Source organism: Perognathus longimembris, chromosome 8, assembly GCF_023159225.1.
Source record: "Perognathus longimembris pacificus isolate PPM17 chromosome 8, ASM2315922v1, whole genome shotgun sequence".
NCBI classification, from domain to species: domain Eukaryota; kingdom Metazoa; phylum Chordata; class Mammalia; order Rodentia; family Heteromyidae; genus Perognathus; species Perognathus longimembris.
The window spans coordinates 71,514,234-71,658,412 of NC_063168.1; the positions used below are offsets into that span (position 1 = coordinate 71,514,234).

The following is a 144,179-nucleotide window of genomic DNA, read 5'->3' on the forward strand; positions in this document are numbered from 1 at the left end:
ACCTTTCACCCCATTTTTTTGGTCCCCCAAATAGCCTAGGAGACTGCGTTCAACATATACTTGTCTTTAATGAGTCAGGTGTAAAGTATGCGGCATATTGGGCCCCCGTACAAGACTCCCTGCTCTATCACACATTATATAGCTTTAGTTTATTCTTGTATCTGTCCTTAGGATAAATCATATTCAGGAAGGTGCCATTGCTAAGCCTAGCGCTAGCCAAAGAGCCAGAATCATACTGGACTCTGTTTAACTTCAAGACTGTACTTTCCAAAACACCAATCTCTTCGTACTCTTCTTATCCAAAGTCTAAGGCATAGGAAAGAGTTGAAGATGTTTCATCATTCTTAGTTTAAAATAAATTTTATAAATCCTATCATCTAAGCTTCATCAAATCCTTCTAGAAAATTCACTTGGCCGTGGTGAAACCATATCAAAATTTACAGTAGAATATTTTTTACTTAATTATGGTAATTGCTATTTTTAAGCATGCTTAGTGTTTTGAGTTATTTTGTGTAATTACGTCAAACAACATGTTTGTCATGTCAAGTATAATAATTAGAAATAATTCTTGAAAGGATATCATTACAAATTTGAAGTATTTACAAGGTGTAATTATGTCAGTTGTGACAAAACTACAGAATGGTACTGAGGCTTATTTGAAAACATGGCTGCACATATTTTGAATGTTAAATGTTGTGGTCATTTAAAATATATTTTGTTACTCAATGAAAGTCATATCTGATATGGTTTAGTGGTTCATTTACGTATTAGAAGAGTGAAAATGGGTTCTTGTATTATGTCTGAACGAATATTTAATACATTGAATGCCTTTTCCTTATTCTTGGCATGAGTAATAATAGCTGCCTATATTAAATAGTTATACTTTGAAATGTCTCTGGAGAAAGGACAGTCCAGAAGCCAACAAATTTCTTCCAATTATGGAAAACACAGGATCATGTAAGAGGGCAATTAAGTTCAAATGGTTCCATGTTTTCTTGGCAGTGTGGCTTGTCAATCACTGTTGTGTTTTATCGCACCTGCAGTTTGTGGGAAGGAGATGGACAATGCTAAACTGCTTTGCACTTGTAGCTGCTCGACAAGTACAGGCACGACGGTCATTGTCTGTGCTCCGGCCTCAATCTAGAGGAGTGGGAGGAAAATCAAAGAGAACAAATAGGTGAAGTCACTTCACAGATGGCAGCAAACTGCTCCCCACCTGCGTGGTCTGAGCAAGCCATTTTGTCCTTCTTAAGCTTTCATTCCCCAACTCCAAAGTAAGAAAAACAATAAAAATTTTCAAAGAAAAGTTGATGAAATACCCTTTACTTGAAGAGTGTTTGGGCCTACATTAAAGCAGAGCTCAGAATTTCGTTCCCCTTCATTCCTTACTCTCTGTTTTCTTGGAAATCTAGGTGTGTGTGGTTTTTAAGAACTCAATCTTGAGGCTTAGTTACTTTTCACTTAAAGTCCCAACTTGAACCACTTGTTCAGACTACTTTTCCTGGTAGAGGCCTTTTATTTCTTTGATTAAGTTTATGCCTGGGCATGTATATGTATGCATGTATACATCTATTTACTGAGAATCGAACTGTTTTCCTAACTTCTCTTCTAGCAACTTCTTTGAGAGTACTTAAGGAAGCAACTGATTTTTGTTTGTTGATTCTATATCCCGACACATTGCTGAAAGCGCTTCTCAGATCTGCAAGTTTTCTCATAGAGTCTTTCAAGGACTTCTACAATGAAAGTTATCAAGCTCTAATGATAGGTATTATAGAAGACACTAGAAATTTTCTGAAGTTCCTGGGTAAGTACAGTTTATATTGTTACAATGGTCATGTTACCAAAAGCCATCCTCAGGTGCTGTGCAAATACTACAGTCTTCATAGAAATAGAAAAACAATCTTAGCATTCATATGAAAACACAAATGATCCTGAAGAGCCACGGCATTCCCAAGTGAAAAGAGCAGTGACAGAGATATTACAATACCTGAACTCAAATAGACTACAGATCCCTACTAACAACAACAGCACAAAAGTAGAGAAATAGACCGATGAAATAGAATAGATGATCTGGAAATAACCCCACACAGGTACAGTTATCTGATTCTTAACCGAAGTGCCCAAAACACACATGGGGTTGAAAGACAATCTCCATAATAAGCGCTAAGAACACATCATATTCACAAATACATAGAAAATGAAACTACATCCTTATCACACTGCACCAAATCCACACTGACATGGATCAAAGGCCTGAAAGTAAGGCCCCAAACTTGGAAACTACTAGAGGAAATCATAAGGGAAATAATTCAAGATCTAGACACAGGAAATGACTTCGTGAATAGAAATCTAATATATCTCAGGAAATAAGGACAATAAATGACAAATGGGGTTGTATTAAATTAAGATGTTCTTTCAAAGCCAAACATCAGTGACGTGATCTGATAGGAGAACTAATACCCAGATTATACCGAAAGATCAAATAATCCAGTCAACAACAAATGGGAAAATGAAATGAAACGACACGTTTTTGTTGTTTGTTTGCATTTCTGTCAATTTTATTTATTTTTAAAATATTCTTATTATCTTTAAGTAGTTGTACAGAGGAGTTGCCATTCAAAAAGCACTTTACGGATACAGTCCCTCTTGATCAACGCCACCCCTTTAATTTCTCACCCATCCTAACCCTCCCCTCTGTCACTTTAGGTAATAGATTGAATTTGTTGCTATTTAACACAGCAGTTTAAGTATGCAGTGCATCTTGACCTGTGTCATCCATTCAACAACGTCATCCCCCTTCCTTCTACCCGTTCTCTTATATTTCTCGATTATGTGTTACTATATATACAATGTATTCTTCTCTGCATTCTACTCACTTTGCTCCTTCATTTTTCCACCCCTCCCTCTTCCCCTAGTATCAACCCCTTACAAGTACTCATTTGCTGGTACTTAATTTGCTGGGTTTTGACTCCATTTTTCTAAATAATTATACCATTTGAGATATCCATAGAGTTTATTATTCTCCAGCAAATTTATTTATAAACACTTGCATGCCAGCCAGTGTGTTTACGTATAGATTTATTGATGTATTCTAGCTACCACAAATGAGGGAAACCATGTAACCCGTGTTTCTCTGTGTCTGGCTTCCCTCACTTAATATCATTTTTCTAAGACTTTCCATTTCCGTATGAATGGTACAGTATCATTCTTTCTGATGGATCAGTAAAATTCCATTTTGTGTGTGTATGTGTGTGTGTCTACATACATATTTTCTTAATCCATTCTTCCATTGAATAGCATCTGGTCTGATTCCATATCTTGACTATGGTAAATAATACTGCAATAAATATGCTTGTGCTGGTGGCTTTATTGCATCTTGTTTGTGCTATATTGAGTGAATGCTGAAGAGTGGAATTATGAGGTCAAAGGGTAGTTCTATGTTTTGTTTTTTGAGGAATCTCCATACTACTTTCCAGAGTGGTTAAACAAGTTTACAGTCCCACCAACAGTGTAATAGAGTTCCCTTTTGACAGAATCCTAGCCATCATTTGTTATTATTATTTTTCTTGATAATGTCCATTCTCACTGGGAGTGAACAGATACTTTTAAAATGAAGAGGTACAAAAGACCACTAAATGCATGAAAAACTGGTCCACATCTTTAGATACCAGGCAAATGCAAGTCAAAACTGTACTGAGATTTCTTTTTTTTTTTTTTTTTTGCCAGTCCTGGGGCTTGGACTCAGGGCCTGAGCACTGTCCCTGGCTTCTTCTTGCTCAAGGCTAGCACTCTGCCACTTGAGCCACAGCGCCACTTCTGGCCGTTTTCTGTATATGTGGTGCTGGGGAATCGAACCCAGGGCCTCATGTATACAAGGCAAGCACACTTGCCACTAGGCCATATCCCTAGCCCCATGTACTAAGATTTCATCTCACCCCATTCAAATGGCTACCATCCAGAAAACAGGAAACAATGAACGTTGGTGAAAGCTGAGGGATGCTTATACATTGGCAGTGGCAATGTACACAGGTTTAGACACTCTAGAAATGAGTATGGAGGCGCCTCAAAAAATCAAAACTCATATTCTCAGATGATCCCACTAGACCATATCTGGGTTTTTACCCACCCCACCCCCCATCAAAGTCCCTTTAAAAAGAGATACCTGCATGGCAGGTTTGGTATGACACTCATCACAATATCTGGCTTGTGGAATCAATCTATCAACAGATAGGCTCCAAAAACATACATGAAGTAGAAGATAGCACGAGGCTATCTTCTATCACACAAATAAGTGGTAAACACTTAAACATCCAAGGTACGGGGCTGTGATCGTAGCTCTGTGATAGAAGGCTTGCCTCTCTTGTCCAAGGCCTTGGATTCAGTCCCAGACACACACACACACACACACACACACACACACACACACACACAGTCATTCGTTGTCAGATTTACCTCTTCCGTGGAGTCTTTGTCTAACTTCTTTCCTCAAGGTAGAGCTGTAGACCTTATCACATCTACTTTGTATCCCTAATGCACTTCCACATCCATCTATAAGAACATCTATTTTGTGTATGCATTCAGATCTCTATTGTACTTACTTCCTAGATTTCTTCAGCAAGAGCTGTTTGTACAATACCAAATGCATCTTAAAGGTTAGATGCACCCCTCTGTATTCCTCAGTATAGCACTAGGCAGGCATATGGTAAAAGCTAGGCAATTGTCTTTCTAATGAATTAACAGCAGAATAAGCTTTGACACGATGATTGAAATAAAAGAGAACAATACAACATGTTCAGATTTTGATTCAAACAAAAGGGCTGTTTTTTTAATTAATTAATAAATTAATAAATTAATAAATAATAATAATAATAAATAATAATAAATAATAAATAATAATAAATTAATAAATTAATTAATAAATTATTGAGCATCAGCTAAGTGCCAGAGATATGGCCAGGGCCTAGGAACGTATCAGTGAACGAATCAATCACAGATGCATGCTCCTGATATTCTATTGCAGTATTTTTCCATCAGAGTCCAAGGAAGATGGTTGTTAACAAATATTTATATTAGGAAAAATTGATGGAATTTAATCTCGGTTTGTTCAAGTGGGTTCTATGGATAAGGCCTGAGCATGCTCACTTCTGATTGATGGCTGGAGTCTTATATCCTCTACAGCTTTGGGATGATAGAATTCTACAGTGATGGTGGTATATGCTAAATTTGTGAACTTGTAGCCATTTCTTGGATCCTCAGGTTCATCATCTGTGAAATGGAAGCCACACTACTCTGGTAGGTCTTAGGAATCACAAACCATTGACCCCTGGCATATCTTTTGGGTGCACTGGATTGTTGGGTATTTCCCAGGAAATGGTCCTGTAGGCACCTATACCCTGGAGCTGCCAGAGATACACTTTTTTTTTTTTTCAGAATCGAGTCTACGATGACAAATATCTCCATGAAAGTAAACTACCCCTTCCCAGGGTGTGAGATCTTTACCTGCCATGTTGTCAATCCATACCAACTGCTGATCAATAACCCTGAATAAGTGGAGTTCTTAACTTCCTGCCACCCGTGGTCCTGGTGGGACCCAGAGGTGTGTATTTTAGACATAGTCCAACCACAGGAACAAACTATTTGTAGATCCACTGAGATGAAAGGCTGAGGAGGAAGCCAGGGCAGGGCTTGCTCTTTCCACACTGGCAAGAGGAGTCATGGCTCCCCACTTCCACTGCAGGGAAAGAGATGGACAGGGTGTGGCCAGAGCCAGGGAGCTTGTACAGCCTTCAGACTTCCTGGAAGAACCTGGAGACAGAGCAGCCAGCGTAAGTGATTGCCAGGGCATCTCTCGAGGCAGAAAGGCTCTGGCTGTATTCCTCTCACTTTCCATCACTTGCCCTTCCTTCACATTGGTTCAGCTCTTGGCCAAGTCAGTTGAAGAACAACAGGGACAAGCTAGCCTGAACAGTTCAGCCCTGTTGACCAGCAGCAGCACTGACAGGTACGAGAGATTCAGTGCATGCAGGGAGACCTGGTTCCGTGCTCAGGCGAGGTGGGGGTGCTGAGAGGACAGCCATGCCCTGTGGAAGCCAGGCTGCCTGCCAGGCGAGGCCTTGCAGAGGGACAGAAATGTGATGAGATCACCGTGGTTTGGCATCTCCTCCATGGAGCCCACACTGAAAGCTTGCCTTGTGCCAAGGCGCCCTTCAGTGACTCAGATTCTCAGCCCTGCCCATGAGTCCGGTGGGTGATGAACATAGAGAACCCAGACCCCATTCAGTCGGTTTGCAATGAAAAATGCGCCCACTAGGGCATTCATATACGATGTCTGTCTAGGCACACCTTTAAAACACAGCGGTTTAGGAAGCTTAATTATTATTGGAGCTGTTCCATGAGGCTGGAACCAGGTAGGTGGAGAGATTTAGAAGGTCTTAACAGTTAATGTCAATAAGATACATCTTCTCAAGGGGTGACATTGGTCAAGATACATTGTATTTACAAATTTGCATGTGAAAATGGCATTTTAAACCCCTTTGGACAACTACTGAAAGACAATGCTGATAATAATAATAATAATAATAATAATAATAATAATAATAATAATAATAATAATGAGACATCTTTGTAGAACTATGGCTTTTCACCTTACCCAGGACACAAATAGGTACAGGAAAGCATCATTTTGCACATCATGAAGAAGCAGAAGAAGGAAGGAAAAGAAGAAAAGCAAGAGAAGAAGAAGAAGCAAAAAGATGAGGAGGAGGAAAAGAAGAGAGGTGAGAACACTGTCACTGCTTGATGACCTGAGCCTTCCTTTTCCTTGCAAATTTATATTGGGAACATTGTGAATGTATTGAATAAACCCCACCCTTGTGTGTTGGGCAAAGCAGTGAGAGCAATCTGAACAGTTAGGTCCACGTTCACAAACACACAGTGAGTGAGCATCACAATGTGACTACTAAATTGCAGACAGACGTAATTTCAAGACTTACTTGAGATCCACTTGGGTTTTAGAAATATTGAAATGAACATGTAAACATTAGACCTGATAGAATATGGTAACTCCCAGAGCTGGGAATAGTCCCAAACGAGGATATTTTGTTACACTAACCTGAACTTGCTCTTGGGTTCTGCTTGAGCTTGGCCATTAACCACATAACCCCAGCATTCTGACCACATGGCACACATCAATTGTTAAAAAGCTAGATAGCACTATCTCTAGGCAAAATTCCATTTGATTGTAATTGCCTGGGGTGCCCCCAAATCCCTTTAGCTTTGTATTTGTGGACCCATCCATCCTTAGGTGTAAACAGGTGACTAATGTCGCCTACTACATTTTAAAATCTCCTTACTTACAATGAAGAACTTCTGGGGTATCTTATTATGAACAATATAAAGATGGAGGTGCTGAGCATTTTTCATTTCCAAGTGTCTTGCAGTTTAAAGAGCTTTATTTTTTTAATCCTCCTTGCTTTTTTACATGTGTTCTTATAATAATAGAGCTGTAAAGAGACCAGGGCCCCCAATATTGCATTGTTATTATTATCTTCTTTTGACAGACAAGGAAGCAGAGGATCTGCATGAGGTTAAGTAATTTTCCAGAGTTTATGCTGACAGTAAAATGCACAGCTGGAAGTCATAACTCCAAGCCCTATTTACTTGTGCTACACCGCAGTCTGCTACCATAATGGGTTCTGGAAAGAAAGAATGGGAAGAGACATTTTAATTTGAGTATTTGGAGGTTTGTGTGTTGCCTCCTCCTGGAAAATGTATTACTTGATCTAGGTAGTATTTCAAGAAAAATTTTTATTCGTGTTTAAAACTGAGAGAAGACAGGGAAATTTGAGGTTTTGTTTCATACAAATCTATATTTTAGATTAGAAATGGGTTCCGTATAGAGACACACCTGAGGAGCAAGGATGGCTGAAAACTTTGTTACAAGATCCTATTACATGCCGGTAAATGGTAAATAGTTATGAGATCCTGGAGCAAGTATCACTTTTTTTCTTGCCTTATAGCACAGGTTGGTCTTGAACTATGTGGCCTTCTTCAACCTCCTGAATGTTGACACTACAGACTGGTGCCAACATGCCCATCTGAAGCAAATATAACTATCGCAGGTATGAATTGTAGCATAATAAAGCAGCCGAACATTTAGTACCTCAAGACCAAACAATGGTCTGTTTGCTCTTATGTGTAATTTTCTGTTGGGGTTGGCTCACAGAGCTTCACACAATGTCAGCCAGGTCACTTATGGGATTCTAATCAGACATGTCTGGGATGCCCAGCAATGTCAAGGTCATTTCTTTTCCACACCTGGGATGACCTGGGAACTCGTTCTGAAGTGAACTGGTCTTGTGCTCCAAAGGGTCTGCTTGCTTTGTCCATGTGACTTTTCCTGCAGTGTCTTTCTATGGTGATTTAGAATTCCCAGAGAGAAGACGTCATCCGATTTCTTTAGACCTAGAAGACTGTCACCTCTACCTCATTTATTGCTCCAAGGGAATTGGGATAGGTCAGATTCTGTAGAAGGAAGAATATTGCCCATTTTGCAGCTTGGTATAGGAGGAATGAGATACAGGGAACTTACTGTATCAATGTCTAAATGAATTTCTTGGGGATAATGTCACAGAGAATAATCATATTTGGGAGCTACCTAGGAGACTAGGACTGGTAGATGTTGGAATGGACTTGGGTGGATATGAAGACCACATTTTCACTAGGCACCATGCTAGCATTTAAGGCCAGGACTCTGGGAAGTAGCAAAGCTGAGGGAGTTGTTTTATTCCTGTAATATTTTGTCTCTGAAAAACCTTTCAGACTTCAGAGGGACCACATGCCTTCTTCTGCAGCTCTGTTTTTTTCTTAGTAACCCCTTCCAGGTTTCACCTTGACGTTGGCTCTCAGCAGAGACTGTCGCCTGTGTGATGTGGTCTCATAAAACCTGCAGTTCGAATCCTGGTTCTGTGATTTATTAGCTGTCTGACAGACTACATACTTCTTTAAAAACCGAAGTTCAAAAATCATCTTAACTAGAATAATATTGTCCTGATGTACACAACTCATGCTGCTTTCTCTTGTGGTCCACTAAATAATGTAACAGCACTAGATTGGAGAAAAATAAAAGCTGTCTGGGTGAAACTTACTAAAGGATACATTGGTTTCGTGCTGGCACTTCTTCAGTCATTTTCAAGGACCATTTGGCTGTACTGAATTTACCACCTATATTACCTTCCTAGCCCTCCCTACACATGAAATATGTCTTTATTATATACTGGAGAGATACAGAGTAGGCCTCCCACAGTGGATTTATTAAACTGGACTCCACTTAGTGAGTGTTTAATGTGTGCCAGGCACCACGCCAAACACTTTGCATGGGTTATCCCAATTTTTATGACAACTTTGGCAGTTGATCTCATTTTTCTCATTTAACAAAGAAACACAGAAAAGGCAGCCATCCTTCCATGCACTGTTAGTTGAGCACAGACCTGGAATTCCAGCCTGGTTGGTCACCATTTGCCTCGTGGCTCAGTTTGAGCTTCTTTTCTTAGAGCCTCCTAAGATCCTCAGGGATTTTGAACTGCTTCATTCTGATATCTACAAATTGGTGCTTGGCAGGGAGGATAGACTGCTTGCTGGAGACTACAGGAGGGACCACTAGAACTACGCAACACCTCAGAGACCGTGCTATTTTTCAAATAGACGTTTGTGGGTCTTCTACTGAATCTCAACATGGTAGAATGAAAGTTGTCTGCGCCACAGTCCTACTGCACTTTGACTTTTACCTAGCAGGGCTGGCAAAGTGATATGGACATATAATTAATGCATTACCACCTTTTGCTGAACTTCTTGTTGAACTGACCAAGTTTAAGTCATCCTTCTTGATCCGTCCCCGTATCCAAAGATCAAGCTTTGAGCCAGAACTTGCTCTGGCTTCAAGTCAGAGATTTGTTTGTGCATCCTGTTGATGCAAGAGGTGGCTCACTGCCTGTGTTCTTACACAGTACAATGGGCTTGGGAGGCCAATTGGTGCAGATCCATATGTTGAAAAGGACCAGAGACTCTTTACTGCTGAGTGGCAGCATGGTTTCAGAGTTGAAGTGAAGAATGAGTACTAACTGAGTTCTTCACCGCTTTCCTGGAGAAGATTAGCGACCCTGAGCCACAGCCATGTGCAAAGCCCCAGACCTAGATCACTCAGGGAATGGAACCTGCACTCCAGGGCTGCTTAGACAGTGCTCTGTGGCACACGGCCACTCCAGAGCCACACTGGATTTCCTATGGTGAGTCCTAGACACTTGGCCCACTGCCATTTCCTTTTGGTGGGTGACATCTCTGTTTTTGTGGCCACCCCATTCTTGTTGGACTGATGGCCTCCTGCTCTTCCTCAAGACCGGCTCACAGCTTCTCTGACTCCTGGGAAGGTCAAACCTTGCTTGTCCTTCTCTCAAAAATCTTCTTGTAATGTCCACTTGAGGTTCACGAGTCCTGTTTCTCAGGGAGTTTTGTTTTTTTTTTAAGAGCAGGTTGCTGGGCCAAGGTGCTAGCTACACTTGCTCAGCCCTCTGTGCTGCCTGCCACAGTTTCTGAAACAGAGTATTTCGTAAATAGTTGCTGAAGCAGCAAACATTCAAATTGCATTTTTCATGCTTCTATTGTTCAGCTGCCACTGAAAGCATGTTTGAAGGAAGAGGGGAATGCAAGAATGAGAGAAGAGAGGAAAAACAAACAAGCAAGCAAAACCCCTGAAGGACAGAGAGAAATCAGAAGTTTGGAAATAGTGCAAGACAGCGGAACAGGACGCAAGTGCTCTGGCTCCATCCTCGGGCCAGGGAAAGATCTATCTATGGCTTTGCTCTGTCACGTAGGGAGAAATGTGCAGGGAGAAAAACCCACGTATCAAAGTTTTGTGTCATTTCTGCCCAGAGGGTTGGGACCCCAGGAGTGTCAGCCTTTCAGGACTGAGGCTCCCATCCCACTCCACCATCGGACTTGGACTCCATTCCCAAGGGACCACAGAGCCACGTGGTCAAGGAAGGGCGGGCCTGCCTGCTGACACCCCTCCAACCCATGCCTAGCCTCTCCTCAGATCCCTGGCCCTCTTCTTCATTCTGTAGGGCCCTGTCCATCCAGCCTCAGGCGAGTTCCATCTGTGCTTTCCTAGCAGCCAGCGGTACCCTCCGGGTTCTAAGCAATGCACACACCAATGCACGCACCGTTCTACCCACTGGAAGCTAGACAGGAGGCAGGGTTCAGTACCAAGGCACTTTTTGGTCCACTGAGTTCTGTTCAGTGAAGCTGCCCGTCTGTTTTTCCCCCCAGGCTGACGAGCTGTCTCGCAACCAGAACAGCAGGCTGAGCTGTTGTTTCCTATTCATATCCTGTGGCTTATTTGGGACGGTTTGATCAATATTTCATCAGAACATTGTTTTCTTAGCCCGTTGGAAATGTGATCTTTCAGAGACTATTTTCAAGCAGATGCAGTCTTCAGAACTATATTCTCTTTTTGTTTACAATAATTAAAGGCATTTAAAATAGTTTGATAGATGATTGTGTGTATGAAGTCATTCAACAATACATTGAAACACTGGGCATGTCCATCCTACCCCCCCCCCCCAATTTTCTAGAGTCTCTTGGTAATACTTCCTTCTCCAATTCTTTGTTTCCCAAGCAACAGTATGCCCCTGCTCATTACACGCTAGTTGACATTTCCTGAGATCTTATCTTAGTGCAAATGTATAGTAGGTGCTTTGATTTAGTTGGCCTTCATTCTCATAGCTTAATCATTTTCAGATTTTTTTCTAAAACACTGCCATATTTTTAGTTTCTTATTTTTGTTATATGTTCATATACCTTTTGTTTGTTCCTTCACCTCTGATTTGTTGGTACAGGGATGATATCTAGGTTTGTTCTGTTATAAATAAAACTACTGTGAGCATTATCAGATAGGTATTTGATTAAATGCTTCCTCTTATTTTGAATCAGGAAGCAGAAATCGCATAGACTGCACGGTAGATGCATGCTTAATGTTTTTAAGAAACTGCCAAGCTATCTTCTAACGTAGCCTTAGAACTCCACAGCACCATGTATGAGAGTTCTACGTCTCACTAATCTTTGATATGGTCATTCTTTTGTTTTTATATGCATCTATTCCATGTGTCTATATCTTTTCTGGTGGAGTGCCTGTTCACATTTTTTTTAAACTTTTGTTTTGAGTTGGGTTGTTTGTTTTCTCTGCTAGTTGTGAAGGTTGATTATGTATTCTCAACCAGTCTGTTGTTAAAAGCACACTTTAAAAATATTTGGTTCTATTTTCAGATTTCTCATTTCTTTTGCTTGACAGTGTGCTTTAAAGAGCAAGATTTTTTTTTTAACATTAATGCAGTTGAATTTATCCATTTGTTCTTGTACTGCTCCTGATCTAGTCTCATGTCTTTGCATAACCCAAGGCTCACCGAAGGTCTCTCCTGGAAAGTTTTATCACTTTAGGTTTGATATTTAAGTCAACAGTCTACTTTGAGTGATTTTTGCATTGGGTAAAAAATGTAGGCATAGGTTTGTCTATTTCTGTCTAAGAATATCAGATGATTCTTGCAACATCAATTGACAGGATTCTCCTTTCCCACTAAATTGCTTTCCATCTTTGTTGTAAAGCCATTATAGCAACCTGGGTGGTTCAGTTTCTGGACACTATGCTGTTCTACTGATCGGGTCTCTAAACATTGACACCAATTCCATGCTGTCACCAGCTATTTTCATAAATCTTCACATGAGGGAGTGGCAGTCTTCCAAAGATGCTCTTTTAAAATTATTTTTATCTATTATTAGTCCTGTGTGAGTTCACATGAATTTTAGAATTGATGTGCATTGATTACTACTACATACCTTTGAGAGTGTTGACTGGATTATGCCGAATCTATAGATTAATTTGGGAATGATTTACGTGCTAACAGTAGTAAGCACTTCCTGACCTCCGAAAAAATGTTAGGTGTCCCCATAATTTCTTTTTTTTGTGTAGCGTGGCCTCAACAGTTATCTGCCCCGCTTGGAGTAGATGAGATTACAGGTGTGACTTCCCACACGTGGCCTGCCCCCCTGAATGCTCTGGTTCCACTTTATTCATGGTGCCAAAATCTTAATGTCTTCATTTCCTCACTGAACTAAATGAATGCCACTATTTTTGATTAATAGCCAATTATCCTGTCAAGAGAATCAAACAATATCAACATATATTTCTCTATCAGTAGCTATTTCAGAAGTCTTTTTTTTTTCTATTCCTCTGTTTGATTCATTTACATCTGGTAATTTTTTTTTTCTATTTGAAAGACTTCCCTTAACTTTATTTTAGCACATGGACCTGCTGGAAATAATTCTTTAAGCTTTTGTATTTCTGAAAACGTTTTTTCTTTTATTTTGTCCTTGGAAATATATTTTGATGGGTATAGAATTGGAGGTTGATAATTTACTTGTTAACCAATACATAAAAGTGGTTCTGGATTATACTGTTTCTGATTAGAAACCCAGGGTGATTTCTTTTGTTTTCTCCCTTGGGCAAAAACTTTATATCTTTTTTCCTCAATATTTATGTAGTTTTTTTTCTCTGATTGCTAATTTGGGGTAGTTTGGGGATAATATACATTTGTGTGGTCTTCTTAGCCCCAGATGGTTGTCCCTGCATCAGATTTGGAAGGCTAGTCATCTTCTTCCCCATCCCCCAAGTACTTATCCTATCTGTGCTGCAGTTTCCATTACTCCAAGGACTTCATATAATATGATGGGCTGTTTGAAATATACTTCACACTTTGGAACTTTCAGTTCTCCTTACATCTAATTTTTGCCTTAAGCTACTCTTCCCTCTTTTGTTCATTTAGTTTTCCTTAATTGCTATGCTTTTAAGATATCTTCAGTTTCTATTCCAAATATCTAACCTGGCAATAATATCCGGTACAGTTTTTAATCATGTAATTTTTACCTCTGGAAGTCAAATTTAGCTCTTTGTAAAAACTGTTCCTATCTCTACTGAAATTTATGGACATAATGGGCATATGGGATGCATTTATAATAAGTGCTGTAACGTCTTTGTTTTCCAATTTTAACATATGTGTTGTTGCTTGGGTCTGAATCTTTGATTGGAATACCAGACATTGTAAATTTTTACTGTGTTGGATGCTGGACTGCTTTTGCCTTTTACAAATATTCCTGAGATTTAGTCTAGAATATAATTCAGTTACTTGGAAAAGTTCGTGCCATTAGAGTCTTGTCTTTATTATTTACTGGGAAGATCCAGAGCAATTTAGGACTAATTGCTCATCATTATTAAAATAAGACTTTCTTGAGTAATGTACTCAGTGCCCAGGGGAAAATGAGATCTTTCCAGTCTGGCTAGTTGCTAATTCTAAGCCTGTGTGAGGGCTTAGCACTGTTTCCTTCAATGCTTAGGGAGGGTACTTGTTTGTTCGTTATTTAATCTCAAGTTTAGAGTCTTCATGTGTCTGGCAAAATCAATATTTTGTTGAAACTTGAAACCGCCTTTTGCATTTCTCCAGGATCCTCTCTCTATGTGTAGTTTTCTTTTCTTCGGTGCGCTGTCCTTTGAACTCCTGAATCTCAGCACTGTTTCGCAAGCCAGAGACTCCCAGGTTCAGCCGAGACGCATCCCCGCGTGTTATCATCTCAAAGTGTTTCAAGGTAGTAGGCAAACTGTACAGCTACCTGCACTTATCACTACTTTCTTTTTCCTCGTGTTCAGTGCCTTGAAAAACCTTCATGTACGTTTTGTTATTGTTATTCAAAAGTTGTAGTTTTATTCCAGTGAGAGGGTAGAGTCTCATCTATTATCCCATCTTGACTAGATGTTGAAGATAAGTTATATCACTTTTTTTTTTTTTTTGGTGCCTGTTTGGAGGCACCAAACTTAGGGCCTGAGAGCTGTTCTTGAACTTTCTTGCTCCAGGCTAGCTCTCTACCACTTGAGCCACAGCTACACTTCCAGCTTTTGGGTGGTTATTTTGAGATAAGAGTGTCATCTTAGATTGTCCTTCCCAAGCCCACTTCAAATCTGGATCCTCAGATCTCAGCCCCCTGAGTAGCTAGGGTTAGCAGTGTGAGCAACGGGCACCCAGTAGTACATCATCTCCGATTCGCAAGATTACTGATGCACTTCCACAAGTGATGGAGTTATATTCTGATCATCTCATCACAAGTTGAAAATATTCTCAATCAAAGATGTATTTAACCCCCCACCCCGACCACCTTAAGATCACGCTTAGCAACACAGTGCACCTTCGGGTATTTATGGCTCCTCCCAGTGAGTCTATGGCTGACGGAGGTCCCCGGCATCTTGCCGTCACAAGAGTGTCCATCTGCATATGGTCGTTTCTAGAGAAGGTGCAAATCCAAAGTCTAGAGCACAGGGTCTACCGAATGTGTATTGGTTTCGTACTATTATTGAAAAATCAGTCCTAACTTCAACCACCCTAATTCAGGAACCACTTGGATGTCGGATGTCAGCAATATTGTGATAAAATCCAGAGGAGAAACCCAATTCAAATTCTGCTGGTTCTTGGCACGACTTTCCAAAATTACATGCCCACAGGTACACTGGGGATGGCAGTTAGACAACAGGAAAGTCTGGTTCTAGTTTCCTTTTCGATCTTATCTGGATGGAGGCTGAAATACGGTTACAGTTGTTACAAAGACAAAAAAAAAACTACTTTCATATCATCTTCATTAAAAAAAATCATTAAATAGGTGACATTATGTAACTCCGTTCACTGGGAAAATGGAACACTTTGGAGATTTGCAACCAGAGAAATCATTGTATGTGGTTGAGTCTGATCTCACAGGCCCCGGCTGGGGCTATAATCCCAGGGAGATCATCAGATATTGTTGAATAAACAAATAAATGAAGGAGGTTCTCTATATGCTTTTGAGGTTCTTTGAGGGTATACATTCAAGTAGATGGAGTAGAAATGAAGTTCAGTGGAAACAGAACAGACTATGAAAACTTTTGAAACAAATTCCAATCTGTAGTACATTCATATTTTCAGCAGAGATAAGGTTATGTCTCTTGTAATATTATTACGAAGATAAAATCATGTACGTACAAGATACACCCAGCCTGGAGTGTAGCATCCACTAGCCCATATAAGTTCTCTTTTGTGCATTACCCCTTGTAGAAAGCAAAAGGTTAGCACTGTTTTTGCTCATCAAATGGACAGATTGACTTGGAGGATGGACAAACAAACTGCCATTTCCTACTGATGTCAAATCTTTGGACTTTGAGAATGCATTTTGATTTCACAATAATCCTCACATGATTCAAAGTCCAGGCAAGTGAACCAATGGAATGACTTATGAGTGAAGATTAAAAAGCCTTTAAATAGAAGAGATAGTGAGAAAAGATCAAACAAATCCAAGTGTGTCATGAGAAAGTCTGTCTCTATTTCTGAACTGGAATCCAAAAGTGTTCTAAGGATTGATTGTTATACCATGGGAATAAGTATGAAGGTGTTTTCAACACTACCTGATGACACCTTTCAGAATCAAACCCATGTGCATCTCATTGGTATCCTGAGTAAACAGAAATTGACATGTTTGTAAGTGACTTTTCCAGTGTTACACTCTAGCTTTTCACAGCAATGGATTTTGCGTCTGAATTGGGATTTTCTCATCTAGCCTCCCAACCTTTGCTTGTTTCCTACTTTAAAACCACCTTGTTTTCAGGACGACGCTAATGTTAGTCAATCAACTGATAACATGAATGAAACCATTTAGGAAGTGAGTAATACTATAACCTATTACCATTATTAACTTTTATTCCCCATGTTTCAAGCTGAAGCTAAATTTAATCTTCGAGAATTCTTGAGGAATGACCTCAGTTTTGTGAACGCTGGATCTTGGCAGTTGAGAAAACACAGCCTGTGACTTAGAGACATTCTGAACCATTACCCAGGGGCCTCCCATGGTCCTTGGACTCAAACCTGATCACCGAGAACTTCTTTTCCCACACATCTTTCTCCAGCAACTCCCAGCTCAGAGTTCTGCAAGGAATCCAGCTGTCTCCAATTAGCACCCCTCCCCCCCCCAATCAGGAGGGAAGGGGGGGGGGCATTGCAATACTGTCAAGGCACAAGAGTGGACAGCCTCCCAGGTTCCCAGAGTGGTGCAGTCTCCTCAGCAGAGCACTCAGTGTAGAAAGCCCAGCGTTTAACAACAGGAGCGTTGTTCCCTGGGGCAGACAGCTTTACTGCACCTCCAAAGAACCCACACTGTGATTGGGGAAGGAGGCAAGGCAGCAGCTTCCTGCCGCTTTCCTGACCGATTCACAGAAGCCTGGGTTTCCAAACACATACACCATCAAGGACCAAAGTCAGGGTCGCCTCCGATGGAATGCCCTCTTATTGAAAAAAAAAAAAATGTCCAGGGCTAGATTTAGATGAAATAGGAAGGTCCAAAAACAACAGTGTCATGAATGAAGCTGCAGGATCAAGTGAGAAAAACCTCACATCAGGTGATGGAGAGCGAGAAGGAAATTCCTGGACGCTCGCCGTTCTTATTTGATTCGTTTAAACGTATCCCTCAGCTGCTTTGTGAACTCAACTCCTTAGTACAACTACTTGAAAGATAACAATGCTCTAATAACAATAAAGGAAACAAACCTTAACCTACAATGCATTATCAAGTGCCCTTTTCTACCTTGTCTAAGGCTGTTTGCCTCTCTGCTGGAAACTGATGGGTTTATTGCTCACCATACTCTACCCATCTCATTCAAGGGCAAGAATGCATGAGACGGGAGTCAACATGGTGTGGAGAGTCATCTCTTTCCTGTTGGGCTCATTGTTAGTACCGGAGTCTTGCCACATTAGTATTAGCTACTACTGGATTTGAAAACAGCCTCATGAATCAGCTCCAAGAGCCTCCCGTCCAAACCAACATAAAGGTAAGGCAAATTTCTTAGCTGGCATCCAAATACTTGGGAAGTTTCTTCCTTACCTAAACAGAATCATTGAGACCAAACTAGCAAGTTGAACGTACTGTGGACAATCTTGACATTTGATATAAAAATAGGGTGAGGTGTTACCTCTATTACGTGGAAGGGAAAATCACAGGTCAAATGGTGGAGAGGATACTTTAAGATTCACTCAGTCTAGAGCATAGGTACAAAGCTAGTAAATTTCAAAGCTCGTACTTCCATTTGGGATTGCTGTCACTTAATGCAATATCCTTTCCATCTTTTGACAGCCTACTAAGTATCCCTTAATAGATTCAAGGTAATTCTTGGCTGCCTTCTCTGTCCTGAAGTGACCCAGGCTGAAGAAGTGGCCGTGTCTTGACTTAAGAAAGAAGAAAGAGACAGCAGAGGAACACCTGCTTCAGTGCCGGATAGTTGAACTTGACAGCCCCATCACTTCTGCCTTGTAGATAGTACTATTACCTTAGTCAGGGAACACCGTAAACCCCTTCTGAGGTCTTTGTAAAGCTTGGAAAGGGAAATGCACATCAGACGATGTCAGCGTGCTGTCAGATCTGAACTTTAGGTCTGCCCTGGCTTCCAGAGGGAGTTGAGTACCAGCAGAAATCTTCCTCCTTTGGGGCTGTGCTGAGAGCTTCCGCTTGTGGTGCAAGGAGCTCTCACTGCCCATCAATAACACTCATCCAGTGCAGCCATGTGCAGGGAAATTGAATTGCAAATGTTCCTGTCCTTCCTTGTAATTGACCGCTCTTCTACCTGAGGGAGAGGCTGGCAAGATCCTTGGCTGCTGACCTGGGCGTGTCCCTAACTGGCCTCTTTGCTCCTCTCCAGCGCCGTAGAAGCCCAACAGGGCAGATTTTCTTGCGGAGAGAGCCATCTTGACGGTCCAACTTCAGCTGTGTTTGGTGATAGTGAGACTAGGATGTGAGACTGTACTGTCGGCTAGCTCAGACTGGTATGTCACACTCTGTTTCTATCTTGTTCTGGTCCCTGGTGTTTCTGTTACTGATATTGGCTCCTTCCTCTTTCCAAGTCAAGCTTGATAGTGTTTCCAGATCCCTTATTTCCCCCCACACCCCCTTTCCCTTCTTCTCCCCTACGCCTCCTCACTCCTCACCCCCCCGACCCCCCGACCCCCGCCCAGGGTCTTCAGGATTAGGACAGGCCTTTGTCAGCGACCTGCTCTGCCAAGTCCCACATCAGAGCTAACTCCCATGAGAGTAGGTCCTGGGGAGCAGGATGCTGGGAGCATGTCCCAAGGTCATCATTTAACAGGGAATGAGGTAGGAGTTGGGTAGACATGCTTAAGTTTCAATGCTTGCAGTGACTGAGTGGCTGTTCTTAATCTGCCCCGATTTATTTCTTGGCCTTAGAGCTTGAACTGTGACCACGTAGCAATGCCTGGCACCAAGGACTGCATGCTGAGCTCATGGCCTACTGTACAACTGACTGCTGTCAGCTCCGCCTGGTCTTTTATGGCCTACCCAATTCAGCAGAGAAGAATGGGATATGTCACCACCACCACCATTAAACCAGCCTCCAGATATTTTTCACCACCACCATTAAACCAGTCTCCGGTCCTCTCTTCTCTACTTCTCAATGAAAGTATTGCTCAGTTGCCAAGATACCCAGGGACTTGCCCTGATCTCCCTCCTTATCCGAGCACTAAGCCTCAGTCATTTATTTTCTGCTCATCATGCTCACTATTATTACCCCAGTTCTCTCCTTGTCCCTCTAGCCCTTCCCCAAACTCATACCAAATGGTTTCCAGGAAAGCCTTGCAAAGTAATTTCAGGGCCTCATCTCAAGCCCACTACAATCAGAAGGGAAAGGGAGGGAGGTGGAGTGTGAGCTCTCATATGATCTTTACCATCTGTTTGGATCACTCTAATGGATAGCCAGGCTTGGAAGCCGTAGCTCAACAAGGCTACTCTGACTCTGTTGTGTAGTAACACCTTCCTAACGTGGCCCTCAACCTGGTCACCTTTAGCGTTTTCTTGTGCCGTATGGAACCCATGGTCCTCAGGGACCCTCTCCTCTGTGGGGGCTCTTTCCTCACCTTCCGACATCCAAGCAAAACTCACAAAACCTCCTGATGTCCAATACCAGCATTTATTTCATTCTGTAACTGAGCTGTTCTCCACTCAGATTTTGTGATAACTAGACATTGTTTGTGATTTCTTTAAGCTTACCTCTGAAACAAGTTGTTGCATAGTTGTCAACTGAACAGACAGACAAAAGGCTTCAAACAAAGGAAGAGAAAATACTGTAGAGAGTGAGAGAGACAGAGAGACAAAGAATAACAGAAAGCAATAGGTATATAAATAAATGTTTCTATCATCCAAGGGATACCAATACAAAAGGGACAAAAAAAAATAACAGAGAATACATAGGTCCCTGACAGCCTTATGTCCTACATGTTGAAGCTATCAACATTATCCTCATTTTTGAAAACAAGGAAGCCAGCTAGGTAAAAGTTTTCTACTTATTGAGTACATGCTCAGATTTTTCAGATCATTTCTTTACTTAACTTGCCGCGATGAGGTTATTAGCCTGGGCCCTGGTGTAGGTTATTAGCATGGGCCCTGCTCCAGTGTGACTGGTATCTTTATTGTCTGGGGAAATGTGGACACAGACATGAACACACACACAGAGAGAGAGAGAGAGAGAGAGAGAGAGAGACTGAGGAGGAAGGCAGAGTTAGGGTCATACATCTACAAGCCAGTGACCAGCAAAGACGGTCAGCAAACCACCAGGAGTGAGAAAAAAGGCATGTAACAGCATAGTAGTGACTAACCCCAATGGCACTTTGATCTTGAGCTTCTCGTTTCTAGAGCTGAGATGGGATACGTTTCTATGGTTGAAGCCATATCTTACTTTGATACTGTGATACTTTAGTACTACGATACTTTAGTACTTTTGGTACTATTGTACTTTGTTAGGCCCTACTCCCTAATACATATACCTTACTATTATATTATATATAATATTAACATATAGTATAGATATACTTTAATACATTAGATAGTATTTCCCTCCAGAGGCTTTCAGAGGGCACAGGAGGATAACTGATACATCAGCAATAACCAAACCCTTACTACACTCCCAGGACTCTGACCACATGTTCCTGGCTGGTGTGCTCTTCTGTTTACAGATGAGGAGATTAAAGTGAAGGAAATTTAGCTGAAGAGCCCACCCTAAACAAGGAAAAAGAAGAAGGCAGTAGGAGAAGGCAAATTGGAAGGGGACTTGTGGAAGTTTGCATATAAGCCAAGTATTCCTGGCCTTCCAGAGCTTCTGCTCCCTGCTGCCTTAGACCCAGCTCATCCCCAGCTATTACATTGCCTCCCTCATAGAAGAAGGGGCAGGCATTTGTAAGGGCCAGAGTGGTAGCATTAGGGGAGGGGCAGCACTTCCCTGGAGTAGAGGCATCCTCTCCACTGGAGGGGGGAGCATTGGTGTGCGTGGAATGTCAAACATCCGCCAGCCCTAGCGAGGTACACAGCAGACATGTACTTCCTTCCAGTCCCGTACATTGAAGTCCCTGCTGCAGGTGTGGCCTGGGCTGTTCCAGGCCTCTCCCCGCTGTCTTGTGGCTGTGTCTTCCCACAACCCTTCTGCAATGCGCACACACCCCGATTTTTTATGGCGTGTCCAGATCTCCTTTTCTTTGTGTCTACATTTTTTCTCAAAATAAACAAAAACAAACAAACTTAGGCCCTGGAATTAAGGCTGGTCGCGATTGATCTCACGGAACTCTAATTTCCTCTTTAAAGGTCCTACATGCTCACATCATGCAGTGTGACAGATTAGGACTTCGTGAAATGGATCTGCGCATGGCTCAGTTCAGCTCATGCTTGAGGGACCAGCACAGTTGGAGGGAAGACCGGAGAAGCATTTGAACTGGTCCAAAAGGATCAAGGAAGCACTGAAACTGTTCATACCATCAGAGGCCAGGCATCGCCTAACCTGACGACCCTACCATACTGGGGTTATACCCTACTATACTGGTATTAGAACTAGGAAAGGGAAAGGGAATATCAAAATTGAGAATAAAAAGACAAACGACTCCAAAAGCAATACTTGCAAAACTGTTTGGTGTAAACCAACTGAACAACTCATGGGGGGAAGAGGGAAAGGGGGAGGCGGGAGGGGGGAATGAGGGAGGAGGTAACAAACAGTACAAGAAATGTACCCAAGATCTAACATGTGAAACTGTAACCTCTCTGTACATCACTTTGACAATAAATAAGAAAAAAAAAGACTGTATCCACCACTATCTAACATAGACAGCTTGTCTTTACTTGGTTGCTTGGTTTTTGTTTATTTGTTTCAGAGATTTCTCTGAAATGAAAAAGAGTGCATCAGTAAATATATCTAAGGACCTGAGGCCATTCTGTTGAGTTGTTCTGTAGCATACCTGGGGGGTGAGGTAGTTCTACTACTTTAAAAGCTTGTTCTTGCTCAACACTGGTGGCTCACGCCTGTAATCCTAGTTACTCAGGAGGCTGAGATGTGAGAGGATCGCGCAGTTTGAAGACAGCCAGGGCAGGAAAGTCCGTGACAATCTCATCTCCAATAGACTCCTCAGAAAAAGCCTGAGGTAGCGCTGTGGCTCAAGTGGTAGAGTGCTAGTCTTGAGCACAAAGAGGCCCATGTACAGCACCCCAGGCCCCAACTTAGGACCAGCAAAAAAAAAAAAAAAGGTTTTCTGTCTATTGCATTATAGGGTCCTCAAGACCAAGTTTCCATTTCAGAACTGCTGGTTTTGCTCTGTCAAATGGGAACATTGGTTGCAACAATAACACATTTCATTGATGCTGAGATGTTCGGTCTTACCTAATGAGGCTGACACAGGCAGCAGAATGGCAGCTGTGCTGAGTGGAAGCCGCTGAGGTTTCCCCACCAGCTCAGGCAGGCAAAACCATTAAGCAGCAGCAGGATATAGTAACACTTACAAAAATAGAGCGGCGCAGAGAATGACCGAAGAACCAGGAAAGGAAGACCTACCCCGTGCCAGCACACAGAGGGACTGTACTTGGATTCTATACAAGTTTTGTTTAATTTTTTTTTCCATAAGAAAGAGGGGGCAGGAAATCAAAGAAAAACAAGACCGAATCACCTTCCCTCCACTCTCGGGCAGCCAGGAAACAAGGAAGGCCTGTTTACCATGGCTAAGCAGATGGCTCGCTCACCCTTTGGCCGCTGGCTGGAGACGGCCCTGGTGCCCGAGCACCGCCCGGGCATCACGTTTATTTCTCTGGAAATAGCATGTAAATGTCTGGAGAACAGGCACTTTGGCGTTTGGCTTCAAGTCCAACTCCAGCGATTTCTGGCTACCTAATCTTAGCCAATGAGAGCGAGGTGTGAGCCTGAGTTCCTGTTCTATGCAAAGACAGCCATAGCAAGAGCATCTGTCTCATGTGGATGTGGGAAATGGAAATGTGAGAGCAATTTGACATTGCGAAAGTCCTGAATGTGGACTCGATTCCTCCCCTTGCCCCTTTGCCTTTGGCTCACTGCCAACCAATCACATTGCAGATAAGAAAATGGGATGCTTTGGGTCTTGATAAATACACTGGTGGATTGCAGGTGTGCCACAAACTAACAAAAACAGTGTGAACGTTTCCAGTTTCCTACGTGGCTTCAAAAAGTCCTATTTTATGGGGAGGGGTCTTCATTCGTCATTTATTGTGGACTTTCCTATAAAGAAACACCGTGTGTGTGTGTGCCCACAGAGAACAAAAACATCCATCGGCCTGCTACACAAACCCAGTCATCAGTGCAAATGCCATGGAAAAGGAGTCTGTCAATCCAGCCTTTGTGAGAGCCAGTCTGGGCAGGAAATGCCCATGCATGGGGTAGGCCTTGCTGCTCTCTCCCCAGAGGCTGTCCTCTGCAGACGGCAAACACGGGGAGCGAGTCATAAAAATGCGCTTTGAATGGACACCTCGCCCGTGCCAGGCACCGCTCACATCCTTGCTCGGTGAACATCGGTCCTCACAACATCGGTCCTCACAACATCCATCTTTCTTCTCTCTTGCACTCAGGAGAACCCCGAGGCTCTGAGCGGCTGAGGGGTTCCGCACACCATCCACACAGTGCAAGAGGGAATCCTGGGACTCTGCCTGTTTCACACCAGCATCCTCACCACCGTGAGCGGCTAGCTGAGCAGGCGTCTTCTGAGAACGAGGAGGTGATGACTTACCACTCTGTCCTTTCAGGGCAGGCTTGGGCCCCCAACGCTGCATGGTAAAGATCTTCCATGTGTTAGCATTTCCATCACAGCTAGAAAATGTTTGAGGAAAGTCAACTTATCAAGACAGAGACGTGGATTTGAGAGGATCATTTCAGAGGCCGCAGCCCACGGTCACGTGGCCTTGTGGCAGTTGGAACTGTGGCAAGGAAGCAGAAACAGATAGTTAAGGAAATGTGATGACCTCAAAGCAACCGACAGGCAAAAAGAGGGTGAGGAAGAGGAAGGGGGTCCGGATATTCATTTAAGGACACACCCCCAATGCCAGAACTCCTTCCTACTAGACCCATTTCTTTTTGTGCCAGTCCTGGGGCTTCAACTCAAGGCCTAAGTGCTCCCTCTGACCTTTGTTGGCTCCATGCTAGTATTCTACCACTTGAGCCACTGATCCCCTTTCAGCTTTGTGATGGTTAGGTGGAGATAGTGATCTCACGGTCTTTCCCACCTAGGCTGGCTTTGAACCATGATTCACTGATCTCAGCCTCCTGGGTAGGGAAGGCTACAGGTGTGAGCCTTTGGTGGCCATATCTTAAAGGTTTCACCTCTCCACAATGCCACTGGCTATTCACCAAGTCTTTAGAAAAAGAGCCTAGGGAGTATGTTTAAGATCTAAGCTGTAGCTAAATGTTGTAGCAGCTGTCTATAATCCCAGCAGTTGGGAGACTGATTGAGGAAAACTGGGAATTCTAGGCTATCTTGAACTATATAGCAAGACCTTGTTGCAGAAACTTGAAGACAAAAAAAAATACCATACATGCCTCATTAGAAAGATATGTCAAGGGGCTGGGGATATAGCCTAGTGGCAAGAGTGCCTGCCTCGGATACACGAGGCCCTAGGTTCGATTCCCCAGCACCACATATACAGAAAACGGCCAGAAGCGGCGCTGTGGCTCAAGTGGCAGAGTGCTAGCCTTGAGCGGGAAGAAGCCAGGGACAGTGCTCAGGCCCTGAGTCCAAGGCCCAGGACTGGCCAAAAAAAAAGAAAGATATGTCAAAATCTCAAAATTGAGATTTGAAAGAGTCTGGGAAAGATTCAGAGAAACCAGAAAGAAGCAAGCAGATAAATCAGAGAAGTTATGTCATAATAAGAAGTTAAGTCAGGTCATAGTTAAAAAGTAGGCATTTAGAATGAGTAAAGAATATTGAAAGCTGGGAGAAGCATAAAGTCAACTTGGTAAAAATGCACCAGAATAACAAGCATATTTCTCAATCACAATTTTAGAAGCCAGGAAGTTATGGAAGTATGTGTTTTGAACCCTGAAGGAAAATAAGCTCCAGCCCATATTGCTGTACATAGTGATGCTTCCTTCATAGTTGAAAAGGAAATAATAACCTCCCATGATAAGCAAAAACTAAATTGATGACCACAAAACCAATGCTACAGAGAATACTTAGAGGAATCTTACACACACAAAAGAAAGCTCCATACAACCATGAAAATATGCAGAAGGTGAACAGATAAGCAAATGATGAGTTAGGAAGGATCATAAACTACAGAATAAATACAATGGGAGAATTGCTACATAGTGTTCAATAATTACTCTGAATGCTAACGGTCTCATTTTTCCAAACAAGAAGATGGAACTTAATCAGATTGGATTAACAAATAAAAGCCAACCACATACTGCCCACAAGAAATGTACCTCACTCAAAGAAAATGAAGGAGCAGGATGAACAGACTCTCAGAGGCTCTGCATTAATGAACACGGATGGGTAGAGACAGGCTCTTGTTCTTAATTAGGAGATTCCATGAAGTGTGTTCTCCTCCCCGTGCAGCTTAAGCAAGGAGAGAGCTGTAAATAGTTGCCCATCTCTTTCCCTCTCCGTTCTCAACCAGCTGAGTGCCAGGCCTGGAATCTAGGGTACAGGAAGATCAGGTTTATATCCTAATCCCTAGGAAATTTTGTCTCAGCTCCCTGGGTTCATTCCAACCAAAAGGCAAAAGGAAACGAATAGTTAGCTGTTGCCAAAAAAAGAAAGAAAAGGCAATCAAACCAACACAAACCAGAACCAAGTTATGTCACTGTGAGCTTTCTGCACCACTGCCCCTATTAACACCTGGAAGGTCTTTGATTCTCACATTAGCAAAACATGCCATAAAGCATGAGCTTCCCTTCTTCCCACAGAAACCCTCTGCCCTGTGGCGAGGGGGAGGGGCAGCTCACAAAGAGGCTATTGAGCCCCGAAAGCCTGTCATGATTGGCCTCTGAGGGAAGGGAGAGCAACCAAGTCTCCTGATAGGAATGTGTAGGCAGTTACAACATCAGTCCATCCTGGAAGCTGCTGCATGAGAGACTCAGAATGCCCCAGCCCAGAAGAACAAAGGAGAATTGGTGGTTAAGTGACCTTATTTTATAGAGAAAGAAAGTGCTGCCTCAAAGAAAGAATTCAATTTGCAACAGGAATTTCTCCAATGCATATCACATGCTAGGCAAGATGTTGAGTAAGTGATAATCCCTAATTGTAGCTCACTCGAAAGAAGCAACTGTGCCTCGAGTTGATAATGCAGGAAATGTTTACTGTCTATGACTGAATACAAAAGAGCTGTGGATACAGTAAAGGGCCTCACATGCCTGATGAAAATGGCCAAGGTTTTGTGTACACACACACACACACACACACAATCTATACAAGTAGCTAAGGTACAAAATCATAAAATATTTCAGTTCCAAATTAGCTGTGTATGTAAGATGACATCATATTATAAAATACGTAATTGTCTCCTCTCATCTTGTGGTGCACGTTGTTCAAACTCCTCACCTCTCCTGATAGACTTGTCCTGTTCATCTGCACAGCTGTTCTTACGGCCCTTTTCTCTCATCTGGGCAGCTCCCCTCCAATCCTGCTAAGATTCTCTCAACAGAAATTTGTCTCCAAGCTGCAGGTTTCCATGCAGTCTTTCTCGTCTTTCCAACATAAGCCTCTTACTCTATTGCCATCTTAAAACCAGCTGAAAAGCCTTGTTTCTGACAACATGCAAGGAGTGCACCTGAGAGTCATAAACAACTCCTCCTCGCCAGGGAATTAACAACTCCTTAAACTTCTTTGCCCTGTATGTTCATAATTCCCTGAGGTGACTTCCACGAGGGTCCAGTGTCAATATTCACTGACATTGCCACCTGCTGATTCCTCTCATTCGAATGTTTTTCCTATTATGAGATATAAAATATGGGGAAGTTTCTTATAACAAATTTTACACCATGGTAGGTACCCTACAACTCCCTGCTTTCAAAAGGCTGTGCTTCCCAGAGGAAATTTTGTTGTTCATCTGACATCAGTGCTAAATAAGTACACATCAAAAAGAGGCTCATAAGGAGCATGTCTGACTTTTCTAGGGAAGAAGAAGAGTCTAGGAAGAGACATGCCAAAGAGGAAATGCATCTGGGGTCATGATAATGAGGAAGTGAAACAAAAGAACTTATTCTACACAACACTGCGGGGGAATGCCTGGGACCGGGAAGGGTCTCACACTTTGTCCTCCTGCAAGTTCACTCAGCTGCCACTGTCCCAGAGAGGCAGGTAGAGAAGCAATGAGATGCCCGGGTCTTTCACCGCTCACAATGTTGCCGGCATCGGAAGCATCACAGCTGTACTGCTTCTGACAACTCCTGCATCTCACAGAACCAACAGAGAAGAGAGCCCCGGTGGATACGCACACACCCTGCTTGCCTCAGAGAGGAGGACTGTGAAGCCTAAGGAAACTCAGTCTTACAGCGGACTGTAAGAAAACATGCGAAGCTCTTCCCTGGAGGGAGACGGTGTTTCTGTTTCGCCTAAGAGAAAAGCCATTTTTGGTCTGCTCTGGAGCAAAGCAGTGTCCTCTCTAGCTTCCAAGGTGCTTGTTATACAAATACTGAAAGCCTTGACGGTTCTTCCTGTAACACAGTCACATTCCCAGAGACAGTTAAGCTCCCGTTATGCAAAGCTGATATCCTTGATATGACTTAACCAGCATCAGGAAACCTCAATGAAGATCATAGCGTGGGACGGTATAACCCAGTCTCCTCCAACTTGTATCATTTTTGTGGGATCGCAGCTTGCTTAGAGCCTGAGCTGCCAGGTGCGCAGGGAAGTGACCGTGTGGTAGGCAGGATTCTCACAGGCGACACCGTGCTGGCCTACTCTAAATAATCTCCTACCCTTGAGTGTGGGGAGCACCTGTGCATTTGAAGCATGCCATTCAGTAGTTAGGTTAGTTTCATGACAACAGTACAGACTCAGAAATGGTCATCCAGGCCCTAATGTGTTGGCACTGAGGAAAATCTAAGGAGAGATTGTCCTTGGTTGGTGCGAGTTCCCCTACCTGGTGGGTGCCGTCGATGCAGAAGCGGAGCTGCAGTTGGATCTGGACTTCTGCTCAAGGCCACTGTGAGATTAGAATCTTGGTTAGTTTGAGCCACTACATCCACGACTATTTCATCACACTGCAACCCTTGCAGCCCATGTGTTCTTTTGGTTATAATGCATTTCCTAGCTTTGCCTCTGGGGACTGTAGAAGGAAGATATGTGTATTGAGCACCAAAACACACAGGAAAACAGCCGGTCACAAAGTCTCCCCAAGTCATGCTTTCCTCAGCAAAGGGTCCCATCCTTCTTTGGCCATTTTGTGGGGAAAGGGCACACACGTGAACAAGTACCTTTCAGAACATCTTCCATAATTTATTTGACAATTCTTTTTTTTTCCCCCTCTCACATCTTACCTTGTACATATTTGAAACAACTACCTTTGTTCTTGTTCTTCATAGGATGGTACAGGTGAAAAACCCACCACTCAGAGCACTCTGTCTCTGCTTCTTTCTGAATAATTCGACTAGGTGACTTCTTGGGAATCCAGTATCAACGTTGATTGACATTGCCACATGCTGGTTTCTCTTATTCAAATGCTTTACTATGTGAGTATTGTATCTAGCAAGTTGCTTCCACTTGCAGTAACACCCTACAGAGAAGTTAGGCTGCCCAGAAGTTATGGGCTGCAAATGAAAGCATGCTATATATAAAATGGCACCATATGTTCTTATTTGAAACTGATGGAGTGGTCGTCAATAGAATAGAAGATCATTTGTTCTCAGTGTGCTGCACGGCAGTTTTGTCTGGTACCAGCTATGACACTCCAGTAGACACTGACAAGAAGACACAATCCGGAAAGGAAGCCTGTGTTGTCACACTTCCACAAGCTGTCTGATTTATATGTCTCAGGCAGTTTGGGGAATGTAGGCCTCCATGATGTGTATTGCAATTCATAAATTAGTGAGTGATTAAAATCTCACTAAGGCAAACACATAGACACAAATCTGAATGATGCATGATTATTGCCAGCCATTGCCAGCAGATGTATAGAAATAATTGGCTTTTAATGCTCATTAGTCAGTTTTATTACAAATGATGCATTTGCATGATGTTTGTAAATTTACACTGCAGCAGGAAGACAGAGTGGCAACACAGCTCAAGCAAGCAAAGCAATTACAAAGGGTGCATCTGAAAAGATATTAATAATGGTCTAAAGTCCCATCTATTTACGTCTGTTTTTAACCTTGCCTTGTTCCAAAACAAAACGGTTTGAAGGGGATGTAAGAAATGCGGCCACTGTAATAATTTTTAAGGGTAGAAATTATGGAGAAAGGAAGAATGAAGGTCAGAAAATGTAATGAATTGGGAGTGAAGTTCGCGTGCAAGATGGATGTTAGAACATTCGGTACACGTGATAAAAATGCACTGCAAAGCAACCTGGGCCCTAAGGAGCATGCGGAGGAAGGGCAAGCACCCACGAACGTGAGCCTCATGCTGTGCATAAGGAAAAAGCAACAAATGCATCTCTTCTCAAGGGAAGTATAACACTTCCTGGTCAAACGAGCAAAGGGGACTTGATCATACTATCGATCATAGAGATGGCACAGCATAAAAGGAAGGTAGTAGTCACTAATACATCGAATGCCAAACACAGCCGAGGCCTCTCTGGTAATACTCTAGAATCTAGGTTGTGGGTGAGGCCCCACCACCAGGATAGAGTTTAACAAAAGAGACATCTGAGGAGGATTTACCTCTGTTTGAAAAATCCTTTTCTCTTTCCCATTTGGACCCAGGTCCTGCCCCTAGCAGTCTTTCAATTTATCTTTATCTTAAGCATGTTTCTTGTACAACTTTGTTTTCTATAAAGGGTCTTTGTTGTTGTTGTTATTGTTCACTGCATTCATTTTCCAATATTATTTATTCAATCCCCAATTTCTTGCCAAAAATAAAATCCCCAAATACCGCAGTCACAACTTGGAGACTTCTCGCCAGTGGCTTCTAGGAGACTGCCAGGGTGCTGGGCCTGGGCACGATTTTACCTGATCATCTCTCTCGACGCAGCATGATGCAGAGATTCTTGGCTCACATGTGCTAAGTTTTCATTTTAATGAATCCCATATTTCTGGCGCCTTCCCTTTCTACTGAGGCTATCTACTATTTGCATTCGCAAACATCTTCAAGGCGACTTCTTTTCAGTTGTGTGTAATTGACGGTGCGGATGTTCTAGAACACTGGCCAGGAATGTGGTTCTCTCCTGTTACTGACACAGGTATCCTCAGGCATACCAAATTCTGCAGGGGTGCCAGCCAGGAGGGCCAGAGCTACAGGATCAGAGCTCAAGGTCCAGGAAACTCCACCTCCAATTACCCAGCAAAATTCTAGACGGCAGGTGGGGCTGGACTTGTAAAGTGCCAGATGTGAGCTCTAAGAGAGCCAAGTGAGCACACAAGGCCCTGAGTTCAAGTCTCAAGTGTTGACACCACACAAAAAAATACCTACAGATACTGAAATCTCCTATTCAAAATGGAGTTGCATTTGCATATATACTTCTGTCCATTCTCCATCATGCTTCAGATCAGGTGTGCATTACATATAACACCTAACACAATGCTTTGTAGTTGATGGCTGTATTATTTGGGAAACAATGACGAAGGAGGAGAGCTGCATGAATTCAATACAGATGCATTCCCCTCTAACATCCCACCCCCTAGTGGGCTGGGTTTTGTAGCTGTAGGCCCTGTGTCCATGGAAGGACAGCTGGAATTCTCTCTCAGAGCTCTCACAAGTGCCTTTACTGCTTCCCCTCTGTTCTATCTAGATTCCTTCTGCCCATTTGTTTCCCACAGCATCCCGCAGAGACTTGAATTCAGGGCATCTACTGTGGCTTCCTGGTGGACATCCCGCTGTCCTCCACCCATCTCTGAGCTGCAGCTTTGGCTGAGATTTTACCTTTTACACTCATTTGGCCCCGTGGCATCTAGGTGCTGGAGCATCTGTGAAAATTGCCTCTGTGTGTAAGCCGGGTGCCAGTGGTTCACGCCTGTAATCCTAGCTACTCAGGAGGCTGAGATCTGAGATGGAGATCAAAGCCAGCCTGAACAGGAAAGGTCATGAGACTCTTATCTCCAATAAACTACCCAAAATAAGCCAGAAGTAGTACCACGGCTCAAGTGGTAGACTGCGAGCCTTGAGCAAAAGAAGCTCAGGGACAGTGCCCAGGCCCAGAGTTCACATCCCAGGAACAGCTAATAACAACAACAATAATAATAACTGCCTCTGTTGTAATTAGGCACTCCCCAGCCTGCACTGCTCAGTGGGCTTATTTGGGATTTTGGATTGTTCTGTGGGATCTTCTGTCTGTGATCCTATCTTCCTTACCTTCTACAGGCCTTTAGACAATGACTCTGAGACCTTGTAGGCAGGAAGAATAACCCATACCTGAGTTTGTCCATCTGTTCCTCTGGGAAGGACCTGCTGGCATTTGTAGAGTGGAATGGACCAGTTGGTCTGTTATTACAAGTTCAGTGTCTAACTTCATCACAGATGTGAACCTTCAGTGGCCATACTGACTGATACACAGTTGGTCAATGGAAGATCCTGGGGTTTTCTACTTCCATCACTCTGTACTATGTGCCTGTGACAGGCCTGGCCTATTCTCAGAGTCGATGTTTTCTCTATTTGGCTCTTCAATACCTCTTTTGGAATGGATGCTCCTTAATAGTGCTAATGTGCAACACCATCATTTCCATCTGTTACAACCAACTCCACGCGTCCACATATAGGTCTTGGGCCCATCCCTCTTTGATTGCCTATTATATTATTTTTTTCCCTTTCAGATTGGCTGGGCTATTGCTATTACTTGTATATTTCGAGACAGATGGGGTGATTTATCGTTTTATTTGGATGGTGCAGTAAGTGGAATGGTGGATCCCCAAATGGTATGCTCATACCCTAAGTCTCATGATTTAGGAATGTTTCTGTGGTTGGGAGAAGGTCTTTGTAAATTTAACATAATTAAGAAGTTTGAGATGAAGAGATACTCTTGGATTACCTAGGTGGGCCCTAAATCCTATAAGTGTTCTTAGGAAAGACACATGGGAAATTAAATAGAGAGATGTGAGAAAACAATGTAACAAAGTAGGCAAAATTGGAGAGATGCAATATGGGATCAGCAGAAGCAGGAAGGAAGAAGGGATAGAAATCATTTACTTTAGGATTTCTGGCTTTTGAAATTATAATTATTGGTATTTTATGGCAATCCCAGTAAACTACTATAAGTAGTTTGCCTGAACACAAGACCCCTGAATATTTTTCTAATTGGAAGCTTATGAGTCTTGTAGAGTATAGCTCCCACCATCATGTGACTAAGGCTTCCATCAACAAGGTTGCTGCTTTACTTTACTCCTGTGAATAGCTTGATGAAGTAAACATAGGGATCAATACAGCATTCTGTGAGATGTCAGATAGTCTAGGCTCTCTCTGGACCGTATTACTGATAAGATAGAGAGGGGATCAAAGGAACTATTATCATCCCAGGAAACAATTGCAAGCTTCTCATTTTGTCCACTCAATGTAACTCTGAACTACGTTTTGATCATTGTTTAAGAGAGATAGAAAGGAATGATTGCAATCCATGACTACCAGCCGTGTACTAGAACTGAGCACCTCCTTTATCAGAGATGCCCATCTGGAGTAGAGGTGCCATTGCGTTCAGAGTGACACGTGGCATAGTTTATGGTAGCACAGTTGTCCTCCAACTTTCATCTGGTCTATGTTGTAATCAGGCAATGAATTGAATGAGAGAGTGATAGACAAATCACCCTACCCATTGCAGAGTTACCAATGAATGAAACACATCTCAGTATAAAATACTTTACGTAAACGTCTACTGGTCATGTGACGAAGTCCTGGCAAAGTCCTCGCAATGTTACCTCTACCACTTCCCCTGGTGTGATGGGGTTCTTCATCCAATCCTCTTATTAATTTAATGAGCCCTCAGTTATTTTATTCAGGTTCAGAGGTAAAAAATAATGTAGGAATACTAAGTATTTTGAGTGTTCTCAGCCACCAGGGTGCTCATCCTCAATATCTTCTAATGTCAATTCTGTACTAGCCTTATTGGCTTCATCTGTATTACCTTTGTCATCTAGTGTCTCTTCATTTTCAAAATCAGCAAACGTTAGTGGAGCAGGCCTAGAACTGTAGATGACCGTGTAGAGCAAGGTGAGCCAGGCTCAGAAGGCTAAGTCATATAGGGTCTCCCTGATCTGTGCACCCTAGACCTAACGCAATGATGATGATGATGATGATAAAGAGGAAGAGGATGGGGTGTGAATGCAAAAGGGGAACTGCCTGGGGAATCAGCAGGAGGGAAATGGCACAAAGGATATTGAGGGATAGAGAGGATTGAAGTGTGTTTGTGTGTGTGTGTGTGTGTGTGTGTGTGTGTGTAACGTTTCACAATTAAACTATTAATTTTTTCAAACTTAGAAGAATGATTTGGAAATGATCCAGTCAGTGATCTGATGGAGTCTCTGTAATGTACTGTACTCTGTACAGTTCCCAGATACATGCTCCAAATGCAGGAGTGGAAAGAGAGAAACAAAACTATATTTGATATTAATATGATCAATGCACGTGGTGATTAAATACTATCCCAATTATAGTGTGAGCTCAAAAATGGGAGCTTCCAAAGCCAGCTTCACAAAGAGAAGGACCTCTGAACTGCAAGGGCAAACACCCAGCGTCACTCAATGACTGTTTGTTGAATAAATTATGAGTGGCATATTAAAAGGCAGGGAAATGAGGGAGGATGGGAGAATTCCAAGCAGACCTCAGAGGCCTTTAAATGTTTTCCTGTATAGAGAGCAGTAGGTACTCAGCATGAATATTTATTAGGTGAGGCTAGAAATGCAGAATGATGTCATAGTGCCTTGAATTCCTCCCAAGGACTACTGACAACATTCTATTCTACAGTCACAGGGAGGGGGGAAGGGTCCTCCAGGGGGCTGGAGCTGATGAATGACTGACGTATTTGTGGTTGATAAAACAGTTCCTGTGGGGGAGGGAGAAGAATCAGTTGGTTAAGGCAAGAATGGGAGCAAGACAAAGTGGGGGCTATAGCAATAGCCTGGATGAGTGATGATGCTGAAGACTAAAGTTCATCAGAGCAGAAGGGGAAAGAATATTCCGGAGAGATACGGAGGGACGTCCCGTTTCTGAGAGATGCCCTGTGTGCAGTAGCTTTCCGTGCTCACTAGCCTTCTTAGGATCCAGTGGCTCACATAGCTCATCTTACTCCTCTTTCCCACAGCCCAGAGAGGTCAATCTTGAGCCTGGAGACCTCGGATGATTTGCAAGAGGTAGGATTTCAGCTCAGTCCTACCTGCTCTCAACTATACCATTCAGCCTACGAGCAAGTACACATCACGTCAACAAACGGCATTTATTTGTTTTGTAATAGTTGGACAGCTCTAACTATATTTTTTTTCATCTCTATCTTAATGTGCCACTTGAAGATCTCTAGAAAGTGAAGTGCTAAATGTGTAACAACGTGTTAGGGCCACAGCGGCGTTTGGGATACCTCCAGCTACTGACATGGGCTTCGTAGGGCTCGGTGGAAGCTCATCACAGGCACGTGCACAGGAAGTGCCCAGCGCATTTCAGCATGGTGCCCACCATAGGCCAGTTGACTCACCTATGGGTCTCTAGGCCCAATGAACTCTTGCTAGCTAGCATGGTCACTGGATCTGTGCTGAACTTTCTGATCTCTTGAGGACATCTTTTTCTAGATACCTAAGGCTGCCTGAAACCAGAGCCAAAGTTCCTGCCACTTGCTTGCATTGCCTCCCTGTGCTGTCAAAGGAGTTCAGCAGGGGGGACGTGGCACAGTGCTGTCTCCTGTGCACTTACCATGGTGCTGCTTCCCGTCCACAGCTGGGAAAGCCTTCTCCCTAATTGCTTGATTACCTGGACACAGAGCTGTTGCCCAATATAAAAATCCTCCAGTGGCTTAAGCCTAGAATGAGTGACGTTATGGCTTTTGTGGTAGTTATTATTGCATGAAATCACAAAAATATTGCCTCACAAGGTATGCATCTTGCTAGAAGTCTGAAAATGTCCCATGTCCCAGTTTCGCAAAGTCACCTGAAAGTAATATCAGGCAAGAACTGGTTTGTCCATATCACTTCTGAGTATCAAGTGCAATCCACAATTTACAATGGGGTCCTTTGCAGGTGAGTCACTGGTCCCTGCCTTCTAGCATCACAAATCCCTCCATATTCCTCCTCTGCCTTCTCCTAGCCACAGGCAGAGTCTAGCTGTGCCAAAAATGTTCTATATAGGTGGGAAGCAGTATTTATCAACACAAGAAGTTCACACACTTGGAGGAACACCAAGTCAGAAGAGATGTTAGAAAACCCTCTGGAAGACAGAAGAGCAAGAGCTGGCAAGCCTGTGGGCTCAGATGGGGTGGAACAGTTCCTACCTAGCAGAATCATTCTCTAGTTTCTACCTTGCAAGATCCAGAAGGTATCAGCTGTGTGGCTTTAGAAAATAGATTCTATGTGATAGCAATCTGTAGCCATGACAAAAACAAATCAAGAGAAACAAGATGTTTAAGATGCTTGACAATTGTAGTTTCCTTTTCCTTTTTCTGTAGGGATTCTAGAACTTCCCAGATGCATTTACACATAGCATGTCTTTGGTGTTTTTAAATTTGATGAAACATTGAGATCTGCATTTTCATGCTCTTGAAGTGATGACAAATATATGGGTGAGAGTTCCATAATTGTTCCATGCACCAGATTCTTCCCAGCCCACTGTCTGGTTCTCAAATCCAAGATTTCCTTCTTGCAGGAATTCAAATGTTGGAAACTGCAAGATGGTGAGTAATTTTGGATGGCTACAATCCAGAAGCCCATTGTCTGGAGAAATGACAAGTGCTCCATTGCAGTTTGCCACGGCCTTCTGAGCTTTTCCCAAAGCCTTCCTGTTTAAAGTCATCTAGGCAAAACTTCTTCATTCTCCTTTGGTAATAAGTCAAAATGGATATAATTTAGTCAGCAAGAACAAACATACTACTCAATTATGTATAAACATTATTTTCATTCATTCCACAGATCCCTTACCATGCAGGAACAACTTCACACACTGAAAGGGAAAACGCAGAAAAGAATCCACAGACAGGTATGACCACGCTGGCTATTCTCCGCCACAGCGAGAGAGCCACAGGGAAAGGGCCGCAGAGGCCGAGTGATCCAGCTCCGTTCTCCAAGCCAAGCACACAGGCAGGTGTACTGCAATGGTATGTATCACTGTGCTTCCTCTTTTTGAAATTTTATTGAATATTGTAGTATATTTTCAATTCATGTTCTATGCACAAACAAATGGCCAAAGAAAACTGACTGGTTGGGTGCTGGTGGCTCACACCTGTCATCCTAGCTACTCAGGAGCCTGAGACCCGAGGAGCACAGTTAGAAGCCAGCCCAGGCAGGAAAGTCCGTGAGACTTCTCTCCAATTAACCACCAGAAAACCTGTTGTGGTACTGTGGCTTGTGCAAAAAGGTCGGGGACAGCGCTCAGGCCCAGAGATCAAGCCTCACAACCAACAAAAAGAAAGAAAAGAAAAGAACGAAAGAAAGAAAGAAAGAGAGAGAGAAGGAAGGAAGGAAGGGAGGGAGGGAGGGAGGGAGGGAGGGAGGGAAAGTCGCCTGGCTGGGACCCAGGCTGTGTGAGGTTAGACAAGCTGTCTGTTGTGGACCGGTGCCTTGGTGCACATAGAGGCATCGGCCACAGACATTGTTTCTCCACTCAGTGCCCACTCAGGCACTCAAACGTCCACAGTCTGTCATAGACCACAGTGATTTGCTGGCTTCAGCGTGGAATAATATAGAGGACCCTGGCTCAAGAGTAAATGGATAGTTAAGAAGTCCAACTAGAAAGCTGGACTGGTAATATATCACAGAATCCCAGCCCTGAGGAGGCTGAGGCAGGAAGATCATGAGTTCAGGGCTGGCTTGCGCTCTGAGAAGACACCACACCTCAAAAAACAAATTCAACCAAACCAACCCCCAAAGTACAAATATAGCATTTTTTATTCTTGTTTTTTTCCTATAGTGTTTGTCCTTATCATGTGTTGCCTTTCTACATAGAGAAAAATTTTAACTTGAGCCATGCAATTTTTAAACATAAATACAAGCACCTTTCGCTCTCCTGCCAGATCACTGAATTAGGATCATTTACATTGTGTGGCTCATGTGTTCTTGAAACTGTGGGCTCGGCTCATTCATTCAGACGTATTTTATCACACGCTACCTTTGCTTTACTTGTGAGAAGGAAGAGCCAGAGCAAAGAGAGCTGAGTGCTACCCTGTTTTTCTCTTGTTTTCTGTTTCACTGTTTGCATTTTTGTCATACTGGATGAGTGAGCAATCTGAAAAGCTGGCATTTGAAATGCTCCAGGATCTGAAACTTTAAAGTGATAATGTGATGCCAGAAATGGAAAGGTCTAGAATTTAGACAACGCGTGCTTCCCTGGTACTCACATCGCACCCGGCTGGGCTTCCCAGTGTTGCGAGTCCAGAGGAATCCTACGCGGGAAGGGCATCTTGGGTGCTACATGGGCATGGCATGGCCGAGAAACGCAGGCACATTCCTTGTGGGTGTCTGCTCACCAGCAAATCCCACGGTGACATCTGCTTTCATTCACAAAACATTAAGTTCCGAAATATAACCATTAACAAACTCAAGATGGCTGTCATGAGATGAGCGAGTGTGGGCTCCCCTCCCGGGTGGCCACCTCGAGGCTGCTCTAACCTACATGGTTCATCGCCGTCATCATGAACATAGCTGTGTCTTGGCTGTTTGGGTCTCCACCCCTGCATTTCAGATGCAAGACTACATATGATATATATATATATATATATTCTAATATATATATATATTTATATATCTAATCTAATCTCTCTCTCTCTATATATATATATTAGATCTTTGAAAGCCATGCTGCGTGGTTCCACATGGGTTATGTTTTGTCCAGCTTCTCTGGCAAGTCAAGGGTTTCAGACAATCTCCTTGGGGTATCGCCTCGCCAGGCTGCTCACGGTGAGTAGAGTAGCCCATTGCTCACCTGGATCCAAGACTGTGTAGATACATGCGAACCCATATGTATTATTTTTTACAGTTTTAGTCATCTTTTCATATACTTTTCTCTTTTCTATACTACCTACTAATACAATTTTTCTCTCCTCTTTCTACCACGCCAATACGTACAATTATCCACGTGACTAATAGAAGACGGGTACATCTCACTCTCTGGGGAAGATATTAATGGGCAGCAGAAAACAAAGAGATGAGTTGGAAGGGAGAGGAAACGCAGAGGTCTGAGTCCTAGATGATGACCAATATCACAGAATAAGCTGTCATCTCCGTGACTGCTGCTAGTAGTTTTCTTTCATCCACTACACGATAAGTTACATTGAAATGAAAACTCTCGACTAATGGCCGTCTTATTCTCACGTTGGATAGAAAAGCACATTTAAAGAATTTTAAATTTTACCTATTTACTTCCTCTTTATTTTAGGGGAAATGCAATCTTTTAAATATGAGCTTGTTGAACTCCTGTCAAAACACCATTACAGAATAGAGTGCTACGTTTTCCTTCCTGACATCCTTGCATTCATTGCACGCAAACTCTGATCTGCCGTTTTCTTACATTACGCCTTTACAGCGTTCAGCTTGCCTTGTAAATAATCCAAATAGATTCACAGAAAGCAGTTCCTTCATTCCTGTCAAATTGGCATCAGACAATCCCTTGAGTAAAATACTCATTAACAGCGATGACTTTCATGACATCACCAGTAATTTGCCCCCCTCACTTTCTAACATGCTGTAATTTTGCTTTGGAAATGCTACCCATAATAAAGAGTTATTGGCAAGGGCTTTGAACTACCCCCATCTCAAGCCATCCTGAGATTTAACTCTTCCAGCACGGATGGTTCGCTGCTCGTCTATAACTGGAGGCAAGGCCCCGTGGCATGGCAGGAATCTGGGTACAGGCAGATAGTACCTCGTTCGTTGTGTGGTTTTGACGTGTTGCACCTCTCCTTGAGACTCAGTCATCCTCAGAACGAGGAAGTATGGAGCAGTAAGAGAGTTACGAGAAGAGTACAATTTTGAGTCAGAAGATCCACGTCAAGTTCTGCCCTTGGCCATATCACATAAAGCCTTAGATACCCACTGTGACTCTAGGATTCACCCACGACCATATGCACGGAGGTGATTTATAAGCCTTTGTAACATTAACCCATATGTAAGAAGTACAGCATATGCTCTATGGACTTCAGGTCACCAGTTGGCAAGTGACAATTATGCCTGTCCATTTCACCCCTTAGGAACCGTAAGGACCGTAGGATGCCACTGCAAATTGTATAAATGACAACAATTACTCCCATGTGTCACAGTAGGATATTTGTCTTGTTTTTAAGAATGATTTAAAGCCTATATTTTTTTAGTATATATGTATATATCCTTTGGACATTAATCATAAACTTTGTGGATATATATACACATATATATATGGCCACAACATTTTCTAAGCTGTAGCCATTCATATTCCAACCAGGAATGTTCATAGTTGTTCCACACCTTAACTCCCAATTGTCTTGGCAGAGTTTTGTTTGTTTATGCAGAGTTTTTTTTACATATTTACTGGCTATTTTCTATGAAATATCTGCTCAAAACCTTGGTCTGTTTTCCAATTGTTTTTCCTGTATTGATTTGAAAAAAAAAAAAAAAAAGAGTAACATAGCTTTTGCGTTCCCTACACCAAATTCAACTAAAAAAGAAAAATCTAATGTCAGTAAAAAGAAAATAGTAAGATTAGATCAAATTTCAGTGAAAAAGAAAACAGACATAGTGGAAAAGAAAAGTGTAGAAATTAGTGTTAATGAATTGTTAACAAAGATTGCTTAAGGAAACACATACTTTAGGCACTGTTACCCACATATAATGGTGTATATGTGGGTGTGCATGTGGGTGTGTGCCAGTACTAGTACAGGGGCTTGAACTCACTGTCTGGGCACTGACTTTTAATTTTTTTGCTCAAGACTGGTGCTCTACTACTTAAGCCATAGCTCCACTTCTGACATTTTTGTTAATTTGTTAATTAGCGACAAGAGTCTTACGGACTTTCCTTCCCAGGCTGGCCTTGAACCGTATACTCAGGTCTCAGCCTCCGGAGTAGTTAGAATTACCCGTGTGAGCCACTGGTGCCCAACTTGCTTTCTTTTTAAATTTCTGGTCTTTTCTATTTCCTAGAAATGACCAGAAAAACATGTAGCACTTTTTAATACTTATTAATGCTGAGCATATGCATATAAATGAACTTTTACTTATTTATAAAACCAGTAGATATTGACAATGACTATCCTAAAATGCAACCAAATTTTGACATTAAAAAATGTGTTATTTTTTTTTTCATTTCTTGGGAACAAAACCCTCACATACACATATACACATATAAGCACACATAAATATATATATATATATGTTCATGTGTATTTTATTCATGTGTTTCCAATGGGTGTAGATTTCATGTGGGTATGTACTTGCATGTACAGATACAAGTGAGCACATACATATATGTATATATATATATATGTGTACCCATATGTTGTATATGGTAAATATACCACATGTGTCATTCTATATTATGGATATTATATATGGTATTCTCTCTTTTTTGGTATTCTCTCTTTATATATTTACTATACTATTCTGTTGAGTTTTACGTTTGATGTTTTCGTTGGACTTTGACATAGCCATACTTAAGCATCATTGAGCAGAAATTCTCTCTATATGCTCATTTCCAGATTTTGGGTTCAACCTCATTCTAGTTTGAATTGAAAAAATGTTTTGTGTCTCAAATAATCGAAACACATTAGGAGTATGTAGTACTAAAAAAATGCAAACATAACTTGAACGTGTAACAACTTTTTATCCCATGCCCTCATGCGGTGTGGGGTGTGTGTGTGTGTGTGTGTGTGTGTGTGTGTGTGTGTGTGTGTGTGTGTGTGTGTGTGTGCAAACGTCGGGGAGTAGAAATTGTTTCTTCCCCTCTAAAAACTGTGGGATGACAAAGGCACATAGACAGTAAATGAGGGAAATAAGTTTCAGTTTTAATACTGCTGTATTCTGAAACTTTGTTCTTAATCCTATGCGATGCATAGCACATTTCCATTTATCTCTGAATAGTCCTACTGTAGCAATTCATATTGGAAGTGACAGTCACTGAAACATTGAACCTAACTTCCTGAAAGAGCAATCCATGCACCTCTCCTGTCATTATAAGAAGCGGTGTTTGTTGTGCTGTTACCTTTCCAAGAGTTAATGTATTCCAAGAAGCACCTTTGGAAAGTGGAGGCACTGGGCTTCTTGGTGAAGGGGATGGCAGATTCCCCTACTATATAATATACTAGTATATTAAAGAGGTCTTGGGGCTGGGGATTTAGCTCAGCGGAAGAGCGCCTGCCTGGGGAGTGCAAGGCCCCGAGTTTGGTCCTCAGCTCTGGAAAAATAAAAACTATAAGGAGGTCTTGTCCTTAGAAAGAAAAGTGGATTTGATAACGGGCACAAGCCATTATAAACCATGGATCTGAAGACTTCCCGGGATGGCGATGGTAGAGGGGGGCAGCTCTGAGCAGAAATATGCCCACGAAAGCCCACGGCCCTGAGACCAAGCCCGCTTTCTGGCATTGATAAAACAAATCCAAAAATTGTAGTTTTTATTTATTTGGGATTAAGAGATTTTTTTTTTCTCAAATTTTTATTTTCAAACTGACGTACAGAGAGGTTACAGTATCATACGTTGGGCGTTGGATACATTTCTTGTACTGTTTGTTGCCTTGTCCCTCATGCCCCCCTCCCTCCCCCCCTTCCCTCCCCCCCGCCCAGTTGTTCAGTTCACTTACACCAAACAGTTTTGCAAGTATTGCTTTTGTAGTTATTTCTCTTTTTTTACCCCGTGTCTCTCGAATTTGGTATTCCCTTTGAATTTCCTACTTCCAATACCAGTAAACACGGTTTCCAATATACTCAGATAAGATTACAGAGATAGTGTAGGTACAAACATAGGAAGGTGATACAAAACATCATCAATAATAGAAACTAGACATACACATAGGACGTTGAAAGTAGTTATAACTGTGATATATCACTTGTTTCCATATCATGGAGTTCATTTCACTTAGCATCATCTTATGTGTTCCTAAGGGTATAGCTATTGGGCCTTGTGATGCTCTGCTATGGCTTGCCTAAACCTGTACTAATTATTCCCAATAAGGGAGGCCATAGAGTCCATGTTTCTTTGGGTCTGGCTCACTTCACTTAGTATAACTTTTTCCAAGTCCTTCCATTTCCTTACAAATGGAACAATGTCATTCTTTCTGATAGAGGCATAAAATTCCATTGTGTAAATGTACCACATTTTCCTGATCCATTCATCTATGGAGGGGCATCTGGGTTGGTTCCAGCTTCTCGCTATGACAAATTGTGCTGCGATGAACATTGTTGTGCTGGTGGCATTACTGTGATTTTGTTTGTGGTCTTTTGGATAGATACCCAACAGTGGGGCTGCTGGGTCATAGGGGAGTTCTATATTGAGCCTTCTGAGGAATCTCCATACTGCTTGCCAGAGTGAAACAGAAAGCCCACAGACTGGGAGAAAATCTTTACCGGACATTCAACAGACAAAGGCCTCATCTCTAAAATATATGCAGAACTAAAAAAATTACCTTCTTCCAAAACAAAACTGCAAAGAACCAACAGCCCCCTCATCAAGTGGGCTAAAGACTTACAAAGAAACTTCTCTGATGAGGAAATTAGAATGGCCAATAGACATATGAAAAAATGCTCTACATCACTGGCCATAAAGGAAATGCAAATCAAAACAACATTGAGATTCCATCTCACCCCAGCAAGAATGTCATATATCAAGAAAACTAATAATAACAATTGTTGGAGGGGATGTGGCCAAAAGGGAACCCTACTTCATTGTTGGTGGGATTAAGAGATTTTTTTTAAAGTAAATAGCCATCATTTCTTGATATCTTCCTAGAAATGTATCCCTTTGGAAGGCCATCAACTTTTCCACTGAATTTAGTGACTGAGTGATTTTTGCAGTATTCACAATATGATGTTTCCTCTTAAGCCAACCATTTCCATTCCGTTTAAAATAAGCCCTGCACATATGTGCCTACTTGAAGACTAAGGAAAGGTGAAGGAAAACACAGGAGAGTGTTTGGCAATAAACACATCTTGCAGAAAAAAACAAACACGACACAGCATCATTTCATCAATATTAAAGACATATCTCCCAGAAGTGGAGGTGTGGCTCAAGTGGGAGTTCAATCCTGAGTGGGAACGTTGTGTGAAACCATGAGGCCCTGGTCAAACCCCAGTACTGGTGTGTGTCAATGCACACACACACACACACATACACACACACACGTACACACACACTCCCAACTATGAACATCTACACTGTTTATGGATATAATGTCATTAAACCCAATTTAACAGACACCATCAAATTCTGTCGGGTGATTACCATGGAGTATAAGAGATGGAGGAAAGGACAAAGAATTCAGTGCGGAGGACACTTTGATTATACCTGAGACCTTTTGTTTTTAAAAATACTAGCTTGTATCCCTTTCCCTTAACAAAAAATAAACTGAATCAATAAAGAGAAAAAAGGACACACAATTCGTGCCATCTGTATTCCCCGTAAGCTTTTGCTGTGCAGGGTCCCCTCCCCCCAACCCACAGTCTGCATCACGATTCATCTACAAAGACTACGATTCCTAGGAAACGTTTGTTCTTGTTTGTGAGTTGTATTTCCTTTGTTATATTTGCAGAGTTTGTCTTACTAGCTTTGTAGGGTTTACTTTTATACAAAAATAACATTGTTTTGTTTTCTTTTTCAGAAAAAAAAAACTACCGTCTCTGGGTTTTCTGCTATTAGTATAAGGAAACAGGAAAGTTAACACCTTCCCCTTTCCATCTCCACTTCCTGATATTTTAATAAACAAATTCCATAGTCCATTATACTTGGGTCATTATTTTTCTTCATAAAAGGAAAAGTCTTTGCCTTTATTAGGTTACGAAATACAGCATGTATTTAAGTAATCATTATTGCTCCAATACCTTTACTTATTCTATATTTAAGTGATCTTCGTGCCCAGTGCCAGTCCTTTTATACGAGGTCTTTCCATTTTGGTGGTTCACTATTTTGTATCCTGTAAATTTCCTGTTTTCATCAATGAGCCTTTTAAAGAAAGTTTCGGTCTCTGTAACCCAGCAAATTTTAGAATGCCTATTGAGTTCTTTTATACCTGAATGCCCATCCATCTCTCTATTGCATTCCTGAATCATGCTGTTTCTCAACCCATAAAGCCTCTCGACATTTCTGCATTGTTGTTTAGCATTACCTAATGTTCCATAAAAGTTTGAATGCAATGCAACACCCCCCCCCTATTTTTTCGGGGTTCTTTTCCTCCCTCTCAAATTCAGGAGCTCAGCCAAGACAGAAACAATAGCTCATACCTATAAATAATAGTGTCTCTATCAGTGACTCCTGTAAATCCATTACATGCATTAACTCATTGGATTTCCATTCAAAACAAAGCATGGAACTATACTTCCAATACTTCTGTTTTACATGTGAGAAATCATCCCAAGAAACCTGTCCAAAGTCAGATCACCACTAAAGAACAGAAGGGGGATATAAATCAGGCTCGGGTAGGCTAACTTTTCCTATCCGGATGCAAACGTTTCTCCTGTTTGGAGATTCTCTTTGCGATGATGATTGTAAAGATGATGTACAGAGGGGTGACAGTTACAAAAGTCATATAATTAGTATATTTCTTTTTGAACAGTCTCACTTCTTCTCTCCTTTTCTCCCAGGTTTTTTTTTTCTTTTTGACTCTCCTTCCTTTCAAGTTATGTAGTTCATTTTCAACACAGTGTCTAGTATCACTGCTGCACTTGTTTACCCTTTCATTTCAGTGTTCCTCCTTACCCTTCTCAAAACCGATAAACTTGTGTACAAGACAAAAAGCACAGAAATCAAAGAACAGTAACAAAACGGGGGCAGGGGCGCAGCAAAATAACCTGAAACCTCTCATTTCCATTTCTTGGTTATTTTCAAAGTAGATTCTTGCTTTATGTCCAGGCCAGCTTGACCCATGATTCTTCCACTTGTGTTTCCCTGTGTTGGCAGGGCTTATAGGCCCACACCACCATGGCCAGTCAACGTGCTTGCCCATTAGCTGGGGTAGCAGGTGTGCGACACTGCGCTCCATCATTTGCTAAAGGTAGAATCAATCAAACTTCTTTTGCCCAAGCTGACCTTAAGCCCTGCTTCCTCAAGCTCTGCCTCCCAATTTTCTAGGATAACATGCTTGATCTACTGTGCCCAGCTTTTAAACTTTTTTTTTAAAAAATATGATATTTTGCCCATTTACAGAATTATATGAATTTTACTTTCTCACTGGCTTATGTTAGCGAAAGCTTTGCTATCTCTGAAATATTGTTTGAGTACAGGTACACCTAGTGTCTCCTCTTGCGGGTTACTAAGAACCCTCTGAAGTAGTTCTGACAGTTGTGATAGGTTGATGTTTCCTATTTTCAGGTTTATTTAATTTTATTATCGTAATTGGGTTTGTTCTGGGGGATCCAGGGTATATCCTTCCTTCCTATGTGGTCAGAGAAATTAAGACTATATTGGATTTTTCTGCGAGCATAGACTTAACCTGATATCAACAGCAGCGTTACAGTGCCATTCCCTGAGGCTCTGCTAGCCTCATACCCCTCTTGCTTCTCAGCCCGTAGAGAAGAAAATGAGTGAAATTTATTTTTTGAACAGGAGTTGTAAGAAAAAGGCCAAGTGGAATGCCGTGTCCTGCCTTATTCCAAACCAGTTCCTTTCTCCAAGGACAATCAGATCCCATCAAGATTTCTGACTTAATTTGCTGGTACATATCACTGCTTCCATTTCTGTCTTCTCTACCATGAGAGGGAAACAGATAAGCATTAGCAGCATTACCCTACTTAGAAATTCTTTCTCCTCTATTCCATTGGGAAGAATTTTCTGTTCTGGATGGGGAATTCCATGAACTACCAAGGATGGAATTCCAGTTTAGAAGGTATGAGAAGTTTCAAATCTTTGTCTCTAGCTGTGGCCTACTACTCTATAGAGCTTGCTGAGGAGCAAGTACACATCATCTCTCATTTTTTAACCTCTCTTTCAAGAATGTCATCTTCAACTGGAAAAATAATAAATTATGTTCCACCTGTTTTTATATGCTCTTGGAGATTCATTTGTAAAACAATTTTGCTTGATTGTTTTTATTTTATTAGATTTTTCTGGAGAGAGGTTTGTGATTCGGCTTTGTTCTATTTTCCCAAAATGATCTACAATCTTCATCCTGCAACCAAAGTCATGTTACTTGATCTCCAAATTCTGTTTCTTTTCATACAACATATTAAAAGTTTAAACCTTAAATGTGGCTCACTGTCACTTTCACTTTGTGATATATATTTTGTTTGTTTGATTTTGTTTTCCAATATATTTTCTCTGGAGAGCCATCTTCCTTCCTTCCTTATTTGCTAAAAATATGATGTTACAATTATGACATTTTTCCACCTGAACATTCTTTCTTTGTTTCAAAATCTATCTTGCTATTCTAGTTATCTATTGCTGAATAAGAATGAACCCAAACTATGACATTTTCAAATATCAACCATCATGTCATTTTTCTCATCCCTTATTGAAATCTCTCACTTTTAACATTCATACATTAGATAAGACTATAGCCATCCAAAGATGTGCCCAGTCACAGGTATAGTTGTTCCAGAAAGACTGAAACCCTTTGCATCGCAGCGTGGAAGGATTCTTAGTTCTTACTCTCTCAATAAGTGGTCCTAATGTGCAAGTTCTCCAAAATACTGGTTGTGAGAGTAGAGCAAAATTCTCCTCAGTACCAAGGGAAAGATAAATAGACTCTACCTCTTGGTCAAGGGATAGTCATGTCCTGGAAGTGTATGTTGGCTTGTACCACTGGAATGGCCATTTTCAGAAATGAGCAATCTGCCAGAAACTTCCCTCTGCACACAATAATTAATTTTCCTCGTAGATGAGAAATATAGCAGTCTTTATCTGCGGATACCTCCTCCAAGCTCAATTCCATAATGAAACCAGGACCCAGCTTTAGATCAACGCTTTCCTAGTCTACATCAGTTCTGAATGTGCTGAGGTTCTTGGTTGCAGATGCTCTACTACAGCCCCGGGAGGGTTCTTCCTGATGGAAGGCCTGAGAGACATCCCCATCTTGTGTCCCTCTCCTGACACAATGCAGAAAGGTGCATGGGGAATTGGATGAGCGTGGAAGATGTTCCCATTCTGAAGGAGACACATGGGACACAAATAAGTAAGGTACCTGGCATTCCTGAAATCCAGCCCAATACTATCAACTTGTTAGTGATGTATAGTTGATATACAAAGAACATGGCATTCATAGTGTATACTATTTAATGACTATATAAATGCAAGTACTTAGGATAACCTAAGTATGGGCACAGCAAAAAGCAGATCTAATAGTCTCTGTTTTGCTTCCCTTTGTGCTATATGTATAGTGAAGAATAAGTAACATGAGACCTGCCCTCTTACCAAATTTTACACTGAACTTACTAAACTTTTAACTACGGACGTGGCATTGTGAAATTGATCTCTATCAGTTACTCATTCAGCATAACTAATATTCTAAATCGACTTAATAATTTCTTATTTTTCCCAGCCATAACTCTGGCAATGGATATTATGACCTTTGCTTCTATTAGCTTAACTTTTAAAGATAGCTCATAAAATTAAATGGTGTATGCAATATTTGCTCTGTGTGTATACATGTGCACATATGTGACTGATTATTTTATTACACATGATGAGCTCCAGATTCATCCCTTATACCTCTGCCCTTTGAAATATTCTTCTATTTTCTTAAGATACAGCTCATGTTCACAGTTTTTCAGCTATCTCAGCCTGCTGAAGCAGAGCCCAGAAATATCCTTCTTTTACAGTATTTTTATCCCTCTTGATTTAAGTGAAAGTGATTCCTCTATAAATTTTCTGAGTTTTCAATAAGTCTCAATTTACACATTTCATTAGGTGAAAAGGGTCTACCCACAAATTTCTTCAAGGCGATCCCTTATCTACTGTGTACTCTGGGGTTTTGCTGTCAGGCAATGATCTTAAGATTCTCAGACCGGTTGTTGAAGGGCAAAATCTAGAGTGTGCCTCTGGGGTCTTTACAAGGATTTCTGTCTACGGAAAAGGGTCTATTAGGCAACATCTGAAACTGCTCTACCGTTTTCAGAAAAGACTTTTACTCTCATATACTTAAATTCTCCTTTAGACGTATTTTCTTGGTATTGAACTGAATTTTCTTTCTCTCCAGGAGTTATAACTGAATTCCAGCTTTGTTTTGTCACCGTGGGAGCCAAAAATGATGAATAGGTTTCATACTTAATAAGTCCCAGCACCAATTTGTTTTAGTATTTTCTTTAGATTACTTATCTCCTTTCGCCTGTTCCTTCCTTACTGAAAGGCATTACCATTCTGCCTGGAGATTTTGTCGGGGGTCAACTTGAGGATTCTGGACATTATCTATTTTCCACATTTCAGTAAGAAATGGTAATACTAGTTTTCCTCTTATACATAAGGAAGGTCTCCTTTATTCCAACTTCATATTGCCTTCTCCTCCCTTTTATTTTTCTCTGGCAATCTCTTGGAGAATCATTAAATTCCCCTCCGTTACTCTCACCATTTCTTCAAGTCTTTTCTGGTTTTGTTTCATCCCTGAGTCCCAAAGTCCCTTGGTTACTTAGCCCTAAAGCCACTGTCACAGCGCCTTAGACTTTGTTACAGGGAGCAAAAAGTGTTTCAGTGGTATATTCCATGCAATATCATCTACACATAAGTGGTCTTAAAAAAAGAAAACAACAATGTTGCTTTTCTCATTATCCCTCACATTTCTGGAGCTTGATAGTCCCAGTTGGAAGTTGTCACTGCGGTCTCTCATACAGGTGTAGTCCTTGGAGGCTGAGTGTGGTTATCTATTTGCTCCCTCACCTGTATGGTGCCTGCAGGGGAAGAACCAGGCTCCAGGGCTTGGATGGCTGCCCCTTGACTATTATCCCAGTGTGCTCTCCAGTGGGGCTGGTAAGCATGGGGCCTTCAAGTTAGCTCTGGGCTAGCTGCGATTTTTACACAGTAGATCAGGGCTCCACAGGAAGTTCCCTAAGAGAGCAGGACAGAGGCGACGACACAAAGTGAGGCAGAACTTGAAGCACCTTTCCTGATCCACATTCAAAAGGATGGGCACCACTTCTTACCATGACAGCCATTCAGGCCTGCCCAGACTTCGGGGGCAGACAGACAGGCTGTGTGCTTCATGATAACAACATTCTGGAAGGTCATATAGGACACAAGGATGACCATGGTTACTTCTGGACACTCAATCTGCCTCAGTGACTTCTACCTATCATCTCAGGCCTTCGACTTCCTCGGCAGTGAAGCACAGGTGTGCAGCTTGTAAGAATGGGGAGGTGGTGGAAAGGCCACCCAGAGACAAGCTCCCCCCGGAGGATTAGGAACTCCATGGGAACAAGAGCAGTCCGAAGGGCCTAAACCTTGGTCTTGTCCTTCAGCGGGCTGCTCTGGTAGTCCTTTCTCTCCCATATTCTTTGTTAACATGAATTAGTTATACAAGGAAGTTTCATTCCGCAAAGGGCATATACCTATGGATTGTTTCTACGTCAGACTCATCTGTCTGCCCGTTACTCTCACTCATTCTCCACCTCTTCCCCAAACCAGTCTCAACAGGCTTTTATTGCTCCATTTCTACACATGTTCACGCAGCATTCTGCCCTCTCTCCCATGCTTCTCCTGTGCTTCTTCACTATTGCTCATGACTCTGGGACTCGAAAACTGGGACTTGAAAAAGGTGAGGTGTTAATTCCTCGCTGCACCTATTTACAAGGACAGAGCCTCAAAAGTGATTCGATGAGAGCTGCTCGAAACATGAGCAAGGAGCCCAGTTCTGGGTCCCGCAGTACAGAAACCTCTTGTGGGACGGCGGATGGCTTGTCACATCCATGTGACTGTGGTCACTGGTGGGTCAGACTCCTGCCTCCTGATGCCTGATCTTCACAGTACCCTGAAGGCCCCTTGGCCTTATGGAATGAGGAAACCGAGGATCTCATGATTTGACCAACTTAACACAGCCATAAAGCAGATTGGCTGTGACACAAAACCACAGAGTCTATCTCCAAGGTCTATGACCTTTCATAGTAATGTTCTTGGGCAGATGGTTTTGCAGACCTCGGGCCTCTCCACTGTTCAGAGAGATGTTCCTTCTTCTCTTCTGGGAACAAAGGAACAGAAAGGAAGAGCAACAGACGCAAAGGCTCTGCCCTGGAGAGAGGCACATTTGTCTTTCCAGTAAAACTTCACCAACTGGGCTAACTCCTTTGTGAATATTCTCCTCTAAAAGCTGGAGGGTAGGTTCTGATATTGATTATTTTGCTGAACATTATAAAAAAAAAACATGGACATTAGGGCAGAGGAATGAAAATAATCAACTTGCTTTTATGGCCCCAAAACAAGCTAAACGTTTGAAATTCGTTATTTAAAAATCTCATGGCACTTATTGAAGGCGGTAGATTTCCTCTCCATGCCATAGGAAGGCCACTAAATCTCAGAAAAAGTAAGCATCTTGCTCATGTCATGCAGCAATAAGTGAAAGAGCTCAGACTTCAACTGAGTCATGTGGCTGGAAACTTATGTTGGGGGTCTTTTGAACGCACATTGAAAGCAGTGGGCATGTTCATTGAGAACTGGTGGACCAACTTAGAGTCTTCCCAGTCTATTGCTATGGTAAGGTCTGAAAGATGCATCCGTGTCCATATGACTTTAAATCACGCAGTGGAACTGCAACCATGCCACGTGTGTGAAGGGCATCAATCTGAATTTTTCACTTGAGGGTTTAGAAACATCTTTCCACACTTGTTTCCACCCAGTTTTCAGGGCAAAGAAGCATGATATGTGAATCTTTTTTTTTTTTTTTTTGGCCAGTCCTGGGCCTTGGACTCAGGGCCTGAGCACTGTCCCTGGCTTCTTCCCGCTCAAGGCTAGCACTCTGCCACTTGAGCCACAGCGCCACTTCTGGCCGTTTTCTGTGTATGTGGTGCTGGGGAATCGAACCTAGGGCCTCGTGTATCCGAGGCAGGCACTCTTGCCACTAGGCTATATCCCCAGCCCCGATATGTGAATCTTAAAGAGAAGCCCTGCGTGCACACATAACACAGAGCAGCACTTTGCTCTCCTCGCGTCGTTACAGTAGCTCCGTGATGGCGTTTGTTAGTTCGTTATCTCTGTGAGTCAGCTTCACAATACCGTGACGAAATACCTGAGGTAATAAACCCATAAGAAGAAAAGGGTTGTTTTGGCTCATGGCTTCTGTGTGGTTCATGGGTATTTGGCTTTCCTGGAGAGCGCATGGGGCAGGAGAGACTGTTCACCTCATGGTAGCCAAGTAGCAAAGAGAGATACAGGAAAGACCTGGCATCCCAACAGATCCCCTCACAGGCAAAGCCTCGATGCTCTAACATCCTACTTCTAGACGCCTCCTCTTCAAGTACCCATCACCTCCCCAGAGCCTCCCAAGGGGTGAGGTACACAGCCTGCAACACAGTTCTTCTGCAGGTTACTCGGCCAGACTAGGGCATTATACACCATCCATGGAACATACAATGTCCTTATGTGAATATGGAGGCAGGAAATTTGAAGCTGTGGGTGAGGCTGGGATAAATGTGGGTGAGGAGGATGGAAGGGTGACACGGATCAAGATGTTCCGTGCTCATAAAACAACATGCTGCATGGAAACCATTCGTACAGGGACCAAAAGAAGGAGGAGGAGGAAGAAGGAGGAGGAGGAGAAGGAGGAAGAAGAAGAAAAGGAGGAGGGGAAAGAGAAGGAGGAGGAGGGGCAGAAGGAGGAGGAAGAAGAGGAGGAAGGAGAAGAGGAGGAAGGAGGAGAGGAGGAGGAGGAGGAGGAGGAGGAGGAGGAGGAGGAGGAGGAGGAGGAGGAGGAAAGGAAGGATTGAGGAGGTCTAAGAATCCGTGGCCTTCTTGAGTTGCACTACTCATGTTAGTGGCACCCAAATTCAGAGGCAGTAACAGTGTTTCCTCTGCTCCTTCTGCTGCACCCGGGACCCTCTGGGAAAGCCCTTTCCCCAGGGCCGCTCACTGGGAAGGACAGCACACACCTCAGAGCTTCTGCGGCCCTCTTCAGCTGCAGGCTTTCATGCAGACATGCGGGCCTGGGCGTCTCAGGGCTGCCTCCTCCTGTGCGGGACCCAAGCTTTCCGCCTCGTGCACCCCCACCTCTCAACCCTCTGTTGGATGCCCGTGTGTGGAAGGAGTTTTGAGCACAGTTGAAAGCCCTCCTCCTCCTCCCTCCTTGCCATGTCTGCTTTTATTTTGGACTGCACTTCTTTCTGACAGGAACGCTGTTTGTCCTGACTCGAGTCTGATGTTATGACTCACGGGGGAGATATAATGTGCTGATTGTCGGACCAGGTTATTATTTTCTTCTTTTTTTTTTTCCTATGACTCATTCTCTTCAAAAAAAAATCTCTATTTTATAATACAAGTCAGTAAGAAGTAAGCAAAGGAAATGTTTCTAATGGGCCGTCATGTTGTGTTTGTCTATTTAGCTCTTGGGGTGAGCAGTGTGAATCGGGGTGCCTCTTGGAGCTGAACCCTGATTCACAATGTCCATGGCATCACCCCCACCCCCACTGGGGCCATTTTCTGAATTTGACTCTACTCCTGGGAAGATCTCAACTGTGGATCAGCCCACTGGAGAGCAGGAAAATCTTGATCAATGTGCACTACAGATGTGCACCAAAGGGACAAAGAACCACAAAGTCAAGTACATTACTTACAATATTTTTAATAAAGATTGCTGGGAAGGTGGCTTCGTGGTAGAGTGCTTGCCTAGCATGCATGAAGCCCTGGGTTCGATTCCTCAGCACCACCTACACAGAAAAAGCCAGAAGTGGTGCTGGGGCTCAAGTGGTAGAGTGCTAGCCTTGAGCAAAAGAAGCTTAGGGACCGGGCCCAGGCCCCGAGTTCAAGCCTCTGGCAAAAACAATACTTTAATAAAGAAATATCAGAAGTTGTGGTCCTTTAAAAATAGCACTTCAAGTAGCACTTATGAGTATCTTTGTTTAATTTATAACAAATCCTTACAGAGTGATGCAAACATTAAATCCTCTTTTGCAACCCAGAATATTGTTGAGTATGAATGTTAGCACATGTAAGAAATAATATGACTCCTACAATGGTTTGAAGTGATGAGGATATTGTTGACTTGTGCAGGTTCACTCTGAGAATAAAGTTGATATAAAAGCTAAAAAAAACAAACAAAAAAACAGCACCCCAATTGGAATAAACTTTCATGTAAAATCTGAATATAATTTATAGGATTACAGCGCAAAATAATGAAGATATCATATACAAGTATAGAAAGAGATGGGGAATTCTGAATGACAGATGCTATTGTCTAAACAAGGAGGCAGAATATTAGACCAGGGCAGGATGCTCTCATGACTGCCTTCTGTAATCCCTTAGACGTGTACAAGCTCCAACAGAAAATCTCTAGTGAACTCTAGCACTTCCCCACTTGAAATTCGGGACAGGTATCCTGATGTCCCTGGGGGAACAGAGGCAGGAAGTGATGTCCTTGTCTCTCCATCTTGTTCTTAGGGAATAAGTTGCTTTGATTAGCTGAACCCCACCTACAGACCCTGTGACTTCCTGACTCTGTCCTCCCTGCTCCGGCCTCTTTTAAGTAGCCAGAGTCAGACAGGCCACTTCTTTTTTTTGGCCATTCCTGGGCCTTGGACTCAGGGCCTGAGCACCATAACTGGCTTCTTCCCGCTCAAGGCTAGCACTCTGCCACCTGAGCCACAGTGCCCCTTCTGGCCATTTTCCATATATGTGGTGCTGGGGAATCGAACTGAGAGCTTCATGTGTAGGAGGCAAGCACTCTTGCCACTAAGCCATATCCCCAGCCCCAGACAGGCCACTTCTAAGGGGCTCTACACGTGACTTCCAGTCCCTCCATCCTTCAGTTGGGTCTGGAAACTTGGTTTGTCTGTACCCCAAACTGGGAGCTGCCTAAGTGCAGAAGAGCTGGGGGTCCCACATCCAATCCCTCTAGGAAAAGTCATTCTACTTACAAACCATGACACCAGCCTTTCTGAGGTAAGCAGGTTACGTTCACAAGAAAATGACATCATATGTATATGTATTCATATACATACCTAACAAAAAAAAAAAAAACAAGACTCTTGTTGTGAGCTGAATTCTGTTCCTCTGAAGAATCCATGTTGAAGTCCTAAGCCTAGCGTGAGGACGTTGGAGACAGTGTCTTCGTGGAGATAATGGAGGGGGTGAGAGGGTTTGAAGGTCGAGATCAAGAGGACTGATGTCGGAGGCCCTGAGGACGCAGTGCACAGGCGTGCAAATTGAGAGGACATAACCCGGCCAGCACCTTCACCTTGGACTTGCATTCTCTGTGAAGGTGAAATAACAAATGTTTGCTGGTACACCCAACCCTCTCTGTGGCCTTGTGCCCTGGCAGCTGACCAGCTGTTTTGTTCTTGTTCAAGAGAAACTGTCCTGGGTAGTAACCGTGCAGTCCTGTGGTCAGGCCATGTGCCAATTTTCTGTACCTGGCATCCATTGGTGTCCACATTTTTAATTCACTCCTAAAGATAGTCCCAAACCCCCTCTTTGGGTCTTTTCTTTAAATTCCTTTCACAGCGCTCACCAACGGTCTTAATTCATTGTGCACTTTCATTCCAGGAGTTCATCGCTGTTCAAGCATCTTGCTTTCAGTTTATTATAAAGAGTCGATTCGATATAAGATTTGCATTCTTCTCCAATGATATTATGAACATTCCTCCGTTAACTCCACCAAAAATGGAAAACCCACAGAACTTTCCCGGAATTCCTAGCTCCAGTGAGGAGGATGGGAGGGAATCGGCCTCCTGAAGAGCAGAGACTGCTTTCTGTAAAATGAATGAACTAGATCTTGGGAACCCTCCGTGTGAGCAGGCGCCTTCTGTAAGGTTTATTAGATAGCCAATAAAGGAGAGCACCATGCGGTATTCAGGCAGGAGAGGAAAGTTTATTCTGAAACTGCTGGCCCGTGGCCGAGATGATGCCCGGCCCGAGAGAAGGGCTGGACCACCGAAGGGCCCTGCCTTATCCAGGGCCGGGGCGGGAGGCGTGGCCAGGTGGATTGGATGTCACCTCAGAGAAGGGGGAACGTAACTGCCTCCAGGTGTGCCTGTTACCTAGGTAACTCAGGTACTGGGCGCAGATTTAAACAGGTGGGGGGCATCTGCATGGAGCCCTCTTGGGGGCGGAGCTTACACTTTCAAGCACCTCACTCTGCATTCAGACGCTCATTTTCCAAGTGAGTCACTTAAGTGGCATCACTGAAGATTTGGGTCACTTCCCGTGCCGCCTTCTCTGTCACATCCCCTCGGGCTGGTGGGGAAGCGGCGAGCTGCAGTGACTGTTAGCATTTAGGATGGGCTAATGAAAGTCTTAAGGTAGGGTTGGCTTGGACTTACTGAAACAAATTGACTTGCCTCATAGCATCTTCCAGAACAACCAAGCGTTTGCTGACTATCCTGATGCAGTAAGAGCCTCTGGAATCTATCTGTCCTACCACCCCTACTGCTGACCTGCACAGTGCTGGTGACAGCACAGAGAGGGACAGTAGACAGCCCTGAAAACAAACTCACCCCCTGCCCGCAGGAGTAGACAGGGAGCAGAGAATGGGCAGAGAGTCCAAAGCTAATCTGTGTGAAATCTTGACAACCATCAACATGTGAAATGGCAAGCAGATCATTTGAAACAGAAGTTCTATCCTGTCAGGTGTATAACTGATAACACAGCATATACCATTAAAATGTCTTTATGGTAATAGACATCCATAGTATTATAGTTACTAAGGAGTTGTACGAAGGGATTACAGTTGCATAAATCAGGCAATGAGCATGATTCTCCTTGGACAATGTCATCCCCCTTTCCTTTGCCTGCTCCCATTTCCCCACTCCTGTCCTTGCCCATAGTTGCTTAGTTCATTTTTATATAATGTATAATGAATATTATTATTGCATTTATTCACCTTTCCCCTCTCTTTCCATTCTTGTGGCCTGTATGTATTTTTTATTTTTCCTTTCCAGAACGGAATTAGAATCTCTGCCTATATGAGTTGACACTGCTTGGGCCAAGTCAGAAATTTTCTAAAAGGTCACTGGAGTCCATAATCCCCTTGATAGTATACTTCCTGCCAGCTTCTTGCGGCAACTTCTCTACTGTAGGAAGAACAAACCTACAGCTTCTCTCTTCTTCCTAGCCTCCCATGGGCAGAATCAAATGGAAATCCTGCTTGCAAAGGCTCCTGGGAAATGTAGTTTTCAGGCTTCTAGCCAGCGCTGCTCCTTGGAAGCCTCCTGGTACTAGTCACCCTGAGGATTTTACAGGTGTCTTCCCATTTCTCTTCGTAGCATCTTCGTCAAAAGCAGCAATAAAGTTTAAATAAGTTAATCTGTTGCCAAGCAACTCACTTTTACATGAGTGTGTGTGTGTGTGTGTGTGTGTGTGTGTGTGTCACTGTTAGGGTGGCATTTCCTTACTTCTTCCATGCATGACAAAGGACTAGCAGGTTTTAAGGAATTATACCCACACCTACAATACCAAGAGGATTTTCTCCGTCTTTTCTAAAAATGTGCTAATTTATATTACCTTAGAATCTCTATAAAGCTAAAAAAAAATGAACTAACATGTCTCATATTAAAAGCCTGTGTGCTTTTGAGAACCATTGGCTATACCATATGTTTTATAGGCTTTCTTTTGACATCCTTGCTTTGAAAATGAGGTACACTCGGCACCTTAAAGGAAACATCAGTCCCTTTATGTTCTCTTCTTATTTCTCAATGTCGTTCTGTTGGGTGTTAATCATATTCCGGCACTGGCTTTATTCCTTGAGAAAAGAATGTTCAAAACTAGCTGATGAATCATGTTTCTTGGACATTTACCATGTCATACTCTCTGCCCTTTCCATCAGAAAGGTTTGAGTTTAATATTTACTTGGAGAAGTTTACACACACACACACACACACACACACACACACACAGAGGCCTTTTCCACATCTACCTCGTTTCTATAAATGAACTGAAGGAATGAATATTGGTTGATTGTTCGTTTGTTGACAAGTGCTGTTTTATTCATTATGATAGCCCTGTGCTCGCTCCCTCCTTCAGGTTACCTCCTTAGGTCTTGTTGTTTTACATATGAAGAAATAAGGTACAGAGAGGTTAACTAACTTCACCAACTCACCACCGCCATTGATAGAAACAGGCATCAAAGCTCCGTGTCCTGGTGTTCAGTGTACTCTCCTGGAAGGGTGCTCCACGTGCTGAACTTACTCAGAGCCCCTCCTTCATGCGTGTGATCGCAGTAAAAGTGATAAAAATCTAAGGTCTTCACTTAACTCTCACTTTTAAAACTATGATGCTATGCTATTTTCTTTTTCTTTACAATTGTTTTTTTTATTTGTTTATTTTTTATTGTTTTTTTATTGGTATGGGTTTGTTGTTGTTGTTTTTCTTCTTCTCACTGTTCTGACTAAAATACTTCCATGTGCCCAAGTCTGGAGCACAAATCTCCACAAATGAGTGGCTGGAGCTGAGCAATCACTTGAGAATTTGGGTCCTCATTAGCATCTCAAACTGAGTCTAATTCATTAGTGCATCTAAAAGACATGACACTGAGCTATGACATCAAGTCAGCCCACATGGTTGCTCTACCAACTGGAAAGTTTGGCTTGACATTCTGGGAGGGGAAAAATGTTCTGCATCATTTCATTGTGCTTAATATTCACAGAGTGAGCTGAAAACAATCCTATTTTTAACTTTAGTCTTTCTCTAGTCTGATAATACTTTTTGCATGGTTTCCACAATTGTACACTTTGAGAGCAATACTTAAAAACAGGAACAAGCCTATCCTTCTGTAATTTCACTGGTTAAGCAGATGAAGACTTAGACGATAGGGAAGAAAGCAGAACCAACCTTGTCATTAAGGATATAAACTCCACCCATCAAAAACACTAATCTTACTACAAATGATCACCCATTACTACTTATCTCCCACTGGGACCATATGGTATTGTATCTTAAAGAAGTTTTATTTGTTTTAATACATTGAAAAATATCTTCATCCTAGGAGATATGCAAGTCTAAGTACCCACTACTTGAGAGGGAAGTTTATATTGAGATGGTGTAAGAAGAATATCATTTTCAACATGAACTAGAACAGACTGAGTCTATGAACCAAGTATCAAAATCCTTGTTTTAGCCAAGACACTGTTTTCCATTTGTCATATCTAAAAAATGAGAGATCTCTAAATTTTTTGGGACCTACAGAAGCCTAACTTGTGTCACACACAAAAAATAGGCGTTGAATCAGTGCATGAAGCTGCTCCAGGAACTTTACCAAACTGGTATGTAAAGTCACTCCCCTTCCTTGCCTCTAGACATTGTGAGAACTAAGATGGAGGGATTTCTTCCAATGAAAACTGTTGTCTATTTAGTCATTGAACTCTATGTCTAAGAAAGCATTTGAGACAGTTGGAAATGCTTGGCTAAAACATATTCATATATTTCTTGTTTCAGTTATCTTCTTCTCTCAGCAGCGATTGCCTGTTCTAGGTCTCAGTATTAAGTCAGGAATGAACCTTTGCTGGATCCTCCTATGCTGGCTCACCTTGACTCCTCTTCCTTCTGCTCTCTCCTCAGATCTTCCCACCTTCAGAGAGGATGAGGCAGAAGACTGACAGTGGTTGCATGACTGCCCCAATCCCATTCAAGGAACCCACCGTGCTAAAACCTGTCATCCCTCCGGTCCATCCCTTCTCACTGTTTGGAGCATCATCTCCCTGGGTCCCAAGGTTGACTCCCGGTTGACTCCCAGTTGACTCCTCCATTTTGATTTCTCTCCTCTCAGCCAATCCAAACACTCATTTCATATTTTTACTTCTTGAATGCATACAAAAGTTATACAAGTTATAAACAGGGAAATGGTGCTTCAAAGAACTCAAGAGGGAAAAAAGGTCCAGAATTAAGAGTTAAGTGTTAAGTAGGTTACGAGTGGCAGAGTTAAGAATCAAACTCATTGCAATTTAATGTTAAAGTTCACATCATTTATGCCACAATCTCCAATCTTTAGTAGTCATTGGCTTTGCCTTCCTTTTCTTCAGCTGTGTTTCCTGGTGACCCAATAGGATACCAACCACAGATGTGCTAAAGATCCTGCCAGACCATTGGGCAGATCTAGCACATTCTAAAAGGATTAGATCCCTAAACTTCTTTATACCTCCTTCAATCTGTGGGGATCTATAATTCATCCTGTGAGCAATATCATTTACTTTTCTTCTTAAGGAAAGACCTATTTATACCACAGTAGTTATTTTTCATATGAAAACAAGCAAATTCACTCTCTCTCTCTCTCATACACACACACACACACACACACACACACACACACACACACACACACACACCTCTTTTAGTGAGTAAAATGATTCAGTCCATTGACATGACCGAGTTTGTATGTTTCCTTTCCATTTATTTATTGTCTTCGTTTCAAGCATCATCCTTGGGCCTATTATTTAGTAGAACACGTTCTGTGAATGTAAACTGAAAAGAATGACAGCAAGTAATGGTACTAATTGTTTATATTCACTTTCCTTTGAATAAAAAGGGAGTCAGACCACAATCTCCGGATCCCATTAGAAACTCTGAACTGCCTCGGACAGAGATTCTTGATTTTAGCAGACATTTCGTTCCGTTGTGTATGTTGGTGGACCGCGCTACTGATCAAGCTCTCTAATAGAAGAAGCAGTCTGTACATTACTAGCATCAAGAGCAGGAGAAATAGTCCAGACCTTCCTGCCTGAGGAGAGGGCGATCAGCCATGTGGAACCACTTTAGGTGACTCAATCCTTACAACACTGAAACGTTTCAAAATCCCAAGCCATGTGTCACCGCACACTAAATCCAGATGGGCCAGCCCATCAGCCGAGGGCTTCTGGTGAAATCCCAGGCTGAGGAGTGTCAGAGAATCTGCATTTGCAATCCAGAGAAAGCAGCAACTCGTCAGGACTTCCGGGAGTCCCCCATGGGAAGGGGAGGCACTCTGGCTTTCCTTTCTTCCCTGCTAAGTTAGCTCCCACATGCGTCTTCCAGTCACCTGGGTAATCATTGCATCCGAGTGCCTTTCTCCAGCACTGCCTTTAATGAGATGGCAGAGGCTGCGGGGGAGCTTGAGAGCAGGCGGGGGACCACGCAGTCCTTGGGGGACAGTTCACATTCAGATGGTAGGGTTTCTTTACCTGCTATTGTTCCAAGAAGGCTTGCCATTCATGCAAGAGAGAATAGCTTTTCCTTCTGAGGATCTTCTTTAAGACAATATGTTAGCTGAAAACCGATGGTTATAAAAATGTTGGTGCTACACCGGCAGTTCCTTCTGTCTGAACCATTGTTCCCAAGCTTGTGCGCCCAGCCAGCTTCTTCCCACCCCTGGGGACGCAGGTACAATGTCACCTCAGGGAGGCTTGTTCATTCCACGGCATGCCACTCTTCTGCTCTCCGTCCCACTTCAGCAAGATGGGGTCACAAATGCCTGTCATTGATTTCTGTGCCCAAGCAGAGTTCTTCCCTGGAGACTGAGAGCAGATTCAATCAGTGGATGATCGAATAAATAAAATTGAAAAGTTATTTTCTCTGTGTGGGTTTCTGGGGTATGATATAAATCCATAATAGATTTGTCCCACTCATTCAAATTTCTCAGTGTAGATCTAATAATAGATATACTTTCTAGGACTTGCCAAACCCAGGGGAAATAATCGAGGGTCAGAAACCTGGGGCTGTATCTGAAATAGTGGATCACCTCGTCTCGTGTCAAATCTACCAAACAGAATGAAGAAGTGGACACGTTTCTTCTCATCTCTGAGAAAAACTTACGTTGAAGCCAGGAACTGGTGGCTCGTGCTTGTGAAGCCACGCTACTCAAGAGGCTGAAATCCAGGCGCTCTCTATTCCAAGCCACCCTGGACAGAAAAGTGTGAGAGATTCTACCTCTAATTAACCAGCAGGTACAAAAAACCAGGCTCAAGATATGGCTCAAGTGTTAGAGCACTAGCTAAAAAAGGAAGCTAAGCAAGCACAAGGCCTTGAGTTCAAAAGGCTCTATCAGGAGGAAAAAAAATGATTCTGAAATAAAGCATGCATAAGTGAGTGTGTGACATCTTTCATTGTTTGGTGGGTTAATTCTGGTTAGGAAGAAACAGTAATGAAAGCCAAGCAGAGATAATTCACACCAGTAACCCTCACTATTTAGGAGGCTGAAATCTGAGGACCACAGTTCAAAGCCAACCTGGGTAGAAAAGTCTCCAAGGCTTTGATTTCCAAAAAGCCAGAAATGGAGGTGTGGTTCAAGTGGCAATGTATCCGCCATGAGCCAAAAAGCTGGACATGGTCCAAACCCTAAATTCAAGCCCTAATGATGGAACAAATAAAAGATGATAGAATATCACTGAACCTTCAGCCATGCTTAAGAAATGCAGATTGCCATGTAACACAGGTCCTGTCTAGGGTGGGTTACTACAGGGATGGAGAAGGAGAATGGATGAAGGAGGGTGAATGTGGCCGAAATACTTTACACACAGGTATGAAGATAGAACAATGGAGGTTTTTGATGTTGGTTTGAGAAAAGGGAGAGTGGAAGGATCTGAGTCTGATCAAGGTACGTTGTATGCACGTGTGAACACATACCAAGATGGAACCCTATACTTTTGTGTGTGTATGCCAGTAGTGGGGCTTGAAACTAGGGGCTGGGTGCTGTCCTCGAGCTTTTTGCTCAAGACTAGCACTCTACCACTCCAGCCACGGCTCCAATTTAGGCTTTGGGGATGGTTAATTAAAAGAAATATGAGAAATGTTTAAGAAAATATAATCTTGTAGACTTTCCTACAAACCCTGAGGTGCAGATCTCATCCTTTTGAGGTAGCCAGGACTTCAGGAATGTGTTGCAGGCACCTGGCTGAGACAGAATCCTCTTGTACAATTAATTGATGTTAAAAAATTAATAACATTGATTGCTCAGTTTGGCATCATCAATGTGTTTAGTAATTGGTGAATCTACTTTTACCTATTACTTCTAGCTGTCTCAGTGAAGTTACTAACACTATGGTTTAGTTTTTATTTCTTTCTTTTTTCGAAACTAAATACATTTCAGTAGAAAACAAAATACAAAATAAATCTTTCATAAAAGTAGAGATATCTAATCATTTTCCTACATATACTATAATGTGTTTTGTCTTCAGACTATGGTTAGATGTGTGTGTGTGTGTGTGTGTGTGTTTGTGCACACATGTACAGCCATGTGTTTCCAGAATTCATTCACAACATGTTAATCTGACAGGTATTGAAGTGGAGGAGGGAGCAGAGGGTCTTGGGAGAAAGAGACATAAAAGCCACACTTCTGAACAAACATTCATTATAAACTCATTTCCTAGATCTACCTATGGTTTGCTTCCAATTATTCTTTAGCTTTCTTGCTTGATGTCTCACTTCCTTCCTTTCTTCTTTCCTTTCTATTTCTTTCTTCCTTCTTCCCTTTCCCTTTCCCTCTTTTTCTTTCTCCCTTTCTTCTTTTCTTCTTCCCTCCTTCCCTCCTTTCTGCCTTCCCCTTCCCCTCCCTCCCTCCCTCCTTCCTTTCTTACTTCTGATTCTGAAGATATTTTTTGTTGCTGAGGTTGAACCCAGGGGCTCACACATGCTAAACAACCACTCTGCTGCTGAACAACTTTCCCTAGCCTATCATGTCTTTCTCTTCAGGAGAAAGACTTACTGAATAGAAAGACTTAACCCATATACAGGCAGACAAGAATACAATCTTTTCCACTACCACCACAGCAGTGGCCCAGTGTTTGTCAATTCACCCTGGAATATCATCTCACAGGACGGGTCTGTGGAGGAGACTTCCCTTTCTCACCACACCAGGCCACCAAACCCTCTGAATGCCCTGAACTCAGAGTTCCAAGTACCACAGCTAATTCTAGGAGCCCAACCTGAAAGATAAACACAGAAGGTGCCCTCTGCAAGTGCTAGCTTTTCTCTTCTCCATAAGAAAAACAAGTTTAATAACAATGATTTGTGAATCTGAGTTCTCTGTCAAATAGAAAAGGAAAAAAATGTGCAAGACCTCCCTTCCTGTACCACTTCCTGAAGGGTGGTTCCCAGGTGACCCCATCCTTTGCTGCTCTAGGGTACCTTCTGCAGTTGCTATTCTTCATTTTGTTTTTCCCCCCTTTTTTTTTGAATGTTTTTATTATCATTAAGTATATACAAAGGAGATGCTATTCAACAAAGCATTTTATAAATACAGTATGTCTTCACGAATTTCAACATTCAACATTCTCACCCACCCCTCCCAACCCGTCCCTTCCTTCACTCTTAATTTTTAGGTTCCATGTTGATTTTTTTTTTTTTTTTGCCATTTAACAAAGCCATTTACGTACACCATGCATCTTGAGCTGTATCAGCCTTTCAACACCTTTTACCTCCCCTTGACCGCCCCCCCCTCCCCAGCTTGTCTTTCTCACTTCTGTGGCCTATACAGTGAATTCCTGCCTGCGTCCTTTCTCCTTCCCCCGCCATTTTCCTACCCTTCTCCTTTGGGCCCCACCTCCCTCTCTTGTAAGTACATCCTTCCTGGAACTCCTTTTGTTTAATTTTCCTTACTTGAGCACGATTTCTTTTACTACTATCTGCACAAACATCTCGATGTTGTTGATGATGAAATGAACTTGTAGGATTTCAGCAATCTTGTTCAGTGCCCAAACGTCACCCTCTAGAAATTTCAGTTCTGAACTAGCAAAAGTAGGCTTTGTTCACAGAGAACAAATACAAGAGCAGGGAAACTCAGGCCAGCTTTTCAATGGAGGCTTTCAAGGTTAAAAAAAAAAATCTCCAGGAAATGAGTGGTACTGCTGCTAGGATATGTGTTTCTGCCACGGAGAGACACCAGGGCCATGTTCCGTTGTGGTGTGTCTGTGGCGCGGTTCACTGGAGGATGAGTCCATTCAGGTTGCTGAGGAATTAAATCCAGCCTCCCAGAGCAGAGATCCCTGGCTTTGACTGAACTGCCCTCAAAACTGTCTCTGTGTAGACACACATAAGCTCTGACTGTTCCAGTAGCCAGTTACTCACTACCACAGTTGGACAAGCTCTGTAGCTAACGACCGCTCCACATGACTGAGGTTATATTAGGAAAGCCAGAGTCCAAGATGAATGAGTGACTTACAAGTGTTTCCAAGTCCACCTGCCCCCAAGTCATGCAGGGGTTCCCCCAAGCCTACACCCACTCGTGTTCCTGGCACACACTCACACTCTTGACCTTGGACATAACCCTGCAGGAGTCCACAGGTGAAATAAACATCCCCCGCGGAGGCCCCGGTGGAAAACACACGAGTTGCTCGTGTTCCTTACACAACTATCTTTATTTTTAAGTTCTCCTGCACAGCAAGAGGCCACAGTCCAAATGTCCTGAATTCTTGGGATTGGGTTACTGTTAACAAGGCTGCCTTCAGACTACTGAGCTGCTCACTGACCCTCCCGCGCGGACTCTTGAGGTCCCAGGGTTAGCCACCTGAAACAACAAGGCTGGCCTCATCTAGAGTGATCTATTTCTCCAGTGAAGATTGCTTTCTGCCTTATTTTTATTTTTAAAGGGAGTTAACATTTAACGTGCAGGTCCGCATGGTCCTGGCCCCCTGAATGGGGCTGTTTGTTAAGGCTTGTCCCTCCGCCATGCTGCCTTTCTCAAGATCCTGGAAAAGTCAACGCATGAATGAGGGCCAAAGACCCCCGCATTTCCCCAACCCCTTCTCCACCATGCACTCCGTTAAACTCAATTTCCGAGGGCATTTTACAACGTGGGAAACCTGGCCAGGGCAAGCAGAGGAACTTCACAACTGGGTGTGATGGTGTTTGAAAAGTCGTCTACAGAAGGACTTGGTGCCACCGGGTAGTTCTGCTAAAGCCTCTCAGCAAATGCTTGTCACAGTAGACAACAGGCCTCAGCTTTGCCTGAGGAGTCTGATGCCTGGGACCGATGCAAGTCACTTGACCCTGCCCTGAGTCTGCTGCAGCACAATCTATAACTTGTCAGAATTTCTTGAGGTAAGGACTGGTGGTGGGGAAATTCTCATGCCCCAAGCCCCCTGCCCTGTCTGGCACACCCATTCCAGTCAGTGTGAGACAGGCCCAGCTGGACCTCGGGGAGTTCCACACTGGAACTTAGGAGTCCTGAGTTCTGTTCCCAGTTCCGCCATCCCTAGGGTGATGATTTGATCACTGGACACCACGCATCTGGGCATTTCTGTTTTCTTTGCACGGTGGTGGCGATTGTAATGCAGTCTAGCCTAACCCATTCCTTCAGTTGTCAAGGGGCTAATCACAAATAACACGTATTTGAAAATAGTTTAAGCAACAAAATGAATTGTGTTAGAGCCAGATGGAGATAACTTTATGTAGTTAACCTACATGGCAGCATCTACATGGCAAAGATTTCCCTAAGAAAATCAGTTATTTAGGTTAACATTGGCATATCTGAAATAGGAGGTGCTTCAGGGGAAAGCGGAACAAGCAGGTAGTGGAAGGAAAGGTGTGAGGGTCTTGGAGCTGAGAGAGAAGCAGGTGAAAGTGCAGGTGCATGTGTGTGTGTGATGAACAGAGAGGGGGGGAGGGAGGGAGGGAGGGAGGGAGGGAGGGAGGGAGGGAGGGGAGCCTGCAACAAAGTAGACATATTCTGTGGATTCTTTCCATGTTCATGGAGGAGCCAAAGCAGACTCCATTTGAACCTCTTTCCATGGCCCTTTCCCATTCCTAGAACGACAGTGCCCTATGAACCAACCCCATCCCGGCAGGTTGACATAGTAGGAAACTGAGACCCACTCCATCTCTCATTATGCTTGGCAAGAGAAGAAACTGAAGCCTAAGCCTAAACCTAAACCAACGGGAGCCGAGGATTAACATGAGCTCCTTGCCGTGCCTGTCTTGGAGAATGACTCCACCTTCATCCCTCTGAGGCCTGAACCAGGCAGGCGCACAAGCAGGGGTGGAGGATGCGAGCCAGAAAGGGCCAGGCTGTCTCTCCGCACCTGTGCAACCCCTTCCTGCTGTGCTGGGCGCTCCACCTGGATGCCAGGAAACGTGGTTCTAGCAACAACAGCCCCGGGGCCATTCCTCTCAAACGCAGGTGCAAAGAGAGAGAGGTGGGCGCCTTTAATCCGTACCCTACACTCTGTTTATTGTGAATGAAGCCATAGCACAACGGGTACACTATCTCAACAATCCTCCAGCCCTAAGACCTTTGCTATAAAGTATCGCCTTCCAAGTAGTCTTTTTCCTTTCAAGCCTTTCCAATTTTTCCCACGTAGCTGTATTCGCCATACACAAATTATTCTGACCCTCATTGTTTGCGTTACTTTTATAACATAAACCGCTTCACTTCTTGCTCTAGCTCATTTCACTCATGTGTCATGTCAGAAGTTATATAACATTTCATCGAGGGAATGAATGCACCGTAAATTACTTAGCCTTTTCTATGTTATAATTTTTTAATTGCTATTGTAAAGGTAATGTACGGAGGTGTTACATTACATGAGCCAGGTGATGAGTACATTTCTTGTTGAACAGTGTCGCCCCTTCCTTCGTTTCCTCAGGGTTTGCCCTCCTGACCCTCCTCCCCCACAAGTTGTTTAGCTCATTTTCAACATAGTGTCTAGTGAGTATCACTGCTGCATTTGTTCACCCTTTGCTCCATCATTGCTCTGCTCTCCTCCTGGTCCTCCCCAAACAGATAAACGTACATACAAGAAAAAGCTACAGAAATCAAAAATAGCGACAAAGGAGAAAAAAAAAATAAGAAGCAAAATAACATAAAACATACACTTGGACGTGATAGATCACACTGGACCCTAGACATTCACACAGTGAGACCAAAGAAGGATATTCTTAGGAGGGTATTGCAAAGGTCTCATAGCTATGGGCACAGGATCATATAAAATGGTGTTTATCAAAATGAACTCCAAGACATGGAAATGAGAGGTTTAATGTTATAATTTTTTAAGAGTACTGTTTACTGCTGAAATATTCGTGGAGAAAATGTAGACTAACGTATCCTACTTTCACTAGGCTTTTTGATATCGGGGCTACTATTTTATTTCCTCTGACATTATGATATTGCTTGGAAGATAAGCACACTATTCTAAATAGGATTCTCATTGTTATCATAAGGCATGCCAAAAAGAAAGAAAGAAAGGCATTCTGTCAACATTCCAAATACTATGGCCTTCTATTTATACCCGTGGAGTTAAAGGCACCCAGCACTCAATTCCCTTGTATGGAGTTTTGTGCGTTTGGCCCTTCTCTCCTTCTGTTCCTCCCTGATTTATTTGAGAAGGCTGTGGGGTGGTTTGATGTCCTTACTTAAGCACACAGATACAAACCCAATGTACAAGAGGTCACATGGATTTGTTCCCATGCACACATACATACACACGTGTGTTCCCATCTATGCATGCACACACCAGCTTGTCCCTGCCTACTTATAACCCAGCAAGAGCTACATTCTCATCTGATCCTTCCCTCCTCCTCCCTATTGCTTTTTCTCTTTGGGCCTTAAGAATTGTCCATTCAATATCCTTAATGCTTGCTCTTATTCATCTTCAGAAGAATTTTATCCTCCATGCTGGGTGTGAACCATAACTCATGCCTAAAGGTTAGCCACTTGGGAGGTCAAGAATGGGAGAGTCATACTTTGAGGCCACCAAACAGAGCCATTCCTGAGCTTCTGAACTCACAGCCTGAGGCAATGGCTTAAGTTTGCCATCCTAGCTAAGTGGGAGGCAGAGAACGCAAGGATGAAGGTTCCAGACCAAGTTGGGAAGCAAAAAGACATCCTTACCTCATCGACAAGGAAGAAATTGGGTGTGCCAGTGCACACCTGCCTTCCCAGCTATGACAAGGAGCCAAAATCAAGCAGATAGAGCACCAGGCCCTGGCGTGGGTGGGAAACGAGAGCCTAAACCAGATCCAGTATAATAAAGGACCAGAGGCATAGCTCAGTGGTACTGTGCAAGTACAGGCCCTGAGTTCAAAACCCCAGTCATCTCTGTAAAATCCAACTTTCTCTTCTTTGCTCATGGGTAGGGAATGGAGTCCCTGGAAGGACAGAGCACAGGAAACCAGTGTGTAGTGTACCACAACGATGGGCCCAGCAGCTGATGTCTCTGTTACTTCCGCCACATTAAATGAGCCTGCGCATGAACCCCAACTTGATTTCTCTCATTCTTCTTCCCTTTCCACACTTTTTATTAGCATCCCTTAGTCACCTGGGAGGGTTTCATTTAGCTGTGTCCACTTTTGCAGGCGGTGTTTCTTGACCAGGCTCACTCTACCATCAAATCACTTCCCCTCCTGCCCACTTCCCCTTCTCCAGCCAATGTCAATAAGCTTTATTGTTCCATCTTCACATGTGTGCTATGATTGGCAACCACTTAGTCCTCCCCATTCCCCCTCCCCCTCCCCCTTACTACCTCTCACTTTTATTTCTTTTCTTCTTTATTGTCAAAGTGAGGTACAGAGGGGTGACAGTTTCATATGTAAAGCAATGAGTGCATTTCTTATCCAACTTGTTACCTCCTTGCTCATTTTCCCCTGCCTACCCCCTCCCCATTTCCCTCTCTTCCCCTATGAGTTCTACAGTTGGTTTATACCATATAGTTTTGTGAGTATTGCTGTTGCATTGGTTTGTCTTTTTATCCTTTATCTCTCGAGTTTGGTATTCCCTTTCCCTTCCCTAGTTTCAATACACGTATACACAGTATCCAGGGTACTAAGATCAGATACAGTGATAGCAGGGGTAAAACCATGGAAAGGGAATACGAGAGAAAAAAAAGGGTGTGGTTTCACATGGCATGTTGAAAATAATTACATCAATGATATACTACTTGTTTCCATAAACTTGGAGTTCATTTCACTTACCATCATCTTATGTATTCATAGGGGCATAGCTATTGGACTATGGTGATCTTCTGCTATGACTATCCTAAATATGTACTAATTATTCCCTATGAGGGAAATCATAGAGTGTATGTTTCTTTGGGTCTGGCTCACTTCACTTAGTATGATTTTTTTCCAAGTCCTTCCATTTCCTTACGAATGGGGCAATGTCATTCTTTCTGATAGAGGCATAGAAAGAATTCAATTGTGTATATGCACCAAATTTTCCTTATCCACTTGTCTACTGAGGGGCATCTGGGTTGGTTCCATATTTTAGCAATAACAAATTGTCCTGCGATGAACATAGTTGTGCTGGTGGCTTTAGTGTGGTCTTGCTGGTAATCCTTTGGGTAGATGCCCAAAAGTGGGGGATAAAAATAGATGTTTAGCCTTCTGAGGAACCTCCATACCATGTTCCAGAGTGGGTGAACAAGTTTATATTCCCACCAACAATGTAGTAGTGTTTCCTTTTGGCCACATCCCCTCCAGCATTTATTGTTGTTAGTTTTCCTGATAATGGACATTCCTACTGGGGTGAGGTGGAATCTCAGTGTTATTCTGATTTGCATTTCTTTTATGGCCAGTGATGTAGAACACTTCTTCATGTGTCTCTTGGCCATTCTCGTTTCCTCTTCAGAGAAGTCTCTTTTTAGGTCTTTAGCCCATTTGTTGAGGGGGCCATTGGCTTTCTGAGGATTTGTTTTGGAGGAATTTAATTTTTTTAGTTCTACGTATATTTTAAATATGTACCTCTCACTTTTATTTTTGTTAATAGCTTATGGAATTTACACAGTGGAAGATTTCATTGTTCGGCCTCCATCTATGTTTATATTGTATACCAATCAAGTTCAGCCAATCGTGATCATTGTTTATAAATTTCACATTCCCTCTCCTCACACCCTCCATAGCATCCCAAGTAGGTTTTCTTTACACAAATGCGAATCATCTATTTCAATGGTATTATAACTTTATCCAGCCCTGTGCTTCAGGTTCAGTGTTCAACCGTATCAGTAATTATGTACGTGGGTATGTATGTTTGTGTACATGTCCATGAGTGTGTATGTCTTGTCTAGCTTCCACATATAAGTAAAAACATATGATATTTTGTTTTCTGGGTGTTTTTTTGTCTTGCTCAATATGATGTCCATTACTTGCATATATTGCACTGAAAATTACATGATTTCAGTTTCTTTTATGGCTGTGTAGTAATCCAAAGTATTTCTCTCTCTCTGTGAGTGTGTGTGTGTGTGTGTGTGTGTGTGTGTGTGTGTGTGTGTGTATGTTTTATGGTTTTCTTCTCATTATTGAATCCCTCCCCCTCATCTTGCCTTTCCTTCCTTACATTATTTTGCTGTTCATTTGCATTCTCTTGGGAGAAAATTTTGCTGCTTTCTAAATTAAACCTGCTTTCTTCGCCTTCCCATCCACAGGAGCCTTGAGATCCGTGGTCCTTCTTTGGTGCAGGTCAGCCTCCTGCTAGGGCTGCTCCATCAGCCGTCCTGTCTCCTTAAGCTGCATTCAAAGTAGAACCGAGGGCATGGAGTGTTCATTGCTGTTGTTCTTCTTTTTATCATTTCCCTGAAGCTATGAGGTATAAGAAATTGTGATTTGTCCTCATTTTTCTTCCACATCAATTGAGCATCTCACAATAGGAGAATAGTGTAGGAAGTCCACCTATCAATGGAAGCCTTTCCTTTCAGTTTTGTTTAAATAACTCATTTTATTTAGGAATGGGAAATAAGGTCATCTTTCTCCTTAAATCTAACAATCTGGAGTGAAAAAATACAACATGTGGAAGCAACAACCAATAGGCCTTCAAAGATGGCTTCTTTAGAAAGACATCTGTATTTTAGGGCTAAGCTTGAGTCCACTGTAAGACAATTTTGTCATTTTCTGGCTCCAGTCCAATCTACAGGACACAGAGAAAGATTCAGCAGCTCCAACAGACCCTCCACGAGCACGCAGGTCAGAGCTAAAGTTCCTAACAGGCACTCTCTCTGTCAGGAAAGCTCTTCCCAAGTATAATACTGAGCCAACTATTGTTGAAATTTATTATTTAGTGATTCTCCCAGCTATCCAGAAGACCTGCTTACAGTAAATTCAGTTGTACACAAAACACAACTTAAATTGTGAAGTTTTGACTGACGGGGATACTTGTCCACCCCAGGCACCACTATACAACAAAGCAGAATATTCAGTGGGTCTTATGTGATCATTAGAGATATAGAGAGACAGCCTGTTCTCACCTGAGCTCTTTGCTCTGTCAAGCTCACCACGTTCATGCTACTTAGTTCTGGGCATAAATGTCTGAGAGTAAAATCAACAAATAGAAATGTACCCTGAGGTGAGCAGCAAAATACCAGAAAAACTCCGAAGGAGGTCTTCACATCAGGGGAAAGAAGCCATTCAGCTAAGGAAAGGAAGCTGAATGGAGACCCAAGTGTTCTTTTCAATTACCAGAGGGAAACTTGAAAATTGAAAAAACAAAAAAAGAAGCACAATTCACTCTGGTTAGCTCCACTGAATGGAAAATTAGGAGCAGGAGAGCCCAACCCAATAGCTTCATATAAACAACAGTGATACCAATAACTTGACGTTTCTTATCGCATGAAGTGCCCAACAAAAGACCCTTGATTACTGTGATAAGGAAGTTTCAGACACATATGCCAGAGCTGGTAGGGTTAGACGCTTCCTATGTGCCCTTTCTGGCTCAGCCTTCTAGCGATGAATGTGCCACCTTGGGGGCAGTTTCTCACTCAGGGCCTCATTCTTGCTAGGTGTGATTCTACTGCTGACTCAAGCCTCTAACTAACCCTTTTTTTTGCCTTGGTTATTTTTTATATAGGATTTAGTTTCACTCCCCAGGAACATGCCTGAACATCCACCAGGTACATGTTACCACACCTAGCTTCTTCTGCTGAGATGAGGTCCCTCTGACTCTTCTTTCTCAGGTATTGTGGAACAGCTATCCTCCCAATCTCAGTCTCCCACAGAGCTCCAGGCCTCAGAATGGCAGGTACTTACCACATGCCCAATGATGGGCAGGTAATCAGTCTCATGAGCTTGTCTACCCAGGCTGGCCTGGAACTGTGGTCCTCCAATCCTTAGCCTCCAAGATAGCTAGGGTTACAAGCATCAGTCACCGGTGTCTGCCTGGCTCCGCTTTCATTAACGCAAACTTAACATAATCTTATTGGGCCACTGGATAAGGTTTAGAGAGAGTGGTCTGCTTCATTCTGGGAAAAGCTCATCAGTGGAGTTTCTGAGATCTAGACTTACCTAGCAAACTCACCAAGGACTTCCTCATTCCTGCTCATTTCTGATCCCGTATCGATTGTCTCCCAGCCTTCCCTTTCCTTTGTTTGTAATCATTGAACGGTCTTGGGCACTAGGGACTTTCTACCTTACAGAGATACCTTAGGAAGAGAAAATTCCCTTGAATGTTGCAGGAAGGCGACATTTCCATAACCTTAAATCCACACATCATCCACACACCCAATGGTTATCAACGGGGAGACTGACTCATAGTCAAGTGGCTCCCCACAGCAGGACCTTTCAAATGTCAGATATTTTGGAATGGAGTGAGAGGAGCTATTTCTCCATAATGTTCCTTCAACAAAGGTCACTTGTACAGTAGGTTCTGTACAGAGAAACGGTATTTATCTCCACTTAGAATAATTTTCCTGGGTTTATTAGACACTTAGGGTTTTGTTCACTGGTTTATTGAATTTGGAATTTTTTTTTATCTTAAACCACCTTTGGATTTTTAAAATAAGCTGCAATCTAGGCATTCTAAAATTCAAATGAAGGGAATATGGCTTTGAATCTCTCAAAACATAACAACATGATGCTCAATGCACTTCTGCTTAATTTACATATTTGCTAAACAATATAGTCTTAAGATTACACCAAGTCCTGTATTTTGCTTTCCATGGTATTTGTTAAATGTCTGTACACTGAGAGGACTATTGCTTTTCTGATCATTTCAGAGGACAACTTTTCAGATTGGAAATCCTAAATATGTGAGAAACATACCAATGGCCAGGACTAATGGAATGGAGATGTTGCCCAAAGTAATCCAGACACCAAAATTTTTTATGGAAATTGATCAGTAATCAATATTTTACATAATGAGTCAAAATGGTACACAAACCGACACCAACAATTATGGTTATAAAATTACATCTTCTGTTTCTGTTGTATTTTGCTAAAGTCAAAATCAGAATAAAATTATCCAAAATAACCCATGATCACAAAGTGTTCTGAGGGGCTGGGGATATAGCCTAGTGGCAAGAGTGCCTGCCTCGGAATACACGAGGCCCTAGGTTCGATTCCCCAGCACCACATATACAGAAAATGGCCAGAAGCGGCGCTGTGGCTCAAGTGGCAGAGTGCTAGCCTTGAGCGGGAAGAAGCCAGGGACAGTGCTCAGGCCCTGAGTCCAAGGCCCAGGACTGGCCAAAAAAAAAAAAAAAAAGAATGTCACGAAGTGTTCTGAGGGCTTAGACATTTATAAATATCTTTATTTTTCGTGTTCTAATTGATCTGCACTTAATATACTTCTGACATCTCGGTTTCTAAGTAAGCTTTTGTTGGTCAAGGATTGCTCTGCCAACATTGCTTACAAAACTATTCTGTATATTTTAGTATTTATTAACTATTTAATTATTTCAGCTATTATGATCCTTATCACAATGAATACCTTTCATTTCTCCTTTGTCTTTTACAGAATCATATTTTTCCACAGAACACCATTTTATCAATTAGCAATTCTTTATTATGTTTTTTAACTCTCATACATCTGCTTCTGCTCCAATATTTTGTTTCTCCTTGTCTTTTAGTTCTTTGGATTAATCATACTATTAGCTCTGTTACTTTTTAAAAAGTGGGTCATTAATTTTCCTGCCCTCCTCTCTCTTTCTTTTTCATATGTGCATACACACACACACACATACACAAATATGTTCATATGAGGTCATTTAATTCCCAAGATATAGAGATTTTGATGCTTCATGAAATATTTTGCATATTAGTAGATAAACCAATACATGGTTGATGATTGGGCTTTGTATTTGGTCTTGCTGTTAAACACAATGCTCTTTAATATTCTTTAAGTGTTACGTGAAGAGGTTTTTTGTTTGTTTTCTTGTTATTATTTTTTTTTTGTATTACTAGTAATTGAACCCAGGTCATTACATTATTTTAGCTCTGACCCCAACACTTCTGTTTCACTTTACTTTAAAATATTTTCTTTCAAAATGGATTCATACTTAGGAGCGGATTGTAACAATAATCCAATTTCCTTTTACCCTTCAACCAGACTCTCCAAGTTTCTAACAACGTCCCAGTGACACATTTTATAATAAAGCAAAGAATCTGACCTAAGATTACACAATGAATTTCTCTTTAAAGTTGGTTTTTATTGTTATCTTCAACCGACTGTTCAAGGAGTTTCAATTCACCCCTCACTTTACACGGGCTGATTGTGAAATCACCTTCCTGGAGCCTTTGGGGCCTGAATATATAGGATTACAGGTGTGCATGGCCACACCTAGCCAAGGTGATTGTGGCGAGTGACTCAGACTTGTGCCACATTATTATCAGTTTGTTCAAAGTGCATTCCCTGTTTCATGCAAAGCTTTCCTTTCCTGCTCCCTCTATTCCCTCTTCCTTCCCTAACAACAATTATTCTAATCCTTGGATTGGTATCGTGTTGCTCATATGTGTTGCCTAAAGTGTTTATACTTTCACACACAGTCATCTCTTGGAATGTTGATTATCCCTTCCTTTCTGCAAATGGCTTGTAACTCTGAAGCTCCTTTCCGCGTCCTAGATCTATTTCTTATATGCAAGCATCTTTCTTAGATTTCGTTTGTACCTTGTTTGAGTTTAGATGGTGTTGTTGGAAACAGCCTGAGAATGCTGTGCTTGCTGAGCTCTTAGGGATTCAAGGCATGATTAGTTTGTTTATCCTACGAGGGCTAGATGGGAGGGTGGTTCTGAGTTCTTTGTTGGCTTCAGAATTTTGAACTTCAGTCTCTGCCATCTTCCAGCAGCCTGGTTGCTCTCAGGACTGTGAGAATGGCCCTGATCATAGGCTCCCTGAATACTCTCCCTAACTCTTGGCCTCTGCCTCACACTGTGCCACAGCTTGCTGGCTCTCTTTCATCCTGTCCAGAATCCCACATGCCTTCAGTACTACAAACTCCAAGACATCTGTTTTGCTCTTGCTTTGATCGTTTCTTCTGCTGTGTGTTGTTTACCTTTCTTTTCCTCTGGAGGGACGCTACCTCCGCTGGCTCTCTCTCTCTCTCTCTCTTCTCCCTAAGTTTCCTCTGTGGTGATTCAGAGCTCAGTCTGCCCTCTTCATCTTCTTTCCATGAGCCTTCTTACTTTTCTGCTATAGTAGGTTTTGTTCTAATATAGTCAATATATTATTTAGTAAATGTATCTAATATATTGTATGTATTATAATATAATATACCTATTGTTATAACACATTATATATGTTGTTCTGCTCTAGTAGCTTAGCTCTAATATCTAACATCTTAAATGACTCTTTTTCTCCCCCACACAAAATCTCTTACCTATATGAAATTAATTATTATAATTTGCTTCCTTTTTCTACATTAACTTTCATTTTCAAGTGTAACTTTCCCCTTTTCTCTCAGTTCATTTTTGTTTATTTATTTATTATTTTTTATTTTAGTCCATTTTCTTAAGATGTTAGTTTATTCTTGTATGTGAATTTGTGGCGAGCCTCACTGTGCAACTTTAGGTATCTGTATTTCAAGACATTCTGTTTAGACAACGGCTTCTGCCTTGGATTTTAGTACTTCACTGGCTTTATTTTTAAACATTTCTGTTTCTTTCTCTTATTCTTTGGGATTTGGGACAAAAGGGCAAAGTGTGTGTGTGTGTGTGTGTGTGTGTGTGTGTGTGTGTGTGTGTGTGGTGTATGTGTGTAGTGTTGATCTAATCTCTTCCCTACTGTTTTCTAATTAAGTTTTCATGTATATTGTGCTGTAATATGAATCAGGGGTCCTGTTTTCATTCTTTCTCTAGGGCTGAATAATGAGAATGGAGACAAATTTGCAAGTAGACCTGAGCCTGCGTGGTAGAACTGAGTAAGAGTGCTGAGCTGAAATCATATTGTGCAGATTAGAGGGCCTTCCAGAATAAAAATGGAGAGTCTGACAGCCTGGAGACATGTGGCTGTCCTTCCATAATGTTCTTCAAAATGGACTGCTCATGATAACCCCTCCAAGTTTCTAATGACCTGGAACCTCATCACATTTTTCCAACCTGGTGGCAATCTCTGGAAGATTTACAGGAAAGACCGGCCATCTTTTACAATTTAAAATATTAATGTAATCCTGGAATTCCTTGAAAGGAAATTAACAGTATGATGGCAAACAATAAAATTATAGTGAGACTGTGAACACATCATTTTGAATGAAGCCCATGAAGTTCGTGTTGGTGCCATGCAATTATATGAAAAGCTCCCAAGTCGCTGACGCTCCAGCATGTTATTGGAATGTCACTAACTTACATAGTGAGGTTCTCATTTTGAGGTATGCTTTTGGCTCAAGATAGGTGATTGCTGTCAACAGAACCAAAAGAATAATAGGCATATCTTCCCTCTGGAAGTCGGTGGTTTACATGCTCACTTCCACAGAAGCAAAAGTCTGTACTAATGAGTGAAAATATTCTTTAAATCCCTTGCTATTGCAGATTTGTTGAAGTCAAATCAACCGTAATTTTCCATTTCTATATTAAGTGCAAGAGGATACAATACTCACCAAATTGAAGACACAGAATTGAATGTTGAGTCATTGTGTTGTTTCTGTTAATACGGAACCAACCTAAGAAGTTTTTGATTGAAACCACTAGACATGTATTTTGAGGTTCAGTGTAGACTTGATTGAGCATGTGTTAGTCAGTCAGGCCTGGTAATTTTTCTTGAAACGCTATAATTATGCCTGACATTTGTCAGAGGGTCCAGAAGGAAGTTTGCCATGTCTTTTGGATTTCTCTGTCCCACGATTCTGGGTTTTTCTCAGTCCCCAGAGAAGTTACTTGAGACAAGACAAATGTCTATCAGGTTCTTTTGACTCTCAGAACTGCACTGCTGAAGATCTCCCCCTCCTTGCCGGGCTAGATTTACCTCCCCCGGTGCGGGGATGCTAAGCTTACTCCCTTATCAGTGCTCCCCTTTTCACCCTCTCCCCTGGGCACCCGACCGGCAGGCGGCCAAGGTGGAGTGAAGGGACACGGGCAAGCCTAAAGTGCACGTGGCCGAACAAGATCCCCTTTTCCTCCCTCCTTACCCACCAAAGAAGCCAGGCGCAGACGGATCCCGGAGACACTTCGGAGAGCAATCCAATTTAATCAGGAGGGGCTCACAGTAATATAGTAGTGATGACAAGGATTGAGCATGAGCTGGCGATAGGCTGGCGAGCTTGTCCATCCAAGAGCAGCTCCCCAGGACCTCCCTGGCTAACATCACTTCCCATAGTACCGCCCTCTGGGCAAAGCTCGGGAAAGGAGAGCACACATGCTCGCTGGTGCAAGGTGGGGGATGGTCTCAAAGCTACCCCTTCTGGTTCTGGACCCAGAAGGAGATAGGTGTGGCTCATTTCCACACTGCCCCAGGGCTGGGGGAAGGGCGGCGTCTCCGGAGAGCTCTCCTGGCCCTTCCCCCATTAAGGCCAAGATGAATCCCCAACACCTCCTAACTCCTTGAAAAACAAAATGAGAATCTAAACTGTTCTGGGATTCCAGTGCAAGGAACTTTATTGATGACTCTGGGATACATTTTTACATATATTGTGCACTAATATGAATATAATTCAGAAATACTGTATGGGCGTGTTCACCCAGAAAGTGCTAGCCTTAGAATTACCTCTCCTGTACTGGCAAGAGATTAGTTCATTCTCTGGTTGCATAAAATGCAATGGTCACTTTGATGTGTCAATCAACAATTGATGAAGAACTACTTGAGGGGTAACCATGAATCCTGGTTGTCTGAAAACTTTCATTGACATCTTGTGCTAAGATCAAGAATCTGCTCATAGAAAGAGTCGCAGAATTGACAAACTGGCTTGGAAACAAATCAGGAAGGAGTTGTACATAGGTGTACACAGGATAATAATTTGAGAGAAAAACATAGATATCCATAACTAGTAGACAATTGCACAGGGGTAACTCTGAGTGTGAAATATGATAAGGATGCTGGCACCAATTAATGTGTTATGTTTCCCTTTTTGTGTGTTATTAAGTAGTATGAGATTTTTTTTTAATGTGTCATAGGTCTAAAAGATTTCTTTCTATACATGCAAAATAAAATTACCTATGATAAAAGAACTTCTGGAAAGTTAAAAGTACTTGTCTTTTCTTTTGTTTAAATCTATACACAAAAATTGGTGCATTTAATTCTTTCTATGTGGTATTAAGCTAAGAACTAAAAATGGAATTTTCTTTAAAAATCTTTGATCATGTCTAAGCCTTCATGTCTTGATAGAAGTGAGGGTAAATTGTAGAAGAAATAAGAACCATTTCCTGATGCAATAAAAGTAAGGAGACGAAACATAAGTACTTTTAACAACAGCTAAACCCTGAGGTTTTTCTAAGGGTCATTCAACCACATAGCCTCCGAGTACATGGCCAGAGTTTGGAAAATGCTTTCTAGCCTGTTCTGAGTTCCAGCCTTCAGGGTTGTCATCTGAACAGCGTGAGCTGCGCAGATAAGAAGGTGACAAGACACCGTGGTAGAGGAGATGCTACGAGGGTCTTCTCTTCTTTAACTAGAAAATAAGACACATCTGTGCAGTAATAAGAAGTTTAACAAAGCCACACAACCTAAGGGATGTAAAGACAAGCCTCGGGGCAGGTACGGGAACAGGACAAGCCGGGCTCAGGTTACAGGTTAATCAGGCCGGGGCCCCAGGGCTTCCTTGCAGAAGCCAATGCAGTCAGTCCACTGGGAGTGTTCTGCACCGCAACGATTTGATTTTATGCTGCTCATGAGGTCATTCTGGTAGCCTGGTCGGTGATGGTGAGGGAGATGAGCAGGTAGAGCAGGTAGAGCAACGGAAGCCGAGGGAGATGGGGAGAGGATGGGGGAGCCCCTAGGTAACAGTTCTCGGTGGTGATTTTTAAACCACCTCCACCCTACGCAGCCACAGAGCCCCCGGCGTCCGTCAGCAGCCACACTGGGCTCTGGGCGAGGGAGACGGTGCCCGCTGTTAGAATCTACCGGGCTCACGCCACACTGTCGTCCCTCTTGCTAGAGGACAGGGTTTCTCTGATCCTGCGGAGGGTTCGTGTGTGTCATTCCCGGCCATGGGAGGCGAAGCTCCGGGAGATGAGTTCCGTGGGAGCTCCACTGTGGGGCCAGCAGTCTGAGGGTAAATCGTGCACACCCCGCAGCCCTGTCCACACACTAAGCGAGCTACAGTGCTTCAGCAGGGGAGAGAGGAAGGTAGTGCGACCACACGCATACACAAGCGCAAATCACACACCACATGACACACACAGCACAAACACAAACATACACGCACCACGCCTATATACACCACGTGCACACATCAAACATACACACATATGCATACACACACACACACACACCACATGGACCACACAGATACCACAACACACCGCACATGCACATAGCACATACATACATATATACACACAACACAACACATACACATACCACATACATACACACCACACAGACCCCACACAGACAAATATTACATGTTCTGAACACACCACAAACATCCCAAGCACACGACACAGGAGGGGTCTTCTGTCATGAGAGAGTCTATCTGGACAGTGTGGTTCAAGGGGTAGAGCGCTAGCCTTGAGCACAAAGAGGCTCAAGGACAATGCCCAAGCCCAGCAAAAAACAAACAAACAAACCAACGAAAAGTGTCTGCAGTGTCTGCCCATAGTAGGTTTCTCAGCTTCCATCTGTCTCTGCTCACAGGGCTTTGTGGGTTTCTCGGTAAGCTCATCCCCACCCTCGATTCTACCAGAGTGCTGATGTTACCACATTCCCCACAGAGCCGGCCTGCTGAGAGCCGACCTTCATCTCCGACTGTCAGTGTCCTTTGAAAACCTATCCCTCAGAACACTGCAGTTTATTTAAAATGGGGGCGGGGAGGGGGGAGAAAGAGAGAGAGAAACAGACACAGAAAGAGACAAAGGCAGAAAGACAGAAATACAGACAGAGACTGAGACATAGATAAAGATAAAAAGAGAGACAGAGAAGAGAGAGATAACAACGTTCAGGTCTACCTAAGGAAAGATCTCCTGTATCTCCTTAATTGGAGGGTTTGACAGGTTAGCCATGGGATTGAAGTGGTCAGAGCAGAAAGAAGGAAAGGAAAGAAGTGCAACACACATACACACACACACACGAGTTACAGAATACATCTTCCAGAGAACAAACTGTGGGCTCTGTCTCAGCATCCCTGACGGCACTTAGCAAATGCTCTCCTGCCTTGTGTGCCATGTCACGTTACTTGAAGACAGATTGCATAGGCCTTGCCCGGGGGCTGGCCACTCAGCTCCCCATCACAGGCTCTCCCTCTTGCAGTCCTGCGGGAGATACAGCACCGTCAGCCTCTCCAACGGCGTGTCTCCATGTGGGGTCAGGTGTCACCTTATTTGCCACTTATCCTTCTGAGAAGCTGGCTTGGCCAGTGCTCTTGTCTCTCTGGTGACTAGTTTCCACAGCAGGCTGCCCACCCCCCACTCCACGGGAGATCCTGTGGGGGACAGTCGCCTGCATCCCCGGTACACTAAGACACCTGCTCCGCCTGGGAGGCCGCAGCCTGCGGATGCAGACCACACACAAGCTCCCGGGTGGGGGCTCCTGAGGGGCCACAGTCCAGCAGCTAAAAGATGAGATGCCATCTATGCTATCCAATCAACTCTGGTGTTTCCTGGGTATCAGGCTCCACGCTAGGCCTTGTGAGAGGAGCAAGAGAAGAGGTATAGTGGTGTGTGCTATTCAGCATTCAAAGAGGATGAACAAATGGTATTGTGAGACAGAGTGATAAGTAGACACATATAAACATAGGTGTTATATATATGTATATATATATATACATATACAAACATATATACATACCTGAAGATCCCTAAAGCTGGTGATATCATTTTTGAGTTAAAATTCCCGAGAGCAAAGACACTAATGGCTTAAATCCCAGTCTGATGGGAAGAAGAAGATGGCGGGCGCCAACTCCTGCAGGCAGGTAAGAACAGAGTTGAAGTCTCCTTTCCTCCACCCATTTATTTGGTTCTGCTCTGTTCACTCCCAGACTGGGTGAGGACCACTCACAGGGGGAAGACACTCTGCTTCACGACATTGATGAATTCCAAAGTTGAGTCTCCTCTAGAAACACCCTCACTGATTGTGTCTCATCTGGGCCCCCATGGGAGACTCTGGTTGACACAGTTAACCATCACCGTCCTCCATTGCTGTTATGCAACTTGTGTTGGAGGAGCGTCTGCTCAGACCCGCACCAGAGCTCAGAGTCCAACCGGGACAGGAATGAGCCAAGGGGGAAGCGGATGAGGCTGGGGTTGGTACGTACATACTCAAGAACTTTATAGCAAGTTGCAAAATGTCCTCTAAGCACTTCAGAGACACAGCCTGGAAAGAACTGACATGTAAGCTACAATGTTAAGCATAAATAAGCAGCAAACAAGCTCGAGGAAGTGATGAAATGCGTTTCAAGGACAGGAACAGTGCATGGGAAGGGCAGAAGATAATCCTGGAGTGAGGATAGATCTGAAAAGCAGGAAGGAAAAGGTGGGAACATCCATGTGGACAAAAGGAGGGTTCTTCTCACCACTGAAAGTTCTTTGGAAGACTCTTGTGGAGACGTTCTTGGCTCCCTGCTGTAGTGAGGCGGGTCTGTCTAACACCTCCACAGGATGTGGATGTGGAAGTAGAGGATTAAGTAGACTCCCAATGTTGAAGCCCAGGGGAGAAACAACTATGGCCCTGGGCAGTTGGGTCATTTTCAGGACCTAGGAGAGATGAGAGTTTCCCAATTCATTATCAACAGGGCAGGAGGTCAAAAGAAAATACACAGGCATGGTGAACTAACCACCTCATTCTGAGTGATATCTAATGAGTGGTGGAATCTTCCAGCCTCCCTATGCCATTGGAGGAATGCCTTGGGGTGCTTCCCACTTCACCAGGGCGAGTTCTGGTTGTTTGGCAGAGCCCGGGCCCATGTGTAGTCAGGGACTATGACTCTCTCTGGGACTGCATGATTCTCTTCAGGGGAACATCTTTGCCGATGCGATTATCCCCGAGATTTGGTCCATAGGAACTGAAGCCAGCTCTGGCATTTGTACACAGTCCTAGATTCAGAACGGCCACCGCACTGGAACAGAAATGCTAACACCAAATGTATGCACGGAAAAGAAGGATGTCTAAAACAGCAATAACTATTGGGAGAGTTCTGGTGCATTTGTATGAAGAGATCATTTATTTCACCCATTGGTGTTATAGTCTCCAAATATATGAGCATGACAACATAGCATAAGGTTCTGATAAGAAGCCTGAAGGTAGCTAACATGAAGTGTATTAAGCCCTCAGCATTAGCTCTCTTCTGCATTTCTATGTAGTTTTTTTTTCCTATGTGTCTTGCTTTCAAACACAGACACTGAGTTAGTTGTCTCTATAGCCTGGGCCTCGAGGTTCCCTGGATATACTGCAGAAATACATCCTCTTGTCCCTCATAAATGGCTACTGGGGTGTTGACCTCTCAGAACGGCACAAACCTGACCAAAACTGGGCCCTTGAACATAAACATCTAAAACATCCTGACCCTCTAGCTGAAGAAAGATAGTAAAGTGATTAAACAACAACAGTAGCAAAGCTCTGTGTAGAGGGACACCCATTTCCCAAGAGGGTGTGGGGGGACTTTTATTTTCAGCATAAGAAAATCCCGAGTTTCTTTGCTGAAATGTTGATATTAGGTCCTATCCTAACAAAGAAAATCCACTTAGAGTGTAAATGCGTAGTATACAATGTAGAAGCTGCCATCCACAAGATGCAGTTTCATATTCACACATGCCAACCCCTCCCTAGACGCACTGTGCCAGAGAGGAGATACAAATGAGTCCTACCACTGCCGCATACTGCATTAATCCAAGGAAAGAAAGAGGGATCAGGAGGGGGGAAAATGGGAGAAAATGAGGGAGGGGGAGGGGTGACACTGTCCAAAAAGAAATGTGCTCAATACCTGACTTATATAATTGTAACTCCTCTGTATGTCACCTTTATAATAAAAATTAAAAAATGAATAAATACTTTTGGGTAATAGAGACCAAACTTTTTGAAAGAAGACATGCTCTCCTTTTATTTAATTTTATTGTCAAGGTTGTGTACAGAGGGGTTACAGTTATATAAGTAAAGCAGGGAGTACATTTCTTGTCAAACTTGTTACCTCCTCCCTCACTTTTCTCCTACCTTCACATTCTTTTTAAGAGACATTTTCACTTGTAAGTCACTTTATTTTCATCCACTATAATATGAAACCATGAGAACCTTTTGCCTGGGCACAGAAAACCCAGTTCAATGATTTACTAGCCCAGAAATATTGGAGATATTACTTATCCCTCTTCCATCAAGTTTTGTTTTATAAAGAAAGTGTGAAACATAGTGTCCACCTAGTCAATGAAAAAATACCAAGGAGTGTCACCCATCTGACTCTGTTTCTGCATTCTGCTAGGACACAGGAAGACATGAGGCCGTCAGCTTCCCTCCACTCTGTGTCTCTGGCACAGGAAACCAAACCAGACACGCAGTACCTGCTCAGGAAACAAGGACTGAAGCCACAGATTCAACAACAGCTGAGAAATGCATGGGGAAAATTTGTTACATCTATCCCGTAACGGAGCGCAGACTGTGCGCAAGCGCCAGGACATGTTTGTAGGGCTAGAAAACACAAGCCCGATTCGGACCTTCCTGCAGCTGAGACCGAGCCAGGGAAACCCCGTGAGCCCTCAGCGGTGCTGTGATAGATTCCAATGGTGTTGTGAGGAAGCAGGGAAGAGGCCTCTGGTCTGAGGCAGGCTTGAGGGAGGGCGAGGGGTGCAGAGAGAGCCCCCCAGGGAGGCCTTTTAATGTTGGATCTGAAATGTCAGCAGGGTATCACTAGAGGAGTTGTTCTGGGTGTTTTTGTTTGTTTGTGCTGTTAATATGCTGAAGGCAAGGAGGGTAAAGCAGAGGGGGACCAACGGGGACCAAGCACTAGCGTGTGCATCAGAGGACTGAGATGTGAACACCGAGCACTGTCACCTTGTCACTGCTAGGGGCCCCCTCCTCTCTCCACCCAAATCCCAGGAACCCTGGATTGATTAGGAATCAAAACTGCCTCTTAGTTTTCCAGGCAGAGTACCAGAAATCAGCAAAGTCTGTGAGGAGGCAGCTGCGCAAAGTATTAAGGAGCAGTGTTATGAAGGGTCCAGAGGTCACAACCAAAGAAAGCTCAAGAATCCACAAACCCCCCATTGTTTGTTTGTTTTGCCAGCCCTAGGACTCAAACTCTGGGCTGGGTCACTGTCCCTGAGCTCCATTGTGCTCAAGGCCAGCATTCTACCACTTGGGCCACAGCACCACTTCTGGCTTCCTCTGTGGTTAATTGGAGATAAAAGAGTCCCACAGTCTTTCCTGCCCAGGCTGGCTTTGCACTGTGATCCTCGGATCTCAGCCTCCTGAGTTGCTGGGATTACAGGCAGGAGTCACCAGCACCTGGCAGCCCTGGTTATTTTTAAAGTATCAGAGAGCCCATGAAACAATGAAATGTTGACTGGTAGCTACTTCTCCTTTCTCCATCCTGTAACGAATGATGCAGGCTCTGGGGATGAGCAAAGGAGCAAACAGATACCTGTAGATAAATCTATCCTGCAATTGCTCTCAGATGGTGCAATGATAAAGACTTCAAAGTATCTATGATGGATTTTTTTTTTCAGAAAAGAGTAAAAGCATATTAAGATAATGGGAGCTGTATCTGAGAAGTAGAATCTACAATGAACTGATCAAGTAACCATTTTTGGAACAGGAAACGTGATATTTTAAACTGGGAATCTAATGGAGAAGCTCAACAATAGATTAAACACAGCAGAGAAAAAGAATGCCGAATTATTCCAAATGGCATGTCAACAAAAAGTACAGAAATGAGAGAGTAGAGAGAAAATGTAGGTCCAAGAAAATATGAAAACAAACAAGCTAGTTTAAGAACATAAGCGAGATGATAGCCACACTTGGATGTTTTTATGTGTGTGGAATTGGAGTCTTAGAAAAGATCATAGGAAACAGATCACAGCAATATCTGGAGACATAATAGCCAAGCAGTTTCCAAAATTGATAAAACACATCATCCCAAATGTTTAAGAGGCTAAGTGAACTTTGATCCCCATCAAAACAAAAACTACCTGCCAAAACCTTTATATGCAACCAAATGTTTCTGAAACATGAAAGTGAAATGGGATTTTTCTTATAACACAAAGTTGAAGAAATTTATCACCTGAGAGAGGAAAGAGACCTCGCTGAAAACATGAAAATATGCAAGAAATAAAGAAAACTGGAAAAGGGAAATACGGAATTAAGTCAGTCAGTATTGACTGTGGAAAAAAAAATACAGTATGGAAAGCAGACATAGAAGTACATGCCTGTAGTCCCAGCGAGTAGAAACAAAGGTGATGGAAATGCAGCCCAGGAGCCCACGACCAGGCTGAACAACACAGCAAGACTATGTATGCCTTTGAAAAAGAAAAGACAGTAATTGCCCCATCCGGGGAATGTGCATGGAAAGGCACCAGGTGAAGGCAGGAATGTGGCAGGAACAGGCAAGGGAAGCCCAAGTGGAGCTCTAGTAGAACTGCAGACGTCACAGAAGCAACCAGAGTTTGCATCAGAGCCACATGTGATTTGCCTAGGTGTCCCGGAAAGGCTGTCCACCCCCAGGCAAGCAAAAGAAGATGTCCTTCATGAGTTAACAGGATGAGACAAGGGAAAGCTTGCCAACCGTATCTGGAGTAAAACTGTGGACACAGACTCCAGTTAGATGTGGGATTCACATCAGCACGAACGAGGACCCATCAAGGAAGGAGGCCACATGGATCTGCCCACCTGAACAGGTTCACAGAATCCAGCATGGACGTTCTGCTGGTCCTGTCGAGTTCTCATCAGCAAAGAGCATTTGGAGTCACGGCTTCCAGATGGCATGAAGGTTCAGGCTGAGGGTACCCTTGCTCTCATAAGCAGGCTTCTTATTTCAGCCCTAATTAGAAAGACCAGAGCCTGAGCTAGATTTTTTTTTAAAAAATCTGTGTTCTCAGAGGATACACTGAATGAAAAAAAAAAATCAAGAATACAGGGTTAATGAGATTCATTCTCTTTCTCTCTCTCTTTCTCTCTCTCTCTCTCTCTCTCACACACACACACACACACATAATTATAAAATTAAGGATGGGAACTGGGGAAAGTGTTCTCAGATCTGTAGATGGGTGCTATTTCTTTTGTTTCCCCCCCCCTTTTTTTTTCAAAGTCTCATTTTGGAAAATCTTTGCATGGCGTCCGGTCTCTGGAAATCCCTCACCTGGCTCGTAAATTCACCGATGACTCAATGAGGTGGAGAACATGAAATCCTCCAAGGTCAGACTCAAGGTTTCCTTTCAGGCTCATTTAGCTTCTGATTGCAAAACCAATGCATCGGCTTAACCACAGGACACGGTCGGCGCACTCTGGAGACAGCAAGAGCTTGCGAGGGACAGCCACGGACCAGGCAACACCGGTTATGCGGGAGAAGGCAGGATGATGAAGCGTCGCTCTTGTGGCTTCTGGGGTCTGTTCTCCCTTGAAAGCATCATGGCTTTCCTTCAGACCCTTCTTCTGAGTCAACTTGATTAGCAACCGAGGTCAGACCTACTGGAAATTAATGCAAGATGCAGTGACCAGTGATTTAAAAGACACCAGAGAGACCCCTTCACTATCAACCAAAGGATACCCTCCGCTGCCATCCAAGACTCTCCACTCCATTAATCCAGATGATCACCAGCCCTGTATGAGTTGACCTACAAACTTGCTCTGTCATAGGGCAGTGTAATTAGATCTCTTCACTAAGCCATCCCTGCTGGGGAATTAATTCAACAAAACATTGGTCCTCTGGAATTAAATCAGAGGGTACCAGCTCTTCATGCCCCCCTAGCCTCTGAGACTCTGGTCTGCTCTCCCACAATCTCTGTAGAATATTCCAGCTGTGCTGGGCTGTAATTGCCTGTTTGTTTGCCTCTCTGAATGTATTGTGAACCCTCTGAAGGCAGAAACTGTATACAAATCTCTTCTTAGGTGGACTCCAGAGCTGACTGTGTCTGAATACTATGAAAATGGCCAGAAGATGAAGAGGGAGGGAATACAGGAAAGGAAGGGTGACTTGGGATGGATCCATAAGCATGTCCCAAGATGCAATTTCCACTCATTTTTTTAAGCAATGAAAGAAGCAAGGACAGGTACATACAGGGACCAGAAAGCAATGTTGGGTGGGAAAACAGTGTTTGCCATTCCTCTTCTAAGGCAAGAATCAAGTTCTTCATTCAACATCCTGATTTCTGCCAATCTAGATTCAAAATGCTGAGTTCTACTTTATCTCCTACCATTCCTTCCCACTCTTAAAGTAACACACACACACACACACACACACACACACACACACACACACACATCTCATTATCATCTTGTCCTTGTGTCAAGTACATAATTTTACTTCTGTCTATAATGTGTTCTCATTGGGAGTTATTATTTAGCCTGCAGAATTTATCTTAAAAATTGCTTCTACTTTGAAACGATCCCAGACACAATGGCTTTTGTTCTCCCTCTATTCCCATTATGCCATGTGCTCACATTTATTGCAGCACTTGTCAACCTCATTTTTCTTTTTTTTTTTTTTTTTTTTTTTTGGCCAGTCCTGGGCCTTGGACTCAGGGCCTGAGCACTGTCCCTGGCTTCTTCCCGCTCAAGGCTAGCACTCCGCCACTTGAGCCACAGCGCCGCTTCTGGCCGTTTTCTGTATATGTGGCGCTGGGGAATCGAACCTAGGGCCTCGTGTATCCGAGGCAGGCACTCTTGCCACTAGGCTATATCCCCAGCCCTCAACCTCATTTTTAATCAGCTGTCTTCCCAGGTTCTCTTCTAGGCGGAGTCTGAGCTGCAGAAAGTAAGGATTGTTTCCTAGCACAAACCTGTGGATTGGTTACTTCTAGTCCTCTGGTGTCCAAAACTTCTGTGGCCACTGACAAAGCAGTTAGTAAATGGGATCAACATAACTGTTGAACAAAGATGATTTGGGACATAACCCTAAAGGTAAACTAGAAAGATATACGGGGGAAAGGTGTAAGCTAGGGCATTGAATAGTCAGAATGATACTGGGTTCAGATAACAACTACATAGGTGCAAACCCTTCCTGAGGTTAAAAAAAATTATCTGAGAAACTCTTGGATTGTGGTGGTACACACTTGTAATCCCAGCACTTGGGAGCTTGAAGCATGAAGACCTCGAGGTCAAGGCCAGACTGTATAAAATAATGACCTTGCCTAGATAGATAGATAGATAGATAGATAGATAGATAGATAGATAGATAGATAGATAGATAGATACATAGATAGATACATAGATAGATGCATAGATAGATGAGAAAAGAAAATAAAAACACTACTTGAATTCAAAATTACCCAAGATGACAACAGTCATGGTGAACTGAAGAAAAGACCATAAAACAGCACAGGCCCCTAGGGTACTGCATGATGAGGGATCCATCTTCAGGAGGGATTCCTGGAAAGGAGACTGTACAAGGTCATCGCATAACTGTGTCAGCATTAATCACCCCATGAGAAGGGGACACAAACATTATTGGTGAGAGCAGGACCTGGGAAAGCCAGTATGGTAATGGCCATGACCCCCCAAAGGATACATTCATCTTACCACCAGAAATGCATACAAAGGGGAGGCCCTCAGGCCAGCAAAGACACACCTGAATGCCCACAGCCACTGCCACAGTGTGAGTAACAGCCAAGACATGGAGCCAATCTACATATCCATCCAAGGACTAGGGGACGAAGGAAATGTAGCGTGAATACTGCAACCCCATCAATGTACACGGGCCCAACAGCGCTGTGCCTACACCAAAAATACATGTCACGGATCTCACTTACATGCAGAATAGAAAAAAGTGACAGTAGAAAAGGAACCATCAGAGACTAGGGAAAGTAGAAGGGAGAGATGATGAGAAGAGTTTGGGCAGGGTACAATGTTACAGTTAGATAGTAAAGAGGTTCTGGTGGTCTCGGGTGCAGAGGATTACTATAGTTAATAATAATGCTCTGCATACAGTTCTAAAAGAGGATTTAAACATACTCATGACAAAGAAATGATGGAACTCTAGCTGATGGTTATGGTAATTGTCCTGGTTTGATCATTACCTAATGTATGGTTGAATCTCACAAATACGTACAAAAAGTAAAATATTAATGACAAAGAAATAATAACGTGCACTGAGAAACCAAGTTGATTATCACAGAAACCTGTGTATTCAAACCACCCACATGGATTTTTCCCTGCCTTCTGTGAACACAGGTAGCTTAGGTGCCCCGAGCAACGGGGGACTCCCTGCCTTCACGCAAATGGCCTTGAGATAGAAGGAATGCACTCTGCTTCTACCGACTTCGCGTGCAATCCTGCACATGTCACAATTTTCCTTCCCCTAATAGACAGGTGCAAGTAGACAGGATTCCACACAGACTGCGGAGGGTAGTAGGTGAGAGGCTTAGAGGAAAGGACATCAGACCTCGGAATGACTGCCTGGAGGAGAGGCCTTCACATACGCATTGCAACACATACCACCCGGGGAATGGTGATGCATGCCTGCAGTCCCAGTAGCTAGGGGCGCTGGGGCCGGCAGATCGTCAGCTTGAGGCCAGCCTGGGTTATAGAGTGAGTCTCTGTCTCAAAGTAAATAAACAAATATCCTCAAATCCCAGTAACTTCACTGATTAAAGGGGTTTATTTTTCTTCTTATAGTCATTTACCTATAATACTGACCATTACACTGTTTAATTAGCCTCCAGACCTTCTTCTCACACACTGAATTGAATTCCTGCATCGCCTTCTTTCTGGGGCTGGTGTGAAGATGAGGATAGGATTTTATCCACTGCCGTCTTCTTAACATGGGAGTTGGTTGTTGCCTTTCTTTGCAGGGATCTGGACAGATAAAGGAAATTATCTCAGAGCAGTTCCCTTGCACGGTAAGAGAGCCATCTGAGGGTGAACTGCCTTCTCCATGTTGGTATGGGAGGTGGTATTCATTCACCTGTCAGAGATATCAGTGAATCCTTTGGGGTGAATAGCCTGTGGCTAGCTTGTATTTTCCTTTTCAGAACATCAGTGCAGACTTGGGGTCCTGTAGAGGGAACTCGGCTACACCACGGGAGGCCCTAGACCACTTGGTATCCACCTGGGCCTGTCCTCTCATCCACACACAGTGGTGACTCAGTGGGTCTCCGTGCCCCTGTCTTGGTGAAGATCCTTGGATGTTTCCTGGAGCTTGCTGCGAGCCCAGGGCCTGCAGGTTTCCTGATGGACGCAGGAGAGAACTCGCCTCTGAGCGAGAGCCAAGCGCCCGCCTGCCTCGTTGCCCTTCAAAGCTGGCTCCAAGCCAAAGCTTGTTGGAATGACTTTGTGGCCAGGAGGACGGTGAGTCATGTGGTTCTCGGATTCTATTTCAGGACGGTTGTGGGAGGCCGGGTGGTGTGGTGGAAAGTGGCAGGGCCCTGCAGCCAGCCTGGCCTGGGTTTGAAACCTGACTCTGCAGCTCACCAACCGTGTGAGCCTCGTGAGCCTCTTGCCACCCGCTCTGGGCTTCGTGGAGCGTGCCAAGGGACCAGCCCAGGAGCGGGCCAAAGGCTGTGCGGCAGGCGGACAGCCCAGGGCACCCGCCTCGCCAACCACGTCTTGCCTCATGGCTGAGTCTTCAAAGAACCCAGAGGTCGAGACATGACATATCTCATTTAAGCTTGCTTCCTGTAACAGAACTGGAGGACGTTTGGGTTTATGCTCATGGCCAAAGCTACCTAGATATCCTATTCAGAAAATCCGTATTTCCATTGCATAAGTGTGGTGTTCTCCTTACACGCATCAATGAAATAACTCTCCTTCAGTGTTCTGAGGAAGCTAAGGAAATCACTGCTCAGCACATGGACCATGAGAAGGTTCTGGTTGCCTCCTTTCTTTGAGGGATTATTATTGCAAACTTACTCAGTTGTGTGCCCCGTGAGCCATGGCCATTAATGGCAGTCAGCATTTAGTGAGTACTCACTATATACCAGGCTCTGTGCTAAATACCTGAGAAAATAAGGAGGTTATTTATTCATTAAGTCTATCGAATGGAATAGGTATTTTTGCGTTAATTCTCATGAGAATGTGCTTCTTTAGATGATAGAAGTAACTTCCTAGCTAGAAGCAGGGTGCCACACAGGATCTCCAGATACATTTTCCCATGTAGACTGCCTTGCCAGCACTGGATTTTGCCTGCTTGCGATTTGTCTTCGGTTATATGCTTGTGGGCTGCAGTACTGGTGTTTGAACTCAAGGTCTCATCCTAGCTAGTCTTGCGAGATAACCGTGAGCCATGCCTCCAGATCTGTATTTCACTGATTATTTTCAGACATGGTATCCCTGTCCTGTCAGTCACCTCAGCAAAGATCTGCCTACTTATAGGCTTCTGTCAATCGAATCAAAGGTTCAAGACCCAGCCCACTGTGGCCAGCTTCCCTCCCGGGGAAGGGAGTCTGACAAACTGTCTTGAGCTACCCTAGCACCAGGGCCCAAACAATCTGCCCCTCACAGAGCTTGGGATGACAGGTATGCCTTGCCTTGCTCAGCTATGGGTGGAGAAGGGGTCTTGTGAACTTTCTCCCCAAGAAGCCCAGAACTGTGATCCACCCTTTCTCCGCCTTCCAAATAGCAAAGATGACAGACATGAGCCACCTGCACACAGGTCCCTCCCAACCCTTCTATAAATAAATTTCCCCCAACCCAGCCCAGAGGGCTGGAGGCAGAGATTTCGATGTCAAGTTCCTTTCACTTTCAGCAAAACAACTAACACACAGGAAGGAGGGGGATTGGAGGCCCGGGAAGGGCGGGGGGGGGGGGGGGGGAAGCAGGGGGGGGGGGTTATCACTTAGAGCAGAGACAACACAACTAGAGCCGGGAACAGCACTTTGGTTTCCAGAGCAGCCTTGGAGTCTAATAGCAGGCTCCTGCTGAGAGCTCTTAGAATTCAGAGTGAGTTTCCAATAAAAATGAAATGGCGGCTGTGCCATGGACTTTTTATTGCCTGCTCCTTTGAAGCAGCCATCAAGACAGCATCATTTACAATACTTGAAACCCACATCACCTGTTTTCTTTGTCTGGGATTTTTGCGTGATCCTTTTGACCTCTCTGCCAACTTTGATTATTGTGGGCCTCACAGCAGACGGGGACCCTTGAGCCACTGGGGTGAGACAGAGAGGTAGGTGCCTGCGTGCAGAGACAGCTCGGCTGAATCCGCAAAGATCTCTCCGAGCGGTAAGTTCTTGTGTTCAGACACAAAGCACAAAGTGACACGCCTGGGATCCGGAAAGCCCACCGCTGCTCGTGCCTCCTTCCTCTGTCTCACCCTCCGTGGCTTTCCTTCCGAAGCTGCCCTCCACCAGACAACCTTTCTCCCATTCCCTCTGCGGCTCCTGTTTTTCCTGATGTCAACTTTGGGTCCCACTTTCCTCGTTACAGAATATGCTTACACTCACTTTGTTCTCCTAACACAGAACTTGAATTACTTCATCTCTTTTTTGTTCTTAATCATATTTTTTAACCTTTAGTTGTGCAGAGGGGTTCGCCTTCAGCATTCAGTGCAAGGGGGGTCTTGACTGATACCACCCCTTTCTTCCTTCATTTCTAGAATTTTGGCATTGTCAACTCGGTATGGATTAGCCTTCCTCCCCTCCCCAGTTTCCTTTTTCTAACTTCCTAAGTCTGCCCATAATTCAAGGTTCTGTTACCACTTCCTCCCTCAACAGACTTACACCTGAATAACTTCTATCAGTTGTGTTCAAATTTAGAGAATTTTGTCTCTCTAAAAAATTTGAGTTGACCAAATGTTAGAGTTGTTTGGAAGTCCTCAGGAACCCCTACATCTTACACGGATTTCAAAGAAAGTGTTTTTTTCAATTGTGCTGAATATTCCTAGACCTCCATATAAAAAGAAATCTATATAGAATTTCCTTCTGAGAAATAGCTAGCATTTTCACTAGTATCACACATTTCCATTGCAATTCAGTTCTTCTGAAAAGCTGAAATGTGAACACCCATCTACCTCCTCCATATAGAGAATGAAAATGAGATTAGTGCCAAGACATTTGAGCTTACAACACCTGAGTTCCACAAAGTCTCTGACATCTGTCACTGAAGAGGCTAAAGAAAAATCGATTCTTTTAGAGGAAGAAGGCTCTGATTTTTTTTTCTTCTTGCTTTCCTGTTCCTCTCATAAGTGTGAAGCAACTAGAAAGATCTACAAAAGCTCTAAGAAAATCATGAGGAACAGAACAATCCAATGTGCCTTTCATATTTAGTGGGCCCAAATCCCTACATATGACATGTTGTCATATAAATATATGTGGGGAAAGTGTTTGATATATAATTCACACATTATATAATTATTCTGTTCAATTCATATTCTTTCTTTCTGCAGGGCTAAGGATCAAACTCAGGGACACTCAGCAACACCCAAATTGTATTTTTAATAGCTGAGATATGAACCTCTGTTAAATTCACACAATTCTAACTTACCGTCTCCTGCATTGTCTTTTTTAATTGTCCTTGTTAGTGGACTTAATCTAAGCTCAGAGTCACAGCTCTGTCAGATGACACTGATTTGCAACATTCCCACCCCCATCTCCCCAAGAGCTCCCCTGGCTTTCGGTATGAGTGGTCCTGACCTCCTCTGGCCTGTTCACACAGTGTGAGGCAGGAAGGGGAAGGGTGGAGGGGAGCCCCCACCCTTTCCTGCACAACAGCAGAGACCTCAAACGTGCACCAGCCAATGAACAAGCCTGTAAAGAGTTTGTCTTCATGCATTCTGTGCTCTGTCTTGCCTGATAACCTCACTGGAAGCCAGCCTTTCCCTCCTTAAATTGTGCTTCTTCTCTTTTTTTTTTTTAATGATTATTTTTTGTTTTACCAAGTCACAGTTGCCAGATTATTTTCAAGGGGTACATCAGTAATACAAAAAATATGACACAGGGAAAAAAAAAAAGGTTTCATCAATAAATATGGGCATCCTATTCAGCTTTAGACAATAATTGTTCCAAAGACCCATTTTCACTAGTTTAACATATTATCCATGCCATAAAGTACTTTCTCCCTACTGAGACAAAGTAGAACCCCAATGGGTCTTGACAGTCTGTGAGCCATTTTTGTTTAGACATTTCATTTGTATTTAAAACTAGCCTTATTGATAATCTCTAAAGTGGCTCTAGACCAAAACTTAGGAGTGGCCACTGCCTTTGTGGATGAAGGAGGAAGATCCAAATGGACAGAAGGACAGATGGCATGAAGGTGAAGAACTCTTGGTTAGGAGCTGAAGCTGAATGTCTAGACTGGCTGCTCTTAACAACCCCTAGCTTAGCTTCATGGGAGTGTGATAGGAAAGTCTGCCCCTGCGTTCCCTCAGAGCTGTTCGAGTCTGTATTTCTACAGCTCCAGGGTCCTGGGGAAACTCGGGTTTCAGATTCCGGCCAAAGTCCAACAAGAAGGATCAGAAAACTCAAGGCATGCCTGGCTCCTGTCACTTTCTTTTCTGCATCTAAAGAATTCTACAGAGTTCATCATTGAGCCTGATCGCATTTCCCTTTCCTATGCCATACTTTTGCTCCTTCCTATCTCAGTGTGCTCCGATTTTATTTATGCAACTGTCTAAATCCACAGACCACCGGCACTCCAAGAAAGGCTCCAGATTTGACTTCTCAAAAATGTGGCTTCTGTGTTTTCTCACCATCCAACGCTTCCTCATCCCGCCACCTCCACCTCAGCTTACGGAACTCCAGAACTTTTTCAGATTTTTTATAACGGAATCCTACTCTCACTCCTCCAACCTTTTTTTTTTTTTCTTACCACAACCAGAATGATGATTTAAGAATGCAAATTGAATACTACAGCTGTGCTACTTAGAATTTTTCAATGGTTTATATCCCACATACCCCGACTGGCTCTCAATGTCCACAGGCCTGCAAAGTGCCTGCATTCCCCCTCACCCACAGACTCTCCCACTCACTCCTGTTAGGAAGACAATGTGGGGAGAGGCGGAGGCCCAAGAGGAAGTATTTTCGCTTTTTCCCCATTAGAAGCTAAGTTTCTTACCTCCTAGATACACCAGCTCCCCTCTCCTTAGAGGGAAGATTTTATTAATCTTGTTGATGAGAATGTAAACTTGTCGAACTGTTTTACCAGTAGGCAGGATGTCTGTGTTAAATCAGCTCTGATTAGCTATCCTGATGTCTCCCAAGGCAACCATAAAGGCATGGGGAGGCTCCATTTTCTGTACTGCAAAATCATTCATTTGAATCAAGGTTCTGTCTCTTTCTATCCATGGCTGATTTCCCCAGAAGCCTTCCAAAGGTCAACGCTGTGAGAATCACACTCACCCATCTGAGCTCAGAGCACAGGCTTGGAGAAAGAAGTGTAGCAGAAGCAAGAGTTCAATGGTGATCTCGCAAGTTCAGCCATCTGATGGACAGGGACATTCGAACAAGTAATTTATCCAGTGGGTTGGGACCTGCCCTCATTTCCTCATTGGTTCAGTATAGGGCTTATGTTCGCTCCCTTAAGTCACCTACATTACCTTATTTTCTGCTGGGTGAAGTCAAATACATTCCCTCATCTGACTAGTTGAATTTTAGATATGAACGTTTGGCTGTCTCTCCTCTCCTTTGTTCTTTGGTGGGTATGTGCTTTCTAGAATAAACAGTTTCTACCCATTTTTTTTTCATTCTGTTGGGGTCCATTCTTCCCCTTGAGAATTGCTCCTCCTGCTAATCAGTCCTACTTGTCTGCAGACTTTCCAATGCTTGGACTTTCTCATGCCCGCAAATGGCTCTGCATGCAGATAACTGGTCATTTTCCACATACACGAGGTCCGAAAAAAGGACCTCGTGTGACTTTATTTCTAACAATCTCTAAATAGCCTATTGGTAGCAACCTGGTAGGAACCAGGATATAAAGGAAGCAAGGAGAGTGGGTCTCAGCACACACACACACACACACACACACACACACACACACACACACACACACACACACACAGAATAGACAGGGCATGGTCCTCTGCATACTGAGGAAAGTATGTCTCAGGCTAAGAGGGCAGGGGACCAAAAGTACCAGGGATAGAGGAGGCTGTATTGGTTCAGGAAACCATTGGTTCAGCATGGTCCATCCCTCAAGCCCTGAGCTGGGCCTTTTGATCCCACCAAGGAAACAGCACTGTGGATGGATGAGGTAGACCTTTAGAAGTTCAGTCCCAAAGAGTGACATAGCCAATCATGTTTATTACTGGTTGGCACAGCTGAGCACAGCACGAGAGAAAGAAATGGGCTGACCCAAGGAGTCCTGCTTCACTGTAATGAGAGGAAATAGAAAACGTAATTAACATGTCTGTCAGGAGAAACAAGAGCTAAATCTATTACTCCCCTCCTCCCATTTCCATTATAAATTATTGTGTTTCAATTATGATCTCAAAAGTATTTCCTTAAGGAAGTATGTCAGGGTTCTGCAATGGGAAAGAAGGAAATGAAGCCATGAAAGTTTAATTTATTGTGATGACTACATCTTGAAAAGAAAGGAGAAAATGACTGAGAGAATAGCAATGTGGGTAAATGAAGACTACAGTGTGGTTCACCTACTGTGAGCAACGAGTCACTGGGCAACAGATGCCTGCTTTATCTGCATATTTGTGCAGGGGGGATTTGATGGTTCATGATGAATTAGTGAGGGTGACCCATTCCTTCAAGGAAAGCCTACAGGTCACACTCCAGGGGCACTGTCTCCAAAGACAGGAGTGGGAACAGTCTAGCTTGAGGGTCCCAGCATCTTACTGGGTATTTGGGTGGGTGGTGGTGCACAAATGGAGAGCCCATGGCTTGGCCCTCATCAAGCTGACAGTCTAGAAGTAAAGGGGCAGGAGGCTAAGGTGACAGGGTAGAAGGCTGAGCAACAAGGCTTCTCCTTCAGATTGCAAAGGCAAACCCATGGTAATCTATAGGTGGGAACCACCAGGGAAATCAATGGGTCACCAGCTCCTGCTCATGCCAGTCAATGCTTCTCGGGAGCAAGTACCTCCATGGCCTTCAGAAAGGGCAGATTCATTAAAGGTGCATTCATTTATTTACTCATCCACTTACCAAGGGACTGGAAATTCCACCAAGTGTTTGCCCAGACCTTCTTCCTGAGAGTGATACAGACTACTGGAGAATAGACAAATAATTCCATCAGGGTAGTAACTGCATAACAAAAGGCTGGAAACTAAGATGATTTCAGGGGCAGTGGGATTTTTAAATGCAAGATGGGGGACTGTGTCCAGGGGAGAAACAGCTTTCCAAGAGAAAGAAACCTTTGGAGTGAGTGTTGTACGTGATAAGGGTTCTTCTGGTTTAGTAAAAGGGAGCTGAAAAATCGGTTCCCAATAATGCCACAGCCCAGGTCAAAACAAGGGGGAAGAAGACACATGGTGATTTCACTCACAGGACCCAAGACCTGTGTGGGGAGAGGGAGGAAAGCTACACTGGAGCCCCAATGACTTGAATTTATACCTCATGCCACTGGAGACTTCAGGGGTGGTTTTCAGCAGGAGGGGGAAGAAGAGATCACTAGCTAGAGGAAGGCTGGGACAAGAGAGTGGAGTCCAGAGGCCCATGGCACTCTGGATAGTGGAGATTGGGCAAGCCAGTGGGAAGGGAAATCCGTGGGAAGATGCCCTAGGGGCTGGGCTGAGGGCCAAGGGGAGGTCCGCTTACAGAAGCGGGGATGCTGGTCTTCAGATCCCCCCTCCTCCACCCAGCACTTGGGAGTGGAAGGTTAGGGGGAAACAACAGAACTTGGCAACGAGGTTCAGGACAAAGGAAGCAAGTCCTCCTTGTGCCAAGAGACGTAGGTAAAGCCCTGGCAGGAGGTGACATTTGCCGTGAGGGTGAGTAAGAATAACATAGCTACAGAAGACTCCTACGCACAGAGATTCCTAAAGGATGAGTAGCAGCAGAAGCTAACCAGAGTCATAACATAGGACCAACCCCCCCCCCTTTTTTTTTTTGGTCACTGTATCCTTGGTTCTCTAGCTGGAGCTTTTTTTTTTTCCTGCTGACCTCTTTGCTTCTCTCTGAAAAGTACCATATGCTGGCCGTTCTGCCTCATCTAACAAGCCTATGTCCCTGCCTTCCAGGTCCCAGAACAAATCCGTGGGAGAGGCTAAGTATAGGCTGACATCCAGCAGCCGTGGTCACCTTTGGGGACTGGGGACCGAGTCCTTCACAGGAGCCCCCCAACCACCCTCCCACAGGCCCCTCCCTGCACACAGGGGACGCAAAAGGATACAGATGAGTGATTAAGTCACTATTTACAAGAAATTCTAATCTTAGGGCAGTTCAAGGTAAAGACAGACACCAGCCAGGAACAGCCAAGATCAACACTGCCAGAACAGTCAGACACAGAGGCCTCCAGCCAGACATGACTTTTTTTTTTTTTGCTTCTAAATATTGTTGCCAAAAAAAAAAAAAAACTCAGTCAAACAGCATCTGTCCCCTGAGCAACCTCAGCATATCAGAAATAATAGTAAAAACAACTACCTTGCACTTAGGGTTACCTGCTGTATGTTAGTCATTGGTGTATATCATTTTATTTTAGCCCTCACCTACTCCATCCATCCCTTCTCCTACAAACTAGGTATACTATAGAAGAGCAAACATTGAAGTCACACAGTCCACAGGCAGCAAAGTTAAATTATATTTGAGATGTGAACTAGAATCGACTAGGTTTTTCACATTTTTTTTTCAAATGGGGAAACTGGTTCTACAGATAAGTTTTATTTATTGATGAATCCCCTACACCTAGAGTGATGCATCTTAATTATTTGGGGCTATGAAAAAAAAATTATGGTGGTAAATAATAAGGCCCGACTTTGGACTCATAATTGTACATAGGCACATGGGAAGTTTCCCATAAAATGTTGACACATTCAAGAAGGATTTGTTTGTTTGCTTTTATTTTAAACACCATCAGAATGTCAAGTGAGGAAAATATTTTGATTCTGGATTAGTTTAACACTTTAATTCTTCATTCCTAGAGTGCTCCAGAATCAGTTTATGCCTCTGCCTCTACTGCCTTCCTCTTCCTCTCCTGTAGGTAGATCTACACCTGTGCCCAAGGTGGATCTTCCATCCTACCTGTTCTGCACAATTCTACTTGGAGCAAGGGCATAGCTAGCTGGCACTGACAGCTCCAGGCTTCTTGGGTTACACAGTTCATGGACCGTTGGGACATTTCTCCTTCTGTGCTGCCTTCTGTGGTTTGTCCAACTGTCCAGAGAGAGAAGGTGACACTGGCTTTTTAGTTTAAGTTCTACCAGGGGCAGAAAGAAAATGACAATGAACCGTCTCTGCCCACCATTGTCCATGCTTGTCCTTGGTTACAGGGACTTTGTTCCTGCCTTTGCCTCTGCCCTAACATCTGCTTATCCCCCTGCTAATGGAATAATGCTGACTACTGAAAAAAAAAAACAAACCCTCCCATAACGTCCCTTCTGATGCCTTTCTTGGCCATGCGCCCCTGGGAGGTATGTAATTCAAATTCATTATTGCCTTTCTCCTTCTTCTGCAAATCTGCCCCCTCCAGCCACAGTGCCCTTGACAGGGGAGTGGTGGCGGAGTTTGAGTGACTTTGTTGTTAGTAGTGGTGCTGATAGTGGTGTGTGTGCGTGTGTCTGTGTGTGTTCAGTGCAGGACATTTTGTCCTCAAGTCCTGAGATAGTTTTGCAACTGTTTCCCACTCCCACCCCCCTCAACTTCTTCGGAATTTTTCAGCAGGATATTCACCGGGGAAAGGTTGTGTTTGCATCCACTATAGCCTCTGAGAGGTTCCTAAATTGGAAAGTCTATTTAAGACAGGAAATTCTTTTTTGAACACATATCCACATGTGTGTTCAAATAAGAATTTAGGGTTGTTTGCCTTTGTTATGGAAAAGTATCTTTCAAATATTTTCCCAGGCCCTTACCCACTACTGGTCATTGATGATCATTTCTGCCCTTGGGTGGGTGGCCCACAAAACAGAAGACAGCAAAACCCAGAAGCCACATTGAAGGCTGTTGGGAAGTTTGAACAGCATCGTGAGGAATGGCTTTACAGAACTTATTTTGCTCCATTTTATTTTTCTTCTGCATACGATCACTTTCTTGTTTTCTTCCCCAGTCCTCATTGCCACCACAGACACACTTAATTCACACCTCTGAATTATTATTATACTACCAATCTCTGACAGTATTATAAGATGAGGAATCAGAACAACTGGGGGGGGGGCGGCAAGGAAACAACGCCTGCCAATTCCCACAGAAGTCACTGCTTTTTCAAGTATTCAAGTGTGATGTTCAGTAGCTTTGGTGCTTGGGTGTGGTACCCCTTGTATGCCTAGCCAGTTCAGAAAACCCTCTAGGGGACACATGAAGGTCAAAGTCATTCTTGTCATAATCTGAACACAATCATGACCGTATTTCACTATGTAACTGCACTGACATTTACCTTGGTGGTATTAAAGCAATGATGTACATAAATAAAGCCTGCGGGCAACTCTGTGCCAATGGAGGGCACGATACCAGCCTGACCTGGTACGTACCCTATATGGTCTTTGTGTTCTTCAGCATCATGCATTTCAGAAACAAGAAAACAGCAAACAAGGGAAATCCTAGCATTCCCTACCAATGTCTTTGATAAAGCAATGAGAATGAGAATCCTCAATGTCATTCAAGTCCACCCTTCAGTTCTTCCTGCTGCTCAGTGTGATTAGAGGGAGCACAGAGGTAAAGGACAAGAATTTGGGTGTGTGCATGAGTTAGTTGCCAAACCTGCAGCTCTTCTCCAAAATGTCCTCTCTTTCTGGAAAGAATAGACGGAACATTTATTCAGATAGAGATAGTTGAATGTCATTTTCTCAAAAATAAACAAAACCCTGGGCTTGAAGATAAAAGCACTGAGTGTTCTTCCTTGATTTACCAACAACCAAAGCAGTGAGCAAAGCTCCCCGTCTTCTCCCTGGGTCTCGCTGTCCTTGAATAAAGACCTGAAAGGCAGAGATGTTCAATACCTGGACCAGCCTCTCCGGAAGACATTCGAAAACCCTGACAGCCCATGAATCTCTTTGGGTGAAGACTTGAAAGGCAATCAAATTACAAATTGGCTTTTTCTAGCGTGTCTTACAATTGCCAGATTGCTTTCCCTCCCAAATTCCTCCTCAGTTCTATTTTCATTGTAGACATAGGATGGCCATTGTGGTTGAAGATTCCAGAGGAAGATTGCCTGGTATTGAGTGGCGATGTGTCACTAGCTGGATGGGTGGCCTTGGGAAAGCTATTTAGCTTGTCATTGCTTTATAGAACTGTTGAGTAGCTTAAATAAGGTAACTCATGCACAATGGTTAGAATAGGTTCTGGCCTGTGCTATGTGCTGAATAATTATGATCAACACCTGACTCACATCTTCTAATTGTAAGCTCATATGCCTGTCTCCCCTCTTGGTCTGTGAACTTTCTACAGACCAAAACCTCATCTAGATCGTCATTAAATTCCCTGCCTCTGGCATAGTGCCTAGGATATAATCAGTATTCAATAAATGCCAATTAAATAGGTGGATTAATGACTTATAATATAGTTTAGGTCATGATCCAGCATAGATCCAGTTCTCATTCATTGCCACTTTGGGCAGAGAACAATTTTCTTTGGCTTCAGTTTGGCCCAAGGATTTCAGAGGTTTAAATAGACTGGTGGTTGTATGGCTTGCGTCTTGTCTGATGATGCCGATGAGATCGGCAGAGCACAGTTAGCCGGGCTGCTGTGGTCTGGACTCTTGAATGATAAAGACAGCCACACTCTGAAAACAGCTCTCCTAAAGCCAGGCGAGCTCTCCAGACAGCACCATGTTCGTTTTGTGGCACCGTGTGGTTTATTGCTTCAATGGTAAGGTCCTTTGAGTTACTGGAATTGGACTCATTTGAGGTGACCAATGTTGGCTTTTTGCTTCTAAAAAACGCAACATACATTTTTTCTTTTTAACTCTTAGGCTTTTTATTATTATCTTTAAGTACTTGTATGGAGGAATTGCCATTTAACACAGCAATGTATAAATACAATATATCTTTACTATATTGCTTTTATAGTCAGGACAAGACGTCACAAAATTTATGTATCTGTTTTCAAGAAACTCTAGGGACATCACTGTGCCCAGCCCAAACCATACCTGAGCGCATAAAACACACTGGTCTGCAGAACTGTGACAGCGAGAATAGATGTTTGAAGAAGAGGGAGAGTGGTCGCAGTCAAAAATCCAGTGTCTGTCCTACAAAATGTAGAAACCTGAGGAAGGGATCATGTAAGAGAGAGAGGTGAGGACGCTCGAAAGGGTGGCATCAACCAAGACACACTGTATTCATGAACTGCTTTGTTGGATGACAACTTCTTCCTACAACAAAGAGACAGTAATAAAATAAATATGTGCTGCTAAATGATTGATATTAAGGGCTTGTTTTAAAGACAATAAAGCGGCAGTAGTGGACCTGATAAGAGTATTTGCAATCTGTGTTGCATCATCCTTCCCATTTTAACTATAGATGTCATCTAGAATATATTTTGTTTTAACTAATAGAAAATGTTGCCATAGCAGTTATACAGAAAAACGGGATCTACAAAGCCAGCCGTATAAAGTGCTTCTGGCAAAGCCTGACCTAGTTTCTAAGTACATATTCATGTTGCCTTTTAATATTTGATTTATTTACATTTTTTTCTTTTGGTAATGAAAATCAAGGCTTCACACCTGCTAGGCAATAATCTACCACAGAGCTACACCCTCAGATAGACTTTTCACATTTTCAGTTTTCTAACATTTGTACTTATATCTCTGATAGTATTACAACTCAATATATAAAATATAACTATGATGGTTAAATATAATATATTTTAAATATATGTATATATTTTAGTATGCAATATGCAATGATTAAATTGGAGGTAATGAACATTTCCATGTCTTCAATATTACAATTTCTCTATGTTGGGAACTTTAGCATTTTTAGTGTCTTTAGAAAATGTACCACCAGTGGTTCTCGCCTATAATCCTAGCTACTTGAGGGGCTGAGATGTGAAGACTGAGATTTGAAACCAGCCTGGGGAGGAAAGTCTGTGTGACTCTTATCTCTAATAAACTGCATATATATATATATATATAGGCCAATATACTGCCAATATATGTATATATATATATATATATATATATATATATATATATATATATATATATATATATACCAGAAGTGGGTCTATGGTACAACGCTAGTCTTAAGCAAAAACAAAAGGCTAAGGTATAGCACCCAGGCCCCGAGTTCAAGCCCCAGTATGGAACACACACACACACACACACACACCGTACACATGGGCTTCAATTCAACATGTCAGCTTATGTGTACAGGTCTCCTTGTCAACGCCACCTTTCCTTCCTGTCCCCATTCCCATCGGTCCCCTCCCAGCCCCAGCCCCTTGAGTCTCCTTGTTCTGTTTTCACATATGGACATTGAGTGTTCTGACTGTATTCACCCACCCTTCGTCTTTCCTTCCATTCCTCCCTCTGCTTTACTCTCACCTCCTCAGACAAGATGTTGGAAACTTTTAAACTCCTCTTTGGTTATTTTGAAACGGGTCATGAGTTGTCACAGACCATAGTTAATCCGCTGTGCTGTGCAACAGTAAAACTAGTACCTTCCCAAATCGATTTCTGCTCCAATTACCCAGCCTCTCTCTGCTCCTCCCTCCCTCTCCTCCAGTGACCACTGTGCCACTCAGATTCGCCTTCACAGTGGCACTTCCTGCTGTGAGCTCGGGCAAAAGCCGTGCGCTTCTCCGCCTCTCTGCAGGGCCAAACCTCCGACTATGCCAACTTCCGCCAGAAGAGTCTTCAGAGTCTTGATCAGTACCAGCTCTAGACTCTTCTCCAAGCACTCCATTTCCCAGCCTTCCTTGTATTGCTTAGCATTACTCTCTCCTTTAGTCTCCTCTGTCAGGAACTTTTCTATGTCATGGGAAGCTAAAGTTAAATAAGTCTAAAAGAGTCACAGCTGTTTCTATCCTCTATCCCTTATATAATGTAGACAAAGAGACTGGTAGAAAGGAGATAAGACAATTACATATACAAGAACATCATGATGGCTCCCAGTACCAGGCATTACATCAGATGTAGCTTAATTCAGTCCTCAACATAATCTTGCAAGATAAGTATGATTGTCCACAATAATATGGGACAAAGTGAGGCTGAATGATTTGTGAGGCTCACGCAACCAAATGTGCGAGGCTGAACTTGTGAATTTTTTTTATTACCCAGTTGCTGTGTGCATTCCTTTGCCATCCAGCCAAGGAAATGATGTTAGCATAAACCAAAGATTATTTTTGATTATTTCTCTATGGGGAATTAATTAAAGCTCTTAGTTCTCCTTGGCTATTATAACTTAATGACATAGTAATCAGTTTTCCCAAACAGTTTATATCTATAGATACTAACATGTATGTTTTTATTGATAATATTGCCCAGACCACCTTAAGTTCTTCCTATATAATATTACACCTAGCTATTCCTCTTTGAATTATTAAAAAGTTAACTCACCTTTATGATACAAAATTAGCAAAATGCCAGTATTTATGAATGTTTTGTCAAACAACTTATATACAAAAACTATTTTTAAATTTTCTATGATTTTAGGTAATTTTTAAGCTTTAGTGTTTTTTAGAATATTTAAACATGTGTCATATATTATACTTCATTTACTATGCACCTCACAATTTGATTCAATAATATCAACCTTGTTAACTTCATTTTCTATCTTTGTTCTTTTAATCTTTAAGTAGCTGCACATTCCAGACACCAATGGCTCACACGTGGAATCCTAGCTACTCAGGAGGCCGAGATATGAGGATCATGGTTCAAAGTCAGCCTGGAAAGGAAAATCTGCGAGACTCCTATTTTCAATTAACCACCCCAAAACCACAAAGCAGAAGTAGTGCTGTGGCTCAAATGGTAGAGTGCTAACATTTGGCACAAAAGCTCAGGGACAGTATCCAGGCCCTAAGTTCAAGACCTAGGACTGGCAGACAAATACAAGTTTGTGAGTACAATGCATCATGGTCCATGTCACCCTTTCCGTTTTTCTCTCCCACTTGTCCCAACTCCATCCACACCCTCCAGCTACCTGGCTTCCTTTTCACATGTGTACATTGAATATGATGACTGTGTCACTTCATTTTCTAAGTCATAATCTTCATGTATAAACTGACATCATTTGATTATTCATCCTCTCCATGCTTTATATTTAGATTGGATGATTAATGCTTCTATTTTAACTTCTTGTTATGACATGATGCACTTCTAATTATTTATTCCATCCAGATTTATTTTTCTGTGATAGGTCACTAATTTTCAGCATGCGGTGGATTTTTAACCCCTTTAAGAGTTTCATCGTATTAAAGATACGGGCACCTCTAACTATGTATGGATTATTTTTGTTTGAAGAAAGGTTAACTTAAAAGCACAGCAGGAGGGACTGGCGATATTCTATTCTATACCCCAAGGTCTGCCAGGCATGTGCATCTGTTACCATGGAGGGGTGCATTCCCCACTGAGCAAGCAGGTAATTGACAAAGGAAGGAGGAACCGAGGGCAAAGGGGGTCGATGTGATTAGACCTAGGGATCTAGAGCTAGGGCTACAAAGAAAGGAAGAATTGCAAGTCATTTATCCTTCAAAGAAACATCATGACCATAAGACGTGGCCATAAGTGGCTTTGAACTACAATTTCATTCCTTGATAAAATATGCATTGTATATAGTCAGCCTGATATATTTCCATACCCCACTTTATCCATTTCACTGAGACCAATCCCGATCCCTCTCGTTTGTAAATGTAACTTTTAGAAGACACTGACAACCTTCTCTTGCTTCTTATTAGCCATCCATCCCACCCCACCCCCCCCCCGCAAAAGTAAAATTCCTAGAAAATTTATTCTGAAACTTTCTCATATGGAGCCAAGGTTAGTCGGTCTCCCAAGACAACGCAATACATAATCTTTTGTTGTTGTTGTTGTTCAAATAGGTGGCTGAGGTGGCCAGGAAATAGAAGTGCTCAAAGTTCCACAATTAGGAGAAGTCAAGTCTGTAGAGAGAGCTTAGTGTTTACTATCAAAGTGTCATCCAATTCCTGGTTCATGCTTAGGTCCGTGAGCATGAAGACAAGAGAATGAAGTCTGAGCAGGGACAGGATCCAAAAGTGAATTCTCTTGCAGCATGGCCTGGTGAAAGAAAGTCATGCCACAAACAGATTAGGGATGTCCACCTGGGCCTCTCCAGCTTTCCGTACCCATAGGCTTTCCTTTGTTGTGAGACCATGGAAGAACACATGAGTTCAATTGTCAGCACTGCAAGAGAAAGAAAAATAATCCCCAGATATGTCTTCAGTTACATGCAAGACTCTAAGAGCCTGGACTCAGACTTTCTGAACCATCATAGTTTAACTCTCTTTCCTTCTCTCTCTCTCTCTCTCTCTCTCGCCTCTCTCTCTATTAATTAATCTCAATTAATTCAATTATTCGATTAATAAGAGAGGGGGAAACGAGAAACCTGTCCTGGAAGCCATGGTACCTCTAGAAATAGTGGCTCTTCATGCTCTCAATATGCTTATAAGAAATGCTCACAACACCTCCGGGGGTGGGGGAAGGGAAAGGGGGAGGTGGGCGGGGGGGGGGGGTATGAGGGACAAGATAACAAACAGTACAAGAAATGTATCCAATGCCTAACGTATGAAACTGTAACCTCTCTGTACATCAGTTTGATAATAAAAATTTGAAGAAAAAAAAAAAAAGAAATGCTCACAGCAAGTGGGTGCAGTGGCTAGCACAAGGCATCCCAGCCATTCACTACGCAGAGAAGTGAAGGATTACTGACTGAGGCAAACCTGAAGATTCAATCTCAACAAATAAACCAGGTACGATGATGAACACCTGTGATGCCAGCTATGCAGGAAGCATTGGTATAGAATTATGATTCCAATCCATGCCAGGAACAACAGGTACCTATAGGGAAAATAAGCTAAAGCAAAAAAGAAAGGCTGGAAATGTGGCTCAAGTAGTACAGTGCTGGCCTATGAAGCACAGGGCTCTGCAGTGAAAACCTATTACCACCAACTAATGAACAAACAGAAGGAAGCACAAAGAACAAAATGCCCACAAAAGAAGAATGCACTAATGGATTCCAGACTAGCACAGGTATTGAGACAGAGCAATGACTTGACTTCCTGTTGCCTTTATAAGAAAAGAGCTTACCTGGAAGTGGCACTAATAGCGCCAGCCACAGGACACTCTAAGAAACTAATTTCAAATGTAATAAAAAAAAAAAGTAGTTTCAAAGTAAAGAGGTACAAAGAATGTATCACATAAACACAAAGGAAAAGAGGGCTGAAGTGGGTGTGCAAATACATTACAGAAGGTTTCAAAACAAAAAGAAATACAAGGATAAACTGAAGTCTCACAAAATGCTGAAGAGTCAACCCGTCCTATGTGGGTTTTAATCTAATAACCAAGCTTCAGAGCTAATAGAAGAAATATACAAACACAGCATAATAGCATGTGACAGCACCAATCTTTCTTACTAATTGATAAAACAGATATGGGGAAAATGAGAAAAGATATAGAAGGAGTCAAGAACATTATTAGAAAAAATGGAATCTAATTCGTATTTATAAAGCATTCCACTTTTTCTTTTAAAAAAAAAGGAGAAAACACATTCATTTCTAGTGTATGTATATAGATGAAGATCATGTTCTAGGTTACAAAATGAACCTTCACAAATTTAGAAGAATTAAGTAGCACAGTGCTCTTGAAATCTGCATTAGCTTTGTAGGGTTGCCAGATCAAAACACATACACTGAGGGTTTCAAGCAACAGAAATTTACTGTCTCCAAATTCTGGTGGTTAGAAGTTGAAATACAATGAGCTGACCAGCTTGATTTCTTCTAAGGCTCTCTCCCAGTCTGGTAGACAGTGGGCTTCTCAGTGTCTCTACTTGCATGGTTGTCCCTTTATCCAGCTTGTCTGTGTCATAATCTCCTGATATCATAAAGACTCCAGCCATATTGGATTATGCTCCACTCTAATGACCCCAGAACTTAATTACCACTTGAAATGAACCATTCAATAGTCATAAGCCGAGGTCCTGGGATTAGACAGAGTTTCAACATTTGAACATTTAGGGGACACAAGTCAGTCGATTCAAGATCACATAGAACTGAACTGGAAAACAATTTGAAATCCTTAAACATGTGGGCATTAAACAAGACATGTGTGTTCAGAATGAAGTCACAAGGCAAATAATATATTGAATTGAACGAACATGAAAATAACAGTGTGGGAGATGATTGAAAACATTGTTAAGAAAATGTTACCACCTTGAATCTACTTACATAAGAAAACTAGAGACCATTCAAATCAATAATCTAAGATTGTTGCCATAAGAAAGTAGGAAAATAAGTGTAAAATAAAGCCAAAGCAAGCAAAAGAAAGAGAATAAAGTTAACATAAATCATTAAAAATTTAAACAGGAAAAATAATGGACGTAAACAATGAAACCAACCAAAAGCTTCTGTGTGAGTAATGAATAAAATAGTTATTTCTCTAGCAAAAAGAAGCCAGAGAGACAAAGACAGAGATGAGAGACAGAGCAACAGAGAGAGGCAGAGACAGAAATAGAAAGAATAGAAATAGAAACAGAGATGGAGACAGAGAAAAGACAAGCGTCAGAGACAGACACAGAATGAATGAAACAGAGAGACAAAGACAGAGACAGATACAAAGAGAGTGATGGCAGAAAAAGAGACAGAAACAGAGACAGACACAGCTAGAAAAAGAAAGAGACTGGGAAACAGAGACAGAGAAAGAGCAACAGAGAGACATTACAATGCTAAGAATGGAAGCAATCTATCACTACAATGCCCAAATATAATAAAGGGACAGTAATATTTCTATATATATGTACTTATATTACATATAGTTGGTGTTTGTGCATACAGTTATTTGTAGACATTCATTGTAAATATATTGTTGTCCAGATATGAAGCATACGTTCATGGAACTCTTCGTTCTGTACATTTTCCAACATACATGTTACATGTACTAGTGGATATGTCAGCTGCCCTACACTGTTAGCCATGAGAAGGGAAGCAAGACAAGACTTCACTGTAGATACCGCTGGCACACATAACATGATTGCTGGTCAGTCTGTCTACCCATGTATCATGCTCAGACAAGCAGAAAGAGGAACTAGAATTCCATTTGTTACTCTTTTGTACAAGAAGAGGATGGTAGTGCCAAAGTCCAGAAACCTCTCACACTTGCTAGCTGAGGGAATTTGACCAAAAGCTCACATGACTTAACCACCTATCCTATTCCCAAAGGCCTGTCACTAAGGGAACAAGAACACCCCAGACTACTCAATGCTGGAACTCGATGGGAGGTTCCCAGGTTAGCACTGACCAATGAGAAACTGCCCTGACCAATGGTGTCTAATAACTTGTATTTTGTACTTTTAAAAGATATTTATGTCTTTGGCCTTGTTTAACATTTTTCACTGAGTTCCCTTTTCCTTTCAGGAGGCAGAGGCCAAAAACAACAGAAAATGAATTACAGGAGCCTCAGCAAGAAGTCTCCCGAGACACCACCTCCTGGAAAATGCTCCGCCACAGTTTACGAGACAAATATAAATACATCCTGGATGAAGCTTTCAGTGACCTTTAAACTGTTTGCATTTCAGGGAGATTCCAAGTAGAGTTTCTGTCCCTGGCAAATCCTTGGAAATCCAGGCTTAAATTGAAAAATCAAAACCAGATCCCACTTCAGGCCATGCATCGGGAAAGAGCACTGAGACAGGGCCTGGCCTGGGCTTCCAGCGCCCGGGTCCTCCGTGCCAACGAGCTGGAAGGACCGCGGCCCAGGCGTTCCTCCCTCCCTGCGGTATTTAGTCCTGTCAACTTTGCATAAAGACGTGGTTGTTCTTGTCCCATGCAATGGGATGTGGAATCTTGGATTGCATACCCGGCCCCAGTCTCCAAATTCCTTGGGTGGAAAGTGGATTCATGTTGCTTATCTTTTGGCTGTTAAATATTTAGCACCAAAGAAAACAATAGAGTCAATGCTCAAGAAATAGCAACGGGGAGCCCCATCCCACACCAAGCTTCAGAGGCTCACAATGGCAGGTCCTTTCCATGTCACATCAGGACTTTTCTTCTGCCTTCCATCCAAACCCCCAGGAACCATGGTCCTCTGGTTCCTCCCACACACGCCCTGCCAGTCCTCTGTGCCGGTCCTCTCTGTCTGGTAGAAGCACCCCACTTCCCTCCTGCAAAGACTAGGTGTCTATCTTTCTCGGGACTTTGCTGATATCCATTTATGTGTACCCCGGTAGGTGGCAAAACCAATCAATCTGAGGAATCAGCCAAGGAGGTGGCCCACTAAGACACCTATCAGCCATCAGAAACGGCAGCCTCTCATTTTCAGCGCCTCTCAGATAGAAGGTGACCATAGTGTAATAGATTTCTCTCCTCAATGAACACAGTGAGATGGTCACCATTTCCCAGAAGGCCTTGAGACAAGGGAAGTGAGTACCATTCTTCCATCTTGAGTCATCCCGCCTTGGAGGAAATACAGTTCAGTTGGATTCAAACTCTTCCCATTGTCTCAAGTGAGTACTGCGTTTCTGATGCTCTTTAGAAGTGGGAGTGCTTTATCATTCTAACCCCTCCTCCATGTGAGTAGTTCTTGCATAATTGACATATTTAGACTTCAGTGGAACAAACACAGAAAGGTAGGGGGAAGGAAAGAAGAAAGGGGAGGAAGGATCAGAAGGAAAGGAGGAAGTGAGGGCAGGAAAGAGGAAGGGAAAGAAAGGGAAGGAAGAAAGGAAATAAGGAAGGAAGAAAGTCAGAAGATGATCTGCGTGAGAACTAAAAAAAAAAACACCAAGAATAAATTGCATGCATGGCTACAACGTAGTGATAAAACGTTTAGTCACGTGATATAACGTTTAGTCACGTGAAATGACATCACATGGCGTTTGCGTGCCATCCGGTGCCCAAAGAACTAGCCTTGATTGAATGACACCAGACGTTCTGTTTTAGGTGTCAGGTGCATTTGAATGGGACTTCCTCTCGGGCTTCTTTGTTCTCTAACAATTTGAAATGTTACATCTGTCTCTAAGCAAAATGTCAGGAATCACAAAACAAAACAAAACCAAGTCCAGCCTGTAGAAATGCTTCCCAACATCGAGTTTCAGGTCAGCCCCAGCACAGCGCCCTCTGAGATTCTGTGGCGTCTTTCCTGTGCCCAGAGCATTTGCGGGCATGACAGAGACAGTGCTTGGAGTGAGCTGGTCCCTGAACCAGGGCTTCAATTGCTTCTGGAGAAGCCTAGGCTGGACATCGCCTCAGTTTCTCCCCTTTATATCAAAGAAGACCCGCATCTATTTTGTTGAACATGACAATATAGACTCGGTACACATCATGGAGTCATTGGTTTGGTTGGAAATCCATTTCTCTTGTAGTAAGCATGTGTGCGATGACATACTCCAATCTCAAGTTACCATGAGATTTTGTGTTTGGCTCTCGACAATGATGATGCTGAGCCTCCATTAGCTTCCCTAACTCCACACCTTCCCTTCTCACAGTCCACCCCTCCCTGAGGCCACCAAATCACAGAGCATGGAGTGCTCGTGGAATTGTATTGACTGGGGATGTGGCTGCATGGGACTTCAAGTTGGAAATAACACCAAGTGGAGCAGCAGCTGTGTAAATAGATGCTGGTTTGCTCATGTTCCCTAGCATCACACCCTTCCTGCTACGTAGTATTAGATGCTGCCTTCTATACAGCATTAGATGGGCACCACCCTTACAGAGCCCGTCCTGAGATCTCTATGTGCTGTGCATAGCCTGAAGGTCAGGCCCAAGTTGCACTCGTCTGTATCTATAACCCCAGCCCCAGGTGCTTGTGAAGGGCCTGGTGTAGAGGGATGTTCAGTACGTGGTGGTGAAGATCAGGAGCTGAAGGGAGACTAATGTGAACAAACCTTCTACCTGGCTGTCATCTCAGCCCTTACAGCCATTGTCTCCCACTTTCTGATTTCCATAGCACAATTTCCATCCTGCAGATTAAGGAAATACATTTAGAAGAACCAAGTTGTTTGCCCAGTTATCTAGCCAGTAGATATCTGAAGCAAATTGGAACCCTGGTTAGGCAATTTCATGACTGGTTCTCTTTCACTTAACAATGACTCTGTTATTAGGAGTTTGGATTCTCAAAGACCCATAGCTAATCTGATATATAGTTAGGATATGAGCACAGAAATGTGAAACACCTGGAAAGAAACTGAATAGGAAATTTTCTATGCTGCATGAAACACTGGCATCTATTTTCTTTGGCTTTCTACATATTTGCTTAATTATGACTTCAGAATATTTTTTCCACTTGAACATAAATAGATGTGTCCATCGCAAAGGTGCCCAGAGCCTGGACTGACTTAACTTTCAGTGTAGGTACACGCCTACATTGCACAATCACCAAATGGGTATGATGCAATTTTTTTTAAAAGACGAAGCAAAACAAGTATTGAGTAACTTAAATCTCTCTTTATCCTTGTATCTGCCTAGCAACCTTGCAGGTCTCTTTGAAAGGAAAATAAAAAGTAAAATAAAGCTTGCCCTTGAAGGGCAGTTCAGCAAGATATTCAAAGACCAGGAAGAATGTCGCAATGGGGCCACAGGCCATGGGGCTGAGAGGAAGAGAGGAGGGGGAGGGGCCCCCACCTCACTCCCCTGCTCTGTGTGTGAAGGCAGCACCAGAGACCCTGGGCAAAGAAGCCCAAACACTTCTGACAGGTCCCAGGGCTCCTCGGTGGACTGCACAGGCTACAATAGGAACTGACAACGTCATCACGTTCGTTATTCTACTCTGGAATAAGATGATGCAACAATGCAGAAAGACACACACACACACGCACACACACACACACACACACATTATATCACTTCATCACTCTAGGAAAAAAAATGTTTGTTCTCATCTCTTCCCTTGCCAACACCTGCTTAGTCACATGTGGTTTAGCCTGGGGAACAGAGCGAGGGAGGAGCCGCTCATGGATTCCTCTTTGGTTAGATGCTCGATACCACAGTTTAGAATCAAGATCCAATTTATTTCTGTAAAAATCCCCCAGGGTCACCCAAAAGTTTTCTTCCTACTTTCTAGAGAAAGGACCCATTCAAAAGGATAGAAGGGGATCACATTGATCAAGACACATTGTACTTATAAAGTGACATAGTGAAACCCCTTTGTACAACTACTTAAAGATAGTAAAAAAAAAAAAAAAAGAGGGGGAGGAGAATACTAAAATAAATAAATACATACATGTTTAGAAGCCACCTGCATGACCACAAAACCACTGGATTATTTTATATCCGTCTGCTTTCTATCTTTCAATGTTTATAGTGCTATCTAAGCATTTTATTATATTTATCTAAATTACTATTTTAACACATGGTGTCTAAACATAAGTGGGCACATCACCAGTGACTCCAGAATATTAACTTTTGTTGCAAGTGCAATCAAGTCTACAAAATTTCAGATAGCAAGAGATGCAACTCTTTTCTATACACAGATGATATCCACTTCAAACTTGTGTTTTGCTAGCTGCAAGAACTTATTCTCATCCATGCATGACTTTCACCCTTGAATCCTGGCAAATTCCAGAGAGTTTGTATATTTTGTGTCCTTAACTCATGTCTACTATGCTGGGAAAAAAGCCGTGTGGTCCTTAGCTGTTGCTTCTCCATCAGCTTTCACATCTCTGAAGGTTGCCCTGAGACTGTTCCAGCTTCTACTTATCAACTGTTAAAGGTCACCCCACAGCCTTCTGCAAGGCCAGCGTAGGCCTGGCTGGGATTGGCCACTCCCATGTCTCTTTTCAGAGTAAGAAAACAGGAATGGAATGACCAGATGAACTTTCATCAGTGTCTTCTCACCATTCTCCAGGGCCTTCCCTCCTGTTCAAGTGGAAATCCTGTGCACATTGGGCCAGGTCACTTCACAAGGGAGGCAAATGAAGGTGGCCACAGGCACACACACACACACACACACTCTCTCTCTCTCTCTCTCTCTCTCTCTCTCTCTGAGAGAGAGAGATTCATGAGGCTGTTGATTGTGAAGGCTTGGAGAATCTGAAAGCTGATGGGGAGGCTGGCAGACCAGAAAGAAAAGAGAGTAGATGCCATCTAGAATCAGTCGGATGACAGTGTCCTTGGGCTAGGAGAAGGGTAGACCAGCCTTCTGTTCTATGCAGTTCTGCAGCTGATTGGCAGGGGCTCCATCATGTGGTAGTGGTTACTCAGCTCCAAAGCCCACCGACTAAAGTCTAAGTCTTGTCCAAAACCAGTATCCCAGATACATTCCAAATACTGCTCGATGGCATGTTGACATATCTGGGCATGGTGACCCAGACAGGATGACATAAAATTAACCATCTCCCCATTGTTTCTTGAGCAGGCACTCCAAACAAACAGTGGAGACAGGCTAGCTCTCCAGGGACTCGCCAGTAAGCATTTCCATTCCACTGCTCAACTTCTGTTCATTCTTAGAGCCCGCATGGCCTAAAAAAGAAATAAATAAATGAAAGCAAGCAAGAAAAATAACAAAATATGCTACGTTTGCAACACATGAATGAATTCATTAGAGAAATATTAGCTGCCAGACATTAATCTCCTTTAGATTCACAGGTGAATAAAAAAATCCTGGGTTTGGGAATTGATTTTAGCATCAGGATGGCAAGGAGCCAAGTAATTATGGAGTGTGGAGACTGTAACAATCGAATGTGCTAAGTGACTGTTACTTTAGTGTCTTGTCAGTTTCCATTGCCTTACTTGTTTTCATGTGGGGGCAATGCCACTGGCATCACCATGAGGTCTGAGAAGAGGCACCCATAGGAAATTCACCCCTGTGTCCTGGTGGTAGGGCTGACATTGAGGACATCACATGGCACCCGCTTATGATGATGTGGGGTGAATGGTGTATGGTCTTCTCCTTGCCCACTAATTCATTATTGCCTGAAAGATGAAGTTGATTTCATAGGTAATTAGGTATATATGTATGTATGTATGTATGTATGTATGTATGTATGTATTCTGTATTTTTTTTCACTATAAGGAAAGAAAAAGATGAGGGAAACCTCTTGCAATCCTACAGGGTCAGGTGCATCCACGCACTATTCAGCATAGTGACTGTACTCCCTTCTATTTATATCTGTGTGTCTCTCTCTTTCTATTGCACACTTCCCCTCTTTTTTGATGTATTTTTCCTTCACTAGATTTTTTTAAATATTGTACAAATGTAATGATTTATTATCAATCAAGTTGATGGATAAACAAGTAGATGTATGTATGTATGTATGTGTGTATAGATGGATGGATGGATGAGAAAACTGATTTTCTTTGAGGGAACTGTAAAAACAACAAATATCACTGAAGCTCTCTTAGACCATTCTCTAAGAGGATGAGTAACTGTTGGAAGGAAACAGTTTCTACATGGGAGGTGGGTAAGATAGAGAATGAGGACTCTGAATTATACTGTTCTTTGGCAAACAGTTTACTTAAAGAAGTAACTTATTAATCAAATCCTGTGGTTAATACATTTCCAAGTGAGTTCCAAATACTTTGGTTGTTATGCTGAAGAAAAGCTTTGAGGGGAAGAATCATCTTTCTGTGCACACCCTCTAATTGTCCATTTCTTGCCTACCTCTTGCTGTGTCTGATACGAGCCATTAGGATGATAATTACAGACTCAACGAATGCATTAATAACTCTGTAGACATATACTTCTCTATGCCAGCATGCAAGATGCAAATGCGTTAACTGGTTCTGTATCCTCGGGCCCAGGCTGTGTCAGACTTTCATGAAGTCCACGGGGCTGCGAGCTGCAGACGGGTATGGCTCAGGGAAACAGCCTTTTCATCTTGCTCTTGGTCATTTCCCTTTTTAGGAACGTGAAATGGAATACTGTGTTTATCCTGTGTATCCTAAGAATGTACGTCAGCTGCACAGCCTGAAATAGACATGGTTTGCTGCCCTAAATATTTGATTCTTGAGTCAAGTTATTATCATTGCTAGACATCCTTCTTTAAATATACAACAACAGTAGAACTACACATTTGAAATAAATACCAGGATCAGATGGAGCACAATTTCAACTTGATATTTTAGGATAAAATCCCCAGGCTAAATGAACAGATTAGATATAGATAGGATAGTTAATTCATCTGAAGTCCTGCAGGTTTAAGGAGGCCAGAGAAGACAGTCTTCTTGTTATAAAGTGGTATTTCTAACAGTTAAGAAGGTTGCAGTTACTAAAAAACATAAACTTAACACACCCTTCCTCAAAACCATTGTTAGCCAGCCATTGTCCCAACCCCAGGGCTACTGTTTCACTGATAAGTATTTTCAGATTAAAGAGGGAAGGCGAATGCATTTACCACAGACAGCACACATGCTAAGGAGCCCAACTGCCTTTGAACTGCTCGATAAGTTATCTTCTGCAACCAAGGCAGTCGGCTGGAGCTGCCAGGCTGCTTTGAATCAGCACAGATGGCCTTGGAACAGACATATTTTCAAGGAGACCTGCTTGGGGTGTGCTCAAGTCCGAGAAGGAAACAAAGGGCCCCAAGGTTCTGGGTGTCCACGTGGTGTGATTTTTGTGAATGAAAGGCCCCCTCGTTCCCACTCTAGGCCTGGTGTTGTTGGCTCCCACCTGCTTTGAGACACTGAAGTTTAGGTTCCTGTATTCATTTTGAAAGAAATTTTTTGAATTGTTTGGTTCCTTGAAAGCTAACTTAAGGAGGCGACAAAAACACAAACTGTTTATTGGAAGTGGTAGTGTTTCAAACAAAATCCTGAAAGATTTATAATTATGCATACGAGGAGAGATGGCGAAAGAGAGAGAACTTGATAGAGATGGATGAGTTCTATTCACATCTGTCCAATCCACTTTGTTTCTTCCCATCAGCCACTAACACAGTCAACAATATTTATTGAACACATTGTCCATGGCTTCAAATGTTGCTGGAAATGCTAAGTAAATGAAGATAAACATTTTCTGCCCAGTTTGCTAACACAGGTGCAGAGAAGGTGGAAAGTTCATGAGATAGGCCCCCATAATGAGAGAACAGAGGGCCCCACGTGATCAGAGAGAGAGCCCAGGATGATGGAGAATACAGGATGCCCCAGAGGGATTTCTGTCTGCCTCTTCTCATGTGAGCCATTTCTCTCCATTTGGGGATAACGAAGGCCAGAGCGACATCCCCAGTCAGCTCAGCTCTGGGCTTATCCCCATACACATGGTAAGAAAGTCTTACTTTCACTTGTTCACACATGTGACTAACCGATTTCCCTTTCCTGCCATTCTTCCTTCCTATCGGCAATATTCTTCTCTGGTTAGTGTTTGCCATTGGATGTGGTTCTACACTGCGTGCACTGCTGATTGCCATGTGGGTCATCTTCTCTCAGCGTAGCTGTTGATAATGCATTGTGCTTCTCGCTGTCAGCCTCCATCCATTGTCCTACCTGCCCTGGTTTCTCGCCAAAGTCCTCCTCTTACCTAGAAGAGCAATGGACATGAAACTGACCTCCAACTCTACACCATGAGGTAGACTGCTAAGCCAGCTAAAGTTTATGTCTTTCTTCTAAAAGCAAACTATTCAGCATTTCTCACCTGTACCTAGGGAGCTATATAAAAATATGAAACATACTACTGAGGGTTGGGAGGAGAACATACAATTGATAAACAAGTTATTCTTGGACAAGCTCACTCTAGGTCAAGGATCCCAAGAAGCAGAAGATAAAGGGAGAAATTCCCAGGCCTTGGGAAACCTTCTGGGCAAGTATAGGAGAGGAAGGGAGATGTTGCCATCAAAATGTGAGAAACTTCCTGGGAAAAGCCAGTATTGTTCAGGAACTGTGGAAGTTCTTGAAGCCAAGCTCTAAGAACTAAGGTGGCCGGAAGCACATGTGGTCAGAGCAGATCTGAATCAGGGGTTGGTGTCCAGGAGGCAGAGGGCTTCAGCCCCAGCAGGAAGTGGGAGAACTTAAGGGATGTACACAGGACATGAGAAGTGGTCGCATTTCTGAGAAATTCATAGCACTATGTCATCACTGACATTCAACTATGAACAGAGGCGTTTTCCTATTTAATAACCCTATAAATATTTGTCCAGTCACCGAAACCTGCCATGGAGTACTCCAAAACACAGAGTTCTTGATCAGTCTGGCAGAATCTCTATAATCCTTTCATGGGAATGATATTTTAATCATTAATATATGATATGAGCCTCGCACTGGTGGTTTGCAATCAGAGCTACTCAAGGAAGCTGAGACCTGAGATCACAGTTCCAAGTCAACCTGGCCAGAAAAGTCTATGAGATGCTTATCTCCAGTTACTGAAAGAAAAGACCAAAAGTGGCGCCATGTTTCAAGGGTAGAGTGTTGAGCACAAACAGCCTTGAGTACAAGGTGTCTACGGACAGCACCCAGGCCCAGAGTTAAAACCCCGTGACCAGCAAATCAATAAATAAAAATAATATATGTAATAGAATATAACATTTCAATGAATAAAGCCAAATGCAGAAGCTCACAAAGGAAAGGATACTCTTTTAAAAGGTTACGACACAATTTTTAAATATGTTTAATTCTAACGTGTTGTCTATTTTCAACGCCATCTATAGGTTTTCTTTTTTTTTCTTATTTTTATTTTATTCTCTTTTTGTTTTGTTTTGTAGGTGACACCCCTGATTCAGCCTGTCACCCCCGCTACTCAGGACGTGGCGGCGATCTGAGGACCACGGTTCCAAGGGTTCGAAGCCAGTCCAGGTAGAAAAGTCCGTGCAACTCTTATCTGCAAGGAATGACCGAAAAAGCCACAAGTGGAGAGGTGGGAAAATGTTCAGGACTTGAGTTCAAGATGCGCCCAGCAAGTTGCTCAATTACGTGGGGGGGCGCAGCCAATACATGACAGCTGCCTGGACCCGAGGAATCCCGGGCCTGCTCGCCAGCATCTGTGAGGACGATGCAGCTGTGTTCCTTGCCCAAGGCCCTGCGCCCGCCAGCCCCTAGGCCCAACCTGAGCCTCTGCGCATCCAGACTCCCAGCGCCTCAGGGTCAGGATGGACTCAGGATGGACGCGGTGCCAAGGGACTGAACCCAACAGGTGAACGAGCACAGCCTGGCCTCACCCCCATGCCTGGGGGAGAAGGGGTAGTGCTCCCCCAAAGCCTGGGTTCCATCCTAGAATCTTAACAGGAAATGTGAGTCCAAAGACACTTTACCCACTCCCCTCCAGTACCTAGCCTGTGTCACCCCCAGCTCAAACCCTTGCAGCTGGGAAAATGACCTTAGGAGCTGAGCAAGCGTCAGGTGGAGGAGTACTGGACCTGGTTCTGAAGAGCCAGCCCCAGATGCCCCGGGCCAGGCTTGCTATTGAGTTGGGGGCTGGCATTGAACACTGGAAAAGCTTTCCCTGCCCACACAACAGCTCATCTTCTGCTAATGAAACAGCAAACTAGTGAATGAATAAAGCACATCACGGCAGACTGTAATTTTTTTTTTAAAACGTACTCATTACCTTACCTAGGTAAACTATAAGATAGCAAAAATGAAACTAAAATAAAAAATGTCACACCCAAGTTAACAAGACACTTGCCTATAGATTCATAGAAAACCTGGGGCCTTGAACCCCAATCATACCCGAGGCACACACAAAAATATACAGACATGAAGGAGCAACATGAAGGGGTGTGGAGAGACCTGGGAGGAGAGTTTGACCTCATTCAAGGTAAGGAGACAAAGAAGGACAAACAGTGGGCCTGGTGTGAAAAATGATAACATTAATGATTTTGACTTTACCTTTATGAGCAGAAGAATGACAAATGTCATGCTTGGATTCTGGAACTTAAATCTGATACCAACACAGAGACATTTTACACCATTCTTTCTGTCCACAAAATATATTGTTTGAAGTTACATAGCACAAAAGGAGACTTTTATCTCCAAATGAAAATTTGAGTCCATTCGTTTTTCTATATTGAAGAAAGAAGTGGCAAGGACAAACACAAGATGACATTCGGAACTGGTCTGTTTTTGACATTAAAAGTCTCATATTTAACGTCAGAGCTTAGGCAAAACTATCTTGAAAGTGCTTTCAAACAGCAGATTTTCATAATTTTCAAATGATTTGCAAGTATGATTCTGAAGGCTATTCACATCCATTTGTTTTTTTTCTGAGATTACTAACATACAAAATAAGGTAATTCATGCCACCCTATTAAATGCCTATTACACGGCTGGCACTTTGTGTTTTTTTTTTAAGTATTCCATATTACACTCTGAGCTAGGATGGTCTCTCACTTGATTCTTCAGGTCAGGAGACACGTGGCAACTTCATTCTGACTCAGGGAAGCCATCCTGCTCTTCTGATATACAAGTCCAGGGCAAATCATTGAACAAAGACTGTGAAATTAGAAGACGCGGGCCAGTCTTATTTATTTAATGAATTCATTATATTTAATCAAGTGTTGCATATGATGTGCGTGTGTGTGTGTGTGTGTGCATTCTCAACACGTACTCAACACTAGTTCATCTCCTCAAGTTCATACTATTTATTATTGCTTCCCAGGCTTTTCTGGGCAGTGAAGTGAAAATGGATTGTTCCCCCTTTGTATTTCAATCAGAAAACATTCTAGGACAGCAATTTTATGGGTATTTGGATGTATTTGTTTTGAAGATTGCCTCCCTCTCCAAATGTGAGGCAGTGAAATCAGCCACCATTGTCTTTTTATGTCTGTTTCTTCATCCTCTAGAACAGCAACCAGAGACAATGCACATATGTTAAGGATATGTTAAGGATAAATTTTGAGATAATTAACATTTATTTTAAAAACAGGACCATTTGGCTGGCTCTATTATTACATGGGATGTAATCCAATTTGAAACATGAAATGATATCTGCTGAGTGTGCATTTTGTGCTGGGCATAGCGCTTTTTTTTTTTCTCAATCTTTTCTAATTTTAGTGTGGCGAGTTAATGTTTCATCGTCTTCAGTTCGTGTGTGTGTGTGTGTCTGTCTGTCTGTCTGTCTGTCTGACTGACTGACTGAGGAGGTCCAGGGCTGTAGACACATGTCTTCCAGTCGGTTCTTTGCTCTTCTTTATCGTGACCGGAGCCCATAGAACTCCCGAGAGCAGCTTTGCTGAGTGGAGATGAGGCAACGCGTGCGCAGTTGTTAGCCGGACCTGCTCGTGGCTCGGATGGATTCTCCCACAGGAAGCCAGATTCTGCCTTTGCGTCTGTACCTCTGTTCCCCGTCCTGCTATGACGCTCTTGGGCACAGCCTGCCCTCCTGGACCCGCACATCACAGGGTCCCTGAGGCAAGCGGTACCTGAGCAAAGTGCATCCACCAGGACAAAGAGTCCACAGACACTCCTCACCGCTATGACACAGGTGTCGCTCCTGTGGAAGGACGCCCTTGCACACCAGCTCCTAAGCAGATGCTTTTGAAAGCAGAGAGCAGGACAGGATTCCTGGGCTCTGAGGTGCGGCTGAGGAGATGAGGCAGAGGTGGCTTCCCTCAGCATTCTTGAAGGTGTGAATGGGACATTAGGGGCATCACAAAGGCCCAGCCCTTGGATAAAGACATCCAGCTGACTTGCTATCTGACCGGAGAAATGACAGCTCAGCAAATGCCATCCCCATGGAAAAGGCCAGGGTGAGATACAGGGGAGCTTGCCGGAATAAACGTTGATGGTGAGAAGAGTGACGGTTATCTATCTGTATGATATACACCATTGGGTTCCCACCCCGCGTGGGTGATAGGATGTAGCTGCGCTGGTCAGCTTTCTTGTTGACATTCTATCAGAATGAACAGCTCTAGCAACAGCTAAGGTTTATTCTTCTTTCCCATTTTACACCAACTCTGTCCGTGTGTGCTGCCCATAAAGAGCTGTCCTTAGTTCCCAGTATCTTCTTTGCTTTGAGGGCTGGGCTCAAGAAAAGTCCCCATCTGGAACATGGCATTCCCATGGCAAACGGAGGAAGGGTGTCAGGACCTTGCAGTGGCCCTGAAACCTTTAGCTCCCACACAAAACATCCATTATTTTCTCTCCTGATGGATTCGCCACATTACGTCACCTAACCAAGACTGACACTAAGAGGAAAGAAGCCAATTCTCTCCCAACAGAACTTTCCTAACAGAGAACAGAGATGTCCTCATCTGAACAAAAGGCAAGAAATCCTAAACACTGATCAAACAATATTGAGAGCCCGAGTAATTATAGACAGGAGATGAGTTCTCCTGGAAAGGTGGCACTGTGAGCAAGGTCAGAGAAATGGCATCACCTCAATGGCTCCCAGAGCCCGCTGCATTCGCTGGCTCAGGCTACCATAACAACAGCAGCAGCAGCAAACATAGAACGGATGGCTTTCACAGCAGCCATTCATTCCTCACACTAACGCAGGCTGGACGTCTAGGATCAAGGTTCCAGTGGGCTCATCCTCTAAGGAGAGCTTCTCCTTTAGGATTGCAGAGGGCTGTGTGCTTGCTTTGTCCCAGATGGTCTTCCCTTCGGTGCGCAGAGAGGTACAGAGCCATCAACAGTGAAGTGTCCTTCCCATAAAGCCCATGACCTGATTGGAAGAGGACCCTACCCTTGTGGCTTCATTTACTTTTCAGTTGTCCCCTTATCTGTACTTTTATCTTAGGTGGTTTCTGTTTCCCTGGGGTCAAGTTCAGCCCAAAGGATGCCCAACGGAAACAGCAAAAAAATGAATGATTCTAAGTTGAGAATAACTTTTATCATAGTGTGTTATTATACCTCTTCTATTATGATATTATTGTTATACCATGTCTAATTTATATATAAAACTCTATATATACTAGACATCTATAAATATGGAAAATTATGGCATATTTGTGATTCACACATAGATATGTATATACACATATATATTGTGTATATATCATATATAGTAACATAAGATACATGTGATACATAAGATATATATCATATATAAGATATATATACACTATATAATATATTGGAATATATTATATGTTATATTACATAATTTGTATTATAGAATGTATATTATGTAATAATACTGATAATATGATCATATGTTGTATATATAATATGATATATATATATAGATATATGTCTGTCACAGTCAATCCCACATAGGTTATCTCCAACTATTGCTGCATTGAGGGTGAGAGTTTCCATATATGAATTTGTGGGTAGAGGAGGTGCGAAAACAGCCCATAACCTATCCACTGTGAAAACTGTATCAGGCTTGTGTGGCTGCCAGAGTTGGGAGGACATTCACCATTCGACCCTGCCCTCCCGAAGAGCACGAGGAACATGATCAGAGTTCCCACCCCAAACTCCAAACCACAGGCAGATCCCTGTATTTCCCAAGCACTACCTTTCACTCATGGTCTCCCAGCTTTCTTTCATGAGTGTGCCATCCTCTGAGCTCACCAGCTCTTCTAGTGCTCTTCGGTTGTGTCGTTTCACACAGAGAGTGGCTTGTTTGGCAAAACCCCATCTCCAGTGTGTTTTCTTTCCTCCCTCTACCTTTATTAGGCTGCGGTGATACCCTATGTACAACACTGTTGTGGTTGCTCTCCAAGTTATTTGGCAATAATGTTCTTGGGTTAGCTTCCTTCAATGTACAACAAGGTAATCTTTATACCCCCCAATCTAGCCTAGAATTTCACATGGCCAGTGGAAAAGAACAAAGGAGGGAAGAATGAACGGATAAATGGTGTGACAGAGTATATTCTATCTTGCTTTGGGGATATTTGATGCTGTGTTTGGCTGGTCCACCCATCAGTGAAAAATTCAGGATCCTGTCATGAGTAGGAAGCATGAGTGGGGTGGAGAGGGAGACCTTCTAGAACTCTTGCTATACTGTGGCATGGCTTACTCAGCTCAATCCAGTGGTGCCAGCCCCTCCGAGCCTCCACCCTTTTTGCGGCCTCTGGGCCATCAAAAGACTCCTTACAACCGACAATCTAATTAGCCAGACCGGAGGACCAGCAGAGGAACAAGCAGACTCAGTGCAGCTCGTTAAAAGCTCCCAGTCTCCTGCTTGGGAAATTACTATCCAGTTTTACCAGAGCTGTTTGTATTTTGCAGCTCCCAGGGGAGCGAGGCCAGGGCTAGTTGAATTCCTGGTGAAGCCATTTGGCCCAGAGCCTCCATAAAACCTCGGCCCCAGCCTTCCTGACTTGAGCCTGTCCTCATTAAACATGGAGACAGGAGCCGGCTGTTTGGCTCTCAGAGGTCTAGGTGAGACAGACTCGTCCCTTTGCTGAGCTCATGGGACTGAGACAAGGCTTGGGAGGCGACAGGAGGGAGGGAGGTAACAGAAGACGGTGCGTTTCACAGGGGGCAGGGCAGTAGGTGCCAATGTAAACAAGCACGGGGAAATTAGAACTGGTGTCCAAAAGCAATGTGAGTCCCTTTAAAACAGTTGGTAGCTCCCTGCTTAGAAAAATCTCCCATAGACAGCCACCTCCCACCTTGAACTTGAACCCTGAACCCTACTTTCTTGGTCATGTTTTCAGGGTCAGTGCAATACTTAGAAGGCCTTCCTACCACTTAGTAAGAATTGCAAGGCACTGTGTAGAGAGCACAGCACAGAGGACAGATGAACGTGGCTCCTCTATTGCTTCAACACATTCACAAGATGGGCTCCGAATCCTCCAAGAGCCAGCATTCTGTCACTGATGTGCCTCCCGGCTATCCAGGCTCATGCTTTCTCTGGGCCTTCTTCAAGGATGGCTGGTCACCGAGGCATACAGTCCAAGATCGTCTGACAGTAGAGCTGGTTCCTGCTGCTCACTGGCCTCTGGTCTTCATCTTGCTACCCACAATGCAGTATTGAAGAAAGCCGGTCTCCTCCAATCTTCCCCTTTAAGAAAGTCATTGGGACCAAAGGAAGATATATAAGGACGTAGAAAGAGCAAGGTCATAGAAGACCCTTGAAGAATAAAGTACAGAGCCAGAGGCTGAAGCTAGAGACTCCATGATTCTAATAAGGGGCCTCTGTCGTACATTCAAGTAATGTCATGCACATACTGTCTATGGGGGGAAATCCAGAAGGAAAAGAAGTTCATTACTCACATTAGGCAATGTGCTATATAGAACTATATAAAAGGCAGCAAGACCATCTTTATTGTGAGCAGGATGAGATCCAAGCAGGGTCTGGCAGACCCACTCGCTTGTCCCCAGTCTCTCCCTAACCCCTTCCTTCCACCCATGGAGCAGAGTGGGCTCTGGATCATTTGAAACGTGCAAGTAGAGTGCTGGCCAAGGTCGCACAGTTCTTGAGTGGCAGGTCTAGAATACAGCAGCCACTTATCCTTCCTGATCACAAGGTTACTTGCCCCCCTTTCTAACACTACGGACATGTTGTGCCACTGTGTGGCATTTTGACCACACGTTGAAGCAAGAGCACTTCTGAGTTTTGCACCCAGGTTTTCCTGGCTTCCACTGGCAGCTCTTTCCCTTTTGAGTGGTACCCAAAGGGCATCAGTTCCCTCAACTCTCTGAATAGCAGTTCTTCAAATGCACGCTGCAACAGAGACATTTCTGTTGATGAACGGCTGAAGGACCACAGGAAGCGATCAGCATAACATCTGGCTCAGGGTAGATGCTAAATGATCATTAGCTGGAGTTATATTTACTGCATTCATAAGTTAATGAGCATACTAATAATCAGGTTGCCCCTGTGGTCTCTTCCAACTCTATGAGATGTATTCAGTATCAGGGCATGCTGCTTGGAGAATTTAGAACTTGGTCTCTAAAATGTGCACAGATGTCCATGTAAAAACATCTGGATGGGAGGGGACGGGGGGGGGGGACAGAATTATGTTAGATTTGCTTGTTCCTCTGGAAATTCTAGATGCTGTGATTGATTACAAATTCCCCACTCCCTGGGGCCAGGGTTGCTGTTGTAATCCAGGATGAAATCACACGGCCTTTTGATGAACGTCATTAACTGTCCCCTAAGAGCTTCCTGGAAGTCACTCAAGAGAACAGACTGTCTCACAGCCTGAACGACTCTTTCTCAGGGCTCCATCACTTAGTGCATTTAGAACACAGCTCATTTTTTACTGTCAGCACCTGCAGTATGCTAACACAGAAAACAGTCAGATGACCTGGGTTGTGTTTCTCTTGCACTTTACGAACACATCTCCTTGGTTAGGTGTGTAGCCTGCAGAATTTCTCATTCAACTACTAGCTGTGTAGGTCAGAGCTGCAGCTCATGGAAGTTAGATGAGGTTCTGATGTTATTTAGGGAGATGATTTTAGAATCAGACTTCACACTTAGTTGATTCCGGCCTCAAAAATCCCAAGATTTTCTACTGGGTTGAATGCATGCGTGAGGAAATGCGATCCCTGGGGTCTCCGCATTGCCTGAGTGAGGCGGAGTGAATGAATGGAGCTTGGTAGAGCTTCTGCAGTGGAATTGTGCGCCAAAATGCTGGGGTTTTATTTCTAAGGTACAATGAGTTCCACGTACACACGAGCTCTGTTGAATTGTAATCCCCAGTCCCCAAAAACTGACCCGGAATCAACACCTTTAGGTAGCTCCCAATGTGATTCTGACGTCACCCAACCAGAAGACGAGACAGAAAGACACAGTTTGGTTAAAAGTCACACTACAACTTTAAGACTTGCTAGCTCTTTTCTTCTTCTCCCACAATGGCGATTCTTACCTTCTCACCTAAAATATATGTTTTCAAATGGAGAACTGAAGGCAAAGCCGAAGTAGCCTCTCCCTTTCCGCCCTTCTCTTTCCTTTCGCCTTCCTCTTCTCCCTCCCCTTCTTCCCCCCTCTCCTCTCCTCTCCTTCCTTCCACACTCCTCCCTACTTCTAGGAATTAGCCCTAAAAAAGTCACTGGAAGGAAATCCAAGCTACAAATGTTATGTTGATCAGTCAAAACTAGAGAAAGATAGAAAACAACCCAAGTTTCTATGTGTAGTGGAACAGTGGAATCCATTTGCTTTGGGTACGAGAACTTAGAGCTTGGGTAAATGGCAATGACCTGATTTCAAGAGGAAAGTTGGGAAACAGTGAGGTGTACGTGTTTGTACATAAACAGAAGCAGTGGTGGAGGGCACGTCTGGTAGGATTAGTTCAGGTTCAGTTTGATGTTATGCTTGCTGTTATTTTCTTTTCACAGAAAGATGAGGTATTAGGTCAGGTGTGGCATCGGCACAGAAAAACATGACAACTCTGCCTAGTGAAGCCCATTGTAACCCCGGGCAAAGGAGGCGCAGGCGGAGGGCCAGTGCATTGCTTAGTGGCTATACCTCGGCCCAGGGAAGGAAGCAGCAATTACCCAGGACATCGGTGAAACATAGGTACACATGTGGATTTCCGTGTCCTGGTGAATGGCTGAATGGGCAGGGCTAATCTAGAAAGTCAGTGATGATTACGGTCTAAATTCTGCATGCCAGTTGTAAAACCCATTTGATCCTTTTGTTCATGGGTGTGCAGATCAAGGCTCATATTTTGGCTTTATGTGGAGGGGGGGCTGTCAGTTTTTTCAAGTAGAGGGAAAGAATCCATTCTTCTTTTACATCCTGTTGGGCTCTCCGTTCATGGTGATTCGACTCCCTAAAGAAAGTCCTAGCTTCACAGTGACTACTGCTAACAGAGGGACTGGAAATTTAAGGTGATTTTTTTTTCAAGGTGCTTCAGATATTTTCATTTAAAAGAATAGCTTTACAATTTACAAAGAAACATTTAGTTTTAGTTACTGTTCTAAGATGAGAATTGAACGTCACTGAAAAAAATTCTAAAGACGGGGCTGGGATTGTAGCTTAGTGGTAAAGTGCTTGCCTTGCATGCATGAAGCCTTGGGTTCAATTCTTCAGTACCACAGACACAGAAAATGCCAGAAATGGTGCTGTGGCTCAAGTGATAGAGTGCGGCCTTAAGCAAAAGAATTTCAGGGACAGTGCCCAGGCCCTGAGTGTCAAGCCCCAGGACTGTCAAGAAAAACATTCTAAAGACAATTCTGATGAGAATTTCATGTTGATTGTTCCAGAAGCTCTGTGCTCCTACTCTAAGAGCTCATTGCTGGGCAGCGATATCTTTCCATGGTTTCAGGGAACTGATTCCTGTCCTAAAAATATATTTCCTTAGCTATCATAAACAAAACATCTTGAAAAATAACAAGGAAGATCACAGCCAAGAAAAGTCTATAGCAAACAGAGCAATGTTTTTGTGTCTCTTTCATGTGAAGCAGAGAAACTATGGGAAAAGCATGGATACCTGCTTCTCCATGGCCTTCCCCCTGCACCACACACACACACACACACACACACACACACACACACACACACACACACACACTCGTTGTAGAAAGAAGACAAAAGGGAGTTCCCAAATGAATACTTGAAAGTGGCCAATAAGTGTAAAATCAAAGCGTCAGCCTTTTAGGTATAAAAAATGAATACTAAATGACGTACCATTAAGTTAACTACACAATTTGTTTCTGGTAGGTGGAGAGGATGCTCTGTGGGATTTTCCTGATGGCGATCATTGTTAGTACCTCAGCAGGCAGGAAGCACGGTGAACCTCATGACTTCCCGGAGCGGTAAATAACTACAAACTTTCTGCACGGTAATTTAAAATTGATACTACTCCTCTAGCCTGGTAATTCCAACCCAACCAGTTTATTATTTGGAAAATCATAAATATATGTACATATCTAACTACATAGTTACAGCAACATTTTCTTACAAACAGGAGCCAAAATAACTAAAAAAAAAAAATCAAGAATAGCAATAACGTCGGAATTAATTGTAGAGTTGTAGAGAATTAATTGTAGAGTTATAAGCAATCAGTAAAAATCAGCCTTTTTGAAAACTATTGAACGGTTGGAGATATTGTTTAAAGTAATGAGGTGTTAAAAGAAACTAAAATCTGTCTACAGCATGCTCTTTGATGATTTTGTACATGTAATATTTCATGTGTTAATAACAGTGGGAGAAAATACGTTAAGCACTAGTAATAGTGGTTATCGCTATATTTCCCTTCATTTGGATTTCTTTCTATTTTGTATATATATATATATATATGTACATATATATTATTGTCATGGCTCGATTAATAATTTTTTTATTTTTATGAAGGGATAGTGCCGAGAATACAGGAAGCCATCTTTAACTATAAATTATAAACTTAAGACATTTTCCAAAAATAAATGTAGAAATAAACTTGCACTTTACACACTCTAGATCCCGCGTTTGACATAATTTAACATCTTTTAAGTCAGAATTGTCACAGCTCTGGCTAGGCAGGGGGTGGCAGTTGTGATGTGCTTGTTGTGGTCTCCTGCAGGCTTGGGCTGGACACGCCGTCACCACCTCAGTTCATTAAGCAGATGATTCGTTCTAGGCCTATTGAGTTTCACCGCCTTTAAAATATCTCTGAAAAGATGATGTTATGATTCAGCATTAAAACAAGCCATTTGTGCACATAAATAGACACAGAGATAGAACATTAGAGCATCAATTTGATATTAATGGAGCAAATGTCTGGTTGGAGAAATTAGTGCCACCATCAACCCTCGCAGAGGGATGTCGACAGCGGGAAGTGAAATGTCACAGACCGTAACAGAGTCGCCTTAGAAATCTGATATTACCATTCTACTGGATGGTTTGCATGAAAAAAAAAAATATATATATATAGCCGTCTATGGCTCTGGGTCACCAAATGAACAAAACAAATGAAAGACTTCATGAACAAAACAAAATAAAACAAAAGTCAACAGGACAAAGAAAAAAAAAAAAAGGAACCATGTGTTTAAAACCTGACTCTGCTTCTCATTGCCTTGGGAAGATTTCATTTTGTTTGGACTCAGTTGCCTCTATGGAAAGATGAAAACTAGTATCATGCCTAGCTGTGCTGTTATGAGAAAGAAACCCAGTAGAGATTACACTGGATATAACATTTAGCTTTGATGTTAAATAAACACATAGATACACATTGAAGACCTGGCTGTTTACATGCCTGTTCATGGATTCCCCCTCCTTTTTTCCCGTAACTTTCCTAAAAAGCAGATTGTTAAACACCCACAAATAATGTGACCAGTAACTCCTTAAACTCCACAGCGAATCAATAAGACGGCACCTGTGCCTCGTGTCTGATGCCTTGCTCCTGTTGGCGTTATTGTTTTTGAAAAATTATTTTAATACTCTGCATGTCTGAAATTTTCATGAAACCAGTATTAAGATTGTTATTCTGAGCTTAGGAAGCCAATGCCGAGAATTCCAACAATTTGCCCAAAGTCATGGAAAGTAAAAGTTGGAGGGGCCTAGCACATTCCTGAGCGTGGATGTTATGAATATGAAATACGATGTGAATATGAAATGTCCCCTCAAAGGCTCATGTATTAAAGACTGGGTCCCCAACTTGGGACACTCTCCAGAGATGACTGGATCTTGACAGAGTGAACTGCATCACCGGGTTAATCCGTTGCTGCCGAAGAGGTGGAACCCACTTGAAGGAGGCAGGAATGTGGTACAACCTTGAAAATGTATCTTAGACCTGGCTTCCTCTTGTTTTTCTCTTTCTCCATCCTCTCTGCCTTTCTGCCAGGATGTTCTGCCTGCCCAACAGTCCAAAAAAAAAACAGATCCAGACACCTCTAGACTGAGACCTCTGAAATTCTTGAGTTAAAGTAGGTCTGTACTGCTGTGACTGTTTCAGTGGCCACAGAATTAAAAAGTCAACACAGGAGCCCTGCCAGGAAAGTAAGGCTCCCTGTCTGTTAGTTCTGAGGCTGGGGTGTGCTGACAAGAAATGACTGTGTAGGATAGTGTTCTCCACAAGGCCGAGGATACCTGGTAGCATAAAAATGTCTGCTCAATCAATAGCCAAGATGGTAAGGCGCTCACCTCAGAGGTAGGAGGTAGGCATGCCAGGGTTCCCTCACCGCAGCCGGAAGGTGAGAAGTCACTGGTTGCAGTGCACTCCCTACAGGCCAGCAGAGAAGAAGGAGCTATGGCCCGCATGAAGGATAACAGCAAGCCATCATGGGCAACAGAGAATGAGGACAACTGTGACCTACATATGTCCCATACAGGTGAAAAGAGGAAATGACACACATCCTTACATTGTTCATGTAAAAGTTTAAATTAAAGAGGAAGTAAACAGTAGAACTGTGCAAATCCCAAGTGCCATCTCATTGAACACACCACGTGACTAACACATTAGACCCGAGAAATGCAAAGAATGAGATCCCCTCCTGTCCGCTTCTAGACATTGTCCCCTTTGAAGTTGTCCACTCTTCTGAAGGCTTACTAAATCACAGGTTTAACCAGTTCTGACTTAAGTTATAATATTGCCTCTGCACTTAAAGAAACAGAAACCCCAAGTGGAAATTTCACATAGTATGTATGTGCTGTCTGGGAAGTGAATCCACGCTCTCTGCCGTTGAAAGCTAGTGGCTTCAGCGGAAAGCAGGCCTCAGTCTGATGCACAGACATGCTACTTACTGTGAGTTGAGCAGTGTCACTCTTTTCTCCCAAACTCCAGTTTCCTCATCAGTAAAGGGACTAAAGTTAGTGTTTGGGTTAGGAATAAATCATACAATAACAATAAACAGTGTATACCCATTCTAGTTAATGTTCATTGAATTTTGGTTGGATGGAGACACTTGTGAATCCAAATAAGAAATCCTGAAGTGATCTGAAGTGCAGGGTAGATCCAGCTTCACAAAGGCTAAGGATGTGTTTGGAAGAGCCTTTGGCAGAGTATAAAGGTAATGTACCCTGCTGGGATCTCTCCACTTTGTCACTATCCTTCCCTGGTCTTTGTTTTTCTCTCTCATGTGGATGAGCTCAGTCTAGCTCAGAGACATTATGAATCTTCAATTAGCCAATGCGGGAAAAAATAAAATATAAATATTGATGGCGATGCTTAGCAATACATGTAAATTTAAAACTCATCTGGCAAGACAAATTCAGTTGTAGAAGAAATTCGGACTCATCTAATATCAGATTGGTTGTTTGCGCATGTTAAACCTACCTGTAGGCCTAGGTAAATGCAGAAGGGCACTCAGGTAGTAGAGATAAAAAGCACATTCTAATAAATAAATGAAAAAAGGGCACATTCTGCATGAGGGTAAATATCACCACCAAATATGGACTAACAATCTGGAAACGAATGAAGAATGTCTGCATCTAAAGCTATGATCTGGAAGCAACAGGAGGAAATGTGTGCTCTGACAGTAAGAAAAGACAAGAAAAGATCTTAGGGTTAGAGGAAATGTCTCCTCTAAACAGAAGCTTATGAATCCAAAGGTTCTGGTGGGAAAGAGCTCAAATCAATGAAATAGTCACTGAATGATTTCTGAATTACTCCAAAATTAATCAGTGAGGTGGCGTGGGTATTCAAATGGATGGATTAAAATCATTTTATAACAAAAATTACCATACAATCCACCAATTTTACTAATAGAGTAGAATATAAATATCATTATAGATATACAGGTATATATCTTCATATATGTACACACAGACATATACATATGTATATGTATATGTATACATGTACACACATATATGCATACATATATACATAAAAGGATATGAAATAAGGATATTAAAGAAATGCCTATACTCCCATATTTTCTGCAACATTATCCACAATGGCCAAGATGTGAACAAAAAAATTCATCAACAATGAATGGATAAAAGATAAGTGATATTTATAGATATATTATAGTATTCTACTGTCCATAGACAAAGATAAATGGAGACATGTATATGTTTATATTGGTATGTATATATCTCTATATTTATGCATATATAGTTATGTATACATATATGTATCTATATAAGCAGATACAGACAGACAGATATGTCTGTAAATAGATAGAAATGGACAAATATACAATGGAATACCAGTCAGCCTTAAACATCTCTTGCACGCATGAAAATGGCTGAGAGTGGATTTGAAGTGTCTTTAACACCAAAGAAAAATGTATATGAGGTCGTATAAACCTAAAATAGCTTTTGGCAGTTACCCAATGCCTAAACACACCAGAATATTATGCTCTTTATCATAAAAGTATATAATTTTTGCTTATTAATTAAAAAGGAAACCTAATTAATATGAAAAGGCAGAAAGGTTCTTGGAAATTGTAACCATATTCTTAAAGAAAGTTTGGCCTAAAACAAAACATGTCATAAAAAGACCTATGTGATAGTCAAAGGCTCCAGTGGGGATTAGAAAGTTACATTTTCCCTTCCCCGCCATGCCCTAAATTAAATTACCCTATCCTTTTGAACTCCATATTCTATTCAGCCAAATGTATGGACATATGTGGTATTGTTTTGAGAAAGGAAAAAAAGCCCAGCTTCTAGGGAGAATACTCCCCTTCCGCTCAGTAAATTCTATAGTGTACTTAGCAAGTGCAACCTCCAGATTTCTGACACCATCTCTGTTTTTCTCCTTCCATGTGTTGCTATTTCTTCCTCCCGCTGCACTCCATGTCGCCATCTTGGTCGAAACATCTCTTCAAGAACACACTCAGTGCCCACTGATTTGTGTACAGAATCGCAGGTGCTGCACATTCTAAATGGACCAGGTACCCACAAGCTCCAGGAAAAGAAGCAGAGACTTCCGAGTGTCTCACATGGGTACAAAGCATAGTCGTTCCCACAGGGGACTCACGGTAGGACCATGCCCTACAAATCTTCCTTCCATGTCCTGTCTGTTCGAACCCTCTTCTGTCCGCTTTTGTGGATCTGGTTCTCAGTGAGAGGCATTGTCTACGAAGTGCAATCAAACAGTGAGACTAGGACTCCTGGGGCCCAGCAACCCTTCTGCCCCACCTGTCCTCCATCCACCAGCCTCAAGGTGGGCGCTGAGGGGGACCAGGGCAGCCTGCCCAGCCCCTTCCTTCCAGTTGCCCAGGGGAAAGATGCAGAAGGAGATGACTCCCGACCAAAGCTAAAGGATTAAAGAAACATCTAGAAAGTGAAGAGTCCCCACCCCACCCATCCAGAGACAGAATCAAGATGAACATCAGAGCCTGGAGCTTACAGCCAGGATAAGGAAGACAAGGCCTGAAGGGTCCCACCAGGAGGTGAGGGGCCCTGGTGATCGTTACAAGCTTTCTTCATAGGCTTATTGGCCCCATTAAAGAAACAACAAAGCAGGATTAAAGCAAACAAGCAATAGGGAATAAAGGCAGATTAGAAGAATTAATATTTGCCTTTTCATATAGGTTTGAGTTCTGCTTCTCCATATCGTAGCGGAGATGTGTTAATTCACATCATTTACCTTCCCAGCCCTCGATATCCTGTATGTATCCCGCATACCCATCCCGTAAACTTGGGAGGATTAACTGAGATCTTCAGTGCCAAACCTGTCAACCACTTTGTGTTAGTTCTAATCCTCTGAACACGCTTTTACACAAGGGATCATTTGTAATCTTCTCATCTCTTGGAAGTTTCTGAGTAACTGTTGCTCTGCCTTTCTTAATTAGAGTTATATTGATCTGAAACTTTCTTTTTCTGGCTTTCAGATTTCAAATCCACATTTCTATTCAAACACTATATCCCAACTCAGGGAAGGGGGAGGATATAAATTGCACAATTCTTCTGTAGTGCTCCTTTTCAATCCAGCTCCTCCATCGGAAAGCTTGCGTTACCTTGAAGAAGTCACTTAGGCTTTCTGACTATTGATGAATGTAAAAAAAAAAAAAAGCGAAATACAGTCTCCCCCTATTCCAGAGGAAGACCGTACTGTACCGATCGATTGTGCAAACAGAGAAGTGTTGAAGCTGTGCCAATGGCAGGTTGCCCTCAGAATAGACCTGAGGATTCTCTTGCTCCGGCTTCTATACATAGCGAGGACAGCCCGTTTGTGATTGGAAGGGAAAGGCGCCTCGCCGATGGAGCGCCTTGCGTGGCACGCTGCCCGGCTTCCCGTCAGAGCTCTCTCTGCTTATGTGCAGCTCCAGACGTGTATTGATACCCGCATGCATATGTTGGCTCTGCCTTTCCTTCCCAGGCGATGGATCATTTCTGCTGAAGCTGCCAGTGCAATATTTTGAAAATAGACATCCATTTCGAGGAGAAAAGAGACCCAACTAAGGGGTTTTTTCCCCCCCTCTCTCTCTTTTACATTAGAAATCATGATACTATAGCCGTCTGTCTTGTGAGCCTGATTTCCGAAGCTATTCGGTAAGTCCCTGTTACAATGACGACCCAGTGACCTGAAGGGAAGAGAAACTTGACTGAGTCACCTCTGCAACCAGCGAGGGCTGGGCATACTGTGCAGGAGACTTTGCGTGTCTTGCTCTTACTCTTGTATGACAGGTTGAATTGTGCCCTACAAAACTCCTATTATGTCAGAATAGCAATTGACTTGCAACCAAGGTCATTGCAGACAGAACTTGTTCAGTAACGAGGAGGTCAAACAGGAATGAGTGGGCCACTAAGTCCAACGCTTGTGGCGTCCACAGAAACAGGGGAATGCCATAAATGTGCAAAGCCAAAGAATGATGATGAGTGTCGCCTGCAAACCACCAGAGGCCAGGGAAGAGTGCCTGGGACAGACACTTCTTCACAGCTCATAGGAGGACCCAACCATCCCTCGGTCCTGGACTCGGACCTTCCAGAAGTGTGAAAGATGATGGCTCACCTTCTGACCAGCCGCAAAGTGATCCCCATGCTTACAGGAGAAGGGCTGGCTAGAGCTCTGAACTCCTGGTCATCAGAAAAAGCAGGGCTTGTTGACTCCACTGAGCTGCGTTGTAACAGATGCTTGGAGGCGAGTGGAGGACAGTAAATGTCAAAGTGCCCTCAGATGAGAATAATCCAGACACCCAAGGTCACCTCCTTTGTGCACCGGTGCCTCTGGCTCCCACAATTCCTTCTAAGTGCAAACACCTGTCTCCCGCTCAGACTCCCTGGAGACTTGGGACTGGCCTCTGCCTTCCCTTCTTTCAGTCCACTTCTGAGTTAGAAGCCATGGCCTTGATGCACCTTTTACCACTTACCGATATACTCCATCCACTTTCAGCCTGTCTTTGTTCAGTGTCACATTTATCCTCTCTTGTTCATGCTACTTCTTTTGAAAGAGTATATCTAGCATACTATGAAATATGCCTCTTTATTGTGTTTATTTGAAGTGTCTGTTCATACTTCCCCCACTAAAATTGAAGCTCCAGAATGTTGGGGATCTTTTTCCTATTGTGCTCACGCTTGTATCCCCAATACCTAGCACAATCATGCTCATCCTGTATCAAAACTTGGAGCCTTTTTTGTTTGCTTGAAAGAACAAATGCCTAAGTATTTTCAAAGTGCATTCATTTGAATGTTGTAAATGAATTTTTGTTCTACTCTTTTGAGAGCTTCTGCCAGAGAGAAGCCTCAGAGACTGAGGATTTGGGCCCGTAAGCCCAAGGTATGGCCTAGAATTACACATAATTGAGATAAACATTACAGGAAGAGAGCAGTGAGTTGAGACAATCAACTCTTCACAGTGAGCTGGTGACTCTTTCTTTTATGTTGGTTACAAATGTGTTCAGGGCCACATCTCTAAAATATATCTTGGTTATAGGGCAAAAAAACAAAACAAAACACATTGAAACAAACAGATCTAAACACCTGCTAAGGCTACATTGGACGAGACAGTAGCCATTGGCCACACACACACACACACACACACACACACACACACACACACACACAGCTGCCTAACTTGAAGCTAATTAAAAGTAATTGAAGCTAAAAATGAAGTTCCTCCATCCGATTAGCCTCACTTTTACTGTTTAATAGACACACATGGCCCGTGGCTGTCAGGTTTGACAGAACAGATATAAAACATTCCCATCCGCATAGGCAGAAGCCTTCCAGATGTATTTCTCAATATCTAAGTGTTTAGAATCATGAACCGGAGACATCATAATGAATTATGGGAGTTTGCGTTCTTCCCTGCATCATGTGACGTATCGGGCCCATTGATCAGAGCAAATTGGATTCTGCGAAGCCGGAAGCTTCCTGTCCTCCAGCTTGACCGAACAGCTTCGAGAGCAATAGGAAATGTCGCTGTGTGTTTAAATGAAGCTGTCAGCTGTTTGGAGTCTGCAATTTCTCAATTCATAGGCAAGAGAAGCAGCGGAGACATAGGTAGATACGTGAGCTGCTTGGGAAAGTTCGGGGATAGCTTCATACTTCAACTGGCATGTGGGGTCCACATGGAAAGATCTTACAGAGGGAAGAAAATGACTTGACTGTGAACAATTCATAGGAGTGATGCATGATACGTATAACCCCAACACTGGACATACTGTAGACTAGATTCTGCATGCAAGCTTCTTGGTATTGAGTGATTCACTTGACATGTCAATCAACCAACTAGCAGAGGACACCCAGGTGTATTTGTCAAATAGTCAATGCTATTCTACTAATGAATAATAATCAGAATTTTGAGATTTTTCTTAATTGAATATAACTATCTGAAGTCAAGATGAAAAATAACATTTCCCACGATCATTCAAAGGCTTAGGTCGTCCAAGAACGGCTGCCATGCATCCTACAAAGTTACATAGGCAATAAAATAGAGATGGAGGCAAGATACAGCAGTCATTTCTACTGAAAGTTCGTTGGCAAAATGTTTCCCATAGAACATAGACACCCTAAAAATGGTGTGTAGCCACATTCCTTGTTAGAAAGACAAGAAGCAGGAGGGAATACGTGTGGTCTATGATAAATACCAACTGCAAATGCTACACCAAAATCACAAAGTACCTGGCCACTGCAAACAGTTTAAATTTCATCTGTTACTGGCTTTCAAGCTATTTCTTTTATTTTTATTATTATCTTTAAATAGTTACACAAAAAGTTGCCATTCGGCATAGCAGTTTGTGAATACAATGCATTTGGATCCACGTCACCCCTTTTCTAGGGATTTCTAAATAACGCAACCCATTGTGTTTTCTTTTTTTAAGCGCAATAAATGAGAATGAGGACGTAAGTAAAGATCCATGCCCTTTCATACTCAACCAACTCGGAGATGTTGGGGTGCTATAAGCAAGAAAGTGATAGATTATGGCTTTCCTTTGGACAGAAGTTTGACACAGGCACATGAGAGGGAGAGAAGGAGGAGAAGTAGACAAGAGAACATGGAACATGTGTGTCAAAATGAGAAGCAAGGGCTGGCTTTGAGGGTGCTGGAGTCATTCAGATGAGACAAGAGGAGAACTTGGCTTATGCTAGCATGACTCCATGTTTTTCTCATTTCCTCCATCTCCAAGCACGCCTTTGTTTCACTTGTATATAGTTTGAAGTTATTCCACATTATTTTTAACACTGATGTGAGTCTGTGACAGGAGTCAGCCTACTGTTCCTATAAAGAGCCAGGAAGTAAACCATTCCAGGCTTGTTGGCCATTTGGTGGCTAGGGGAAACCAATGAAGATTGCCATGGTAGAGCAAAAGCCACCATATGCAAACACATGCATATGGTTGTGTTACAATAAAACTTTATTCAAATCTCACAAAATGCCCATATGCCACGAAACATCATTTTTCTATTTGTCTTAGCCAATGAAAATAATGCAAACAATAGCCTCTGCTCATGGTCCATAGATGTAATGGGTTATGCTTTGCTGAGTGTATACTATGCTGGCCTCTGGTCGATTAAAATGAATGGTTTCTATCATTACAGATAGGATTCATACTCATAATGGTAATTTTGTCTTGGATTTTTTGAAAGGCATGTCTTGTGATGAAATACAAATAATGAAAGTATGAAACTAATGTTTTCCAAAGAACACAGAGACCCTAAAAAAAAAAAAAACCTCATTGGAAATCCTTGCTGATTTAGTCAACATCAATGTCTGTTAATTTTGTCCCACCCCCAGGCACAATGTAGACCTAACACACATAATTAGAATAAACAAAGTAAAATCAATCAAGGCTGGAGGGCCCTGGTGTTCCTGGAGTTGTTGCTCTGTAATGGAAACCCAGAAGTAAAGATGTTCCCCCTCAAGGCAACCCCCACTGCAGGGGCCACCAGCTCATGGTGAAAATTCCCACTGAACCCGAAGGAAGTCTGGCTTTCTCAAGGCAAAGCAAAGAAAACAATTTTGTGAACTTTTCCCTTATCAGACAGTCATCCCATTCCCCAAACATTCCCAACTGAGTAAACCACATCAACTCAAGCACCACACGAGATTATCTGTCCTTAAAATGATTTCTTCACTATGTTTCAAGGACTACAGGGCGATTTTAGCTAATTTGGAAAATGACCTAAAGGTTCAATCAAGAGAATGAAAACGTGTGTTCCACATCTCAGAGCCCAGACATAAACGCTGTAAACTACAGCCCCTTTCTTTGACTTCACGGAATCACACTGACTGTATGTATTCGTGGACATTGTACTTTGGGTATTTCCCCCCGTGTCCCTAGTCCTTAGTCTGAGTAGTTGTTGTTGACCACATTTTCACTTATGCACAAATTCTTATTTAATTCCTATAATGATGTAATGGATGGATATATATATATATATATATATATATATATATAAATAATTGTGCCTTCAGTCAACAACATGGGTCTCCTTGATGCCAGGGCCTGGCCTGGACCACGGGGCCGGCATGAGGACTGGGCCTCTGTCCTTCTGGAGCTGACGTCTTGAGCATCTCTTTTCTCATGGGCAAACCCCGTGCCAGACTTGGTGATGCGGCGATGGGACCAGCCCAGCCCCATGCCCCTCCTGGTCAGCGAACGGGAGCAACCCTTCCCATGACGAGGAAGAAAGCTCCCAATCTATCCAGAAGGAGGGAAAGCGTTCGCAGGGTGGGGCCAGTGGGGAGGGTATGGAGAATTCCTTAGAACAGGTGCCGTTTGGATGGCATTACCTTGACAGATAGTTTGGTTCCCGACATAGACCGATGGTACTGCAACCCACGAATGCCACGGTGAGAAAAGGTCATCTTGTCTGAACAATTCAAACATCTCCATTTCGTAACCAGTCACCACTGAAGACGGATATTTCCTGGTCCTGCTGTTTCCTGGAATTGTTTGCTTCTTGACTTCAACTGTAACTATCATCTGTGTTGTTTTGGAGGCCCGCAGCCAGGTTAAGGATATAAGTCCTGACCAGACAAGTTAAAGAATAGACCCTCACACTTGAGAGGGAACTTTCTAGTGACTTTACCAATCTCCTCCGAATGTAACCAGCAGCAGCAGGATCACCGCCAGCCATGACAAAATGGAACCCCTTTGAATGGGGAACTCTTTATTGGCAGTTGGAGTGCTTTTTAACTTCCTTGTATTAGGCTCTTACACTGGTAACCAATTGTAAACAGAATGGGAGGTTGATGCTGACAAGGAGAAGGGACAGCTTGGGTTGGGAGAAAAACCAAATAGACCACTCTTCCCAGCATGCCAGCCTAACTCTCGGAGAGAGTGGTCTATGTCTTGACGAGATCTCCTTTGGCTCTTGCATGTCTATTTTCTTCTGACGCCATGGGGTTGCCAACACCACTCTGTCCAAGAGAATTGGCAAAGGAGGACTTCGCATTGGAAGCCATTCTGGCTTTGCAGGGCCAGTGAAGATGCAAGAGTTCCCCATCCAAAGAGAGAGGAGGCAGCACTTAAGAGGCTCCAAGAGGAAATCTCCAGCTGATCCCCAGACTGATAACGGGCCCAGCAGTCTGAAGTCATCTTAAGTGTCTTCTGTGGCTAGTGTTCTCCCCAGTCCAGAATTTTCTCCAGGGAAGGCCTAACTCAGAAAGATTCTCTCATCCAGATTCCTGTCTGTGAAATGTTTTTATTATCATCGGTGACATCATCAAACTATACTTTTTCCTTAGCCCTGGGCTCTTACAAACTGTTCTCAAAGGTCACAGGAGCTATTTTAACCGGCACACTGTCTCTTCCATCTTGTCTTTTTTTTTTGCCTCATTTTTCAAACTAGAGGCAAGTTTCACTATCAACCTCTTATTGAAAATGTGGCCTTCTTCTGGCATGATTGATATATTAGGGAACGATTTGAACACCACCTGAATATGTACTCACATAAACATGATTTCATCTGCCAAGACCATACAGTTCACCTGAGCTTCCTAAGTCTAAGTACATCAACGCGTGCGCGCATGCACACGCGCGCGTGCACACACACACACCCGCATGGCAGCTTGCCACAAGTGCTATGAGCCACAGCCCCTGGAATCTGGTGCTAGAGTTTCATCTCTGATTCCTGATTGCCCTCTCCCTATACTTCCCAGGAACGTACAGCTGCCTTTCTTGTACTCCAGGTCTTTCTCAAGTTACAATGCTGTGTTTATGCTGCTATTTATTTTCATCTTAATCATTTGACATATGTGTGATTGTAGTACTAGTTTAATTATCTACATGCTATTGATTGATTACATTTGGAGGTATTATAATATAATCCTATTTCTTCCATAAGACTTGTGGTTTTCATGGCACACTTTTGCATAGTGCTTTAATTTAGAGGAGCCCCTATGTTGTGTAATAGCAAGTGTGTGGTATAGAACTTTGTGTGCATATCAGTTTATCATGCTTTATCTGCCACTGTGGTTGATTTTGCTAGTTTTAATAAAGTTTAATCATGTACCCCAAACCAGTGCTCTATTGTAGCTTTACAGGTATCTTATCTGGGGTTTAAGATGAGAAAAATCTTGCTTAACTTTTCATCAGTGAGTGGGGAACTGAGAATTAGAGTCACCTCATGTCTCCAGATTCAGGGGAAAGCAACATGTCACCCCCTTTGTGGTAAAACACATCTAGGTTTGAAACTCTGAGCAGCAAAATCTTCCTACTTGGCTGGCTCCATAAACTACTCACATCTCCAAACTTCAATCTCCTGTGTGTGGACATCAGGAAAAGCACATTCACTTCTCAGAGTTGCTCCTTAAATGGAGCGACACACACACACACACACACACACACACACACAAAATGTAAGGATGCTCTCACTCTAGTGCCTTGAGAAAAGTGGACACAATTGCATATTGAATCTCTCCTTTTTCTTCTGTGTGATAATAATATCACATTGCTTAATTCAGAGTTCATCTGAGGAATAGAACCAAGAAAACCCAGACACAGACACAGACACACACACACACACACACACACACAATACACACGCGTGCACGTGCGACCCATTAATTGACTCACTCATTTGTGGAGTTTGGGAGGCCCTGCATCCATCCTTCCCCTGTATAAGCCAGAGAACCAGGAAAGTGATGGTGTAACTCAGTCTAAGTCTGAAGGCACAAAAGCTGCAAGCACTGATGTCTGATGGCAGTCGGTGCATACCTGAGCTCAAACAGAAAAATGAACTCATCCTTCCTACCCGATTTGGTTCTATTCAGGCCCTTAACAGATTATATGATGGCAACCAAGACTGGAGGATGAACTTGACTCACTTGGACTTTTCAGAGGCTAGTATCTTCCTAAAACACTTTCTGAGATCCACCTAGAAATATATTTTCACTGTGCTTATTCCAGTGGATACATAAAATTAACCATCATTCAAATAAATTTTATTGAGTAATTATCTTGTTCCAGGAACTATCCTGTGTTAGCTGATTTAATCTTTATAACAGCACTGTGCAGAGAATGTAATGACTGTTCTTGTTTTACAGATGGGTAAATGGGTACAGGAAGGTCAGCTGATTATCTTTTAAATCAAGAAGCTAGTGTACCCGCTATTGAGTAATGGCCTCTCAGCTTCAAACCCATCTGTCCGTAGCCTGCCTTGAGAAACTGGGACAGGAAGGTTCTTTG

The 144,179-nt window shown here is 42.9% G+C and overlaps 1 non-coding gene across 1 annotated transcript; it reads left to right on the forward strand.

Moving 5' to 3' along the window:
• The first annotated feature begins 53,842 nt into the window (after positions 1-53,842).
• On the forward strand, positions 53,843-53,967 carry LOC125356958. Its single transcript, XR_007211997.1, has one exon. It is a non-coding gene; the product is annotated as a small nucleolar RNA SNORA40 (small nucleolar RNA).
• Positions 53,968-144,179: the final 90,212 nt, after the last annotated feature.